This window comes from Sciurus vulgaris, assembly GCF_902686455.1.
Source record: "Sciurus vulgaris genome assembly, chromosome: 17".
NCBI classification, from domain to species: Eukaryota; Metazoa; Chordata; class Mammalia; order Rodentia; family Sciuridae; genus Sciurus; species Sciurus vulgaris.
The window spans coordinates 37,475,895-37,620,073 of record NC_136478.1 but is presented as its reverse complement, the minus strand read 5'-3'; positions in this window follow the sequence as shown (position 1 = coordinate 37,620,073).

Below are 144,179 nucleotides of genomic sequence, written 5' to 3'. Positions count from 1 at the left end.
TGTCACCTCCAGTAAAAAAGTCTAAATCAAGTCAGCATGTCACCTCCCACTGCTAGCTATGCAGAGATTTTAATGAAACATTCCTAGGTTCAATCCATACCAAAGGCCTGCTTCACCCAGCTTCTGACAAGGGGTAATTTATAGCTTAAAGAGATGTCATTGACTTTAATAGGCTTCAAATCTCACCCTAAAATCACTGACTTCTTACAGGGTCCCGTTTTTTAATACAGCTTCTACCTGCCTGTCTATTTCATATCATTCAGGAATGAACTTGAGGAGCAAAAGAATCAAAAAGACATCAGATTTTAGAACTGGAAAGGATCTTATTAACCCAGGATTCCCAAATCCAAATAGCCTGACAAACACCTGCTAGGTCCAAGGGAATAACCACTTCCCAGTCATAAATCATTACTGCCAAGTAGAAGTTCAGATTCAATGTGGCCAGGATTTTTTTCAAGAGAAGTTTCTATCCAGATTTATAAACAAACAAACAAACAAAAAATCTTCTTCTTGAATATTGACAATTAATTAGTATTTTTAAAATAGCAAAACCAAATAATAAAAGTACTCTTCAGGCTAGTGTGATAGTAATTTGGTATTCACCAGCTCAGGTGCAGAGATTGTTAAAATAATGAAATCTTTCCATAAACTGATAAATAATCATTAGCTCAAACTCTCCAAATGATGCCACCAACCACCACATGGGCACCCTGACCTGCCCCAAAACCTGTCAGGCTACTCCAACACCCAGCAGCTAAAGAGTTAACACCTAACCAGTAGATCACCTCAAAGATCCTGTTTCTACATGGTGACCAGTATCTTATAGCTAGATCAGTGCCTGCACTGTTCTTTCCTTTAAAGAAAAAAAACACACTTTATGGAGATACAATTGACATATAAGAAGCCATACACATTTAACGCGTATATCTTCATGAGTTTGTTCAGAAGCATATAACTGTGAAACCCATCACAATCATTAAGATCATAAACATATTCATCACCTACCAAAGTTTCCTCCCACCACTTCGTTACTATTATTCTGTTGTTGTTATTATTGTTATTATTATTGTTTTTGTAGTAGGAGTTTTGATGAGAACATTTAGCATAAGATTCAACCGCTTAGAAAATTGTAAACATAGTCCACACTATTGTTAGCTATAGGCACTGTGCAGTACCGCAGATCTCCAAAACCTAATTACCTGGTGCAACTGAAACTTTGTACCCTTTAACCATCACCTCCTCATTTCCCTCTCATCCCAGTCCTGCTTGCACTATTCTTTGGAAGCTTTTTGGCATTCTTTGCTTCCTTGTGTTTTGTGGTACTGGGTATTGAACTCAGGATTGTAAGGTCCCAATAAGTAATTCTGCGTGATGACTCTTCCAAGATCTGGGCTCTATGAGAGCTTTCTTTTTTTTTTTTTTTTTTTAATTGTAAACAAATGGGATACATGTTGTTTCTCTGTTTGTACATGGCGTAAAGGCATACCATTTGTGTAATCATAAATTTACATACAGTAATGTTGTTTGATTCATTCTGTTATTTTTTCCCTTCCCCCCACCCCTCCCACCCCTCTTTTCCCTCTACACAGTGCTTCCTTCCTCCACACTTGCCCCCCTCCTTAACCCTAACTCTAACCCTAACACTAACCCCTCCCTCCCCCCATTATGTGTCATCATCCACTTATTAGTGATATCATTCGTTCTTTGGCTTTTTGAGATTGGCTTATCTCACTTAGCATGATATTCTCCAATTTCATCCATTTGCCTGCAAATGCCATAATTTTTATCATTCTTTATGGCTGAGTAATATTCCATTGTATATATATACCACAGTTTCTTTATCCACTCATCAACTGAAGGACATCTAGGTTGGTTCCACAGTCTGGCTATTGTGAATTGAGCAGTTATGAACATTGATGTGGCTGTATCTCTGTAGTATGCTGATTTTAAGTCCTTTGGGTATAGGCCAAAGAGTGGGATAGCTGGGTCAAATGGTGGGTCCATTCCAAGTTTTCTAAGGAATCTCAACACTGCTTTCCAGAGTGGCTGCACTAATTTGCAGCCCCACCAGCAATGTATGAGTGTACCTTTCTCCCCACATCCTCGCCAACACCTGTTGTTGCTCGTATTCTTGATAATCGCCATTCTAATTGGGGTGAGATGGAATCTTAGGGTGGTTTTGATTTGCATTTCTCTTATTACTAGAGATGTTGAACATTTTTCCATATGTTTGTTGATTGCTTGTAGATCTTCTTCTGTGAAGTGTCTATTCATTTCCTTAGCCCATGTGTCGACTGGATTATTTGAATTCTTGGAGTAGAGTTTTTTGAGTACTTTATAGATTCTGGAGATTAGTGCTCTATCTGAAGTATGATTGGCAAAGATATTCTCCCACTCTGTAGGCTCTTTCTTCGCATTGCTGATAGTTTCCTTTGCTGAGAGAAAGCTTTTTTTTTAATCTAACCCAGTTATTGATTCTTGCTTTTATTTCTTGCGCTATTGGAGTCCTGTTGAGGAAGTCTGGTCCTAAGCTGACATGTTGAAGATCTGGACCTACTTTTTCTTCTATAATCTATCTTCTTGTATTTGCTAACATTAGCTTTGTGGCATAATGTATGGTCTATTTTAGAGAAGGATCCATGTGCTGCTGAGAAGAAAGTGTATTCGCTCTTGGTTGGATGGTATATTCTATAAATGTCCGTTAAGTCTAAATTATTGATTGTGTTATTGAGATCTATGGTTTCTTTGTTCAATTTTTGTCTGGAAGATCTGTCCAGTGGTGAGAGAGGTGTGTTAAAATCACCTAGTATTATTGTGTTATGGTCTATTTGGTTTCTGAAATTGAGAAGGATTTGTTTGACATACATGGATGAGCCACTGTTTGGGGCATAGATGTCTATGATTGTTATATCTTGCTGATTTATGCTTCCCTTAAGCAGTATGAAATGACCTTCTTTATCCCTTCTGACTAACTTTGGCTTGAAGTCCACATTATCGGAAATGAGGATGGATACTCCAGCTTTTTTGCTGATTCCATGTGCATGGTATGTTTTTCCCCATCCTTTCACCTTTAGTCTATGGGTATCTTTTTCTATGAGGTGAGTCTCTTGTAGGCAACATATTGTTGTATCTTTCTTTTTAATCCAATCTGCCAGTCTATGTCTTTTGATTGATGAATTCAGGCCATTAACATTCAGGGTTATTATAGAGATATGATTTGGTTTCCCGGTCATTTGGTTCATTTTTTAAATTTTATTTATTTATTTGTTTGACACAACTTGGTTCCTCCTTTATTTGACAATTCCTTTAGGATAATTCCTCCCTTTGCTGATTTGCTTCTTTGTTTTTCATCTCTTCCTCGTGGAATATTTTGCTGAGAATGTTCTGTAATGCTGGCTTTCTTTTTGTAAATTCTTTTAGCTTTTGTTTATCGTGGAAGGATTTTATTTCATCGTCAAATTTGAAGGTGAGTTTTGCTGGGTATAAGATTCTTGGTTGGCATCCATTTTCTTTCAGGGCTTGAAAAATGTTGTTCCAGGCCCTTCTAGCTTTTAGGGTCTGGATTGAAAAATCTGCTGATATCCGTATTGGTTTCCCCCTGAATGTAATTTGGTTCTTTTCTCTCACAGCCTTTAAAATTCTGTCTTTATTTTGTATGTTAGGCATTTTCATTATAATGTGCCTTGGTGTGGGTCTGTTGTAATTTTGTATATTTGGAGTCCTATAAGCCTCTTGAACTTGATTTTCCATTTCATTCTTTAGATTTGGGAAATTTTCTGATATGATTTCATTGAATAGATTGTTCATTCCTTTGGTTTGTTTCTCTAAGCCTTCCTCAATCCCAATAATTCTTAAATTTGGCCTTTTCATGATATCCCATAGTTCTTGCAGATTCTGTTCATGATTTCTTACCATCTTCTCTGTTTGTTCAACTTTGTTTTCAAGGTTAAATATTTTGTCTTCAATGTCTGCAGTTGTCTTCCAGGTGTTCTATCCTACTGGATATGCTTTCTATGGAGTTCTTAATTTGGTTTATTGTTTCCTTCATGTCAAGGATTTCTGTTTGGTTTTTCTTCAATATCTCTAACTCTTTATTGAAATGATCTTTTGCTTCCTGTATTTGCTCTTTTAACTGTCGATTGGTGCGATCATTCAATGCCTGCATTTGCTCTTTCATGTCATCATTCAGTGCATGCATTTGCTCTTTCATCTCATTGTTTGCTTCCCTGATCATTTTAATTATGTACATTCTGAACTCCTTTTCTGTCATTTCTTCTGCCATGCTGTCATTGGGTTTTATTGTTGTAACATCTAGATTTGTTTGCAGCATTTTCTTTCCTTGTTTTCTCATATTGTTCAGGTATCAGTGGACCGCTGAGATATTGCAGATTTCCTCTATTGACTTACAATGTCCCTGAAGATTTCTATATATATCCCCTCTTAGCCTTCAGTAGGCTGACGTCTTGGAGGAAGTTGATAATGCGGTGCTCCACAAGGAAGCTGCCTCTCTAGGACTGGTGGCCTTCAGGTGGGGTATATTCCTTGCTAGTGGGCAGAGGTGCCTCCACTTGTTGACCAATGGTCATCCAAAGGGGAACTAGGCTGCGGGCTGAGGCAAGGCCTGTTTGGGCCTGTGTCTCTGGTTTTACCGTCCTTGTGGGGAAACCTCACCCGGCAGGGAAGACTCACCCGGTGGGGAGTTCTCGCTGGTCAGTTCCCTCCTAGAGGTTCCCCTCAATTTACAGATACTGCCTGGGCTGTGCTGCCTTCCTCTGCAAAGTTCCCAGGGGCCCGGCCCTACCTCCTGGGCCTGGGAGCCTCACCCTTTGCAGATGAATCTCCTTAGGCTGCCCCTCCTCAGAGAATCTGCCCGCATTCCTGGAACCTTCGCTCCACCCCTAAGCGTGTCTCTGTGCAACTCTTCCACCAAGAAGCCTCCTAGATCCTGGGACCCTGCTCTGCACCTAATCGCCTGGCTATGCGGCCCCTCCTCTGAGCAGCCACCTGGGGCCCTGTACAATCGCTCTGAGTCCCAGAGACCCGCCACATGCCTCTCCCTCCAGACAGCCGCCCAGTATTCCGGTGCGGTCACTAGGAGTCCAAGCAACTCACTGCATGCCTCCTCCTCCCACCAACCACCCGTAGCCCGGGGCAATCAATCACTCCGAGTCGAAATGACCCTCCCCATTCCTCCTCCTCCTCCAGATAACCCCCCAGGTGTTCAGGAGCGGTCGCTCTGTGTGGCTCTGAATCCACGTGACCCACTGCACACGTCCTCTGGGCAACCGCCCAGAGCTCTGGTGCGGCCACTCGAGACCAAGCGACTCACCGCACTTCTCCTCCAGGCAGCCCCCCTGTGTTCAGGAGCGGTCGCTTTAAGTCCAAACAACTCACCTCTCGCCTTCTCCTCTGAGCAGCCGCCTGGAGCTCTAATGCAGTCACTGCGAGTCCAAAGGACCCGCCGCGCTCCTCCTCCTCCTCAGGGCAGGCCCCGGTGTTCTGAGTCCACACAGCTCTCCTCGCCGCTCCTCCCCTGGGCAGCCACCGGAGCCCCAGTGGTTGCTCCGAGTCCCAGCGCTGTGCTGAACGGCCTCCTCTATGACGTTCCCAGTTGTCCGAGTTCACTGCTCCAGCGGGGGGGAGGGGCCGGCCAGCGGGTAGCGGGGGGAGGGGCGTCTCGCCAGCAGCTCTACTTCACAAATTTCCCTGCGTTCCGGGACTACCACCCCATCCGGGACGCCTCCCCAATGGGAGAGACTCACCCGGCTGCTTTGAGTTGGTCCCAAGTCTCTCAATATCTCCTCTTTGAATCCTGAGTCCTGGAGCAACATGAAATGCAGCCACCCTCTAGGCCGCCATCTTGAAACCCTTGAGATCTTTCTTAAGAAAGCTACATTTTTTTCTGAGAGAGGCATGAGGAGACTTATACAGGAACTCATGGCTTAGTCACTGTTTCCCAGAGCAAGGACACCTGCTCCATATGTTTGCTTTCATTATTAATAACATGTTCACATTTCAGATGAATATTATGCCAAATTAACCTAATTATGTATGGCAGCTAATTTTCTGAGTGATAGGCAAGAATTTAGGGGCTTAAAAAAATAAATTGTAGAGATCATTCAAATTACAGCTGTGAGGGCTTAGTGAGGTGAGGAGAGAGATCGCTATCTGGTGAGCTTCTTCCCTACAAGAGAATGTGGAGTCTGTTTTATATTCAGTAAGCTAAGTCCTGAATGAATATTAAGTCATTCAATAACTCCATCTTTTCCAGACTAATTTCCCATTTTCTCTCTTTGTTCCCTCTGCTCCCTCTCTGAATGACTATATGAATCAGGGATTTTTCAAATAGGCTCAACTTAAATACTAACTGAAAATGATTACAAATGGTTACCAGGAGTGGTGTTGAGGACTCAGGGACTGCATCTTCCTCAACACAAACACTGTACAGTCAGCTGACAATGTCTACTTATACTGGCCTGCTTTCCTGCTGTTCTCCATCTTTGAGGAGAACAGTCCTGTTCTTGGTAATGTCTTTTCCTACCTGGCCAACTCCAAGGTTATCCTCATAACATCCCTGCCACTACTCTTGTCCTCCCTTCATTCTTGTCTCCACACAGCTGTCAGATCTCCAGTAAATCTTATCAGGAACAACAGGACATTAGGGTGGGACCATTCTTCATTGTGTAGGACACTAAAGAATGAGTGTACTTTCTTTTTAATTCATAAACATATTTAGGTATTAAATCTTCTAACAAATAAATATAAGGTAGCAAAATAGATGACAGATAATGTTTAATAATAAATTACAATTTCATAATAATTCTATTTTTCACCAAATGCAGCCCCTTGATTCTAGACTTCCCAGCCTGTAGGACTTGATGCTAAATAAACTTCTATCATTTATGATTTTCCCAGTCTTTAGTATTCTGTTACATCAGCAGAAAACATTTCTTACATTTAAGTCTTTAAGCATTTTGCATTCATTTTTTTTAATATGGTATGAGATAGGGATCCCATCTTAATCTTTTGCATGAGGATATCAGTTGACCCAACATCACTTATTGAAAATACTGTCCTTTCTTGGTGGCTTTCTTAAAAATAGATTGTAAATGATTGGGTTTATTTATGGGATCTCTAGTCTGCTTCATTGGTCTATGTGCCCATCTTTTGGCAGTACCACGATGTTTTGATTACTATGTTTGTAGTATTTTCTGAAGTTAACTATTGTGATTTTTGCAGTTCTTTCCTTGTGGCTTAAGATTACTTTGGTTACTTGGAGTCTGTTCCTTACAATGACACATTGAGGCTCTGAATTCAAGTGTTCTCTCTGAGAGCTTTTGACAAAACCCAAAACTCTTTCATGATCAAAATTAGTTAACAAATTACATGTAGAAGGAATATACCTCAACATAATAAAAACAATATATGACAAACTCATAGCTAACATCACACTGAACAGTGAAAAGCTGAAATCTCTTCCTCTAAAATCAGTAACAAGATAAGGATACTCACTCTTACCAGTTCTATTCAACCTGGTATTAAAAGTTTTTGTCACAGCCAGGTGTGATGGCACACACCTGTAATCCCAGTGGCTGGAGAGGCTGAGGCAAGAGGATCTCAAGTTCAAAGCCAGCCTCAGCAATGGTGAGGCTGTATATTATATATTAAATATAAATATTTAATGTATAAATATTATAAATTATTTGCAATTCATAAAGATCATACAAGGTTTAATACATAAATATGTTAAAATCAAAAAGAAAGTGCAGAGAAGAAAGACGAAATAAAGTAGACAATTAGGGCCAGGCACAGTGACCATGCCTGTAATCCCAGCAGTTGGAAAGACTGAGGCGGGAGGATCATGAGTTCAAAGCCAGCCTCAGCAACAGTGAGGTGCTAAGCATCTCACTGAGATCCTGTCTGTAAATAAAATACAAAATAAGGCTGGGGATGTGGCTCAGTGGTCAAGTGCCCCTGAGCTCAATCCCCCACAAAACATAAAAACTAAACATAAATAGTAATTAAGTGAAATTATAATAAATAAAACTCATGAAGGCATAAAATTAAAATATCATCTTTTACATATCAGACGATGTTTTATCTTTATTAAATTGATGTCAGTGTAGACAAATATATAGTAACTAAAGGTAGCACTGGGCAGCAAGTAGCACCTTAATGGTTAGGTTACAGAGCTAGACACAGCTGTACTCCAAGCTGCTTGAAGGCTGAGGCAGGAGGACCACAAGTTCAAAGCAACCTCAGCAACTTAGTAAGGCTCTAAGCAACTTAGCAAAACCCTGTCTCAAAATAACAATATTTAAAAATTTTTAAAAGGTTGGGGATGTGATTCAGTTGTTAAACACCCCCGTGTTGAATCCCTGGCAGAAAAGAAGAAAAAGAGTGCAGGGGTTGGAGAGCAGGCAGAGAAAGATAGATATGTTAGGTTATAGAAGGAAGAAAAAATGAATGTATTTAAATTTAAATAATTAACTGATACCCAGTCAATTTGCTTGGGCTCTCAACACATATGACTTCCCATTATGACTCATCTGCCTGGGTCATTTCAATGATCAAATTCAACGAATCACCAGGAACTGTAGTAGAATACCTACTACCTTCAAAACAAAGATCACCCCAACATCATAATGTAAATCTCACAGGAGATCTTATGAAGACTTCACATGATTTGCTGAACCTTAAGGCCAACATTTGAATTATTTTCTATCAAGGCCTGTCTATCATATGCCTGCTCTTGAGCATCACCTTGGAGTTCAGAAATGTTATCCCCTATCCTGGACTTTCTTACTGTAACAACACTTACCCTGGTATTCTGTTCCTCCTGATGCCATTTTTCTCTATTGTTCTCCCAGAAACTGATACTGAAATAGGATTCATAAAAAAAAAAAAAAAAAAAAAAAAATGTTTGAAAAGTGATCCCAGGAAGCATAGATAGAGGAGTGGAAAAATAAGATAGGGAAAGAGGTGACAGTTCAAGGTGAGTTACTAAGTTAATTACCACAGCGGGCAACTGGAGCTTGATCCCTCTGGGGACTTCTGAGAACCAGAACAGAACACAATCCTCCGAGTTACCTCACCCTAGAAAAAAAGGGGGTTAGGCCTTTATGTACTGACTCATCAGTCTTCCACTTTGGGCTGCTCATGCTGGCATTATCTTGCTCATTGGGCTTTCTGGAGTGCAAAAAAGAGAGTGAATTCTAGCTTCCAGAGAAGTCTGTATTCCCATGATAGTACCCAAAGACACAGACATTACCTTTTACATACATTATCAGTAAAGGAATAATTAATTTTCATCTAATAGGAGGGACTAAATGAGAAGAGATATGATTTTGTTTGGGTGTTTTCTGTTATTGTTGTTTGAACCCAGGGACATTCTACAAGGTTTACCAGCCCTTTTCGTTTTTTAAATTTTGAGATAGGGTTTAAGCTGATCAGATTGACCTTGAACTTGCAATCCTCTTGCCTCAGTCTCCTAAGTAGCTGGGATTATTACAGGCATGTGCCTCCATACTCAGTTGAGAAGGGATATAGCTTTAAAGAATTTTAGTTCAATTCTCTTCCCTAAGATTATATTTGTTGCCCAAAACTGCCCACCTACCCATTTATTGACTTCCCCTGATCTCTTAATACAAAAAGAGTCTTAAAAATGGTTACAGGTTAATCAGAAGTAAAATATTTTGCCAGCATAAAATCACTGTGGATGGAAATGGGAACTAATCCATGAGAGAAAGGGTGTGTGCTTGAGCTCAGAGCTGCCATATGCACTTTATTGGCACTGGGAAGAGGTAACTGAAGCAAAGCAGTTCCTCACTAATGGTGGGTAAATGGGCTTTAGCAGCTAAGGCAGGAACCTAATGATCACCAGGGGACTCTCTGGGCATGCTCCATGAAAGAGACCATCTGTGGCTGTTTGTGAGGATGTGCACCTTGCGCTGGGCTGGCTTCACAAAGAGGGTCATGGCACCACTTCTGAGCTTTTCCTTCCCTCCCTAACCCCATTGTGCACTGTGCCAAGAGGCATTCTCCCTGGTCATCACTCAGCCACAGGGCAATCATGGACATTACCATTTCTCAAGGTAGGGATTCCACCTCCAGGGGTCTCTGAGTCTTGATCTGGGAAAGCTGTCACAGGAAAATGGGGCCCTGGAGGAAGGGGAGGAGTACTTGACAGTTCCAAGTTAAGAGCAAGGAAGAAATAAAAAATTCATGAACCAAATCATTGGTTCATAACTCGCCTTATGATGCTAGCTTTGGTCCAAGTGAAGAAGATGGACAGGAATGCTAATGGGCAGCTGTTATTGCTCTGAATGAGGAGGTGTGCAATTCTGGCTACAGGGCCACTGAGGGTGACAGTCCTTGGCTGATCTATTAGCCACCAACTCCCATTAAGTTGTTCTGCATTGAGAGGCTCCCTTTTGGACACTGGTCATTCACTTCATTTGGAAGAAAATCTTCCTGGTGGAGAGGAAGAGACAGGCATATGATTTATTGACTTCTCAGGCAGCAGCAAATCAGTGCTTCAGACGCCTTCACATTTTTGCCTGCTGTCTGTGCCTGGCACACCTCATAAAACATTAGTCAGGAGTCAGGGAGCAGGTGAAGCCAGAATGGGCAGATTCTGCCATTTTATGTAACTGCTGAACCCTCCCAGTCCCCACCCAGGGATATTTTCACAACACAGAGACGGTCATTAGGAGATGACTGAAGGGGGAAAAAAATAGAGAAATGAGAAACTTTGCTCATTGAAGGAGTATAAAACCCACCAATCCCAAGTGCCAGGCTACAACAATGCACCATTTGTTCTAGGGACAGAGAGGATTTTGTCCAAGTCCTTCCCAAAGACAAATGAACATGTCTTTTTATAAGATCTGTGTTTTTGTGAAGTCCAGGAGCCCTGTGTAATTCCCCCACAACATGCTACCTACCTCTCTAAAAATATACCTCCAAAGTGTCGCATCCCTTTCTGTTCTTCCTGGGATGTCATTCAAGGCCTTCCATAAGTGAATTTCAGTCTCCTCTCTTGCAGTGGTCCATCCTGCTTTCCCTTCCTAGCATCCAGGTTGAAAATTCTTGTTCTTTCCTATAACTGGCATGGTTGATCTTCAGATTCCACTGGTGGAAGCAGAGATCTTCAAGATTCAACTCAATTGCCTCCCCTCCTCCCCAAAGTCAGGCCAGATCCTCTCCTATACTTATGCTTGCTTTGTCCCTCTGGTACAGTTTTAGCAGACTGCATCATGTTATACTACTGGTACACATGAAGTCACTTCCATTGGACTCTATAACCCCAACTGTCCCTCCTCCTCCAGCAAAATTTCCTTTGTGTGTGTGCATGTGTGTACATGTATGTGTGTGTTTGTGTGTACATATACCCATATAGCAAGCATTCAAATTCTCATTGAATGAATGCCTGAATTTCTAACATTCTTGACCTTCACTAAAACTTGAAAAATGACCTTAAAGGACAAATAGCACTTGCTAAAGCAACTACTATCTGCCAGACTCTGAACATGCAGCTTACATATATTACATGTATTTTCTAATTTAAAGGTGTAAAACTCATTCATTCTGATACTTCATCATATCGTGGTCAGTCTGAAGTATATGCGAAACATCATCTACCTGTGAATAAGAATGGAGGTTCAGTTTACATTTAAATTGAGCACCTGTTGGAAGAGGAACATGGCTCTTCCAAGAATGGGACTTCTCGATATCAACTCCATTTCTAAGGGTAGTCTCATGAGCCATGAACCAGGTCCAGCTACATCAAGAGGCAGCATTAGACTGATTCTCTGCTTGCCCGTGGCCAGGTGCCTTCATCAATGCCTATGCAAAGTTCACTGCCTCCTAATTCCCCAAAGCCACCAGACATACTGGGTGTTATATCAGATGGAGAGATCCTTTCTCCAACCCATACCACTGTCTATTGTTAGCAAACTCCAGCAGAGGGGCTTTGGGGCTCAGTTCATAAAACCTTTTATCTGCCATCAGGTTTCCACCCCTGTAGCCATGGGACTCACAAGTGACCCAGGGGCTGGGGAGTGGAGAAAAGGTGCTGTCCCTCATTTATCATCATCAGCCTGTTCCAATACAACAATAAAATCTTCCCAGCCTCCCAGTTATGAAATGAAATCCCCCATGTATTCAACTCACAAGGTGGATACCAGAGATGGGGAGGAGAGGGTAGTGTGGGCAACCCTGGCAGCCTGAGTCATGGCCCACCTTCCAACGTGCTGTGACAAACAAGCATCTTTAATAGGTTCATTTATGTTCTTTACATCCCCTGCCCCATGTTAACTCTTGCCTCCATTCTGTGAAGACAACTATTATTGCCTCTCATTTACAGATTAGGGGACCAACAGCAAGGGGTTAAATAAGTTGCCTAAAGTCTCAAAACTAGTGTTTTGATTCAGATTCCAGGCCCATTTTACTCCAAAGTATGCTTTTAATAATATAATATACTAATTCTCAGGTTAGCCTTTTTCCTTTAATTAACCTGTAAGTTTCTCCCACTCTCTTTGGATATTTACTCCTCTCTTATTCGTGGGGCTTATCCCTGTGCTGAGTAGAAACTTTCCTAATTAACTTAAAAATCCTGAAGTCGTCCTATATTGCTAAGGGAAGTTACCTTTCCCAGAAGCCTTTAACTTCTCTAGGGAATTCCCTGTCTCCTATCTTTGAGCAGGAAATATACATGAAACAAGACCTTTAATTAGCCCTCACTATTAGCTTCTACATCCTGTAATCATTATCTTTGGCGATGTCATCTTACATCCCCTAGGTAGTAGGGATATTACAGACTATTAAAGGCTATTCTGAAAGTTGGCCGTCAGTCTGATTCATATTAGGCCAATTACTTTTACTAAAATTAAAATTTGTCAAGGATAGTTTGATGATGAGTCTTGGCAGCTAAAAGGAGCTCTTAACAAGCCATGCAGCACACTTTGGCAGAAGCAGTGGTTTCATCTCAAGGTGAAGGTCTGGTTGTTAGTGAAAGTACCAGAAATCAAAGGAACAAACTTCTCTAGATTTGTAACCTTGGACAGAATCCCTAGCTCCTGAGAACTATTGCCAATGAAATCAACTGTCACAAAGTCTTTAGTTCTCTTACACAGCTAGATGGGAGGTTCCAAAAAAGACCAAAGTAAAAAACCTGAACCCTGTGGCCATGGATTTTACAGTTTAGTTAGTATAACAAATCTATCAGTTATGTACCCAACGGCTATTTTCCTCCTTTTGCTTGTTAACAGAACCCTGGTCAGGAGCAACAATATAATCTGCTAAAAATAATGCTTTCTCCAGTCTCCTTTTAGTAAAAGTCAGTCATGTGACAGTTGTGGCGAAAGAAACCTAAAAGGAGGACTGCTTCAAGTATTCTGGGAAAGTTGTTGTTTTTTTGGTTTTTTTTCTAATTAAAATATATCTATGTGGTTACTGTTTTGTCTCTTTTCCCTTCTTCCTGCTTGGAGTAATCATGCAATTGCTGGAAGTACAGCTGTCATTTTGCAAACAGGAGGCTATAAGCATAAGGATAATACAACCTGCTAAGAATGATAGAATATAACCATATGTAAAGTCTGGTTCCTTGAAGGCACCTGAGCTGCGCACAACTTTGTACTACACACCTCCAAGTTAAGTTGTTATGGTTAGGTTTTATGTCACTTACTGTTGAAAGCATTCCAGTTAGGAACAGTTGGGGAGACAACCAGAGCTGTATACATAATTATGCCAGTTGAGCAGGAAAAGAGAAAGAGCACACTTGGTAGTCTTTCCTGTGACTAAGTGTGGAGAGCAGGTTAAAACAGCACAATAGGCTGTGGCAGCACTCTGCACGTACCATTTGTAGCAAGATTCACACATTTATTCTCATATATGAAGCACCTGCTCTGCTTATGTGCTAGACACTGGCTGTATAATATTGTAAATACAATACAACTACCCCATAGTCATATAAAACACGAATGTTTGTACATTCAACACTGCCAAAGTATCCAATGCCCCACTTATAGTCATCTAAGCCATGAATCCTTCTTTACCTAAATCCCTGAGAAGTTTCTTTTTGCTGTGTGAAAAATCCCCAAGATTTGTGCACCCCGTGTCAAACACAAAGATGGAATATTCCAGAGTAGAAGAGCATCCTGAGACCACCCACCAAGGTCATCATGCACTGAAACAATGAAGACCACTGTTCTCACCATAGGTCACTTGGCCTCTTCATTGCCTTTCACTGACATTTGTGTAATAGATGTGTTTCTGAAAATTTATGTTAAACAAATTCAAATTTCACATATGCTATGTGGAGTCACTATTTTTACTATCAAAATCAATACTGAGTCTAAACTTTTCTGTAAAGTAAATCATTTCTCCCTTAATCCGGCTGGTTTTCGAAACTGTGTTATTGAGTTTTAACAGATAATGTCAATAAAATATTATGCAAAATTCACCTGTGATGATAAAATCAATATCATGCTACCTGCTCACCTGCAGTTTTCTCCTTCTCAGCTGATAGAATTTATCCTTCCAGGTATTTAGGCAAAAAAAAAAAAAAAAACCTGTGTGTGTGTGTGTGTGTGTGTGTGTGTGAGAGAGAGAGAGTGTGTGATTCTTGACACTTTTCTCTCCTACACATTTACATTCAGCCCTCTATCTAGAACATACTGTTGATTCTACTTCCAAAATACATCTAGAATCTGACTTCTTCTCACCACCTCCCCCCAACACCACATCATCCCTTGCCTGACATTGCAACAGCCTCCTCACCAACTCTGCTCCCCTCCTCAGCTTCCTGCAGTCTATTATTCAAACGGTGACCTGAGTGATAGTTTTTGGATACAAGTCCTCCATGTCACCATTGGGCTCAGACACCTCCAAAGGCTCCCATCTCATTCACAGCGAAAAATCAAAGTCCTCTCAATACCAACAAGGCCCTACATGAGCTAGCCCATACTGCCTGTCTGCCACTCTCCTACTGCTGTCTGCTCTTCTCACTGGCTCCAGCCACACCAGCCTCCTGGCTGATCCTTGGGCCTTTACATAGCCTGAACCTTCTGCCTGAAATTCTCTTCTCCAAGATGTCTTTGTGGCTGAGCAACCTATTCTCCTTGACCTTCTTTCTCACACATCATCTCATGGATGGATAGAGGCCAGAGCATGGCAGGGGAGGCGGAGAAGGAAAGGGATCAAGTAGCCTCCACTTTCCATTATTTAAGCTGAGTAGCTTCACTTCTGTGTGTCTCGTGTCTTGGGATGATAGATAAAACTTCACCCCTGCAGGGAACAATTCCCAGGTATCTTCTCTAAAGTAAGCAAGAGTACCTGGTGGGTTGAGCACCAGGTGTCCACAGTGATAACCGGATCATGAATACACATGATCTTCCTTCTTTCCTTCCTGCCTTCCTTTCTTCCTCTCTCATCCATATTTCCTAATCAACTCCTTCCTTGGAAACTATTTCCACCCAAATTATTGTTCTAGGGTCTGCTTTGAGAAGGATAAGAACAGAGGACATGAGGAAAGTTTCAAGGGCTTTGCAGACACAGAGACCAGAAAAATTCACAAAAGTGGCAGAACACAGACCAAAGGTCAAGTCTTTCTGCTTCCCAAGAGATGCCTGTGCCCTCAGACTTGGCCCTAAGGCAGATTAGCATTTTGGCAGCCACTAACCGCCGTCATCCATCTCCTGCCTCTGCAATGCTCCAACAGACAACCTGAAGGAAGTCTTTTAATTATTCTCCAGTTCTGTCGATACATCAAACATACAAACGAGCAGCCCACTCCTTGCTTATTACTACTGCCACTGCTACACTCCTGCTGTAATCCCTGGCCTGCAGCCAGGTCTTTGTTTTGAAAATGGCAGAAATAACAACATGAATTTTCTGTTGAAAAAAATTAAAAAACAAACAACATTCAACTATTTTTATTTCCTGGCTCACAGTCCTTTTATAATCTCCAGTGGGTAGAAATTAATTGGGGACTTAAAAATATAATTTTCCACAGACAATTATTATAAGCTATTGGGTTGCCTTACAGAGAGGAGACTATTTCCAATCTCAGGTTAGGAAAATTCAATGCTGTTTTTGTTGTTGTTGTTGTTGTTGTTGTTTTCTGCATTGACTCTAAGACATCATTTGTTAATTATCTTTGAAATGTTTCACTGGCAACTCTCCAAAATAAGCCCTCTTCTTGCTAACAGGGTACATGGGGGAGTTTTAACCATATCCTTTGGAGAGCTTAATATACACAATCTCCCCTAACACAATCACTCCCAGAGGATTGGAGAGCAGATACTTGGACTAACAACTGTTCCTTGCTATCACAGGTGAATAATTACCAGCTCTTCTCTGAAGAAGCTGAGACGAGAGGAGCCGGTAAAGGGCAGAAGTACCTGGAAGAAAAAAATAGAACAGGACTATTCGCTTTCCAAATTCTTCCATTCAAAAAACATTAGATTAAAGAACTGGGGGTGTAGCTCAGTGGTCAAGCTACCCTGGGTTCAATCCCCAGTACTAAAAAACAAAAAGCATTAGGTTAGAATTTCACCTTGGGTTTTAGTCTAAAATTAACATTTTCCTTCCCTCTTTCTCTCTGAGATAAATGTTTCCAGTCCCTCTCAACTATGACATTTCAATAAACTAACTCAAACTAACTCAACCTCTAGGTTTATAAGAAAAGTATGCTTAGAAGTCCTGCTAAATGCTGTTGGGGAGTCAGTATTCACACACATTCGGTATTCAGAGCAACACCCAGTGAATATGTAATCAAATACATAAAGAATCATCGTGAGCAAGAGGGATTTCTGCAAAGGGAGAGATGAAGGAGGAGGGGAAGGATAACACTGGGAGAATCCTCCCACCCCAAGCAAGGTGCAAAGAATCGTTCACTACCTCACCCGGTAATGCTCCTTCCCAGCAAACTCCTCCTTACGTTGAGCCCAGGTTCTCCTTCCCTCTGAAGTCTCAACAACATTGTTTCTCCTCTTTAGATATGTTAAGACAGTTTCCATGATCTCTCAAGTTTTTTCTTTCATAAACTCTAATTCCCTGACGATAAAGAAAGTTGTTTTTTAAAAAAAATTAAGTAGCTGGGTATGGTAGTGCATGCCTGTAATCCAAGCAGCTTGGAAGGCTGAGGCAGGAGGATTGAGAGTTTAAAGCCAGCATCAGCAACCTAGGCACTAAGCAACTCAGCGAGACTCTGTCTCTAAATAAGAAGAATGGCCAGGGAAGTGGTTCAGTGGTTAACTACCCCTGCATTCAATCCCTGGTTTAAAAACAAATTAATTAATCTCACTGTGTACCCAATTTTGTTTTTATTGGTACGTTATTGATCCATTGTGCTATATTCATATATGCACATAACATAATTCTATCAATTTCACTGCCCACTACCCCCACTCTCACCCTCCTCCTCCATCCCACCCTGCCTCCCATCTCCAATCTCTATTCTACTGACCTCCCTTCTTTTTTCATGAAAATCCTTTTCTTTCCCTCTTTTGTCTCTATCTTACACATGAGGAAAATATATGACCATTAACTTTCTGAATCTAACTTATTTCATTTAACATAATACTCTCCAGTTCCATCTATTTTCCTGCAAAATGATATTTTGTTCTTATTTATGCCTAAGTAAAACTTCACTGTGTATATATACCATTGTTCCTTTATCCATTCATCCACTGATAGGCACCTAAGCTGGTTCCATACTTGGCTATTGTGAACTGTGCTGCTAAGAACATGGGTTTGCAGGTATCACTATGATATGCTGATGTCAGTTCTTTCTGATAAATACTGAACAGTGGTAAAACTGATCATATGGTGGTTCTATTCCTCGTTTTTTGAGGCAACTTCATACTGATTTCCATAGTGGTTGTACTAAAGTACAATTCCACCAACAACGTAAGTGTTCCTTTTCCCCCCACATCGTCACCAGCATTCATTATTATTGGTATTCTTGATTATTTCTGCTCTTAAAGAAGTGAAAAGAAATACCACTGTTTTCATTTGCATTTCTCTGATTGCTAATATGTTAAACAGCATTTTATATATTTGTTGCTCATTTGTACTTCTTTGAGAAATACCTGTTTAGTTCATTTATCCATTTTTTTAAATTTAAAAAAAATATTTATTTCTTAGTGTTGTTTCTGAGTTCTTTATATAATCTGGATATTTTTTTTCTTTTTTTTTATTGTAAACAAATGGGATACATGTTTCTCTGTACATGGCATAAAGGCATACCATTTGTGTAATCATAAATTTACATAATGTTGTTTGATTCATTCTGTTATTTTTTCCCTTCCCCCCACCCCTCCCACCCCTCTTTACCCTCTATACAGTACTTCCTTCCTCCATACTTGCCCCCCTCCCTAACCCTAACTCTAACCCTAACACTAACCCTTCCCTCCCCCCCATTATGTGTCATCCTCCACTTATTAGCGATATCATTCATCCTTTGGCTTTTTGAGATTGGCTTATCTCACTTAGCATGATATTCTCCAATTTCATCCATTTGCCTGCAAATGCCATAATTTTATCATTCTTTATGGCTGAGTAATATTCCATTGTATATATATACCACAGTTTCTTTATCCACTCATCAACTGAAGGGCATCTAGGTTGGTTCCACAGTCTGGCTATTGTGAATTGAGCAGCTATGAACATTGATGTGGCTGTATCTCTGTAGTATGCTGATTTTAAGTCCTTTGGGTATAGGCCAAGGAGTGGGATAGCTGGGTCAAATGGAGGGTCCATTCCAAGTTTTCTAAGGAATCTCCACACTGCTTTCCAGAGTGGCTGCACTAATTTGCAACCCCACCAGCAATGTATGAGTGTACCTTTCTCCCCACATCCTCGCCAACACCTGTTGTTGCTCGTATTCTTGATAATCGCCATTCTAATTGGGGTGAGATGGAATCTTAGGGTGGTTTTGATTTGCATTTCTCTTATTACTAGAGATGTTGAACATTTTTCCATGTTTGTTGATTGCTTGTAGATCTTCTTCTGTGAAGTGTCTATTCATTTCCTTAGCCCATGTGTCGACTGGATTATTTGAATTCTTGGAGTAGAGTTTTTTGAGTTCTTTATAGATTCTGGAGATTAGTGCTCTATCTGAAGTATGATTGGCAAAGATAATCTCCCACTCTGTAGGCTCTTTCTTCACGTTGCTGATAGTTTCCTTTGCTGAGAGAAAGCTTTTTAGTTTGAATCTATCCCAGTTATTGATTCTTGCTTTTATTTCTTGTGCTATGGGAGTCCTGTTAAGGAAGTCTGGTCCTAAGCTGACATGTTGAAGATCTGGACCTACTTTTTCTTCTATAATCTGCAGGGTCTCTGGTCTGATTCCGAGGTCCTTAATCCATTTTGAGTTTAGTTTCGTGCATGGTGAGAGATATGGGTTTAGTTTCATTCTGTTCCATATGGATTTCCAATTCTCCCAGCACCATTTGTTGAAGAGGCTATCTTTTCTCCATTGCATATTTTTGGCCCCTTTGTCTCGTATGAGAAAATTGTATTTATTTGGGTTTGTGTCCGTGTCCTCTATTCTGTACCATTGATCTACCTTTCTATTTTGGTACCAATACCATGCCGTCTTTGTTACTATTGCCTTGTAGTAGAGTTGAAGATCTGGTATTGCAATACCCCCTGTTTCACTCTTCCTGCTAAGGATTGCCTTAGCTATTCTGGGTTTCTTATTCTTCCAGATGAATTTCATGATTGCTTGCTCTATTTCTGTAAGGTACGTCATTGGGATTTTAATTGGAATTGCATTGAATTTGCATAGCACTTTAGGTAGTATGGCCATTTTGACAATATTAATTCTTCCTATCCAAGAACATGGAAGATCTTTCCATCTTCTAAGGTGTTCTTTAATTTCTTTCTTTAGTGTTGTATAGTTCTCATTGTAGAGGTCTTTCACCTCTTTTGTGAGATTGATTCCCAAGTATTTTATTTTTTTCCAGGCTATTGTGAATGGGGTAGTTTTCCTAATTTCTCTTTCTGAAGATTCATCACTTATGGATAAAAATGCGTTGGATTTATGGGCATTGATCTTGTAACCTGCCACTTTACTGAATTCACTTATGAGTTCTAAGAGTTTTCTGGTGGAATTTCCAGGTTCCTCTAAATATATAATCATGTCATCAGCGAACAGGGATAGTTTGAGTTCTTCTTTTCCAATTCGTATCCCTTTAATTTCTTTGGTTTGTCTGATTGCTCTGGCCAGAGTCTCAAGAACGATGTTGAATAGAAGTGGTGAAAGAGGGCATCCCTGTCTTGTTCCAGTTTTTAGGGGGAATGCTTTCAGTTTTTCACCGTTTAGAATGATATTAGCCATGGGCTTAGCATAAATGGCCTTTACAATGTTAAGGAATGTTCCCACTATCCCTATTTTTTCTAGTGTTTTGAGCATGAAGGGGTGCTGTATTTTATCAAATGCTTTTTCTGCATCTATTGAAATAATCATGTGATTCTTGACTTTAAGTCTATTAATATGGTGAATTACGTTTATTGATTTCCTGATGTTGAACCAACCTTGCATCCCTGGGATGAAACCCACTTGATCATGGTGCACTATCTTTTTAGTATGTTTTTGTATGCGATTTGCTAAAATTTTGTTGAGAATTTTTGCGTCGATGTTCATTAAGGATATTGGTCTGAAATTTTCTTTCCTTGATGAGTCTCTGTCTGGTTGAGGTATCAGGGTGATATTGGCTTCATAGAATGAGTTTGGGAGGGTTCCCTCCTCTTCTGTTTTATGGAATACTTTGAGAAGTATTGGAATGAGCTCTTCTTTAAAGGTTTTGTAGAACTCGGCCGAGAACCCATCTGGTCCCGGACTTTTCTTTGTTGGTAGGCTTTTGATGACTTCTTCTATTTCAGTACTTTAAATTGGTCTACTTAAATTGTGTATGTCCTCCTCGTTCAGTTTAGGCAATTCATATGTCTCTAGAAACCTGTTGATGCCTTCAAAATTTTCTATTTTGTTGGAGTATAGATTTTCAAAATAGCTTCTAATTATGTTTTGTATTTCAATCCTGTCTGTTGTGATATTTCCTTGTTCATTCTGAATTTTAGTGATTTGGGTTTTCTCTCGTCTTCTCTTTGTTAGTGTGGCTAAAGGTTTATCAATTTTGTTTATTTTTTCGAAGAACCAACTATTTATTTTGTCAATTTTTTGTATTGTTTCTTTTGTTTCAATTGCATTGATTTCAGCTCTGAGTTTAACTATTTCCTGTCTTCTACTACTTTTGGTGCTGTTCTGTTCTTCTTTTTCTAGGGCTTTGAGCTGTAGTGTTAGGTTGTTTATTTGTTGAGTTTTACTTCTTTTATTAAATGCGCTCCATGAAATAAATTTCCCTCTAAGTACTGCTTTCATAGTGTCCCAGAGATTTTGATATGATGTTTCTTTGTTCTCATTTACCTCTAAGAATTTTTTAATTTCCTTCCTAATATCTTCTGTTATCCATTCATCATGTAATAGCATATTGTTTAATCTCCAGGTGTTGGAGTAGCTTCTGTTTTTTACTTTCATTTATTTCTAACTTCAATCCATTATGATCTGATAGAATACAAGGTAGTGTCTCTATCTTCTTGTATTTGCTTACATTAGCTTTGTGGCATAATATATGGTCTATTTTAGAGAAGGATCCATGTGCTGCTGAGAAGAAAGTGTATTCGCTCTTGGTTGGATGGTATATTCTATAAATGTCCGTTAAGTCTAAATTATTGATTGTGTTATTGAGATCTATGGTTTCTTTGTTCAATTTTTGTCTGGAAGATCTGTCCAGTGGTGAGAGAGGCGTGTTAAAATCACCTAGTATTATTGTGTTATGGTCTATTTGGTTTCTGAAATTGAGAAGGATTTGTTTGACATACATGGATGAGCCACTGTTTGGGGCATAGATGTTTATGATTGCTATATCTTGCTGATTTATGCTTCCCTTAAGCAGTATGAAATGACCTTCTTTATCCCTTCTGACTAACTTTGGCTTGAAGTCCACATTATCGGAAATGAGGATGGATACTCCAGCTTTTTTGCTGAGTCCATGTGCATGATATGTTTTTCCCCATCCTTTCACCTTTAGTCTATGGGTATCTTTTTCTATGAGGTGAGTCTCTTGCAGGCAACATATTGTTGGATCTTTCTTTTTAATCCAGTTTGCCAGTCTATATCTTTTGATTGAAGAATTCAGGCCATTAACATTCAGGGTTATTATAGAGATATGATTTGGTTTCCCGGTCATTTGGTTCATTTTTTAAATTTTATTTATTTATTTGTTTGACACAACTTGTTTCCTCCTTTATTTGACAATTCCTTTAGGATAATTCCTCCCTTTGCTGATTTCCTTCTTTGTTTTTCATCTCTTCCTCATGGAATATTTTGCTGAGAATGTTCTGTAATGCTGGCTTTCTTTTTGTAAATTCTTTTAGCTTTTGTTTATCATGGAAGGATTTTATTTCATCGTCAAATTTGAAGGTCAGTTTTGCTGGGCATAAGATTCTTGGTTGGCATCCATTTTCTTTCAGGGCTTGGTAAATGTTGTTCCAGGCCCTTCTAGCTTTTAGGGTCTGGATTGAAAAATCTGCTAATATCCGTATTGGTTTCCCCCTGAATGTAATTTGGTTCTTTTCTCTCACAGCCTTTAAAATTCTGTCTTTATTTTGTATGTTAGGCATTTTCATTATAATGTGCCTTGGTGTGGGTCTGTTGTAATTTTGTGTATTTGGAGTCCTATAAGCCTCTTGAACTTGATTTTCCATTTCATTCTTCAGATTTGGGAAATTTTCTGATATTATTTCATTGAATAAATTGTTCATTCCTTTGGCTTGTTTCTCTAGGCCTTCCTCAATCCCAATAATTCTTAAATTTGGCCTTTTCATGATATCCCATAGTTCTTGTAGATTCTGTTCATGATTTCTTACCATCTTCTCTGTTTGTTCAACTTTGTTTTCAAGGTTAAATATTTTGTCTTCAATGTCTGAGGTTCTGTCTTCCAGGTGTTCTATCCTACTGGATATGCTTTCTATGGAGTTCTTAATTTGGTTTATTGTTTCCTTCATGTCAAGGATTTCTGTTTGGTTTTTTTTCAATATCTCTAACTCTTTATTGAAATGATCTTTTGCTTCCTGTATTTGCTCTTTTAACTGTCGATTGGTGCGATCAATCAATGCTTGCATTTGCTCTTTCATCTCATTGTTTGCTTCTCTGATCATTTTAATTATGTACATTCTGAACTCCTTTTCTGTCATTTCTTCTGCCATGCTGTCATTTGTTTTTATTGATGTAACATCGAGATTTGTTTGCAGCATTTTCTTTCCTTGTTTTCTCATATTGTTCAGGTATCAGTGGACTGCTGAGATATTGCAGATTTCCTCTATTGACTTACAATGTCCCTGAAGATTTCTATATATATCCCCCCTTAGCCTTCAGTAGGCTGAAGTCTTGGAGGAAGTTGATAATGCGGTGCTCCACAAGGAAGCTGCCTCTCTAGGACTGGTGGCCTTCAGGTGGGGTATAATCCCTGCTAGTGGGCAGAGGTGCCTCCACTTGTTGACCAATGGTCATCCAAAGGGGAACTAGGCTGCGGGCTGAGGCAATGCCTGTTTGGGCCTGAGTCTCTGGTTTTACCGTCCTTGTGGGGAAACCTCACCCAGCAGAGAAGACTCACCCGGTGGGGAGGTCTCGCTGGTCAGTTCCCTCCTAGAGGTTCCCCTCAATTTACAGATACTGCCTGGGCTGGGCTGCCTTCCTCTGCAAAGTTCCCAGGGGCCTGGCCCTACCTCCTGTGCCTGGGAGCCTCACCCTTCGCAGATGAATCTCCTTAGGCTGCCCCTCCTCACAGAATCTCCCCGCAGGCCTGGAACCTTCGCTCCGCCCTAAGCCTGTCTCTGTGCGGCTCTTCCACCCAGAAGCCTCCTAGATCCTGGGACCCTGCTCTGCACCTAATCGCCTGGCTATGCAGCCCCTTCTCTGCAGCCACCTAGGGCCCTGTACAATCGCTCTGAGTCCCAGAGACCCGCCACACGCCTCTTCCTCCAGACAGCCGCCCAGTATTCCGGTGCGGTCACTGGGAGTCCAAGAAACTCACTGCGTGCCTCCACCTCCCACCAACCACCCGTAGCCAGGGGCAATCAATCACTCCGAGTCGAAGTGACCCTCCCCGTTCCTCCTCCTTCTCTAGATCACCCCCCGGGTGTTCAGGAGCGGTTGCTCTGAGTGGCTCTGAATCCACGTGACCCGCTGCATGGGTCCTCTGGGCAACCGCCCGGAGCTCTGGTGCGGCCACTCAAGACTAAGTGACCCACCACGCTTCTCCTCCAGGCAGCCCCCCTGTGTTCAGGAGCGGTCGCTTTAAGTCCAAACCACTCACCACTCGCCTTCTCCTCTGAGCAGCCACCTAGAGCTCTAATGCAGTCACTGCAAGTCCAAACGACCCGCCGCGCTCCTCCTCCTCCTCCTCCTACTCCTCCGGGCAGGCCCCGGGGTTCAGAAGTGGTCTGAGTCCAAACAGCTCGCCACGCAGTCCCCCCTCTGGCAACCGCCTGTAGCTCTGGTGTAGTCACTCTGAATCCAAGTGGCCACGCTCCTCTTCCTCCTCCTCATCCTCAGGGCAGGCCCCGGGGTCCAGAAGCATCGTTCTGAGTCCAAACAGCTCGCCGCGGAGCTTCTCCTCTAGCAACCGCCTGTAGCTCTGGTGCAGTCACTCTGAATCCAAGCAGCCACGCTCCTCCTCCTCCTCCTCAGGGCAGGCCCCGGTGTCCTGAGTCCACACAGCTCTCCTCGCCACTCCTCCCCTGGGCAGCCACCGGAGTCCCAGTGGTTGCTCCGAGTCCCAGCGCTGTGCCGAGCGGCCTCCTTTATGGGGCTCCCAGTTGTCCGAATTCACTGCTCCGGGTGGGGGAGGGGTGTCTCGCCGGCAGCTCTACTTCACAAAGTTTCCTGTGTTCTGGGACCACCGTCCCATCCGGGACGCCTTCCCAACGGGTGAGAGTCACCCGGCTGCTTAGAGTTGGTCCCAAGTGTCTCAATATCTCCTCTTTGAATCCTGAGTCCTGGAGCAACATGAAATGCAGCCACCCTCTAGGCCGCCATCTTGAAACTCTATAATCTGGATATTAATCCTGTGTCAAAAGAGTAGCTGGCAAAAATTTTATCACATTCTGTGTGCCTCTCTTCACCCTCCTAATTGTTTACTTTGCTGTGCAGATGCTTTTTAATTTAATAGCATCCTATTTGTGAACTCTTGGTTTTATTTCCTAAGCTTTAGGGGTCTGTGAGTCCTAAAGTCTAAGCTTTGAGTAAGTCTATGCCTATGCCAATATATAGGAGTGTGGACTGTAGGTTTTCTTCCAGCAATTGCAAAGTTTCTACACCCAATTTTTTAAGGACATTTTCAAAGGAAAAAGCCAGATACGTATTTTTGTTTAAATCTTGCAAAACCAAACCCAACTTAAAAGAATTGAAAGCAGAGACTCAAACCTCTATTTATATAGGTTTGTGTAATGTTCACAAAGTCATTATTCATAATATGCAAAACACCTGTAATCCCAGCAGCTCTGGAGACTGAAGCAAAAGAATTGAAAGTTCAAGGCCAGCCTTAGTGAGTTAGCAAGACCTAGTCTCAAAATAAAAAAAAAAAAAAAAAAAAGGGCTGGGGATGTTGCTCAGTGTGAAAGGACCCCTTGGCTCAATCCCTGGTACCAAATTTAGAAAAAAAAAAATCCCATTGATGGGTAAATGTATAAATGTGGTACATTAATACAATGGAATATTATTCAGCTTTAAAAAGGAATAAAATTTTGACACACATGCTGTTACATAGATGAACCATGAAGACATTATGCTGAATGCATTATAAATATGGAAGATTACAGGATGTATCCCTTTATTATTTCTTGTTCTTTTATTTTATTTTACCTGACAGATAAAATTATATGCATTTGCCACATAAAAAAGAAATAAATCAAACACAAAATACAAATACTCTCTGATTCTGTTTACATGAGGCAACTAAAATAGCCAAAGTCATAGACACAGAAAGCAAATAGTGGTTGCCAAGGGCTGGGGAAGGGAGAAATGGGGAGTTATTGTTTCATGTGTACAGACTTCCTATTTGGAGGATGAAAAAGTTCTTCCGATGAACAGTAGTAATGATTATGCAACTACATGGGTATGCTTAATGCCATAGACCTGTACACTTAAAAGTGGAAATATTGTTTCAAAATGGCGGCCTAGAGGGTGGCTGCATTACGTGTTGCTCCAGAACTCAGGATTCAAGAGAGGAGATATTGAGACGCTTGGGACCAACTCAAAGTAGTCGGGTGACTCTCACCCCCTGGGGGGGCACCCCGGATGGGACGGGGGTCCCGGAACGCAGGAAACTTTGTGAAGTAGAACTGCCGGCGAGACGCCCCTCCCCCCCGCTGGAGCGCCATAGAGGAGGCCGGTCGGCACAGCGCTGGGACTCGGAACAGCCACTGGGGCTCCGGCGGCTGCCCGGGGGAGGAGAGGCGGGGAGAACTGTGTGGACTCAGGACACCAGGGCCTGCCCTGAGGAGGAGGAGAGGAGCGTGGCCACTTGGATTCAGAGAGACTGCGCCAGAGCTGCAGGCGGTTGCCAGAGGAGAAGCCGCGCGGCGAGCTGTTTGGAATCAGAACAACGCTTCTGAACCCCGGGGCCTGCCCTGAGGACGAGGAGGAAGAGGAGCAGCCGCTTGGATTCGGGCGACTATACGGGAACTACAGGCGGTTGCCAGAGAAGGGGCTGCGTGGCGAGCTGTTTGGACCCTGACCACTTCTGAACCCCGGGGCCTGCCCGGAGGAGTAGGAGAAGGAGGAGAAGGAGCGCGGCGGGTCCTTTGGACTCGCAGTGACTGCATTAGCGCTCCAGGCGGCTGCTCAGAGGAGAAGGCGAGTGGTGAGTTATTTGGTCTTAAAGTGACAGCTCCTGAACACAGGGGGGCTGCCTGGAGGAGAAGCGTGGTGGGACGCTTGGTCTTGAAGGACCACACCAGAGCTCCGGGCGGTGGCCCAGAGGACCCGTGCAGCGGGTCACGTGGATTCAGAGCCACTCAGAGGGACTGCTCCTGAACACCCGGGGGGTTATCTGGAGAAGGAGGAGGAACGGGCAGGGTCACTTCGACTCGGAGTGATTGATTGCCCCGGGCTACGGGTGGTTGGTGGGAGGAGGAGGCACGAAGTGAGTTTCTTGGACTCCTAGTGACCGCACCGGCATACTGGGCAGCTGTCTGGAGGAAGAGGCCTGTGGCGGGTCTCTGGGACTCAGAGCGATTGTTCGGGGCCACAGGTGGCTGCTCAGAGGAGGGGCCACGCAGCCAGGCGATTAGGTGCAGAACAGGGTCCCAGGATCTAGGAGGCTTCTGGGTGGAAGAGCCGCACAGAGACAGGCTTAGGGCGGAGCGAAGGTTCCAGGCCTATGGGCAAATTCTCTGAGGAGGGGCAGCCTAAGGAGATTCATCTGCGAAGGGTGAGGCTCCCAGGCCCAGGAGGTAGGGCCGGGCCCCTGGAAACTTTGCAGAGGAAGGCAGCCCAGCCCAGGCAGTAGATGTAAATTGAGGGGAACCTCTAGGAGGAAACTGACCAGCGAGACCTCCCCACCGGGTGAGTCTTCCCTGCTGGGCAAGGTTTCCCACAAGGACAGTAAAACCAGAGGCTCAGGCCCAAACAGGCCTTGCCTCAGCCCACAGCCTAGGTCCCCTTTGGATGACCATTGGTCAACAAGTGGAGGCACCTCTGCCCACTAGCAGGGAATATACCCCACCTGAAGGCCACTACTCCTAGAGAGGCAGCTTCCTTGTGGAGCACCGCATTATCAACCTCCTCCAAGACTTCAGCCTACTGAAGGCTAAGAGGGGATATATATAGAAATCTTCAGGGTCATTGTAAATCAACAGAGGAAATCTGCAATATCTCAGCGGTCCACTGATATCTGAACAACATGAGAAAACAAGGAAAGAAAATGCTGCAAACAAATCTAGATGTTACATCAATAAAACCCAATGACAGCATGGCAGAAGAAATGACAGAAAAGGAGTTCAGAATGTACATAATTAAAATGATCAGAGAAGCAAACGAGGAGATGAAAGAGCAAATGCAAGCATTGAATGATGAGATGAAAGAGCAAATGCAAGCATTGATTGATCGCACCAATCGACAGTTAAAAGAGCAAATACAGGAAGCAAAAGATCATTTCAATAAAGAGTTAGAGATATTGAAAAAAAACCAAACAGAAATCCTTGACATGAAGGAAACAATAAACCAAATTAAGAACTCCATAGAAAGCATATCCAATAGGATAGAACACCTGGAAGACAGAACCTCAGACATTGAAGACAAAATAACCTTGAAAACAAAGCTGAACAAACAGAGAAGATGGTAAGAAATCATGAACAGAATCTACAAGAACTATGGGATATCATGAAAAGGCCAAATTTAAGAATTATTGGGATTGAGGAAGGCCTAGAGAAACAAGCCAAAGGAATGAACAACCTATTCAATGAAATAATATCAGAAAATTTCCCAAATCTGAAGAATGAAATGGAAAATCAAGTTCAAGAGGCTTACAGGACTCCAAATACACAAAATTACAACAGACCCACACCAAGGCACATTATAATGAAAATACCTAACATACAAAATAAAGACAGAATTTTAAAGGCTGTGAGAGAAAAGAACCAAATTACATTCAGGGGGAAACCAATACGCATATCAGCAGATTTTTCAATCCAGACCCTAAAAGCTAGAAGGTCCTGGAACAACATTTTTCAAGCCCTGAAAGAAAATGGATGCCAACCAAGAATCTTATACCCAGCAAAACTTACCTTCAAATTTGACGATGAAATAAAATCCTTCCATGATAAACAAAAGCTAAAAGAATTTACAAAAAGAAAGCCAGCATTACAGAACATTCTCAACAAAATATTCCATGAGGAAGAGATGAAAAACAAAGAAGCAAATCAGCAAAGGGAGGAAATATCCTAAAGGAATTGTCAAATAATGGAGGAAACAAGTTGTGTCAAACAAATAAATAAACAAAATTTTAAAAATGAACCAAATGACCGGGAAACCAAATCATTTCTCTATAATAACCCTGAACGTTAATGGCCTGAATTCATCAATCAAAAGACATAGACTGGCAGACTGGATTAAAAAGAAAGATCCAACAATATGTTGCCTGCAAGAGACTCACCTCATAGAAAAAGATACCCATAGATTAAAGGTGAAAGGATGGGGAAAAACATACCATGCACATGGACTCAGCAAAAAAGCTGGAGTATCCATCCTCATTTCCGATAATGTGGACTTCAAGCCAAAGTTAGTCAGAAGGGATAAAGAAGGTCATTTCATACTGCTTAAGGGAAGCATAAATCAGCAAGATATAACAATCATAAACATCTATGCCCCAAACAGTGGCTCATCCATGTATGTCAAACAAATCCTTCTCAATTTCAGAAACCAAATAGACCACAACACAATAATACTAGGTGATTTTAACACGCCGCTCTCACCACTGGACAGATCTTCCAGACAAAAATTGAGCAAAGAAACCATAGATCTCAACAACACAATCAATAATTTAGACTTAACGGACATTTATAGAATATTCCATCCAACCAAGAGTGAATACACTTTCTTCTCAGCAGCACATGGATCCTTCTCTAAAATAGACCATATATTATGCCACAAAGCTAATGTTAGCAAATACAAGAAGATAGAGACACTAGCATGTATTCTATCAGATCATAATGGATTGAAGTTAGAAATAAATGAAAGAGTAAAACACAGAAACTATTCCAACATCTGGAGGTTAAACAATATGCTATTATATGATGAATGGATAACAGAAGATATTAAGAAGGAAATTAAAAAATTCTTAGAGGTAAATGAGAACAAAGAAACATCATATCAAAACCTCTGGGACACTATGAAAGCAGTACTTAGAGGGAAATTTATTTCATGGAGCGCATTTAATAAAAGAAGTAAAACTCAACAAATAAACAACCTAACACTACAGCTCAAAGCCTTAGAAAAAGAAGAACAGAACAGCACCAAAAGTAGTAGAAGACAGGAAATTGTTAAACTCAGAGCTGAAATCAATGAAATTGAAACAAAAGAAACAATACAAAAAATTGACAAAATAAATAGTTGGTTCTTCGAAAAAATAAACAAAATTGATAAACCTTTAGCCACACTAACAAAGAGAAGACGAGAGAAAACCCAAATCACTAAAATTCGGAATGAACAAGGAAATATCACTACAGACAGGATGGAAATACAAAACATAATTAGAAGCTATTTTGAAAATCTATACTCCAACAAAATAGAAAATTTCGAAGACATCAACAGGTTTCTAGAGACATATGAATTGCCTAAACTGAATGAGAAGGACATAAACAATTTAAATAGACCAATTTCAAGTACTGAAATAGAAGAAGTCATCAAAAGCCTACCAACAAAGAAAAGTCCGGGACCAGATGGGTTCTCAGCCGAGTTCTACAAAACCTTTAAGGAAGAGCTCATTCCAATACTTCTCAAAGTATTCCATAAAATAGAAGAGGAGGGAACCCTCCCAAACTCATTCTATGAAGCCAATATCACACTGATACCTAAACCAGACAGAGACTCATCAAGGAAAGAAAATTTCAGACCAATATCCTTAATGAACATCGACCCAAAAATTCTCAACAAAATTTTAGCAAATCGCATACAAAAACATATTAAAAAGATAGTGCACCATGATCAAGTGGGTTTCATCCCAGGGATGCAAGGTTGGTTCAACATCAGGAAATCAATAAACGTAATTCACCATATTAATAGACTTAAAGTCAAGAATCACATGATTATTTCAATAGACGCAGAAAAAGCATTTGATAAAATTCAGCACCCCTTCATGCTCAAAACACTAGAACAAATAGGGATAGTGGGAACATTCCTTAATATTGTAAAGGCCATTTATGCTAAGCCCATGGCTAATATCATTCTAAATGGTGAAAAGCTGAAAGCATTCCCCCTAAAAACTGGAACAAGGCAGGGATGCCCTCTTTCACCACTTCTATTCAACATCGTTCTTGAGACTCTGGCCAGAGCAATTAGACAAACCAAAGAAATTAAAGGGATACGAATTGGAAAAGAAGAACTCAAACTATCCCTGTTCGCTGATGACATGATTATATATTTAGAGGAACCTGGAAATTCCACCAGAAAACTCTTAGAACTCATAAGTGATTTCAGTAAAGTAGCAGGTTACAAGATCAATGCCCATAAATCCAACGCATTTTTATACATAAGTGATGAATCTTCAGAAAGAGAAATTAGGAAAACTACCCCATTCACAATAGCCTCGAAAAAAATAAAATACTTGGGAATCAATCTCACAAAAGAGGTGAAAGACCTCTACAATGAGAACTATACAACACTAAAGAAAGAAATTAAAGAACACCTTAGAAGATGGAAAGATCTTCCATGTTCTTGGATAGGAAGAATTAATATTGTCAAAATGGCCATACTACCTAAAGTGCTATACAAATTCAATGCAATTCCAATTAAAATCCCAATGACGTACCTTACAGAAATAGAGCAGGCAATTATGAAATTCATCTGGAAGAATAAGAAACCCAGAATAGCTAAAGCAATCCTTAGCAGGAAGAGTGAAACAGGGGGTATTGCAATACCAGATCTTCAACTCTACTACAAAGCAATAGTAACAAAAACGGCATGGTATTGGTACCAAAATAGAAAGGTAGATCAATGGTACAGAATAGAGGACACGGACACAAACCCAAATAAATACAATTTTCTCATACTAGACAAAGGGGCCAAAAATATGCAATGGAGAAAAGATAGCCTCTTCAACAAATGGTGCTGGGAGAATTGGAAATCCATATGCAACAGAATGAAACTAAACCCATATCTCTCACCATGCACGAAACTAAACTCAAAATGGATTAAGGACCTCGGAATCAGACCAGAGACCCTGCAGATTATAGAAGAAAAAGTAGGTCCAAATCTTCATCTTGTTGGTCTAGGACCAGACTTCCTTAACAGGACTCCCATAGCACAAGAAATAAAAGCTAGAATCAACCACTGGGATAGATTCAAACTAAAAAGCTTTCTCTCAGCAAAGGAAACCATCAGCAATGCGAAGAAAGAGCCTACAGAGTGGGAGAATATCTTTGCCAATCATACTTCAGATAGAGCACTAATCTCCAGAATCTATAAAGAACTCAAAAAACTCTACTCCAAGAATTCAAACAGTCCAGTCAACAAATGGGCTAAGGAAATGAATAGACACTTCACAGAAGAAGATCTACAAGCAATCAACAAACATATGGAAAAATGTTCAACATCTCTAGTAATAAGAGAAATGCAAATCAAAACCACCCTAAGGTTCCATCTCACCCCAATTAGAATGGCGATTATCAAGAATACGAGCAACAACAGGTGTTGGCGAGGATGTGGGGAGAAAGGTACACTCATACACTGCTGGTGGGGCTGCAAATTAGTGCAGCCGCTATGGAAAGCAGTGTGGAGATTCCTTAGAAAACTTGGAATGGAACCACCATTTGACCCAGCTATCCCACTCCTTGGCCTATACCCAAAGGACTTAAAATCTGCATACTACAGAAATACAGCCACATCAATGTTCATAGCTGCTCAATTCACAATAGCCAGACTGTGGAACCAACCTAGATGCCCTTCAATTGATGAGTGGATAAAGAAACTGTGGTATATATATACTATGGAATATTACTCAGCCATAAAGAATGATAAAATTATGACATTTGCAGGCAAATGGATGAAATTGGAGAATATCATGCTAAGTGAGATAAGCCAATCTCAAAAAGCCAAAGGACGAATGATATCGCTAATAAGTGGAGGTTGACACATAATGGGGGGGAGGGAAGGGTTAGAGTTAGGGTTAGGGAGGGGGGCAAGTATAGAGGAAGGAACTACTGTATAGAGGGTAAAGAGGGGTGGGAGGGGTGGGGGGAAGGGAAAAAAATAACAGAATGAATCAAACAACATTGCTCTATGTAAATTTATGATTACACAAATGGTATGCCTTTACGCCATGTACAAACAGAGAAACAACATGTATCCCATTTGTTTACAATAAAAAAAAAAAAAAAAAAAAAAGTCAGAGAATAAGTGGACCTTGGAAAAAAAAAAAAAAAAAAAAAAAAAAAAAAAAAAAAAAAAAGTGGAAATATTAAGGTAGTTAAATTTGATGTTATATTTTATCACCACAACAACAACAAAAAAATAAGCCAAGGAGGACCCACTAGAATTCCCTTGTCCCTCCCTCTCAATCCAATTTTCTGAATTGATTGTAGTTTACTCAGACTAAATCAGAGAAACTACTTATGAAGATCCCCATGGCATTTTGCTGGAGCAAATAACCACAATGCTCACCTTGCAATTCCGTGTTTTCCAACATGTCCCCTGCTGCATCTGGAGACAGGTGGCACATATTACAGTCTCATGAATCATGTCCACTATGGCAGCGCTCCTCCTCTGGCCCACATCCCTGATTGGAATCACAGATACTGTGGCCTGGGTCACAACTGGCAGCCCACGGAATTTTGTACAGAGATACATGAATGATGGGATATCAGAGAAGGACTGAAGTTAAAATATCACACATGAGACCAGAAAGAAGAAAGGGTTTATCCAAAGTACAGAGGAGAAACTAGATTATCTTAACTCACACTGAGGAACTTAATGATCAACATGCCTGGTGCCACTCTCCCCATCTGGTGCAACCTGGTACTAAGTTTAGAGGGCACAAGTTTCCAAGTGTTTGTAATCATGTGGGTACAAGATTCCAGATGGAAACAAATGATCTGCTTTTTAAAAACGTTCTGACTGGTAGCTGGACATGTTGGCACTCACCTATAGTCCCAGTTACTTAGGAGCCTGAGGTAGGAAGATTCAAAAGTTAGAGGACAGCCTCAGTAACTTAGTGAGGTCCTGTCTCAAATAAAAACTGAAAAGGGCTGGGGTAGCTCAGTGGTAGAATGCCCCTGGATTCAATTCCCAATACTGGAAAAAAATTAATAAATAAAATAAAACAAATCTGACTGCAATCTCATACCTCCACCTAAACCCCACATCTCAGAACAGCTATGTCAAAGAATTCTTGCAGAAGCTACTGGATTACCAGATGTGGCAACTGCCTGTCAATACAATGCAAATGCAATGTTAGTCAATTGCCAAATTAAACTGGGAAATCTTTCATCTTCTGCAAGATTTGCAAAGTCAATAAAAGTAACAAGGAAGAATTCCTTGAATCCCATTTAAATCAATGTGGAATAAGTATAAAGCAGGATTAGGACAGTTACTGCTGAAGAAAAAAACAATAGTGATGATTAGATCTGATGTAAGCTTCAGAGGAGAAAGATGTCTTCACTGGAAAAATTGAAAACTTCAAATATTTTGTCAGAGCTAATCTACTTAAGACTGCAGTTAGTAATTAGATTTTCAGAAAAATTTATTTTTTCTTTAATGCATGTTTGCAACTAAAAGAAAAATTGTGTTAAATGTAAGACAAACACATTTCAGTCAACTCTCATTTTCATTTTAAATGGATTCCCTTTCAAAGGACTTTTTGCAATGCTCCTAGTTTGACAATGCGTGCCTTTCCAGTGCCTGTGTGTGCATGTGTGTGGCTGACATGCCATGCATCTATGTTCAGGCTTGGGTGCAGCAGATCCCTTGCCTGCCAGCAACACATGGGCCAAGATTACCAGATCCCCATGTTATGCTGAACAAATTAGCAAATAAAGATATCGTCGACACAATGTCATTTCTCAGGCACTAGCCCCATTGAAAGCACCCAGAAACCATTCCAGACGTGGGAACTCACACAAGAAACTTTATTAGCAGACAAAGTGTCTGCTCTTAAGGACAAAAGAGAAAGAAAGAGCAAGAGAGTGAGAGAGTGAGTGAGAGTGAAAGTGAGAAAAAGAAAAGAGAGCAAATAGCAGGGAAAATACCCTTAAATAGTGAAATCCCACAGACTAATTGGACCAATGACTGACAAGAAAGTTAATCTAGATTACAAAATGGTGTGTGGGAAGGCGGGCAGAATCAAGAGAGAAATAGCTGCAGTCTTGTTCCTTACAATCCCCAGTTTTCGTTTTTATAAGAAAATCCCTTTTGTGCATATAGGTGAAGATGCATCTTCAATGACTGCTTTTGGGGCAAGGAGATATCACTGCAGTAGGTGGGGGTTAGGAATGGGATAGTTCTCCTAGTGAGTACAATTGTAGCCAAGCTTCAATTCTTCCTTTATAAGGTCCTGATAGTTCTGTAATACAAACTGGGCAGATCTATTAGAATAATAGCAGACAGGGTGAATGGCAAAAGAGGCAAGAATGTAGCTGGCAGTCCAGTCCTCATGGCTGGGTGTAGTTGTCTGGTGCCTTGGTGTTCTAGTCCTCAGCCTCCAGAATGGGAAGAAGGGTAGAGGACTTGATGGCCTTCAGCCTGAGGCAGAGAGGTCCCACTGGGGTGGCTGAGTATTGGTTGGGAAAAATCCTGAGGGTTAGAAGCTAGAAAGGAGTTTGTGGCTTGAGAGCAGAGCTTAACCCAAGAAATATGTAGCCATCCCAGTAAACCTCACACCTTGACAGTCGTTGGCATAGCCAGAATCACCATATGGGGTCATGCCATTTGGGAGACAGAGGGGCTGTAGCCTCCTAAGAAAGAGAAATAAGAACTTGATCTCACATTTAAAGAAGTTGATCCAGGGGACAAGACAAGGGTCTAGGTACAGAGGAGTCGGCGTAACCCCACAGGAATGCTCGAATGTGGTTTAGGAGAGGAATGAATATATAAGAAGGAAGAGGGGGAGGAAGGGACATTTTCCCAGGGGGAAGGATGGGATGACCATACATCAACTCAAATGGGAGAAATATTGGCAGGTTTCTTTAGGAGTGAGCAGCAAGAGGCAGGAATTTAACCCAATTAAGGTGAAGTTCTAAAGAAAGTTGGGTTAAAACATTTTTAAGAGTTTGGTTTGTTCATTTTACTTTACCTGATGGCTTTGGGTGGAAGGGAACATGAAAATGCCAAGGAACTCCAAGAGCCTTGGCAAGTTGTTGGGAAACTTGGAAAATGAATTCAGGCCCATTAACTCACTGAAAGGAGGTAGGCGCTCCAAAGCAAGGCATGCCTTTGCTGGAGAGACCCTATACCCTCTGTCAGCCAGAAAATTTAGAAGCTTAATAGTGTCTCCTTGAGAGTCCTCGAGAGAGGGACTACATAGAAGAAGATCATCAACATACTGTAAGAGAGAGGAGGAAGATCATGAGACAGTATTTGGCCAAAGAGATGAAGACTGTTCTGAAATCCCTGTGGGAGAACCGTCCAGGCCAACTGAGAAGAAACGAGTGAGAGGGTCTGTCCAGGTGAAAGCAAAGAGATCCTGTGAGTCAGGATGAAGAGGGACAGTGAAGAAGGCATCCTTCAAATCCAACACAGAAAAGTATGTGGTGGAGGAGGGGACAGAGGAAAGCAAGGGGTAGGGATTGGGGACAACTGCAGAGCTGATGATCTTGCACCAAATGGTAAGATCCATTAGGCTTTTTAACAGCCAGGATAGGAGTGTTATAAGCTGAGTTGGTGGGGCACAGGAAGACTTAAATCCTGGATGACTGGTTGAAGTCCTAAGAGGCTCCTTTTAGGGAAGGGGATGTTGGGCCTGAACCAGGTAGGATGTTAGATCTGTCAAGCAAATAAGTACAGGTAAGAATATAGCTACTGAGGGTTTGTAGGTATCCCAAACCTTGGGGTCAATGGGGGAGGAAGGGGATATGAAGACTCAGAGTGAGCTGTATGTTCCTGCAAGGTCATGAGAATAGGAATAGCAGAGGAGTCTTGGTGGAGGTGCATGGTGGATGAGAAGGAAATAGAGGCACTCAAATTGGTGATGCCCCTTCCCAGGAAGGAAATGGGACAGATAGAAATTATCAAAAAGGAATGAGCAAAGCAGTTTTGTCTGATATGGCAACGTATTGGAGGGGTTTGTAGGAGGTGGTATGGTATTCCCTCTATCCTGACAATAGAGGATCTTGTAGAAGTGGGTCCCCAAAACTCCTGCAGCACTGAAAAGGTGGCTCCAGTATCTATAAGGAAAGGGAGCTGCCTGCCTGCCACTGTAAGTGTCACCTGTGGCTCCTGAGTGGTGATGGTCGTTGAGTGTAAAAGTCCCAGACCTCTTCAGTCATCCATTGCCAATCCCAGGAAGTCACTGTGGGAAGGGGGAAAGGGTGTCCTGGCACTTCCCTGAGCACCATGGCAATCCACTGCCCAATTTCCGAGTTGATGGCATTTCGAACAAGGATCTAGGGGCTGCGGGGTTTGGGGCACACTTGTGCCCAATGGTCCTCTTTTCTGCACTTGAATCATGGGCCTAGAGGTCTTCTAGGAGCTAGGGTGTATGTCCCTAGTAGTGGTTGACTGGGCAGGTCTAGCTGGTTGAAAGGCTTTGCATTAGGTATTTTAATTTTTTTTTTCTTCCCTTCCATTATACACTTTGAATACCACCACTAGGACCTCTGGCTGTGAAGTGAGGGGGCCCCCTACTCAACTGCCTCGATTTAGCTTTTATGTCCACATAATTTGAGAAAAAAAAATAATAAGTCATGAGTAACTGTCATCCCTCCAGAGTTTCAGAGTCCTGGTTAGTATATTTGAGCATGGCCTCTGTGAGGTGACTCCGAAAGGCAGATGGGTCTTCAGTCTTATCCCGTATTTCTTCCTGAAGTTTATCATAGTTAATAGGCTTAATGGTGGCCTTCCAGAGACCTGCAAGGATACAAGTTTGGAATCTGTCCCACCACAGATGCCCAATCCCCCTATTATAATCCCATTGGGGCTCCCTATCTGGTACTGCTTCATTCCCAATAGGGTGGGTTGGGGTCAATTGGTGAACCTCATCTGCATAGTTGTACTCCTCAAGGGTCAAGATGTTGGACATGATCATGTAAATGTCATGCCAGGTAAGGTCATAAGACTGAGTGAGATACTGAAAGTCTTTGATAAAGGTTGCAGAGTTGGAGGTGAAGGAGCCTGTTTCTCTATTTGGGAAAGATTGGAACTCAAAAAAGGAACATAAACTCTGATCACTTCCTCCACACCAGTCACTTCCCATAGGGGAGCTAGAACATGTGCGAAAGACTGTGTGATGGGAGGACTGGGTAGGCTGGGGTGGGGGAAGAAGAAACAGAGCAAAGCAAATAAGATGGAGGAGCAGGGTTCAAAAGGTCTCTGCCACAGGAGACCGATATGGAGTTGGTTCATTAGCCAGGTCAAGGTTGGAGAAGGAGGGATTAGGAGGGGGAGAAGAAGCCAAAAGGAGGTGTTCAGGATCGCAGGAAGAGCAAAAATCAAGTTTAGTGTGCAGGAAAGAGAAAGCTTGAATGTAAAGAATTTCTTTCCACTTGCCCACTCTTTCACAGAAGTTGCATAAGTCCCTCAAAACATATCCAAAATGCCATTAATCAGTCACCTAGATTGATTATCCAAAGGATACTGTGGCCAAATATCATTACATAAGCAACTAAGTTTTGATGGCTGTAGGTCAGGGATCAGGTGAAGGGATTTAGGGTTTTCTAGTAAATGTACCAAGGGTGAGTCTGCAGGAATGGAAGACCTACACCCCATGGTGGAGACTGAGAAACAACCAAGTCAGTGTCCAAAGCATCCCAAGGTCACAGACTAATTGGAGACGAGAAGCAAGCACAGTGGTGGAAGTCATCACCCCTCCATCACTCTGTGCCAGGCAAAAGCAAGAAGAAGAGTTGAGGACCTAGTACCAGGATTTTGGAGAGAGAGGAGCCCCAACCCTGAGAGAGAATCTCCACCATAAAGATTGAGGACACACCCATCAGGTAAGGTCAACTAAGGGAGCCAGTCATAACTGTAAAAGTCATGACTGGGGGACCCCCTACTCCTCAACCACCTCAAGGGGGCCTTTGAACAATCAGTGGTCATGTCTCAGGTCAGCAGAGGTGTGTTTAAGTCGACCTAGGGGAAAACTCACCTATCTGAGCCCCATGGTGGATGCACAACCGAGCGTCTGGGCAAATGGAAAGTGAGACCAGTGTCAGGTGGCCTGGGGTGACAAATGGGATTCCACTCACCTAAGTGGCAGTAGAAGAGCCCATCCGAGTCACAGCACCAAAGAAAGCACCGAGAAACCACTCTGGATGTGGGAACTCACACAAGAAACTTTATTAGCAGACAAACAAAGTGTCTGCTCTTAAGGGCAAAAGAGAGAGAAAGAGCGAGAGAGCAAGAGAGTGAGTAAGTGAGTAAGAGTGAGAGTGAGAGAAAGAAAAGAGAGCAAATAGCAGGGAAATTACCCTTAAATAGTGAAAGCCTGTGAGCTAATTAGACCAATGACTGACAAGAAAGTTAACAATCTAGATTACAAAATGGTGTGCGGGAAGTGGGCCGAATCAGGAGAGAAATAGCTGCAGTCTTGTTCCTTACACCCAGAATAGTATTTTGTATTACATTTCCGGGAATGAGAGATAAATGTACAAGGATACTCTTCATCCCTATCTAGTGCCCCTTATAATAATCATGCTGTATGTTTGTACTAGTAGTTAGAGGTTGATAAAGGGCTTTCATATCCTGACTGGTTTTCACTCTACAACCTTGTAAGAGTTTACAGCAGGAGTTATCAGTCTTATCACACAGGCTGAGGTAAAGAAAGAATTTGCCCACAGACCTGGCTCCTCCCCATCCTAGGGACTCCTATCTCCTAGACCAAGCACCTTTAACCCCTGATCTGTCATTTTTGTGCTTAAACTTGTTCTGACTCTCTCCAAGGTAAGCTTCTGTTCCCTGTTGTCTCATCTCCACAGCTCAGACCCATTATATGGTATTTAGCAATTCAACACCCTTAGGAAGGGGGCAAAGAAAAAAATCTAAATCTAAAAAGAAGGAAGCAATGAGAACCCAAACTCAGAGAATTCTACCTGTATTGAACAACAGAATACTGGGATTCAGCACCCAATCAGAAGCTGGAAGTGGGGAGAAATTCCATTCTCACTTCTCACTTCTCTACTTTAGAAAGTATATTATTTAACTGTTTACTCATTTTTTTGAGTACAAAGAAACTTTTTTGCAACATGTGTCTTACTTAGCTCCAGAAAAGACTGAAAAATAAAATCTCTGACCTGCCTTGAATCTTAAAAGAGTATTTGAGGAGCAAAAGAGCTCATGGAAATCTTTTAAATTGTGATCCACCAAAAAATAAGATTAAGAATTATTGTTATCTACAAATGACCCTCAAAACCTCATTGATACCAAAATAACCAACACTTCTTAAGCAAAAATATATTTCAGGTCCAATAATTTTAACAGCAGTGATGACAATCAAATGAATAAAATAATAAAACATCTATAGTCTTACAAACCCAACAGTCATTATTTTCTTTTTCATGTGTGTTCTACTTTAGTCCTTGTTCTAAGCTAAGCTGTCTCAAAATAACTGTACTCACAGCAAATACTGTACCATGACTTCTACATTTATCCATGCTATTATATCACCTACCAACAAAAATGAAGAAAAGGCAAAATATATAGTGGTTTCTCCCTTTTCATTCTCTGCCCAACCTCTTTCCATTGATAAACAGAGAATAAACTGTTCTTAGAGTAGATTTCATATAAAATGAAGATTTTAAAAAATCCTGGGTAACCTGACAAACCTCTAGTGCTAGCTAATATGCTTTCTGAGATTAAGAAAAGCTCTATATCCATACTAGCCAATGTGGTGACTACAAGCCATTTGTGGCTCTAGGCTTTTGAGATGTGACTAGTGCAACTGGGAAACTGGACATTTAGTTCTATTTTGTTTTAGTTCACTTAAATTTAAATAGCCACATGTAGCTAGTGGTACCATATTGGACAGCACAGGAAAACTTGGGCTGAGTTGAGAGCTCCCTGAAATTCAACAGATACAACAGCAAGGACCAGGCTCCCAATCAGGGTGTAAAGGCCCTAGGAGACCCAGTATCTGTCCTCAACATATATGGACATATCCTCAGTCAGAATTATTCAAGTTGTCCATTGTAGTGGCAGCAGCTGATCAGATGTTGCTAGTCACATGGCAGGCACTGTGATTTCCTATCCTTTGACATCTGGAACTTCACAAGTCCTGCCCATTCCTAGACCTATAATGCAACTCCTATAATACTTCCCATAAATTCCTTTGTGCATGAATTAGGCCGATTCTGTTGTTTTCAAAGCACTCTAACAGGTCATAAGATGGGCTAGGAATGAATTGTATAGTCCTCCCTGTGTATCCCAGATCCAGAATATACACCAAGTATTCCTGCACTCAAGTTTCCACTCTTCCCCTTTATTAGTCTGTTCCCCAGAAACTAATACCATGGCTATTTTTGTTTTCATCGTGAATCACAAAAGCAAATATTATCACAAATCTTGTTCCTTTTCTGGAAAATAGGGCTGCCAACTTTGAATTTTAATACACCCAGTATCCACCTAGGGGCCTTCTGTCCATGGATGAATGTGTTGGTCCAGAATCAGTCAGAAGACTCCACAAGGAATGCTAAAGACTTGTCATCTGGACCCCATCGCTAGCCCATAAACATCTTATCTTAGGCTAAGGAACTCTATATTGTGGGCTGGAGGGATCTCTTAAAAAACTTACATCTCCTTGAATGCTCAAAGGATCACCCAGGACAACAGTATTTACATTAGTAGTCTCGGAGTATCCCTTCGAAGGACTTAAGAAATAACAGGGGCAAAGCATTCCCAGTGCTCCACTAAACTCATTTCATTAATATGACATAACCCAGCAAAGCAAGCAGCTTTGCTTTTGATATTCTGACACTTTGAGACAAGTGCTGATTACCAACAGTGCAATCATAAAATGGCACCATGGGGAACACTTTTTAACATATTTACCTAATTAGCCCATTATAAAATGTAATGTGATTTCTTGCCTTATCCTGTCATTAGTTTTATGAGAATCTTTAAGAAATGACAAGAGTCAGAGGGGAGAAGGAAGAAGCATAGCATGCTCAACTCCACCTGCTTCCCAAATGACTCCATCGAAGGTTCACACGAAGCACCCCAGAGTTTAGCACAAGGTCTTGATTGCTCTAACAGAATTGTCTGGGGAGGCTCCCCCAAGTAATTTACATGATCATGAAAATGATGTATAGACCCTAATCATTGCATACTCCAATCCAGAAGAACTTTGGAGAAATGAGTACTGATGTAGCAGTAAGAAAATGAGGTTCTTTCCTGTCTCAGGTGTGCTTTTGACTAGAGAAATGACCCAATTCACTTAATCACTTAACTGCTCTGAACATCGGCTGAATCTTCAGCTGTGCAATGGTAATAACAATGCCCACCAAGTCTACTCATGGGCCTAGAGCATCATGATAAACCCATAAGATAATAGAGGTTTATCATAGTAATTGCTAGTATGTATTGAGCGTTTCAAATGCAAACTATTCTTAGGATGATTTCTCTAAAGCACAATTAACACAATTGAAAACATTAATTCATTTTGGTTCAAATCTCAGAAACAATCTTGTTAGAAGCAATAACCTCAGAGTCTTCCCTGATCCCTCAATCTAAAATGGGCCTCTTGAAGGAGAACCAAAGTAGCAGACTAGAGGGAGGCTGCATCCCTTTTGCTCCATAACTCAGGATTCAAGCAGAAGAAATACCGTTTGTCTAAGAGGCAGTTTTCACTTGCTAATGTCCTGTTGTTTACCCCCATTCATCCACCCCCATCGCCTGACCTCTGTCAGCATATCATCTGCCTTTTGAACGCAGAGTACTCATTGACCACTGCATACCATCCACCATTTGCCCACCTCTTGCTTACCCATCACCTGCCTTTCACCTCTCATTGCCCACCACCCAACATCCAGTCAATGATTGTATGCCATTACCCTGAAGACCACCAGAAGACCACCAGCAGACCTCCTGCTGCCCGCTGTTGCCTGGAAGTCCATTGTCACAGTACCCACGTTTAGTTACATAGTCACTGACATCTTGGGACACCAGCCAGGGCCTGTAGGTTTGCCACTGCCACTGCCTCCATCTTCAGGTGTGGCCACCTTGGTCTGGGGACACGGACCAGGGCCTGGAGACATTTGGGGTTACCTGCAGGTCTGGTTGCACCTGCAGTGTTTCTTTTCAGTGTGGTAGTGGCTGCCATCTAGTCACCTCTTTGCAGAGTCATTCCTTTGTGTGAGGGCATCCCTGGTGGTCTCTCTGCAAGTTGAGATCTTGGGATTGCAGCAAGGCAGAGCCTAAGAAAGCTGAAGTCCAGGTCCATCAGATTGCAGCTGGGTTTTCATGGGCCAATCTATGTCTGGCAAGCTTAGGGAAAGCCAGAGACTAGGTGCAGGTCCCTGGGAGGAGCACGGGTTGGAGAAACTGGAGAAAAACTGAGCTCTCTCCAGCTCAATGAGTCCTGAAGTGTGCAGGGATTGAAGGGGCTGGCTACAATGGGTGGAAGACAGGAAGAAGGTGTGAGAGCATTTTGCTCTAGGCTTGCCCACCCAACAGTCCAGCACCCACAGGACTGAAGCTAACATGAAACTTCAGACAACCCCACCTATTGGTAGAGAAGTTTAGAAAATTTTTGAAAACCAACAGAAGGAATCATTCAATTTTCCATTGAGACTTTCCTTTTTCTTTTTTTTCCTTCTTATTTTTTTCTTTTTTGGCCCTCTCTCACACACCTCTACAATCTCTGAGTCCAAATATTTTTCATGCATCAATTTATTGAGGAATGGGATGTCTGAATAGAATATTACACTTCTGTTGTGTATTCTTATATTTTCACTTTTTAAAAAAACCTGTATATATTTTTTTCACTCACCTACTTGTATCCCCGAATTCTCTTTTTCACTTTACTCATACTAAGAGCCAATCTCTATTAATTCTTCCCTTGCTCTTACTATAAATCTTTACCTCTATCTTCTCTCCTTCTCCCTTACAAACATTACATCTTACACAACTTCTGTTCCCTCATTATTCATCACTTGAAATGATAAACTCTTTTAGCAAACTTACTGTTTAGGTTGTAGACAATAATTGATCACTTCATTACTGTTTGTTGTGACAAAACTATAAATGCCTTAAGGAGCCATTTGGTTTAAGTTGATATATTGTTTGCATTGGGTGCTGTTACTATTGTATTCTCCCTTAAAAGTACAGTACTAGCAACTTTCAGGGATACTATAAGACCACAGGGTAGAATCTGTAGGGCCTCAGCTCCATACTGCTAAATGAGAAGACACTCAAACAACATGAAAAAACAAGGGAACAAAGTGCCTCAAACAAAGCAAAATGTTCCAAAAATAGAATCTGTAGACAACTCAGCAGGAGAAATGACAGAGAAGGAGTTTAGAAAATTCATAGTTAGATTGATCTGTGAAATAAATGATGGTATTAGAAAGAAAATACAGTAAGTGAAAGATCACTGCAATGAAGAGGCAGAGATTGTAAAAAGAAATCAAGCATAAATCCTAGAAATGAAGGAAACAGGAACAAATTAAAAGTTCAATAGAAAGTATCACCAACAGACTAGACCACTTGGAAGATAGAACCTCAGACAATGAATATATACTCTTGAAAATAAAGTCAACTGTGCAAAGAAGATGGTAAGAAACCATGAACAGAACTTCCAAGAAATATGGGATAACATGAAAAGACAAATTTAACATTTATTTGAATAAATGAAGGCATGGAGATACAAACCAAGGGAATGCACAATCTTTTCAATTACATAATATCAGAAAACTTCCCAAATTTATTGAATGAAATGGAAAATCAACTACAAGAGTTTTATAGGACCCTGATATACAAATTTACAGCAGACCCACACCAAGTCACATTATAATGAGAATGTCTAACATACAGAATAATGATAGAATTTTAAAGGCTGTGAAAGAAAAAAAATCAAATTACATATAGGGGGAAACCAATTTGGATCTCAGCTGATTTTTCAACCCAGATCCTCAATACCAGGAGGTTCTGGAGTGACATATATCAAGCTGTGAAAGAAAATGGATGCCAACTGAGAATTTTATATCCGGCAAAATTAAGCTTCATATTTGAAGATGAAATAAAAACATTCCATGTTAAACAAAAGTTAAGAGAATTCACAACTAGAAAGACTGCACTACAGAACATTCTCAGCAAAATATTCCTTGAGGAGGAAAAGAAGGAAAACAATGAAAAACAACAAAGGGAGGAACTACTCTAAAAGAAAGTTAATTCAAAGGAAAAATTAAGTCAAGTTAAAAAACAAAAATAAACCAAAATGACCAGGAATATAAATCATATTTTAGTAATAAATCTGAATGTTAATGGCCTAAACTCATCAATCAGAAGACATAGACGGGCAGATTGGATTTTTAAAAATACCCAACAATATTCTATCTTCAAGAGACTCACTTTCTCGGCAAAGACATCCACAGACTGAAGGTGAAAGTTTGGAAAAAACACATCACTCACATAGACTGTGTAAATAAGCAGGGGTTTCCATTCTTATATCAGACAAAGTGGACTTCAAACCTAAGTTTGTCAGAAGGGATAAAGAAGGACATTTCATACTGCTTAAGGGAATCATCCGTCAACAAGACAATTGTAAATATATATGCCCCCAAAAATGGAGCATCTGTATACATCAAACAAACCCTTCTCAATTTCAAGAATCAAATAGATCACAACACAATAATACTGGGTGACTTAACATACCTCTCACCATTGGATAGATCTTCCAAACAAAAACTGAACAAAGTAACTACAGAATTAAATAATACAATCAATGATTTAGACTTAATGGGCATATATGGAGTATTTCATCCATCATTGATGGAATTCACTTTCTTCTCAGCAGCACATGAGCCCTTCTCTAAAATAGACCATATTTTATGCCACAAAGCAATCCTTAGTAAATACAAAATACTAAATACTAACTACTACTCTGCATTCTATCAGATCATAATGGAATGAAACTAGAAATCAATGATAAAATAAAAAATAGAAGCTACTCCAACACCTGGAGACTAAATAGCATGCTATTCAATGATGAATGGATAAAAGAAGAAATTAGGAGGAAATTTTAAAAATACTTAGAGGTAAATGAGAATACCAATACAACATATCAAAATCTCTGGTAAACTATGAAGGCAGTGCTAAGAGGAAAGTCCATTGCACTGAGTTCATACATTAAAACAATAAAAAGTTAACAAATAAATGACCTAACATTATATCTCAAAGCCCTAGAAAGAGAAGAACAAATCAACATCAAAATCAGCAGAAGAAAAAAAATAATTAAAATCAGACCTAAAATCAATGAAATCAAAACAAAAGAAACAATTCAAAAAATTGACAAAACAAAAAGTTGGTTCTTTGAAAAATTAAATAAAATAGATAAACACTCAGCAACACTAACAAAGAGAAAGAAAGAGAAAACTCAATTTACTAAAATTCAGGATGAAAAAGGAAATATCGTGACAGACACTACTGAAATACAGGAGATAATTAGAAACTACTGCGAAAATTTACACACAAATAGAAAAAATTGAAGACAAAAAAAAATTTCTAGAGACATACGATCCACCCTAACTGATGCAGGAGGACCTAAATACACAATTTAAACAGATCAATTTCAAGCAATGAAATGGAAGGCACTATCAAAAGCCTACCAACCAAGAAAAGCCCAGGACCAGATGAACTCTCAGTCAAGTTCTACAAGACCTTCAAAGAGGAATTAACACCAATACCCCTCAAATTATTCCATGAAATAGAAAAGGAGGGAATCCTTCCAAACTCATTCTATGAGGCCAGTAATCAGACAAAGACACATCAGAGAAGAAAACTTCAGAACAATATACCTGAGAACATAGATAGAAAAATTCTCAATAAAATTCTGGCAAATCGCATACAAAAACATATTAAAAAGATAGCGCACCATGATCAAACAGGGTTTATCCCAAGGATGCAAGTTTGGTTCAACATATGGAAATCAATAAACGTAATAGAACAGACATGTCACAGAAGAAGATCTACAAGCAATCAACAAACATATGGAAAAATGTTCACCATCTTTAGTAATAAGAGAAATGCAAATCAAAACTACACTAAGATTCCATCTCACCCCAATTAGAATGGCGATTATCAAGAATACAAGCAACAATAGGTGTTGGAGAGGATGTGGGGAAAAAGGTACACTCATACATTGCTGGTGGGGTTGCAAATTAGTGCAGTCACTCTGGAAAGCAGTGTGGAGATTCCTTAGAAAACTTGGAATGGACCCTCCATTTGACCCAGCTATCCCACTCCTTGGCCTATACCCAAAGGACTTAAAATCAGCATACTACAGAGATACAGCCACATCAATGTTCATAGCTGCTCAATTCACAATAGCCAGATTGTGGAACCAACCTAGATGCCCTTCAACTGATGAATGGATAAAGAAACTGTGGTATATATATAGAATGGAATATTACTCAGCCATAAAGAATGATAAAATTATGGCATTTGCAGGCAAATGGATGAAATTGGAGAATATCATGCTAAGTGAGATAAACCAATCTCAAAAATCCAAAAAACAAATGATCTCACTGATAAGCGGATGATGACACAAAATGGGGGGGGAGGGGGGCAGAATGGAGGAAGGAGGGACTGTATAGAGGGAAAAGAGGGGTGGGAGGGGTGGGGGGAAGGAAAAATAACAGAATGAATCAAACCTCATTACCCTATGTGAATGTATGATTACGCAAATGGTATGCTGTTACTCCATATACAAACAGAAACAACATGTACCCATTTGTTTACAATAAAAATAAATTAATTTTAAAAAATAAATAAATAAATGTAATATATCACATCAATAGATAAAGGTGGAAGGAGGAAGGAGGGACTGTATAGAGGGAAAAGAGAGGTGGGAGGGGTGGGGGGGAAGGAAAAAAATAATGGAATGAAAAAAAAATAGATAAAGGCAAGAATCACATGATGATCTCAATAGATGCAGAGAAAGCATTTGACAAAATACAGCACCTCTTAATGTTCAAAACACTAGAAAAACCAAGGGGAGTAGGAACAAACATCACTAGTGTAAAAATATGCTAAGCCCAAGGCCAACATCACTCTAGGCAAGACAGAGATGTCCTCTTTCCCACTTCTATTCAACATCATCTTTGAAACTGTAGCCAGAGCAATCAGACAGATGAAAGAAATTAAAGACATACAAATAGGAAAAGAAGAACTCAAATTATCACTATTTACCAACAACATGATTGTATATTTAAAAGATGCAAAAAATTCCACCAACTTCTAGAACTCTTAAATGAACTCAGCAAAGTAGCAGGATGTAAACTCAATACCCATAAATCAAACACATTTCTATAAATGACAAATCCACTGAAAGAGAAATTAGGAAAACTACCCCATTCACAATAGCTTCAAAAAAGAATAAAATAAAGTACTTGGAAATCAATCTAACAATAGAGGTGAAAGACCTTTACAATGAAAACTACAGAACACTAAAGAAGAAAATTGAAGAAGACCTTAGAAGATGGAAAGATATCACATGCTCTTGGATAGGCAGAATTAATATCATCAAAATGGGCATATTACCAAAAGTGTTACACAGATTCAATGCAATTCCTATTCAAATCCCAATGACATTCTTCATAGAAATAGAAAAAGATATCGTGAAATTCATTTGGAAAAATAAAAGACCCAGAATAGCCAAAGCAATCCTTAGCAAGAAGAATGAAGCAGGAGGCATCACAATACCAGACTTTAAACTCTACTACAGAGCAATAGGAACAAAAATGGCATGGTATTGGCACCAAAACAGACATGAAGACCAATGGTACAAAATAGAAGACACAGAGACAACCCACATAAACACAGTTATTTCAAACTAGACACAGGTACCACAAATATACATTGGAGAAAAAGATAACCTATTCAACAAATAGTGCTGAGAAACTGGGAATCCATATGTATCCAAATGAAATTAAACTATCTCTCACCCTACACAAAAGTCAACTCAAAGTGGATCAAAGACTTAGGCACTAGAAAAGAGACCCTGGGACTAACAGAAGAAAAAGTAGGTTCAAATCTTCATCATGTTGGCTTAGGACCTGACTTCCTTAACCTCTTAAAGCACAAGAAGTAAAATTAAGAAACAATAAATGGGATGGATTTAAACTAAAAACCTTCTTCTCAGCAAAGGAAACAACCAATCATGTGAAGAGAGAGCCTGCAGAATGGGAGAGAATCTTTACCACATGCACTTCAAATAGAGCACTAATCTCAAGGATATATAAAGAACTCAAAATACTTAACACCAAAAATAATAATAATAATAATAATAATAACCCAATCAATAAATGGGCTAAGGAATTGAACAGACACTTCACAGGAGAAGCAATACAATCAATCAACAAACATATGAAAAAATGTTTATCATCTCTTGCAAGTTAGAAAAATGCAAATCAAAACTACTCTAAGATTTCATCTCACTCCAGTCAGAATGGCAATTATCAACAATACCAGCAATATTAATTTTTGGCAAGGATGTGGGGAAAAAGATACACTCATACATTGCTGGTGGAATTGCAGATTGGTACAACCACTATGGAAAGCAGTACAGAGTTTCTTAAGAAAACTTAGAATGGAATCACCATTTGACCCAGCTATCTCACTCCTCGTTTATACTTACAGGACTTAAAATCAGCATAGTACAGTAATGCAGTCACATCAATATTTATAACAGCACAATTCACAATAGCTAAACTATGGAATCAACCTAAATGCCCTTCAACAGATGAATGGATAATGAAAATGTACATATGCAGAATAGAATATTACTTAGCCTCAAAGAATAATGAAATTATGACACTTGCAAGTAAATGGATGGAACTAGAGAATATTATGCTAAGTGAAATAACCAGTCCCAGAAAACTAAAAGTTGAATGTTTTCTCCAATAAGCAGATGCTGATCCAGAGTGGGAGGTGGGTAGGGAAGAAGGAAGGAACTTTGGATTATGCAGAGGGGAGTGAGAGGAGGCACTGGGCATTAGGAATGGGAACGACAGTAGAATGAGACAGACATTATTATCCCATATATATGTATGAAAAAAATAAAAAATTTTAAAAATAAATATAATGGACCTCTCCAGTGGTGCATACCTGCAACCAACTTGGGAGGCTAAGGCAAGATAATTTCTTTTTCTTTTTTTAAACTTGTTCTTTTTAAATATATATGACAGTAGAGTATATTTTGACTTGTTATATATGCATGGAGTATAACTTATTCTAATTAAGATCCCAGTCTTGTAATGTATACAAGGATGAGATTCACAGTGGCATATTCATTTATGAACTTAAGAAATTTATGTCTGATTCATTCTACTGTCTTTCCTATTCTTATCCCCTTCCCTTCCCTTCATTTCCTTTTGTCTAACTCACTGAACTTTATTTTTCCCTACTCCCCCTTGTTGTGTGTTAGCATCCACATATTAGAGAGAACATTCGACATTTGGTTTTTGGGGTTTGGCTCACCATGAAAGTCTCTAGATCCATCTATTTACCAGTAAAAGTTATAAAGTCATTATTTTTCATGGCTGAATAATAATCATTTGTGTATATATACCACATTTTCTTTATCCATTCATCTGTTGAAGGGCACCAAGGTTGATTCCATAGCTTATTTATTGTGAAATGAGCTGCTATAAACATTAATGTGACTGTGTCTCTATAGTATGCTGATTTTTAAGTTCTTTAGATGTATACTGAGAAGTGAGATAACTGGATCAAATGGTGATTCCATTCCAAGTTTTCTGAGGAATCCCCATTGTGCTTTCCAGAGTGCTTGCACCAAGAGGATTTTATGTTCAAAGCCAGGCTGGGAAACTCAATGAGAACCTATCTCCAAACAAAAAATAAAATGATCTGGAGATATAGCTCAGTGATAGCCCTTGGGTGGAACCCCCAGTACCAAAAATAAAATAAAATAAAATGAGCCTCTTCTGCTAGTCTCTCATAGCAATCATTCTTTCTGTCCTTAACCCTTGAAACATATACTACATAGTCATAATTTGTATTAAGGATTTGGCTTGTCCAGTCCTCCATCAGATTGTAAACTCCGCAAGATGAAAAGCAGATCTGTCTTGTTCACTCAATTTCTTGAGTGAACCCTGTCAAGTAAGTGGGTTCTCCATAGATATTGCAATGCTGACAGTCTGCTCGGCGGGGTGAGAATTTTCAGGGGTCCTATGCCATGGCAGATGGACTGCCTATATTTTTTAAAAAGAGTTCCAAAGCCAGAGACTGTCTAAACTATTGCCTTTCGTTTCAGCTATTCCATGCAGCACAGACAGGGCCATAAAGAGGACTGCCTTGCTCTATTGATTTAAGACTACACTAGTGGGAGAATCACATTCATGTTTCCGGATTTTGTTAATGTTATTTACTACTAACATATCTCACTTTTATATATTGCAATGCATAGTATTAGTTCTCTTAGAATCAACATTAGATTTGAACAGCCTAACATATTCCCTCTTTTGTTCACTTAACACAGATGAATCAACTGCCCAGTATGGAGCAGGCACCATGTTGATCCCTAAATAATAGTTACAGAAAGATTTATTAAGCTTTATCCTTAGAGTTTTAGTTTTAGTCTGAGCACCAATGTTACAAACCCTGTACCATCCACTCCCCACCCATTCTCATTCACTGATAAGAGCATGGGTCAGAAGAGAGGTAAAATATAAACCCTGCAGGAGCTTGGGGAGTTCAGATATACTGTCATTGCAAGTTCATTGCATTTAGGGGTAAAGAGCATATGGTAGATGTTGTCTCACCGTCCCTCCTTCAGAGTACCTCCTGCCAGAACCAACACCCCTCCCTTCTCCTCCTCCCAACCTTCCCTCCCCTCTGCACCCCACTGCAGTGCAGCCTCCACCTCATCTCCATCCACTGGTGCCAACAATGGCTTTCTAGCTGCTATGTCTACTAGTACTTTTCAGTCTTTATCAGACTTGACTTTTATGCTACATGGCTTATTATTTCCTTCTGCTCAAAATTCTCTTTAGTCTGATGCTAATAATTATCATTGTCATTATCATTATAAGTTTACCTTACAATGTATAAGGCCAGTGTTAAGCACTTTAAATGCATGCTTTCGTTGACTACTCCCAACCCCATGAGGTAGGTATTATTCCTGTATTACAGCTGAAGAAAATGAGGCACAGAAGGTTAAGTAGCTTGCCCATGGTGGCAGAGCTAGAAAAAGGCAGGACCAGACTGTGAACCTCGGTTTTCCTGTTTCCAAAATCCACATTCACAGGCAATAGGCTCCATTACTGTATAACATTTTCAAGAAAGCCACATCTTAATAAACTGTGCTGCTCTGACAAATCGCCACAGACTGTGTAGCTTACATAACAGACATTTATTCCTCACAGTTCTGGAAGTTGGAATGTCCAAGTCAAGTTGTAAAAAAAAAAAAAAAAATAGACTAAATGTGTAGAATGAGGTAGTGTAGCTGGCTGAAGAATAAAGGGTAGTCATGTAAGTATTTTCCTATCTGTGTGTAGATGATGGAATAAAAATGAAAGCACTTCAAAATGAGAAGAAAAAAAAAAGAGCATTGGTTAATCTGGGTGTGGTGGTGCACACTGTAATCCCAGAAATTTCAGTAGCTGGCTGAAGAATAAAGGGTAGTCATGTATTTTCCTATCTATGTGTAGATGATAGAATAAAAATGAAAGCACTTCAAAATGAAAAAAAAAGAGCACTGGTTAATCTGGGTGTGGTGGTGCGCACCTGTAATCCCAGAAATTTCTGTCAGGGAGTCTGAGGTAGGAGGATCACAAGTTTGAGGTCAGCCTCAGCAATTTAGTGAGACCCTAAGTAACTTAGCAAGAACCTGTCTCAAAATAAAAAGGACTGAGGATATAGCTCAGTGGTAAAGCACCTCTGGGTTAAATCCTCTGTACCCCTCTCCCCTGCTGCAAAAAAAAAAAAAAAAAAAAGCACAGGTTAGCACCTCTCTGAGGTAGGCACATAGTGGTAATAGAAGATCTCGCACTGGAGGCAACAGGCTTGAGCGTGTTCCTGCTTCCAGTAATGGTTCTCTAAGCTACCTGCTCAAGTCACTTCCCCTTCCCGACCTCAGATTCCTCAGCCAATAGTGGAGAACTGGGCCTAGATTTCTCTCAGGCTTTTCTCTCTAGGGTCTATGGTCTTCCCTTTGTCTGCTTTACTCAGCATTGCCAGTTTTCTACAAGGTACCTGTCACACAGGAAAGCCCAGGTCATCAGGCAGCAAAATAAGGAGGAGCATCAGCACCCCACATCAGGCTGTTAACACTGGGTACCCCAGGGGAGGAGGAGGATTCAATAATAAGAATCATCACCACCATCATCATCATCATCATCATCATCGTCACAACCGAAAGACAAAAGATTATGCCAAACTGAAAAATACACATCATCATGTTAAAGTCTATAATAAAAAATTCTTCTGATTAAATACTACAAAATAGTAAAACTTATGCACAGATTATCAAGCAGATACAGCATGGCCAGGCGAATTTAAACAAAAACAATTTAATAAAGGAATATTGACATGTTCAAGGATTTAGGGAAACAAGATTGGAAGCACCTAAAAGCTGTCCTAAGTCGCACAGAGAATGGCCTGCTCTGCCACTGACCCTGAATGTTCCCTCTGTCACTTCTGCCATCACTGCCTCTGGAAATCCTTCTTAAAACTGCCAATGATGCCACTCTGATTAAACAAGCCAAATCCTTCAAACCACCCTATTCACGCTGGAGACTTCTGACTGAGCCAAGGCATATGGCTACACCCCAGCTGTAAAGGAGGGAGAGAAAGGCCGGCACTGAACCATTCAGTTTCCACAGAAACATGCAGTCCTGTTTCATAAAGTGGGGAAGAACCAAGAAAAGGAAGGGAGCTCCAAGGCAGGGCGACCATTGAGAATGATTCATATGGAGGTTGGGCATGGTGATGTACACCACTTGGGAGGCTGAGGCAGGAGGATCACAAATTCGAGGCCAACTCTGCAACTTACTGAGTCCCTAAGCAACTCAGAGAAACCCTGTTTCAAAATTAAAAAGGACTTGGGATGTAACTCAATGGTAAAGCACCCCTGAGTTCAACCCCCAGTATCAACAAATAAATAAAGATATAAAATTTTAATTTTAATTTTTAAAAAATTTGAGGCTAACCTAGGTAATAGTGAGAGCCTATCTCAAAAAACAAAAAAGTCTTGGGATGTAGCCCAGGGGTAGCATTCTCCTAGGTTCAATCCATAATACCAAATATTAATATAATAATAATAATAATCCATACAGATTACATAGGCATAAGGAGAGGGCAGGGGACTATTGATGAGAATGGGGGATGTTTGTCTTATTTTCTTGCTGGTTTTTTTATTATTATTTGCAATAAAGTCACTTTAAAAAAAAATGGCTTAAAACTGAAGAAAAAGAAGAAATAACCAAAAGCACCATCTGTATGCTCCCTATTGAGGCCCAGGACCTGGTACACAGCAGGCATACAGTGCAGGCTTCAGACTAGAGGCCCAGACAGACTCAGAAATTTAGTCTATTCAAAACCTTCTGTCAGAGTCTAGTAACATAGTTGTAGAATTGCAACAAAGAGCCGGAAAGGACAGGGAATTGAGAAAACATGGCAAATATTTTCTCCATGCTCTCAAATACCAGAAAGTTCATGGAAATGGATCACTTCCATCATGAAACAGCAGCAAACTAGCCCAAGAGACTTGCCACAGCTTACTCTGTGCTTTGAATGGCCTTTCCCGGATCCAGCAGGTGCTTCCTGGAACATGAAAATGCCAGCTCCATTGCCCTGGGGCAGTGTTCCTGGGAGACAAACTCCATTAACTTTTTCTCCAGGTTTTTGCAATGCCAAGCAGAGCTTCTGGTCAACTCTTTTCAATTCCATCAAGTTTACTTCCTCAGTGATCTCCAAACAACTGTTTCCCCATGTGGAAATGATCTTCAGAATCATCTTAAAGAAAACACATTTTTCCCATATTTTAAATTAGTACATTATAATAATACATCATAGTGGGATTCATTTCTACATATTCATACATGCATAAAATGTAACAATATAATTTGGTCAATACTGTCCCCTTTCCCTTTCCTCCTCCTTTCTCCTGGTCCCTTTCCTATACGCTGTGTCTCCCTATTTCATGAAATTTCCCCACCACCACTTTCTCCTCTTTTTTCTCTCCAGTTTCCACATATGACAGAAAACGTACAACCCTTGACTTTCTGAGTCTGACTTATTTTGTTTAACATAATGCTTTCAAGTTCTGTTCATTTTCCTGCCAATGACATCATTTCATTCTTCCTTATGACTGAATAAAACTTCATTGTGTAAACATGCCACATTTCCTTTTTTCATTCACACCTAGGCTGGATAGCTAGGCTGGTTCCATAGTTTGCTATTACGAATTGTGCTGCTAAAAACATAGGTATGCATGTATTGCTATGATATGTCTTTAATTTTTTAGGATAAATGCCAAGGAGTGGTATAACTGGGTCATATGTTGGTTCCATTCCTAATATTTTGAGGAGGAGAGCACTTTCTTATCCACACATACAATAAGAATACCTGAGGTTTGATAGAACATACGTTTGATAAAAAGTTTATTCTTTGGAGCATAAGCATCATGTGAGAATCTACTAGATGCCAGGTGCTTTTATAGACACACAGGAGTTAGACAAGGTGTAAATAAGAGAGATCATAAAACACCATGAGACAGTGAACTTGGTCTTACTGACTTTGAGATCAATGCAGAAATGATTCCAATGAGCAGAACCAATGAAGCAAAACAACGATGGGCAATTTTACCCTGCCCCTTTCTCCTACCAGCAACAGAGATGAGATTCAATGAGCAGAATGGTAGAACAGGATGATAATGCTCAGAGCCCCTGACCAACTACATTTCTAAAAACCCTAAAAAACCTTTCTGCATTTGAGAACTCCATATCCGCCTTTCACTGTGTTATTGCAACTTGAATTAGGCCAGGCTACAGCAGCATGGAATTTCAGGGGGAAAAAAAAAAGCTATCAAGAGTCCTCCACTTGAAATTCTGAAAATAGAGCAAAATAGGTGAAATTCTGCAGAGCACTGTGGGTCTCCAGGCCAGTCATCCATCTCCCCCACCATCATCAGAGCCTTCCAGAACTGAGCAAAACCCACGTTTCATTAACACAAAGATTTTTCATAGTTCCCTAATGCATTCTGAAACCAGGAGGGCTTCAGATTTAATTATGGAAAATGTGAGGACAGAGCCTAATACTGTAGCTGGGCTAGCCTTGAGCAAGCAGCCTGAGTGGAGAGGGATTTCAAGTTCTTGCTACCAGACAAGGTTTCTTCCCTCTTAACCAAAACATCTAAAATTCTACTGTTATGTTTCCTGTCTGGTGCCGCTGGCTCTCCCATTGGATGCAGGGGTGGCTGCAGGAGCTGCAGCATGGCAGCACTATGAGGATGAACTTAGCCTGGAGATGAAGGAATGAGACTAGACCAGGAGCCCTGTCCCATTTTGGGTTCCCATTTCTGGTGCTTTAACTGTGTGACCTGGCCCTCTTGGGACTTTCATTTCCTCATGTATAAATGAAGGAAGAGGTGGTCATAAAAGTCTGCAAAATTAAATGTCTTCAGGGCCAGGTAAGTGATGTAAATGGCTCAGCTGACCTTTGTAGTGGGCTAAATGGAGAATGTGACCTCACCTAAAGACACTTGAATCCTACTTTCAGTTTGTGCAGACAAATAAAGTTTTTCTATGGGGAAAATTTAGCTGGCAGCCACTAGTTTATCATCCCCAGACTAGAAACTTTCTTTTTCTGACAGTGCTGGAAATGGAAACTTTCCTTAAAAAGCAGCCTTTTCAATACTGATTTGGTCATTGTTGCCATGGCAGGAACCTCCCACCAGGCTGTGGGGAGACCCACAGTGGGATGAGGGGCATTTACTGAGCATTTATAGCTCCTGTCCAGCCATGTGTTTCTTCTGAGATCAGTCCAATCCTTTCCATGATATTTCCATAAATTTCTTCTGACACCAGGGTAGAGGATTTTTTGTTTGATCTAGAGGCAGACTAATCAGGCAGAAGGACTGAGGAAGATGTTAAGGTCTCTCTAAACACCTTGTGGGGGCTTCTACGGACACAGAAAAGAAGGTCTACACCTCCCCTCATTCTCCTACCATAGATTACTAAGTGACTCACCCCTGGCTATCAGTAAGGGCTGCTGAAGTATGTGCCATATACAGATGATGTTTCTACATCAACTCAATATAGGGCACCAGGTTCCTGGACTAAGATAAAAGAAAACAAGCCAGACACAGTTGGATGGAGAGTTCACACCCTTGGTTTATGTGGGCTCAGACTCTCAAGCAACAGAGTCAGGACAAAGTGGGACTCTGCCATGTCTCCAGGTATATATTTGCTGTTTTTGTTTTTTTGTTTTGTTTTGTTTTGTTTTGTTTTTTGGCCACCCTAATAGATAATGAAGAATGAGAAATTCCCAAGATAATGAGGCCTGAGAAAAAGAAGTAAAAATGAAGGCCAGGCACTGACAGCCTTCATCTCCCAAGTGTTTTCCAGGTGCTGGCTGCAGACGAGGAGGTGTTTTATCACCCCTAAAGTAACAGTCTCTAGGAGGCATTAATCTCCTCCAAGGTAAATCCTATCCAGACACCGCCCACAGACCTTCAACCAAAAAAGTTCAAATTCCTGAGTGCCCAAGAAAACTGATAAGCACACTAGACCACCACTCAAAATAATCTATATAAACCCAGTCCCTCTTTTTGTTCAATGGCTCATTTTCCAACAGGAAAGTGGGCCCATGGGTGCCATTTCATCCCTGCACTCCCTGAATAAACAGCTGCATCCTGCCTGGTCTTTTTGTGCTAACACACCCAAAACCCATTTGCCGTTCTTCTGAAGGAAGAAAAATTCCTAAGATGCCTCCCCACTATACTCCACCTACACAATTTAGAAGGGCTCCAACCCACATTCCAAAGAGAAGCCTGACCTTCTATATATTGATTGAATCCCCCCATAGCTCCAGGTCCTAGTAAGGGAAGAGCTTGTTGAGAGAGACGTAGAAGGACCTAGGCAGCCAAGGCAAGATGGTCAGTGAGAAAGTCAGGGTCAGCATGCAGTGGGTCTTCTGATGAGGTCAACTTTCTGGTTGCTGAAAGTGCTCACGGACATAAGCAGGAACCCAATCAGACAGATACTTCCATGCTCATGCTCAACAGAAAAACTAAAACAGACAGTGGACAGAAGAGGCACCAATCAATAAGAGGGAGGAGAGCATGGAGAGGGGAGGAGATAAGGAAAGGAGGAAATTCCAAAGACCTTAAAAAGAATAAGCCAAAACTCCTCCACCGTATTCCCAGCTCTAGGGCCCCTTCTCTTGAGAGAAGTCTATCTCTGTCTCTTTAGTAATAAATCTGCTACTTGCTTTCTATCTCTGTGTCCTGTTCTTTAATTCTTTGCTAAATAGAGACAAGGAACCCAGCACCCCTTGAGGGTCACAATGTGATCCAAATTATCCAGTCACTGTGAATTCCAGGAATTGTGTGGCAGCAACCACAGGCAAGAGGTGGTCTTTCTTCTCTGTTCTGGGCCAAGGGCATAATGGTAGTGCTAAGGGAATACCTGTGAACATCCAGAAGACAAAAAGGAATGTGGGCTGACCCAGGTTCTTCAATGACTTTGACAAGTTTTCTCAACTTTCCAATCTGAAAATCAAGAGGAGAGAGTCACACACTACATACCCATAACACACACAAACATACAGACATTCACATACACACCAGGACTGAGGAAGCCCACCACATGAAACATAAGGGCAAGGAAGACTTTTAATATTATAGTAACATTTATTGAGCAGTTACCCTTTGCCAGGCATGTCTCATGCCTTTGTTGCTCATCCACAGACACAACTTTATGCAACACACACACACACACACACACACACACACAGAACACCAAAACAGGGAAACTGTAATTTTGTATTTTATATACAAATTGAACTTCCTTAAAATAGAGAGAAATGCAAATACTTCACCATTCAGAATTTAAAGTAACACATTGTGGCTTCCCATGTCAGAAGCAGGAACTGTTCATCTAGTGGGAGACACAGGAAATGAAATGTAAAAGAATAGTTTAACATTCTCTGTAAAACTTAGTTCACTTCCTAAAAGGAAAAAGGAAGCATGAAATCTGAGTCTGTCCTATCATAAAAGGGAAGACTTTTTTTTCAAGTGACTTTTAATCATTGTTGTTGTTGCCCTTTTCTAATCCCATTCACTTCTTTACAACTGGATCTTCTAACACTTCCTGGGGGCACAGATTATCAGGGCAGACTTGGATTGCTGCCATTAATAAACATGATCTCAATCCTTCACTGTTCCTTAACATTTTATTTTTCATGTGAAGAGGTCACTGAAGCTGAAGTTCTGTTGCTGGTGATTAATTGTAATAAGAGTGGAGAAAAAGAAAGACTGGAAGAGAAACAAAGGAAGAGCTTCACTCACTGTTCTGAAATATTTGAAATACCTGTGGATTTATCTGAAAATGTAGACAATGGGATAAAGAATAAATGGGGTGATAAGGGAGATGATTAGTGTCATGGGCTGAATTGCGTCCTCACAAAAAGAGATATGTTGGGGCTGGGGAGATAGCTCAGTCGGTAGAGTGCTTGCCTTGTAAGCACAAGGCCCTGGGTTCGATCCCCAGCACCACAAAAAAAAAAAAAAAAAAGAGAGAGAGAGAGAGAGAGAGATACGTTGAAGTCCTAATTCCTATTATCCTAGTCCTTGGTTGGAAATAGGGTTACTGAAATAGCTAAAAGACTAGCTAAAATGAGATTATCCTGGAATAGGGTGGGCCCCGAAATCAATGTGACTGGTATCCTTATGAGAAGTTGGTCATGTGACCTCAGAGACACAGGGAGAATGCTATGTGTCAATGAAACAAGACTGTAATTATGCATCAGCGAGCCAAGGAATGCCCAAGATTGCTAGCAGACCATCAATGGCTAAGAAGAGGTAAGGAAGGATTCCCCCTGAGATTTCAGAGTGGGTATGAACCCCGTACACCTTTACTTCAGATTTGGAATCTGCAGACTGTGAGATGATAGATTCTGATGCCAGTTTGTGGTACTTTGTTATAACAGCCCTAATGAATAATATGAGTTTATCTTTTCACCTCTAACCAACTCCTAAATCTACCTCCCAGACCCTACCCCCATACTCACCCCCTACCCACCCTTACCACCAAAATGAGTAACCAGAAAAGAAGCAAGGAATGGTACAAGTATGTGAGGTAGAGTCCAGTTGACCTCTCTCCTTCCCCACCCCCAGGCCCCTGGGGAAGACACTGAAGTGACTGACCAGAGCCCCACTCCTCCCTCCTATCCAGCTGGGTGGTCTGCACAGCAGGGGTGCAGGCTTAAAAAAAACATACTTCAAGACTGCTGTTGCCAATAGTGAGAGAACCACTCTGAAAAGTTGGCAGAATCTGGAGGGGGCAGGAATTGTATGGCTGCATTTGTCTTTTAATCAGAATTGGACACCACACCATCCCTCACAGGGTGCTGAACTTTCAATCAAACCTAGGACGCAACTTCTGCACCAAAAGGATGAGGGGGCAGGGATGCCTCAGCTGGAGAGTCCTGCCATTGATGTAAGAGGGAAGCCTAAGGCTCATCCTTCCCTGAGATTCCCCAATTCTACCAACTGACAACATTCTATGTCTTTATGTTCCTGCAGAAGCACTGGAATGCTGGCATCCCAGGAGGTGAAGGCAATTTTAAATCACATCCTCAAGCCTCTGGGAGGTCAGAATTCAATTCCAAGTTGGTTTATCCATCACCTGTTATCACCATCTGTCCCAATCTGGGCTGCTCCAGGAGATAACCGGCATCACGATTCTAGCACCGACAGTCTGAAACAACCACACTCACCCTTGGATGTCCATCCACACACTAACTCTCAGACGCACACACAGCGCCACAAACATTTCTACACATGCTGACCCCCACCCTCTCAAAACCCCAGAGCCACACACTGTCACATAGACTCACACTCAAAACATCATACACACCCAGCACAAATTCACAGAGAAACACACACAAAGACCAGACACACACATTGTCCCTCACAAACACATGCACAGGGTACTGGGTAACAATCAAACAGGCCTTTAAAACAGAGCTAGGGAGTTTTTTTCAGTCAAGTCCTCAGTTTCCAAACAAAATCAATTAATACCACAAATAAAATGGCTATAAATAAATGTTTTATGTAGTTTTACTTGCTGTTGGTTTTCTGAGAAAGGAGATCATATAGTTTATTCTCCTCAGGAGCCCACCCTTTTAGGAAAGCCTGTGGGCCAAGTCCTCCTCAACAGGGCCCAGCAGGATCCTACCATCCCATCCTCTAAATTTTATGGTACCTAATATTCTATCACTCACAAGGAACTTAAAAACTGAGTACAGAAATCTCAACACAATAAGCACCAAAAACCAAGGTGTAGAAGAAAGCTGAAAGGTAAAAGTGGAGAGGAGAGGCACAAGGAGAACAAACTGAGAACAAGAAAAGGGCCAGAGTTGGGCTCAGTGTCACATGTTTGTAATCCCAGCAACTCCAGAGGCTGAGGCAGGAGGATCACAAGTTCAAGGCCAATCTGAGCAACTTAGAGAGGCCCTAAGCAACTTAGTGAGATTGTCTGAAAAAAAATTTTAAGAGGCTGGGGATGACTCAGTGGTTAAGCATTCCTGGGTTTAATTCCAGTATGAAGGAAGAAAGGGAGGAAGGAAGGGACCAGAAAGCAGAGGGAGGATCTCAGGGAGGGAGATCAGAGACAACTGGGAAGTGCGAGCAGGGACTTGAGGCAGACAGACACAGGATGCATGGGAGGGTCCCAACACACACAGTCACCCCCAGGAGGAAACACATCCATGCACACACTCAGGAGCTCCATCAAAAGAGGATGTGAAATACAGGGCAACAGAGACCTAGAAAGGCTGACACAGGGAAGATGGAGAGAAAGAAAAAAGAGAAATGTCTGTCCTCCCACATCCCAATATACCTTTCCTGAGGTCACACTGCCATCCAGTGGATCTTCAAACACAATCACTAGACAGCACTGCTTTTTCATAAAGAGGTACTGCAGCCTTCTTCCTGAAATGCTGATGAAAATCACCAATGATTTTTTTAATAAAAGCATGTTTAAAGGGACTAAAAAATAAAAGGATAAAACTATGAATGGTTGGAATATTCATAGTGAGGAATATTAGAATGGATCCTTGATAAAGTCAATAATATTTCATTTTGGGGGGAAGATAATAGAGAACACAAAGCAAGGACTAATATCTGTGAGCTAAGAATGCTTGGTACACAGTTGTCTATTTTTAGATCATATCACATTTATACAATACTTTTTAATTAAAAATAAAAATAATTGTGAAAACTAAAAGTGAAGGAGAGGGCTAGGGCTGGGGCTCAGTGGCAGAGCGCTTGCCCAGCATGTGTGAGGCACTGGGTTCCATCCTCAGCACCACAAAAAAAAAAAAAAAACAAATAAATAAAAGTATTATGTCCATATACAACTAAAAACACGTTTTTTAAAAGGTGAAGGAGAACTTTATCTAATATCTAAAAAAGATCCTGAATATGAACTGATCCTGAGAACATGATAGGCCACAATTTTTCACCCTTGCCAAGGTGAATTTTATGGTTATTAATCCTTTACCTTTCATATATATACATGTGTGTGTGTGTGTGTGTGTGTGTGTGTGTGTGTGTGTGTGTTTAGTTGTAGGGAGACACAGTATCTTTATTTCTATGTGGTGCTGAGTATCAAATCCAGGGCCTCACACATGCTAGGTGAGCACACTACCACTGAGCCACGACCCCAGTCCACCTTTAACTTTCATTATGGCCAAATAATATGGTAACTTTGCATTTCTTTTGACTTGAAGTGAAGTATACTTTCTTTCCCCTTGACTTTTGGCTTGGTCATTGATTTGCCCAGTGGGACATTAGCAGATGTGACATAAACAGTGATTTGAAATGTGTTGTTTGACTGGGCTCGTGTTCTTCCATTGCAGACATTTACAGTGGAAGAACATTCCCCAGCTAGCTTACTGGTTCAAAAAGGATGGATTTGCATGGATCCAACCTGACCTTGACTTTGATCTGCCAATCCCCAGCCCACATGATTATGAGGAAGAATGGTGTGATCAGAATGGTATATCTGTGAGTGACCATTGGTAGGTAAATTGGGTCAAATTATTTGGTCTAGGCCATGCAAAGCCCTAGAAGGCAGGTTAGGAGATTTGATGTCTAAGGGATTTTGAGCAGGGAAGTGGCACAGTCAGGGTTGGTCTTGAGGAAGATCGACTTAGAAGCAGATGAATTGGGTATGAGAATCAGGGACAGGGTCGAAACCAGTGGTAGTACTGGGCAAGGAGGAAGGGGTATCAGTTAGCTATTGCTACAATTGTACTGTGTAACACCCATTTCAAAACTCAGTGACTTACAACAATAATCATTTATTCTTCCTCATAATCATGTGGGCACATACCTATAATCCCAGCAACTTGGGAGACTGAGGCAGGAGAAAAGCAAGTTCAAGGCCAGCCTCAGCAATTTAGCAAGTCCCTCAGCAACTTAAAGAGACCTTGTCTTGAATTTAAAAATAAAAAGGACTGGGGATATAGCTCAATGTCAAAGTGTCACTGGGTTCAAACCCTAGTACAGAAGGAAGGAAGAAAGGAAGGGAGGGAGGAAAGAAAGAAATTGCTTAACAGATTTGCACCACTGATTAAGTCTCCCTTGCTGCCCCAGACTACACCCCCTGCTCATGCACACATTCACAAAAACTCACATACACACACACTCATGCTTGCACATATGTACATGCACACACACATACACACAGGATTTTTCTCTAGTCTTCTCCTCCTGTGTCAACAGCTACTAAAAGGTCATTCATGAATTCCTACCCAAGGAGAAGAATAAATCAAATCAACTGACTGACAATCATGATTCTCCCTTCTCAATTACCAAAGAATTATTTGTTATGATTGTTTTCTTCCAACACAGCATCATGATTATTGTATCCTCACGGTTCCACTTTGGAATTATATTGGGTGTAGCTTTGTTTATCACCGCATCCCAGCAGGAACCACCTCACTGTTCCTCTCTGACAGACCCAGGTTTCAGGGGGGACTGCTGATGACTAGGATTTGTGCTGAGAGATAGTGTGAGAACTAGAAGCTTCTGCAGGAGCAAGCACTTCCTACCCACTGTTCTCCAACCCTGGTGGCTCAAGGTGGCTGAGCTAAGGAAAAGGCTCGTGAAGGAATCAGATACTGCACCCATTATGATCCTGCAATCATAATGACCCCAAGAAACTAATGTTCTGCCCCACCCTTCTCCCAGGAACAGCAAAGGAACCTGGAGCTCCGTGTCAGCTAGGATCCCTAATTCTATAGCTGAACTGAAAGATATAGTTGACCAGCTCTTCTTGAAGAATGTCAGGGTCTCCTTAATACCTCATCACAGGTTTCTGTTCAAAGGGCTTCAACAGTTCCTCCCAAGCTCCTCAGACCTTAAACTCCTGAGCCATGGTGAAGCCCAGTCCAGAACTAGCTCCTGAGGCCAGGAATTCTCCCTGGGTGACCAAACCTCCATGGCTGGCCAAACACAGGGAGGAATTATCTGGGGGGAGAAGTGTAGCCAGAGTGATCTGCAAGAAAGTATGAGAAAATTCAAAAGGGGTAAGAAATGGAGAAGTCAGAGAAAGGAATAAAATAAGAGGGAAAAACCTTAAACTCTAAGTAAATAGTCCTTGAATGATTTGAGTTTTTGAAGGAATCATATATTCTGATTTGATTGATTCTATTTCTGAAAAATATTTTTTACATAAAAAGAAAAGAACCCTTGAGCATGTCTTTTTTACCACAGGTTTCAGCCATGAGGCAAGATATATTTTAAGAGGCAGCCATAGGAAGAGTTGGAGTTCTCTCCATTTTGCAGCAGAAATGACAAATGGAATTGGAAGTCATCTATCAGGCCTCTCCTTATTTCCAATCCATTTATTCAACCAAAACAAACAAAACAATTTATTTTCTATCATTTTACTGTCCTCAAGCAAAGAGGAGCCTTTTCTTGCCATTGAGCCTCCCTCATGGGAAAGAGTCAAAGGTCATAGAGATCACCAATCTCTCCTGAGGCCCCTACTAGTTCAAATATCTTATGTAATTACAGAACTGAGGATGAGGTCACAGCAGTTATTTGGCAGAAAATCAAACCCCTCCTACAGAGTTCTGAACAGAAATAAATAATACACAATATCACAGTGTATTTATTGGAAGTGTGGTGCTGCTACTGAGCTCCATCCCACAAAGCAGTGTGGGACAGAGGTGGTCGGCATGGAACAGAGCAGTATGGGATTGTATGGGTCACAGCCTTGGCCACTGTGAGCCAGCTGATTTTATGCAGCTGTTCAACGCTACTGAACCTTGGTTTCCTTATAAAGTGAGGAGAATGGACTATACTTCCCAGGGACTTTCCAATTTAAAACTCTGCATTTAGCTGGGTGAAACTGTACTAGCTTCTCAGGAAGCTGAGGCAGAAGGATTGTAAGTTCAAGGCCAGCCTCAGCAACTTCACAAGATCCTGTCTCAAAATAAAATAATAAGGCTGGGGATATAGCTCAGCAGTGGAGCACTTGCCTAGCACTGTCAGGCAATGACACATGGGTTCTATTCCCAGAACAACAACAAAAAAATTATAACTATAATAAACAAAACTGCATTTTGTCTGGAAAGCAACCTATGTAACCATTAATAGGAAAATGGTTAGCTAAATGTAGACACCTAGACTCAAAGGAATAGTGACTGAAAAATAGAAAAAATGTGGTGAAATTATGCTACAACTAAAGTAAAAATTCAATGCTCTCAACTCTCTATGCAGTGCTCTTTCTGCTACATGAAGAATATAGGTCACTGGCTGATGGGGGCCGGTGGCCTCATGCTCTTCTGTAGCTATGTCCCCAGCTCTGCCTCTTCTCCTTAGCCTTTGGAAAATACTTCTATAGAATACATTTTTTTTTTTTAATCTATAGGGCTTTCAAGATTCCTTTATAGACAGTACATGGCCTGCCTTTAATGATTTTATCCTGCATACTGTATTGATTTTTATCAAGATACTAAATGCCCTACATTCAGCTTTTTTTTTAATAAGTTACCAAAACTCAGCAATGAAAGCTTTAAAAAAAAAAAAAAAAAAGAATCATCTAGGCATGATTTTTTTTTCTTTCTTTTTTTTTTTTGCTAAGTCTGGAACCATAATAATTTAGAACTCAGCCCCTCCTTTTCTTGGTGTCTTCACCTACCCTAGTGAACACAGGCCCTTGCACCTAAGAATACAGCTGACATCAATTGAGCATGTACGGCCTACTGAACACTGTGCTCATCTCGTGAAACCTCACAGCAATCCCATAAGTTAGTAGCAACTATTCTTATTTTAACAATGAGAAAACTGGATGTAAAGTGAAGAATTGCCCAAGACCAAGCACAGAAAATACTGAGGTCAGGCTCCACAGCCATACAACTAAGGAACCAAGAGATCACTGTGCTTATCCAGGGGGCAATGAATAATTAAATTCAAAATGGAAATTTTAAAGCTAGGAAAAAAAAAACAAGAATAATTTCTCTTGGTTCTTAAGATTTTGACTTGATCTCTCTTCAAGCCCTATATCTGGAGTAGCACTTGGGGTTGTTGGTAAAGGGGACCTGGCAGGTGATATGGCAGTAATAGGGTTAGGCATGAATCCACTGGATAGGGGGAAGAACAGGATAAAGGGCTAAAAAATGGGGAAGGCAACAGAGTTCAGGGCCATGGATAAGCATTGGGGGCAGGAGAAAAAAGGAAATCTTTGATGAGTAGAACTGGAAGTGACCTAGATTATGTGAAGCAATTCCTAGGCAGGCAGATAGGCAGAGACAACTTCTCCAATAGGCATACCACAATGTTTGAGTTTTTAGGTCCGGAAGAGTATTTTATTTTTATTTTTATTGGGGGTGTGTGTGTTTTTTATTTATTTTTATTCATTTAATTTTTTGTGGTACAGGTGATTGAAACTGAGGGTGTTCTCTCAATGAGCTACACCTCCATTCCTTTTTATTTTATTTTGAGGCAAGGTGTCATTAAGTTGTCTAGGCAGGCCTTGAACTTGAGATCCACCTGCCTCAAGTCCCTGCCTCACTAGTCCCTAGGATTACAAGCGTGTGCCACTGTACCTGGTGCCAACAGATTCTTTTTTGATGTACAGTTCATTGCACTCCAAAATAGGCATTCATATCAGCACCACCATAATCAAGTTCATGTGATTGGTAGAATACCCCTGGATTCAATCCCATGTACTATTTTTAAAAAAAGAAAGAAAGAAAAAGGAATAATATAATAATTAATATATAATAGTAAATCCAGCCTGATTTATACTCATCTTTTACCAACTCAATCACCAAATATAATTTGTAATATTTTTAAGAAGGAAAGAGCCTATCTCAGCAAAAGTATCTTAGGCCCACAAAGTCATAATGCAGCCTGCTCCAGGAAAGAAAATATGCCTCTGTCCTTGCACAAAATTTCTTGTCACTTGATAAGGTGCATCCTAGTACTGTTTTTGCCCCCACCCAGAATCCCTTAGCTCTGCATCCAACTCCACTCCCAGCCCAGCCCAAAGCAACTAAGTCAAACTAGTCTTCCCCAATCTTGCCACCCACAATATGGTTTCTTCAGAAGGAAGAGGAGAGGAGACTATGCAGGGTGCCAGGGAAAATGTCTCACCCAGTCAGCAGGGACACTGAAGTGGAGCAACCTACCCCTGCCAATGCCACACTCCTTCCCCAGCAACCTGAGTTGGAGTGAAAAGAGTCAGGTCAGGAAGGAAAACACATGCACACACTTAAATACACACATAGACATATGCCACATACACATAGGCACCACATTTACATACATACACACCTAAGTACGCACCATAAGCACACACAGAAGAAAGGATTGAAAGTAATTATACATAGGAATAAATGAAGACAGAATATTCTCCACCAAGGAGTGACAATTTTTATAGCATTCTCTAGACTAAAATTTTAAAAAATTAAAAACAGAAAGTAAAATCATCCTAGAGCTCATCTAGTGTTACTTTTTCATTTTACAAAGAGTAAAATAAGACTAGGAAATGTGAGAAACACTCTCACCTGTACAACCCCAAAGAATGGACTGAAAAACAAAAGATACAAAGAAGTGTGGCTTTTACTGATGTCTTTCAAGATCAGGTGTCTGAGGGAACAGGCACACCCAGGGCAGTTACAATCAGCATTTGATTCCCCCATGTGCAAGTCCCCTCCCCTAGTTCCTCATTGGCTGAATACTATGGGTTATACAATCTTTCAGAAAGTTGCCTCGGTTTTACTGTCTCCTATTGGGTTATTTAAAAATATATGCCTTTAGTTGTTCCCACCTCCCTTTGTTGTCTTGAGGTAGGAACATCTTCTTGGATTGAGTCCATCTTGCAGTTTATCTCTGTTGGTTAGGCTGGCCCCTTTCCTCTCACTTCCTGTTTGTCTAGGGACTGTGACTTTTTCACATTCCAGTGTCACCTGCTTGCAACTTTCCATTCTGCTCCATTTTCCCTCCTGATGCTTTTCTTACATCCCAGTTTTACATTGAAGGCTAAATACTGTATTCTAAAAATGGACCACCAGACTTTTTCTATTTCTTACAGAAGGAAGAAGGGGTGAGTCAAGATTACCCATTGTCAGTCAAAGGCACAATTTTTTTTTTTGGAGGAAAGGAAATATTTATAGATATGTGTATATACATAGGTTGGTATACATGTATCTTTTTAAATTTATTTTTATTGTAAACAAATGGGATACATGTTGTTTCTGTTTGTACATGGAGTAACAGCATACCATTTGCGTAATCATACATTTACATAGGGTAAATTCTAATTTGCAGCCCTACCAGCAATGTATGAGTGTACCTTTCTCCCCGCATCCTCTCCAACACCTATTGTTGCTTGTATTCTTGATAATCACCATTCTAATTGGGGTGAGATGGAATCTTAGTGTAGTTTTGATTTGCATTTCTCTTATTACTAAAGATGTTGAACATTTTTCCATATGTTTGTTGATTGCTTGTAGATCTTCTTCTGTGAAGCATCTGTTCATATCCTTAGCTCATTTGTCAATTGGGTTATTTGTATTCTTGGTGTAGAGTTTTTTGAGTTCTTTATACATTCTGTAAATTAGTGCTCTATCTGAAGTATGAGTGGCAAAGATATTCTCCCACTCTGAAGGCTCTCTCTTCGCATTGCTGATAGTTTCCTTTGCTGAGAGAAAGCTTTTTAGTTTGAATCTATCCCAGTTATTGATTCTTGCTTTTATTTCTTGTGCTATGGGAGTCCTGTTGAGGAAGTCTGGTCCTAAGCCAACAAGGTGAAGATTTGGACCTACTTTTTCTTCTATAAGATGCAGGGTCTCTGGTCTGATTTCAAGGTCCTTGATCCATTGTGAGTTGAGTTTTGTGCAGGGTGAGAGATAGGGGTTTAGTTTCATTCTGTTGCATATGGATTTCCAGTTTTCCCAGCACCATTTGTTGAAAAGGCTATCTTTTCTCCATTGCATATTTTTGTCACCTTTGTCTAGTATGAGAAAATTGTATTTATTTGGGTTTGTGACCATGTCCTCTATTCTGTACCATTGATCTACCTGTCTATTTTGGTGCCAATACCATGCCATTTTTGTTACTATTGCTTTGTAGTATAGTTGAAGATCTGGTGTTGCGATACCCCCTGTTTCATTCTTCCTGCTAAGGATTGCTTTAGCTATTCTGGGTTTCTTATTCTTCCAGATGAATTTCATGATTGCTTGCTCTATTTCTGTAAGGTACATCATTGGGATTTTAATTGGAATTGCATTGAATCTGTATAGCACTTTAGGTAGTATGGCCATTTTGACAATATTAATTCTGCCTATCCAAGAACATGGGAAATCCTTCCATCTTCTAAGGTCTTGGTCTTCCTCAATTTCTTTCTTCAATGTTTTGTAGTTTTCATTGTAGAGATCTTTTACCTCTTTAGTTAGTTGATTCCCAAGTATTTTATTTTTTTGAGGCTATTGCAAATGGAGTTGTTTTCCTCATTTCCCTTTCAGCTGTTTCATCACTTGCGTATAAAAATGCTTTAGATTTATGCGTGTTGATTTTATAGCCTGCTATTTTGCTGAATCATTGATGAGGTCTAGAAGTTTTCTGGAGGAGTTTTTTGGATCCTCTAAATATAGAATCATGTCATCAGCAAATAGTGACAGCTTTAGTTCCTCTTTTCCTATTCCTATCCCTTTAATTTCTTTAGTCTGCCTAATTGCTCTGGCTAGAGTTTCGAGGACAATGTTGAATAGAAGTGGTGAAAGAGGACATCCCTGTCTTGTTCCTGTTTTTAAAGGGAATGGTTTCAGTTTTTCTCCATTAAGAATGATGTTGGCCATGGGCTTAGCATAAATAGCCTTTACAATGTTCAGAAAACATTGTAACATTTTTTACTAGGGCTTTGAGCTGTAATGTTAGGTCATTTAGTTGTTGACTTTTCGTTCTTTTCTGGAATGCGCTCCATGCAATGAATTTTCCTCTTAGTACCGCTTTCATAGTGTTGCAGAGATTTTGATATGTTGTATCGTTGTTATCATTGACCTCTAAGAATTATTTTATCTCCTCCCTGATGTTTTCTGTTATCCTTGTTTCATTCAATAGCATATTATTTAGCCTCCAGGTGTTGGAGTAATTTCTGTTTTTTATTTTGTCATTGATTTCTACTCTCAGTCCATTATGATCTGATAGAACACAAGGCAGTATCTCTGTTTTTTTGCATTTCCTAAGGGCTGCTTTTTGGCATAACATATGGTCTATTTTCGAGAAGTTTCCATGTGCTGCTAAGAAGATGAATCCACTTGTTGATGGATGTCTATATATGTCTATTAAGTCTAGGTTTCTTTGGTTTTTGTTTGGAAGATCTATCTAGTGGTGACAGTTGTGTGTTAAAGTCACCCAGAATTATTGTGTTGTGGTCTATGTGATTCCTGAAATTGAGAAGGATTTGTTTGATGTAAGGGGATGCACCATTGTTTGGGGCATAAATATTTACTATCGCTATATCTTCCTGATTTATGGTTCCCTTAAGCAGTATGAAATGTCCTTCTTTATCCCTTCTGACTAACTTTGGCTTGAAGTCTACTTTATCTGATATAAGGATGGAAACCCCCACTTTTTTACTGAGTCCATGTGTGTGGTAGGTTTTTTCCCATCCTTTCACCTTTAGTCTGTGGATGTCTTTTTCTATGAGATGAGTCTCTTGCAGGCAGCATATTGTTGGGTCTTTCTTTTTAATCCATTCTGCCAGTCTATGTCTTTTGATTAATTATTTAGGCCATTAACATTCAAGTTTATTTTTGAGATATGATTCATATTCCCAGTCATTTGGGCTTATTTTTGGTTTTTGACTTGGCTTGGTTTCTCCTTTGAGTGGTTTTTCTGTAAGGTAGTTCCTCCCTTTGCTGACCTCCATTGTTGTTTTTCATTTCCTCCTCATGGAATATTTTGTTGAGAACATTCTGTAGTGTAGGCTTTCTATTTGTAAATTCTTTCACCCTTGATGTTACTCTTAGTAATTTGCCATCCACCGACCCCCACACCCTGCTCCTTGGCTATAAATTTATCTCCACTTCTTCAAGTCATGTTCCGAGCTGTACCTAACTTTCTCCCTTACTATATAAACCCCATTGTAATAGTCCCCCTAAATAAAATCTGCCTTATTGTTGTGAGCTCGTTATGTCATTAACATAGACCAAAGGTGTCTTTCCACAATGTTAGAATTTATTGAATAACAATAAATTCATAGGCTACACCACTTTCATCAATGGCAGCTCACTGAATACTTATGGGTCACATGGCAGTCATAAGCCCAGCAATCACAGGCTCTTTTATTTCAATCTTCATTTCTAATATCTATAACACTCAAGTCATATATTACACTTCACACAATTATATACATATGTATATGTTACAGAAAGGTTAGGAAAGTGTTAAGGTATCTTCAGGGGTTCTAAAGGCTAAACTGAGAGAAACGACAGAGAGCAGATGTGCATGCAAAGAGCCACTGTAGGTAGTCAAGGAAGATTACCAACCAGGTGAAGAACTTGTTCAAGGCGCAAGAGCTGTCAAAACACAGAAACTTATTCCTAGTCCGAGGTCTGGATGGATAGCAGTTTCAGAATGTCAACTTGGAGTGTCAGTTTGAGATGGTAACTTGAAGTGGGATTTCTGTGGTTGTCACAGGCTGGAGAAACCACACTCTGTTAAAGCCCAAAGACAGAGATTTGGAAGTTCATCACTGGCAATTTTCCTAAGCAAGGCTGGTGACAAGTGACCAGGTGACAGGGTCAGGGTGCCACTGTGTCTACTCTCAAGTTGGTCTTCCTTTTGTGGGTCTTGAGTGAGGAAACTGAAGCATTTGGTGGTCTGGTATGTTTGATAAACTTGTGGGCCCAGTTTTTCCAATATGAGTTGGAAACACCCTTCTATCCATGTACTTCTGAGTAATTCAGTAAGTTCACAGGTGGTCATTCTCATTACAATGATTAATTTATTTGTCAGTGCCAGACAGATGGTGGTTGTTTATTGTACAAACAAAGTGTAGAATCATTCCACTTCAGCACTTAACTCAAATTGGAGCAGCTTATGGTAAAAGCCCCACTTTATAAAATGATGTAGCAAAGGTTTAGGAGCAGACTGAAAATTGCTGTTCTATACATCACGGAGTAATTCAAAGCAGAGCACAGACTCCTCTCCATATTTATCATTCTTTAAAAAGGGTGAGAAATAATTTTGAAACAGGGAGGAGAAACTTATAGCAGTTTTTCTCAATAATAATAACAAATTCCACTAGGGGAAAGAGGCTCTATGAACCTCAACCAGAGGAGGACTCCTGTTCTAAAAGGAACAACTTGTGATAAAGAAATCAGACTTACCCTGGCAGTAATAACAGACAGGTTTCAGGTCAGAGTGAGCAAGAACTTATTAATAACTGAAGAGCAGAGGTGACCACAGGAGAAATACACTGGATTAGAGGAAGCAAAAAGAATTTTCCTACATTTTGGAAGCAGAATATAGAAGTATTCAATAGCAAGTTGGTGAAGGTTCTCATTAGGTGGTGATGTGGGCTTAGAAATGGTCCCTATGTAATAGAGAAATGGAATATTCCAAGTTTCCAGGAAGGGTTGGGAACCCGTTAGTGTTCCATGTGCTCAGTGAGGCATGGAGGAGGGCTGCAGAAGTAGTTGCCATCTCAAGAACATAGATGATGATGACATTCAACAAAGGGAGAGAAGAATTCTTAATCAAGTAGAGCGATCACGTCCCTGATTGCTCTATCTCAATGCTAATAACATGATAATGAAGAATGCAGATAAAAATGAAGCAAAATAGTAATTAGGGGAAGAGTAACACACAGTTCTAAGAATTCCACCTCAAAGCAGAGATTACAATGGAATCTGAGAGCCAACAGGACATAAAGGAAGATTCTTGGGGAGGGTTTGGGAGTGAGATGCAGTAGGCGCTTTGCTCAAGTGTAAGTGTCTGTAAGTCCATGTCTCCACTTCTGTCCACTGGAACATGGAATTAGGATAGGGGGATCAACATTGTCAAGTTCTATGCATAATAATCTGTCCTAAAAAGTTAAGCCATGTCAAGAAAATCATTGGAATGCATGTTGATCAGAGAAAAAAAAAATCATAACAAATATTGAGCACTTGTTATACAATAAGCACTATTCTAAATATTTTGCTTCAAGTCTGTAAGGTGGAAATGTTTATGATCTCCACTCCACAGATGAGTTATCCGGCTCTCAGCTAGTGACTGGTGGAGTCAAGATATGAACCAGGGAGTTCAAACCAAGTCCCAAACCCCTAATCACTCTATCACTTAATTGAGCACTCATTAGGAACTGCATGCTGCCTAACATGTTGCAGGACTAAGCATTTTGATAGTGCTTGTCTGAACCAGAGCTGAAACTCTCAGAAAGATGAAGAATAGAAAAGTCCTGGGGCAGCCCACTGTGAGCTCTAGGTTGACCAACCAGCAGGCTTCCCAGGATGTTCCCAGGCATGTTCCCTGGCTCACTAAGACCAAGGAGTCCTGTGGGAGTGACCTAAACCAAGTCAAGATTGACTTTCAGAAATATATAGATGTAAGTGGGAGCAGTGGTACAGGCTTATAAATCCCAGAAAATGGAAAGGCTGAAGCAGAAAGATTACAAGTTCAAGGCCAGCCTGGACAACTTAGTAAGATCCTGTCTAGAAATAAAAAATAAAAAGGGCCCATGATGTTGCTCTATGGTAGAGCACCCTATGCTCCATCTCCAGGATCAGAAAAGAAAAAAAAATTTTTTTAAATACACACATACATACTCACGCACTCACACACCAGGGTTCCCCCAAAGCAAACCAGTCAAAAGGTGTCAGTGGAGCCCCTTAGGGAAAAAGGCAGCTGTTCAATTTCTGGATGGAGCAGTGGGCCAGGTGGAGGTGGGCCAGGTGGCAGTAAAAACTGTGCTCAATCATATGAACCATATGTTCCATATGAACAAGCTTCATCCTCACTGCCTGCCTGGGAATGTTTTGGGATAGAGAGCTTACGTAATGGAAGTCAGTGACTAGGTGTCCCACCGTAGAGAGCAGGGCACCATCTCCCAAAGAGGCAGACATAAGAATCAAGATGGCTGGAGGAAGCCCTTGGAGGACTGGTCAGTAGCCCAAGGCAAGGGGCAGAGAGGTTTTGGAGGGGTCTGTAGCTGTGAAATAGTCACTCCAACAGCAAAGTGCTAAAGACAAATGTGAGGTTCAAAGCAACCACAACCAGATGTGTTGATACCACTCCCTCCAGGGATTCTTAGGCAATACCACTTGGAGAGGAGTCATGGGCTGCCAGCTGGTGAAGAAAGGGGAGTTGGGAGCCACACTCAAAGAATAAATTGTCTACATTCATGTTCATCATCAGGTAGAGCTTAAGACCACTGGTTACACTTCCCTGGTCTTTTATCCTCCTGAGTCCTGTAAACAGGTACAATTATTAGGCCCTATTATAAAAGAGGAAACTGAGGCACTCAAGTGTATGTGTCAAGGTCACAGTTACTAAATATAAGGACCAGCAATCAAACATAGACTGACCTCATTATAAAGATAATGTTCTGGGCCCGGGGCAGCTCAGTGGTAGGGTACTGGCCTAGCATAGAAGAGGTCCTATGTATTTCCAAAACAACAAAAAAGCAAAGAAAACAAAAATAAAAGTCATGTTTTTCCTGAGAAGTTAGTTTGATGATCTATCTGGGACCCTCTACCTTGAATATACATTCCAGAAAATCATTAAGACAGCTTCGTAATAACTGTAATAGAAAATACTTACATATGCTTCACAACAGTCCTATGAGGTACTTACTGTTATTGATATTCTTGTTTTATAGATGAAAATGAGTGCAGTAAACATCACTTATTCTCCCTAATATCCAACTCTCCTCTACTTCCTGATCCCAAAGGAGTGCAATTCTCCACCCTTTAGAATTTAGGTACTATCATAAGGCTGGTAGTAATCAATGAAAGATGAGCAGACTGACATGTGTCACACTCAAGTCAAAGCATCAATAACAATAGGAGTTGGTTTGACAGCCTCTTCTCTCTCCTCCCCTGCTATAGCAAATCCTAGCACCTGTGCAGCTTCTATCAGCCAGGGTTCCTGATTGATGAACTAAGGAGCACACAAGATCTGCACTGAACTTAGGGCATGCTTGAAAAATAATTCTATGTTGTTTAAATGGAGGTTTTTGTTTTTGTTTTTGTTTTTTTCTTTTAGATATCTAATCATCTCTGACTGAGACCCAGAAAGGTTAAGCAATTCACTTACACTCATCCAGCTCTTAAGAAGCAGAACTGGGATTTGAATTCTCAGAGCAAACAGTTTCATCTTGCCTTCTGGTTCCAGCAGTTTGAATCCAATAGGGACAATGGACAGGAAAGAGAGGGGAAAGAATTCCCAAGGGAGAATTGAGTTAGTGTACCAGACCAGCTGGGGACAAAGGATGTGTGGGAATGAGAAACAGGATGGTGTTGGTTTTGCCAGGAGAGAAGGTTGGCTGTGCAGTGGAAATGCCCCTGCCTGGGCAAGTTTACTAGGAGAATGATGGGAACACAGGTTAATCAGCCATAGGGAGGTGATTGGGGATAAGAGCTGCCCTTTAGCAATGCAGCAGGACCCAAAATCGCCTGCTACTACTTATCGACAAATTGACTACCAGACCCCTGCACTGTAGTGTGACCCAACAATGAGCCTGGGACCAGTTGTCCTCCCAAAACAGGCCATATGTGGCCACTTCCAGAGAAAACTCACACTATATGATTTGTATGAACATAAAGTAAAAGAGATCTTTTCCCAGAGACCAAAATTAAAAAAAAAAAAAAAAATGCCTTGCTACCTGCTGCTCTTTGTCCTCCTTAGCCATGTGATTTCCAAAGGCTCTGGCTCTTGGCCACTTCTAAAGTTTGGGCTCTTGGGAGTTGGGAAGCAGAGAAATTTTGGAAGGATACAGGTGTCAAGGATAAAATTATAATAATGGAGTTTAAGGAGTTTTTTATTTGTTTGGTGGTACTGGAGGTTGAATCCAGGGACACTCTACCACTGAGCTACACTCCAAGCCCTCTTTTTTTTTTTTTTTTTTTTTTTTAGTCAGGGTCTCACTAAGTTGCTTGGGTTAGTCTCAAACTTGAGATCCTCATCCTCCTGCCTCAGCCTCCCAAGTCACTGGGATTACAGGTGTATGCCATTGTGCTTGGCTACTTTAATGATTTTTATTGGCTTTCTTTTCTTTTTTTCTTTTGGTACTGAGGATTCAACTCAGGCGATTAACCACTGAGCCACCTGCCCAGCGCATTTTTATATTTTATTAGAGTTAGGGTCTCATTGAGTTGCTTAGGGCCTTACTAAATTGCTGAGGCTAGCTTTGAAATTGCAATCCTCCTACCTCAGCCTCCCAAGCTGCTGGGATTACAGGTATGTGCCACCACACTTGGCTTTATTTTCAATTCTAGAATTGGACAACACTTTATTCACTAAAATAGAATATGTGTTATGATGGTCTGAACTAAAGAAGTTGGTTATATAGACAAGAAGGATATGAAAAAAAAAAAGCAGAAACAAAAACAAAAAGCAGAGGAGCCATTTCAAAATCACTTTCCTTGTAAGGCTGGGAGACAGAACAATAGGAAAAACTGATTGGTTAACATCAGGTTATTTGATGGTACTTCTCTTTTGTGTATGAATGGCACTTCATTATCATGCCAATTGAATTGGCCTGTTAGAGAAATTTGACCGTTATCTCCCTAATACTGATTTCTAGGAAGGCCAGTTACTGCTCCATGATATGGAACTTTAGCAGGAGTGACTGCATTTTTATTATTAACCTGGTCCATGCAGAGCTTAGTCCAAAAAAAATGGTCTCTCATAATTTTTATTTAACAGAGGGTAAATGACAAGAGGGACATCAGAAATAGAAAAGCTCCATGTCGGGCTTCTCATTTTAATATGAAGTCACCTCTAGCACACCCTTGTAAGCAAGAGAATCAGACAGCATCATTATTCATGTGATTCTTGTCTCCACCTCATCTCTACCATGTCTTTGCCATTTACAAAGCTCTTTGAAGTATCCTTTTGTTGAACCCTCCTACTAACTCAGTGATATCAGCCAGCTGGACAAGGAATATTTCTACTATACAGATAAGGAAATGTAGGAGCTAGCACACAGTTAGTTAATAGCAAAATGACATCCCTGCCCAGTGTTTGGAAATGGTGGTCTGGTTGGAGTACTAGGTGAAGCGTTCTGACTGCAGGGAAACCCAACAGACCAGTTTCAGCCACTTGCCCCCAAAATCAAACAAAAAGCAATGGGGAGGGCTGGGTTTTTGGCTCAGTGGTAGAGCGCTTGCCTAGCATGCATGAGGCACTGGGTTTGATCTTCAGCACCACATAAAAATAAAAATAAAATAAAGTAAGGGGAAAAAAAGCAATGGGGAGAAGCAGGAAAGGAATTTATCCAGTATAGACATACTGGGGAGACAATGGGGATCAAGTGTCCTTACCCCTGTCTTGGAAAAGGGAGCTAACAAGAGCTCAGATTATATAAGGAAGGTGGGCCAAAAGTATGCATAGACAAGCAGTCTTCATCAAACTCTGGTCTGTTTTATTGTGGTCTCTGGGTGGCGAAAGGGAGCCTTGCTGGCAGTGATAAGAAAGTTGCTGTTGCCTGGGGGGGGGGGGGGGGGGGGGGACTTTCAACTTATCACAAGATATTTATTGATCAGACCTGTTGCTCCTGGAATCCAAGGTGACTGCAGTAAACAATGACTCTGAAAAAAAAAAGTCGGAAGAGCAAGATGCAATTAGTTCCTTCAGGTTGACTGGAGACTTCTAGATACCATTTTGGTGATCTGGAACAGAACATTGTAAAAACTACCAATTGACAATCTGGTAATTATGATGTTTCTACAAATCTTGAAAATGCCTTAGTTACTCTTATCTTGAACAGGGAGGACTCTATGTGCAGAGCCGAGCAGGAATCTGACCCAAAGTTTAAGGTAGAAAGAAGACATAAACAAAATGAAAGCAGAGATGCTAAATTAAGCTTTATCCTACCTTTAGAGGTTGGGATGCTGGGGATTCAACCCAGAGGCACTCTACCAGTGAGCTAAACCCCAAGTCCTTTATTCATTCATCCATTTATTTTTTAAAGTTATTTATTTATTTATTTATTTATTTATTTATTTTTGAGACAGGATCAAAGGTCTTGCTCAGTTGTAGGGACTGGCCTCCATCTTGTAATCCTCCTACAACAGCCTTCAGAGCCACTAGGATTATAGGCATGCACCATTGAGCCTGGTTATCCTACTTTTAGTTATCCACCATGCATCTGCAAGCCCAAGCAGAGAATCTGCTTTTAGCAAAAGCAGCCCTTAAGTCCCTATTGTACTCAGACACCATGTACCTGCCTCTCAACTTAGCAGTCACTATTTTCTTGACTCTTAGAATCAGCTGGGCAGAAGGGTCATGAAGCAAAAATCTCAAACTGAGTTTGGGCTGTTAAAAATTGCTTCTGGATTCTGTCATTTCTTCTTCTTTTCTTTTTTTTTTTTTTTCCTTTTTGCCTTTTTTGCAGCGCTGGGATAGAACCCTGGACTGTATGTCTGCTAAGCAAGTGCTCTACCACTGAGCTACACTTCCAGTCCAACCCCTTCATTTCTGAATCAGACTTAAGGCTTGGAGTTCCATGTTCCATGGACAAGGGAGAAGAGGAACTGTAATGTCACACCACATTGGAGGAGATGACCCAACACATCCACACAGACCTGGAGTACAGCACTCTCCTGCAATGCCCACACCTCCTCTGTAGGTCTGCTGCCTGAGGCTAAAGTATCACTGAGTCCACTTGATGGGAGGTAAAAAAATTCAAGGGAGGATTGACACAAAGCTTCTGCAAACATACAACTGGCCAGCCTGAGGGCCTCCATGAACAAAGCCTTAGGCAAAAACCAATCCCTTTCTATGATCCTTTAAAAGGCACAACCAAAGCCTTCAGAGAGCTCTGCAGACACAGGAAAGTGGCTGGGGTATGCATCAAACTCAGCTTGTCTCCATCATCACTGCCTTAGTGAGTGCCTTGTCACACCCTCCAGAGTTGCCACCTCCACAACCGGGTAGCTCTGGCTTGTGCCTGTCATTCCAACAACTCAGGAGGCTGAGACAGGATGGCAAGTTCCAGGCTAGCCTCAGCAACTTAGTGAGGACCTAAGCAACCTAGCAAAACCCTGTCTCAAAATAAAAAATAAAAAGGGCTGGGGATGTAGCTCAGGTGTAAAGTGGCCCTGGGGTCAAGTACCAGAACCAAAACATGGTGAGATTCCAAAGCCAAGGGCTTTCAAAAGGTACCTCGAGGAACTTGTATAAGCAGTTCATCTGTAAACATAGGAGCAGTTGGCCCAGAAGAAACACCTAACACCCCCCATTCAGAGAAACAAACTGAAGCACAGGGCCTTTTGGAGAAGGAAACAGTGCAGACCCTGTCTTCTCAAGTCCTGCACCTCAGTGAGACTTCCTAGGTACTCCCCCTTAGGGAATCCCTCCCAGAGCTCTTCTTCTGGGAGCACTTATTTTCTGGCCGAGACACTTGGTATGCTGGAGGCTCCTCATTTCCGTGCTTGGTTTTTTGTTTTTGGTTTGTTTGTTTGTTTTTCGTACCAGGGATTGAACTCAGGGGCACTTAACCACTGAGCGACATCCCCAGTCCTTTTTTGTATTTTATTTAGAGACAGGTGTCACTGAGTTGCTTAGCACCTCACTACATTGCTGAGGTTGGCTTTGATCCTCCTGTCTCAGCCTCCCAAGCCGCTGGAATTACAGGCGTACTCCACCACACCCAGGTTCAATGCTTGGTTTTATGTAATTTGGGATATTCCCTGTTTCACAGGGGAGTAGGATCAGGAACTGTGGCCTGGGCACTCAGCAGGCATGAAAATAATGCCTGATTAATGTCATCCATAATAGATTGATTCAGTTTATTGTGGACTATGTCAGCGTGCTTTCTGGAATTCCATTCCTAAATTCGCTGTACAGCTTCACATGCAGCCACATGACTGGAAATCAAAGATTCCTAGCAAAGAACTCTGATCCTTGCCCTCCAGTGGGGTTGTCAAGGATTGCTCTTGTGCAGCTATGTTCAAAAACTGGCAAGTTCAGCCTTAATCCCTTGTAGATACATGTTCTTTCTCAATTTTCTTAAAAAGCAGAAACTATCTTAGCCTATATTTTGTTTTTCTTCCTTTTTATTCAGTACCGGGGGCTGAACGCACGCCTCATACATGTTAGGTAAACACTCCACCACTGAGCTGCAGCCCAGCCCATTTTTTACTTTTATTTTGAGATAGGCTATCTCATTAAGTTGCTGAGGCTGATCTGGAACTTGGGATCCTCCTGCCTCAGTCTCCCAAGCAGCTGGTATTACAGCCCTGTAATGAACCTCTGGCTTCATTTTCTACTTTTTATAGAGATACATACTAAAAATCTTTTCATTTGTTCCCTACCACTACCACAAAAAAGCAAACAAAAATAGTGCAACTTAATGACAAATAGCACTTGATGCTCAGTTTCACTGACCAAGGGTCAAAAGAAAGTGGTAAGAAGTGGGGTAAATTGTCAGACACATGAACCTTTAAAGGGACAGCCACTCCTCCGCTCATGCTGCCATCCAGGAATTCAGATCCAGTGATGTCAGATCTTAGGGCGCTTTTTAGAAATTAGATATATAGATTTTTATGTGAAATATCCATGAAGGATATGGAAAATGAACCCCCCAGGAGACGGGAATGACAACCCCCCAAAACAGTCTGACCCGAAGGAGGAGGGAGGAGAAAAGCAATCATTAATCCTCTCCCAGTAAATCCTTCCCAGTAACAATGGGCCCTGAGGGGAAAAAAAGTGAACATTCACCCCTTCCCAAAAAAATGGGTCCTGAAGGGAAGAGGTGGATACCGAATGCTGGACCTTGGACCCTTTTCCATTGCCGATGAGTCCTGGAAGGAGAAAAGCAAATAGCGAAGCCCTGGGTAACAGTGGGTCCCAGAGGAAGAAGATCAGCAGTTCTGAGCTTCCCTCCCTTCCAGTTACCATGAGCTTCAGGCTTTTAACAACTCTTTTCCTGACTGCCCAAACCAACACATCCGTCTTCAGTCTCCAGTGATTAAGCCTTCCTCATTGTAAACTATAGAACACAGACCACTTCTATAACTGGGGGCCATTTTCCACCCCGAAAATGAGTTCCTCCGATGCCTGACTGATTGACTGCTGCTGAATTAAAGGAAAGCTTGTTGATTCATTTGAAGTTTACTATCATCCTGGTTGTATGGGCTTACAATCCATACTTTTAAGCGTTGGTCAATAATTTGATCTTAAAACAGTGTGTGAGCCAACTGTTTACATTCAAATCAAACTCCATTTGAACATCAAATCTCGAGTCCTAATGAATTCCAGTGTGTGACCCCCTACAACAAAATAGTGGGTCCTCCCTGCCCTCCATTAACATCTATGATGGGACCTAATGGTACAAAAGAAATCCTAGGTTGGTCCCTTAGCAGTCACTGTGAAATTAAAGGGTGAAGGATTACATCTGATACACAATGAGTTTCCAGCTGCAAACACCAACACTTTGTCAAAATCTGTTTGGTACTTCTCCATCTCTCCATCACTCTTCCTAATGACAAAAATAATTAACACATTCATATAAAAGCACAGAATGAAAGAGCTTTAATTTATCCATCTATTTCAGGGTCATCCCCATTATCAATATATGACAAGTTAATGGGTCTTAATTAAAAAAGCAGCAGTAAAGCAATTTAGGAAACTGAAGGATTATTATGAGTCCTAGCTGTGACAGCATGTTTGGTGCACCATGGAAGATAACAGATTTGCTTTCCATGGGATCCTAGATCCATCATCCTGAAACTACCTGCTCTTGGTGGGAGACATTTTCTTGTCTTTGCAAAAAGTGCCTGGGCTTACAGAATGACAGCATTGATGCCTTATGGAGAGTAGGCAAGGGTATGAGAACTAGGCCCAAGTAAGAGGGTAAGAGGAGACCTGACTACAAGCCAAAGGTCATGACCCTGAGAGTATTCCTGAGCCAAGACAGAACCATACATCAGGGTCCCTCTTCACCTCTCCACCAAACTTAGTAGTTTCTAAGGACTAGAAAAAGAGTTCCTCTTTGAGCAAACACTAGCCAGTCTCTTCTCTCAAGTAGGCCCCAGCCTTGGTTTGTACACACTTGAATTATATACTAACGTAGTTTTGGTTTTTTTGTTTCGTTTTTGAAATACTGATGTTTGAACCGGAGGCCTCACAAATGCTAGGCAAGTGCTACACCACTGAGCTACATGCCCAGTCCTTTTAATTTTATTCTGAAACAGGGTCTCACTAAGTTGCAGAGGCTGGCCTCAAATTTGCAATCCTCCTGCCTTAGCCTCCAGAGGAACTGGGATTACAGGTTTGCATCAGCCTAATAGTAGTTTCTGTTAACAAATTCAGGCCGTATCACAAGGATGACTCTAGCCTGATACAAGTACCTGTTTAAGAAGACTCAGGCTGCCAACCCAGATAAGTTTCACGTGAATAAATCCCCTTTCTCACTTTTGAAATTTTTCACTTTCTGCACCTACTGAGTCCCTGCTCATACTCTTTCTACTCATCCTCATTCTCCCTTTAAAATGCCCAGTTTCCTCTGTATAAATCAGTTTAGTTCATGCTGGACTCTTTCCCTATAGCAATAGTTATTACTGATTAAAATCTGTTCGTGCCTTGGCAGGACTAAGGATTTCATTTCAGAAATATTTCTCAAATCCAGATCCTCTTTGTCATCATTTTTCAGCTGCTGCTCTCTCTTCCCTAGAATAATGCAAAGACCACTTCATAACTAGTCTGCTTCATTCTGTCCATGGCCATTTGGATTATGTCCCTCCTTTCTAAAACACCCTTCAATTCCTTCAATTTCCAAAACAGAAATTAAAAACTGACCATCTGACAAACATGTTTACTTTGACTCACTAAGCATTTATCCAATGTTGAATTCATTTTATGTGTAGTTGTGAAGTTTTGTATAAAAATAAGGATTTCTTGCAAGACTGGGTCTATATTCCTGGGTGGCAACATTGCAATGGAGCTAGTGTAGGTGCAAGTGTGGCTCACCAGGTGGCCATAGGTCCTGCCACTTCTAGTTACCCCTTACTGTGCGTATTTACATTTGCCTGGTTCTATAAGTACTGGGGTCTGCAAACTACGGCAGATAGAAAATCTGAGGGTGAGGAAAAATGGAAAACAGGAACCCAAGAAACAAAGATTTTTAACAAATTTTACAGATATTTCTTGCTAGGAAGGATAATAACCTCAAGACCTATGCAGTTCAGTACTCACAAGTGAGCACAGGTAAGAAGTCCATCCAGAAAGAAGGGCAAAGTTCAACAGGAAAAGGCTGCAGGCCTACAGACCTCTGTACTCTGTGTTTTGTAAGAAGAAATCAAGGTTTCCCACAAAAGGGGCACACAGCCAGTCCTTCAGAACTGGGGCATCTTCAAACTTGACCTAAATGGTATCAGCTCAAGGTGGTCCCTTAGAAATCCATGAAAGCCAGAAAAGAGGGACAAGAAAAAAGATGGCATCTTTAGATTTCCCTGCTGTGCTTTGAGTACCGAAGTGTGTGCATGAACTCTTTGAAATGTCTGAATCAAGGAGTGTATTCACAAACCAAGTTTAAACACATTTAGTCCAACTCTTATTTTTTTAATATTTATTGGTTCTAATTAGTTATACACGACAGTAGAATGCATTTTGACACATCATACATACATGGAGTATAACTTCTCATTCGTCTGGTCATATATTATGTAGAGTTACACAAGTTTTGTAATCATATATGCACATAGGGTAATAATGTCCAATCATTCTACTATCATTCGTACCCCCAGGTGCTCGCCCCTCGCTTCACTCCCCCTCTGTCTAGTCCAAGATACCTCGATTCTCCCCCTCCACACACACTTATTGTGAATTAACATCCACATAATCAGAGACAACATTCAGCCTTTCTTTGGGATTGACATTTAGCCCAACTCTTAATTTGAGATTGAGAGACACATGTAACACAAATCTGGACACAAGAGTACTTTGGGTCTCTGGCCAGCAGGAAAATACAATGGCATCTCCCACCCTGACTAACAACCCTAACCCTCAGCTGAGCTGGCCTCAGAAACATAGATTTCATCTCCTAGACATGGGCCTTTGTATTGCTCTTCTCCCCTCCTCTGCCCTGCACAACCACTAGCTAGCTGTCTGCCTAAGGACCTCCAGCCCATCTGGCCCTCTGTATAGCTTTTTTGCTCCTTGTAAAACAGGAGAGGAAAATTGGGTCCAAATAAAACAGAGTTTTGCAGGATAGGAGCCAAGAAATGCCCTGCGCTCCTTAAGGTGTATCTCACCTTCATTTGCCTCTTAGGACTCGGGTTTGCCAAGGTTCGGAAGCCAGAGCCCAGAGTTGTTATTACACAGAACAGCTGTGAACTGGGCCTGCTTCTGAGTGAGAAAAAGCCCTTTACACATGACTTCCTGCGGTCAGCCCAACCCCCAGATGCCTCCACCCCTCCTAGAATCCCTTAGCTATCTGGCAAAGCATTTGACTAGCAATTGAAAATAGAGATCTGCCCAGAATCAAAAATCATTTCAGGGGCATGTTGTAGCTCAGTGGTAGGGTGCTTGCCTAGCACACATGAGGCACTGGGTTTGATCCCCAGCATATAAAAATAAATAAATAAAATAAAGGTATTGTGTCCACCTTCAACTAAAAATATTTTAAAAAACTCATTTCACAATAGCAAGATACATCCTGGGTAGAGATTGCTGCTACAAAAATTGTATCCTTTTGCCAGTGTTAATCTTAATCTTGGTACATCCACAGCCACAAACATTGCCTAAATTCAGATTCAGTTCAATTTTAGATCAATAGTCTCCTCTACTCAAATACTGTGTACTGAGGAGACAAATTCCATGGAGGTTGTTTAAACTTGTCTTTGGACATCACCAGTAACCATCTTCTACATTTTCCTTTCTAGTCACTAATTTGATATCTTCACTAAAAGAAATGCCAAATATTTGAGGGTTTTCAGAGTAAAGTGCCTTGAGCTCTTCCAGATAGCAAGGAAGTAGAGGTGTCACTGTTATTATTCTGAGCTGATAGGAAACACACTCATGTACCCGAGGCCTGGAATCAGTCACTGCCTGCCCAAAGCACCGATAGAGCAGGTGTTGGTTATAATTGCTTCTAGACTTCCTGCCATGGTCAGTTGAAAGTCAAACCCGTAAATGCTGCCTGACTACAATAAAATTGGAGTACACAGACATTTTTGCATCACTGCCTGGTGAAAATATACTGACTGCAGTGGGATGAAATGAGGCAAATGCATAAGGAGAAAATGCTGCTAGAATAGCAACGAACAAACTGTCAATCTTCACTGCCTTTTCTTATCTTCCTTCTTTTTTTTTCTTTTTTCTTCCAAGAACGAAGGAGATGACGGATCTCTAAGGAACCAGATTTGTCCATTTCCAGAAGCAGCTTTTTCCTTGATCCTTCTGAAAACAAGTTAGTAGAAGCTTTTGTGGTTTTTTTTTTTTGTTTTTTTGTTTTTGTTTTTTTTAACTATGGATAATTCCTGAGCTTCTACATATCAGTTCCATGCTTTTTTTTTTATTTCGAAATATTATCTATGCATTTATTTCTTTCAAATCACTCTCAGTTGGATTGGTGTGCATTTTCTTTTTTATTTATTTATTTATTTATTTTTTATTGTAAACAAATGGGATACATGTTGTTTCTCTGTTTGTACATGGCGTAAAAGCATACCATTTGTGTAATCATAAATTTACATAGAGTAATGTTGTTTGATTCATTCTGTTATTTTTTCCCTTCCCCCCACCTCTCCCACCCCCAGTTCCATGCTTTAAAGTTCCTTTGGCATACAGATGTCAGATACGGTCACCAAAAGGGACTTGATCAGGAAGGGGTAATCCTCCCACCTCCAGCGACCCAGAATATAGCTCAACAAGCACAATCGGCAGTTACAGATCCTACCGGAGTCCCAGGGAGACAGTGATACAGAATAGATCAAAACCACAGTCTCATGTGGGGTGGAAGAGGAATAATAATATAATAAAAACAAATAATAATAATAATAATGTAATATTTAAGGGCAAACAGTGTGCTGGGCACAGTTCAAGGCTGCTCATACATAATAATTCATTCCTTCTCCTCATCAACTCTAAATGTGGACTTTGTTATACCTCTTTACAGATGAGAAACCCACAGCACAGAAAGAATGTTATTGGCCCCAAATCACATCATAGGGAAGTGGAGAGGCAGGGACTTGAACACAGCAGCCTGGATGCTAAGCCTGTGCTCTTGGACACAATGCTTCCCAGAGTCCAACCTCCATTTGGGACACAAAGGTCAAGTAGATCAGGTGTAAGACAACAGGGAGTCTCGGAGACTGGAGCTAATGGGCAAGCACACATGCAAATTTAGGAAGCAGCTGCTACTCTGATCCAGAGTAGAATCAAGACCTAGTGTTACTCTTTTGTTTTTTGCTTTTTGTTTTGTTTTGTTTTTTAAAGAGATAGATACTGCAAATATGGATGCTGTGTAGAAACCCACCCCACTCCCGATAAATATTGGCAGCTAATTCAAAATGTTACGAACAAGGTGTGAACCAAGCTTAAGTAGGACTGCTCTGTGAGCCACTCATCATCACTACTGATTGAAAACCTGGCTCCAGGGCATTTCCAGAAGACCTGCCTCACCTCCCACTATCTGGGGACATCCAAGACTACGCGCTGGCGAGGAAGTCCCAAACACTGATGCAGTATTCCTTTTATAGAGCTCTATTCATGTCACCCAATGCCTGCTGCACAGTAGGGGATTTGGGGGAGTGAAAGAAAAAACTGGGCTTAGCACCTTTTATGTTCTGGCTTTAAAAATTCTCATGCTAGGATGTAAATAAATAGAAACAGGACTGTGGTTAGAAAACTGATCTGGATCTCGATCCTGACACAAATTCAGATGGGAACCTGAGCCACCCTCAAGGTCATTCCCCAGCCCTTCTGTGGGCTTCACCCTGACACAGAAAATGCACTGGAGGGATCACTGTCCACATGAAGATACACTTTTTCTCTTTCCAAGCAGGGCTCACCACAGGGCTCCCCATACCCTGGTTCTGTAGATTGAACCCAGGACCTTCCACATACTAGGCAAGCCCTCTACCACTGAGCTCCCTAGCCCCACAGGATAGCCTGCCATGTTAGTTTACCAGCTTGTGAGAGACTCGGACACTTAAATATCCAGTCTCTCCACATCAATTATGTCAGAAAGAAGGAAATCATGCTTTCTCCACAGGAGTGGCTGTGGCAGTGGCAGACAGGGCTGTGACCACAGGAGGGAAAACGATAGGTTCAAGGGCCAGGAATGCTCAGAGAGTAGGACCAAAGAGCTAGGCTTCTTCTTTCTGATTGAGTCATTGTGATTTTACTTCAGGCTCTCCATGCTTTAAACAAATGAAAGCATGGGCTAAAGTCGGATGCACACATTTTGGTTTTCTATATCACCAAATTTCATATGCTCTCAGAGACTCCTCAGCTCAGCAGAGAGGGTATCATTTGAGTAACTTCTACCAGGTCTCCAAACCTACACAGGCTCTGAACCCAGCCTCTGTGATCTGGGGTAAGAGCTACTCCTTAAAATTCATCCTAACTTGAATTTAAGCATCTGAGCTTTCACGCTCCAACACAAGTCAGGCATTACTATGGACCAGGGCAGAGGGACATAAACCCCAGGAGCATCACTTCTGGCACTCTGCAGAGTCCAGAAGGAAAGTCTAAAGGCGGGTCACCAAAGGCAGACACAATCGCAGTCAATAGAAGTGGAAAAACACAGATGCTGAAGAATGGTCAATGGGGCCGAAAGGGATAGAGGGGGCCACCAATCCACTGCAAAGCCACATTCACAATGCCTGTCTCCTGACAGCTGCACTAGATGCTCTAAGCAGGCTTTTATCTTCTTTGTGAAGCACGTTGTCATTTGTATGTTTTGAGCTGGGTTGTTACTATGTTGCCTAAGCTGGCCTTGAACTCCTTGGGTTCAGGTGATCCTTCTGCCTCAGTCTCCTAAGTAGTTGGATTTACAGGTGTATGCCACCATATCTAGCTCATTGTTTATATATTTTTAATGACTTTATTGACAAAGCTGAATTTATTCTTAGTTAAGTCTTTTTTAAAATTATTTTTTAAATTTGTTCTAATTAGTTATACATGACAGTAGAATGCATTTTGACACATCATACATAGATGGAGTATAACTTCTCATTCTTCTGGTTGTACATGATGTAGAGTTACAGGCCCTATAATCACATGTGCACATAGGGTAATAATATCATTATTATATTTTTAAAGTAACACATGCATACTTACTATTTGCAAACAATGTTCTATACATTTTACAAGCATTAATTCACTTCCCATTGCCTCAATTTCCTCATAAGTAAAATCAAACCAACAATAATATATATTTCATAGGCTTGATGGAACCAAATAGCCCACCTAAGGTGCAGAACCATTTGAATTTAGGCAATCTAGATCTTGAATCCATACCTTTGATCATGCTACCATTAAAGTGGGTGAAGATTTATAGAACCAGAGAGTTTGAGGTTCAAATCCCTCTTTATCTCAATAAAAGTATGTATCATCCCTGAGGCTTGGGTTTTTTTTGTTTTTTGGGGGGTTTTTTGTACTAAGGATTGAATCTAGAGGCACTTTATCACTGAGCCACATCCCGAGCCCTTTTTATTTATTTATTTATTTATTTATTTATTTTTATTTTGAAATAAGATCTCACTAAGTTGCTAAGGCTGGCCTCAAACTTGTGATTCTCTTGCCTTCCCCTCCCAAGTCGCTGGGATTACAGGTATGCAACCCCTGCATCTGGCTGCTTTCCTATATTTTTCCTTGGTATCAAGGGATTGAACCCAGGGGTACTTAAACACTGAACCACATCCCCAGCCATTTTTTGTATTTTATTTAGAGACGGGGCCTTTCTGAGTTGCTTAGTGCCTCACTAAGTTGCTGAGACTGGATTTGAATTCAAATCCTCCTGCCTCAACTTCCCAAGCTCCTGACATGCTTGGCTCCTATTTTTAAAATGAGATTTCATAAAAACCACTAATACCTACATCTATATAAAAAATGGCTAGCAGGTGCCAAGGATATAATATTCAATAAATCTCAACTATCATAAAAAATGCTCAGTTAAATTGACTGCTTGGCAACCTTAATAAAGCAAACTGCCTCTTCCCAGTAACTTACAGTGGCAAATATGTGAAGTATAAAAGAAATGAGATCCAGATCAGCCAGTGTATTATCCAGACCAGACATTATCCAGACCAGAAGTTTACTCCCAGGGAGACATTTAGCAATGTCCAGAGATATTCCATGTTGTCACTGTCAAGAGAAAGAAAGTCCCTGGCATCCAGTTGATAGATGCCAGAAATACTGCTAATCATCCTGCAATACACAGGACAGTCCACTCAACAACAAAGAATAATCCTGCCTGAAAGGCCAATTATCCAAGCCTGACCTTTACAAATGTGGAAACCAAGGCACTTAGCAGTAACTGGATTGTAGGTTGCAAAGTTCAAATGCAAGTTCAGTGCTCCACACAAAAATCTCTTGTCATTTGCAAAATTGGCAGCAATGCCTGCTTGGAGGCCCCATAAGTTTGTGTGAGAATCATGTAAGACATGGAAAGCAAAAGCCCTTTGAAAAATATGGCATGCTATACAAATCTGAGAGCTTAGTATGCAGGCTCTTTTCATATTTGTAAATGATCTTATATTAGTTGAGTTAATTTTCCAACAAGTGGAGCTTCAAACAGCAGCACCTCTGTATAATCTGGGAAAGTTCATTCAGTATGAGCAGCATTGGCAAATGCCATGCCTGGTCTATCCCACCTCTCAGCTACTCCCTCTATGATTAATAAGGTGCCTGGCTGTGTTTTTCCTCCCCTCTGACAGATGCTACACTGTAAATTCATCCACATCACATCTTTTATGCCTGTGGAGTAATCGAGTTTAGCACACAAGAAAAGGCATGCATGTCTCCCTCCCGACATTATTCAGCAAACAAGATTCTCCAATCTGATTTTCACCACTTCTTGCCATTCCAAGGGTATCCAGGGTTACACTTCACTTTGCCTCAAGTCTCTGCAAATTGCATTCCTGAGTTGCATATAGCATGAGTCTATAGGCTCTGGAGAAACACCCTGGTTGCAAGTCCAGACAGAACTCTCCACCAAGAAGAGCAACACACCTCTCACACAGCCCCTCCTAACACCCACTCAGAAATTACTAGAAATGAGATTTGTGAAGCTCCTTGTCAAGTGTGGATCTTAGCTTGACTGCCTCCTCTGAGTGACAAGACACTGCAACAGACAAGGAAGAAGCCCCTCCTTGTTCCCCCATCCCCAAGGTCTCCAGGAAAGCAGAGATGAGTTGTCACCTAGCCAGAGGACTTTCCCCTTGTTATAATTACTAATGTGCCTATGGTCCCACCACACACCTCAATCATCTCATCTAGATACAGGGGAGATAACTATATTTTATTTGCTTCCCCCTCCCTTCCTCCCAGGCGCTGCTGAACACATAATCAATCACTGCTCGTTACACCTGCAGCCTTCAGACACTGCTGAAAACAACAGACACCTCCCCTGCTGCTGCCACGATCTGCAGAGCCCCTTTTGTACACACACACACATCAAATCAGGGGCTTTACACACTTCTTTGCCAGCGATATTGCAATTAGAATGTGAAGACGAATAGAAATGGGAAAGTTTTGTTCCCTTATTTTCTTATTTTTTCCTAACAACTAATCATAAACTATTTATACTCCTATTTTCCTTCTTTTCAAAATAAGATAAAAGCAGCTGTCAATGCACATGTTCAAGGCACAGCTCTTAGTACATTATGAAGATGATCTTTAAACTATCTCTGTCTGAGAAAGCCTCTCTTTTAAGCCCCCTCTTAATAAACAGGGAGAAGAGCCTCAAAGAGATTAAATAATTTGACCAAGATCACACCATAAATGATAGAGACTAGATTTGAACCCACATCATGCAGACACCAGAGCTTATGTGACTCACTGTTACTAAGTTTATGTTACACACTGTTTACTAAATCTTCTTTATAATAAAGAAAACATTGGGCACTATGCAAAGACTCTGGGCTCCATTAGCTTCTCTCAACAGCCCTCTGATGAGATTATTAGTCAGGATAGCTCAGGCTATTCCACAGTAACAAATTAATCCTGAAATCTTGGTGGCTTAAAAATCCAAAATCCAATTTCTTGCTGATGCAATTTATGATTCTGGCTAGACAATTCTGGAGGGTAGCAATGCTCCAAGTAGTGACTCAGTGATCCAGGCATCTTCACACTTGTGGTGCCACCATATCAAAAACTGACTTCCAGGTCACCGTAGAAGAAACCATACAACTGGGAGTTATGGATCAGTTCTTAATGACTTCCTGTTTCTTCTCATAGGCTATTGGTCAGGTCTAATTGCACCCCCCTAATTGCAAGGAGTCTGGGAAATGTAGAGTACATAGAAAACATCTCTCCAAATATCCCCTCCCACTAACTCAAATTTTATATTCAGAAATCACTGGTGACTTTTAGAGAATTTTAGATGATACTTAATTTGGTATAATTTAATGAAACTATGCTTCTCCCAATCACATTATGTCATTTTCTATAATCTTGTTATTCATATCAAATTTAAGATAAACATATTTAAGCTACATATCCATAAGCAATAAGATCATTGCATCTCTTTGGGCACTATTACTTAAAAAAGGGGAAAAAAATTGGTTCAATTGTTTTCAGCAAAGAAAAATTTGCCAAAGCTTATAGAGTAGCACTTAATTGCTTTCTTTTTTTTCTTTTCCGCTCTGGTGAATCATTTTACACTTATGATAATTTCAAAATAAATATTTTTCAAAGCCTCAGGGCATTCATTGTATAATGATCATTTGAAAGATTTCTTGGTTATGGTGTTCTCAGAAGAACAAAAGGCTGTCCACAGCACCAGTTATTTCTATATTAAAAAGATGAAATTGCTCATTAGGTGGTACAACTCAATTTCTTTCATCAGCCTAACTGCCCATTTTAGCAAAGATTCAATCTCTGAATTAAGTAAATGCCTATACATTTCAAAGTCAATAACTACACTCTTTCCTTTAACATAAACATCTTAGACATCTAGAAATGTTGTCAGTCTCTTTTCCATGCCTTTCCCAGAAGAAACTGAGGACAGCATTTTGTTGTTACTGTTGTGTGTTTTGTGGTTTGAGTTTTTAAGGTGGCATCTGTGTATTTTAGCTAAGGTCCTACTGGTCATGATGTGCACATTCAAAAAAAGAGTCAGATATTTTTGAGAAGTGTATCTTTAAAAGAATGGTGAGATCGAGCAGCTTATTTAACAATAAAATATAAAGTGCTCATATTTCTGTTTGTCTCTTTGTAATTTCCCTAAGGACAATTGTTTCTTTCTGTAATAAAACCAGAAGTCCAAGGTAATAAACAATATCCATTCTATGGGGGTTTCTGGCCAGTCTCAGTATGGAAAACCCCATGGACTTTGTTTCTGTTTCCTTTTTCCAACCAAATCCTTGGAGCTAGAAGCTGGCAGGAAAGGGTAGAGGGGAGGGAGTGGGTTGGGTGGAAGAGGTGACCTTGCAGATCACTTCAAATTCTATAATGAATGCAAAAAGTAATCAGAATGAGATAGCTGGAGATTCAATTCTTTAGAGAGAGATTCAAATTCATTTGTCCCTTACAGGAACCAAAGAAAAAAAAGCCATTATTAATTTAGGCAATTAGAGAACTTTGAAAGCAATATCCAGTACTTTTTTTTTTAACCTGTCCCAAGAGTGCACCACACAGCCTAGGAAAACTTAATTTTTGTAGCATTTAGAATGAAGAAAGGTCATTTCTTAAATGTGCTCTACAAAAGACTGTAATTTTAAACTGGTAATTTTAATGAGAAGTGGGGTTTTCACACACACAAAAGCAGTGAACACTTGAGTGAGTTTGAAATGAAATTAGAGGTGCATATTCTGATAGTCATGGCATTCGCAAATGAATCCATGTTCCCAGAATTGCTTCCTGCTCTGCCACACTCCCACCAGAAAATTCCAAAGCCTCGTGTGCCTACGTCTGCTGGTCTGTCCAGCTCTCTTAATGCCACTAAACAAGGCATTTTACCTCTTCCTTATATGGAGAACTGAGCTTCCTGAGATGTCTGAACCATGGACTATTTCCCTTCTCTGCCTGATATACAGAGAGTACAACACATAGGGACCTTCCCATATTCAGGGCAGAAACAGAGATGGGGTAGCAGGCTCAGGAGAGCCCCCCACAGAGCAAGACTACAGTTCAGAGGTAAGGAGGTGTGTGATGAATCTTGCCTTCTCTGCAGTCCATGTTTTCTGGCAGATCTAAGAGGTCACTTAAGGAGTTTGGGACCACCTGTACCATGATGTCTGGATATTGTCTCAGCCTTACCTATACTTGTTCCATCCCCATAGAGTGTGATTCCACCATCCTAGAAACAGCTTAGACATTTGAAATTATTTTAAGATCCCCAGTTATTCCAACACTCGGCCAGGGCTGAGAACCACAGAGTTACTTTCTGAAAAGGTACATCGGTAAAGAGAGTGATGGCTAAAGTCCTTGGCAGGAGTCTGCTAAGGAGTGAAGTAACAAGAAGTGAGGCTGGCAGATGGCACAATGTGATCCTGCAGGACCTTGGGCATGATAGGATAATATTGAATCCTCGAAAAGCCATGGAGAGTAAAAAAAGGGAGTGAACACAGAGCAATGTGGCTCTTTGTCTCCATATGCTGGTGCTAAAATAAAAGTCTACTGAATATGCACATTCGGTTGGGAATGTCAGAGGCCCACGAGAAAAGCTAATGCTACCTGGAAACTACACCTTGTCTGATCAAGCTTATTGAGACTCTCTTCAAGTAGCTAAGGGCTCAGAATCTGTGCACCTCTGTTTGGAGAATAGTCATTGGCTTTCATTCCTAGCCTACTGCTATAACCATACCTCTGTCCCCCTGGGTGTCATTCCTTCCCCACCACACTAAGTCATTTGGGAGCGCCATGCTTCACTTAAAAATGAACAAACACCTTCTGTCTCCATCCTGGCACAGTTTCAGCTAATTTAGCATTATAACATATGTCATCTGTTTCTCTAAACAATCTAACATGGGCATAGCATGATGGGATTGGTAATTTGGGAAAATGAGAAACAGTCTGCCATCGGCACACACATAATGACATTTGATTTGCTGTCAGTACTTCTGTGTGTTCTTTCTATCCTCATTCTTGGAAGATAGACACAGAAATAAGACTAAGATTTCCATCTCTGGCTTTTTAGGAAAGTCAAAATGATTGGACCACCTCTTGCCTTTAAATGTCCTGTTCATTTGGTAAAGGTGGAGTGGATGCCACCTGTGTGAGACATTTTGGGTCTAGTGGGAAAAAGTAGAAATAGCCCCAGACTCTTGGAAGAAACTAGATCATGGAGCACAACAAGGTAGGTAACAGCTCACAGGAGGAACAAGAAGAAAACTGGCTAGGCAGGGTCTGGCCAATCACCACTTTATCCGCCAACCCATAAGCAAAAGAAAAGTTTCTCCAGGGTTAACTGGAAGAAGTCATCTCTTCTCAATCAAACCCACAATTCCTGTCCCAGACAGACCAAGCATTTTCTTCAGGTTATTTCATTCTAAGGATAATGTTCCTTTTTGTCTAAAAAATAAAAGACATTAAAGGGAGCTTCCTTGGCCTACATAACTCCCTGTCCAGGAACTCAGCCCTGTTTGTCCTCAGAGCCAGTGGCTCAGCCTTCGAAGGAACAACTCAACCCAGTATGACCAGGACAGAAAGACTTAGACTCCCAACACAACCTGGAGCTGAAAAACCTATTTCCTGCCACTCACTTATTTATTCACTGGGTCAATCCTGCAATAAATATTTACCCAGTCATTGTTTGTCACCAGGCACAGAATAAAACACGTAATACCAGAGTTCCTGCCTTCGAGGACTGCCAATCTGAGGGAAGGGATATGGAAGGGCAGACATATCAAAAGTCTTGAAGATGATTCACAGAGATGAGCTATGAAACTTTGGAGCTGGACACACCTCTGTCACTTCTAGAAGAGCTCCTGAGTCCCCATCCCCTGAGCCAGGGTCACATCTGCAGATCTTCCCTGGAGTAACAAGCAAACATGGCCTTCCTGGATTTCCTATACGTGACTCTGGATCCAGCATGGGAGGCTCCAGGCCTGGTCTTAACCTTGAGTCCTAGGAATTCCTAGGGGAAGAGTAATAGGAGGTAGAGCTCAGGGAGAGTCAGGCATTCACCCTGTTTGTCCACCTAATGCCTCGTCCTGGTTCTGAGTTCATTTAGTCATTCATTCATTCCCATAAAAACTATTCACTATATTGCCTGAAATTTCTTTATGGGCCTGAAGCCCCCTTAATGTTCACTAAACATTTAATGATTTTTTTTCCTACTCTCTCAGGACATAAAGATTGTCACTTTTAACTATTGTCCTCCAGTAAGTCCCACATTTCCCAGAAAGATAAATTTCACATTATTACCACAAATGAACCATGTAATGCTTGCAAAGTTCCAATGAGCAGTCTGTTCTAAAATTGTGCCAGCTCTCTGCTGCACATCATCACCAAGGAATGGAAGGGGCTGGGAAATACACAGGAACAAACACAGGCAGACATCACCCATCAAGGCTGATCTGAGGAAGTGGTAGAAGTCTGGAAAAAAAATTTTAAAACTCTTCACTCCCTTTCTTCTCCACCCTTTATTAATATTTAGTCTCTTTAAGGAGCAGTGAAATAGGCCCACTAGGAACAATGAGTGCAGATTACAGGAAGGCAAAGATTAGAAAGAGTTGATCTACAAGGTAGCGACTTCCTTGTGTCAGGAGGCATATGAACAGATAACAGACAATAAACAGGTGATAAAACTAAAAGGAATTTAAGAGAAGAACTGTAAGGGCAAGAACTAAAATAATATTGCAAAGTCATCAATTGCAGCTCAGACACTTTGCTTGAACTCTATACATTACTTCATTTAATACCAGTAATAATACTCTCTGAATTTTGTCTATGAAACAACTATAGCTCAGAGAGATAAAATAACATATTCCAAAATAACAAACTGGTATTTGATCTGACTCCAAAGCTTATTCTATTTTCATAGAATCATTAGTTCATTCAGCAAGTATTTGTTGAAGGCCAAGCTACTGTGCTAGTGCTGGGGAGACAGGATGAGTAAAACCCTGCATCACTACCCAGGATTTCAAGTGTGCATAAGGTAGCCTCAGCACCTCTTGAACTAACCGTATGGGTAGGGCGCCTGGGCAGACAGCCTCTTTCTTCTGCTCTTATCTGTCCTCCTCAGCCTGCTGCCTCCCCATCCTCTTCAAAAAGCAGTGCTTCCAAAGTGCATTTCTCAGAACAGTAGAGTCATGGTATGCTCTATGGAGGAAGAGGATTCTCCTATCCCTAGTATTTGGCAAACCTGCAGGATACACTCATCTTAGTTATGGTGAATGGTAGACTATATGAGGCTGGAGTTTCATTGCTGACTTAGATCTTCAGGTTACTTTTGCTGCTCTCTTTAGAACAATGACTTTCAGACTTTTTCAGATTATGACCCATAGGAAGAAATATATTTTATTTCAACTCTATACAAATAACACACACACACACACACACACACACACACACACACACACACACAACTGAACACAAAGTTTATAAAACAATACTTACCTTTATTACTTTACTGTGTGGGATGAACTTTAATCATTTCTATTTTCTTTTAATGCTGGGTCATGTCCTTCTAAATCAACTGCATGACTCCATGATTTAAATAAAACAACAATCTAGAATATAAGAAGTCACTGGAGCTGATTGCAAGGTAAACTAACTTTGGTCTAATAAAGTCAAAGAAAAGCTCATGAAACTATGGGCCAGGAGGCTCCAACCCCAGTTTCCTTGCTTCTGGACCCTGTGACCTGAGCCAGTGACTTCTCCTGAGCTAATGTGGAAACTAATGTATCAATCCAGACGCACACATACTAGAAACATACTGGAAATTGATGGCGCCCAAGTAGAGTTCTCAAGGGGAATTTAACAAAGGATCAATTTGCAAGATGCCCCAGGGTTCAAGCAAAGGCTGAAGAGTGGGGGATGTTCACTAGAATCTGGAGAGAAAACTGTAAGAGGAGTCAAGCCACAAGACACAGGCAATTGCTAATTGTGTCCAGCCAGGGAGAAGGCATGGTACTGATGCAACTCCCCTAGTTTCCTGACCTCAACCCCTTTCCCTTCCTCTCCACAATCTCTTAACGGTGTTTTCCATTGGTCAGAACCAACCAGAAGCCAGAGGACTGGAGAGTCTGTACATGAAATCCATATAGGTTAGCTTTCCAGGATCCTAGAGAATGAAAAACAGAAAGTGAATGGAAGCTGGGAAGAGATGGGAATATCCATCATCCCAATCATATCAAAATGCCAGGTACAGTGGTGCATGTCTGTAATTCCAGCTCCTTGGGAGGCTGAGAGGCAAGAGGATCACAAGTTTGAGGCCAACCTGGGCAACTTTGCAAGACCCTGTCTCAAAATAAAAAGTAAAAAGGGCTTGAGATAGAACTCAGTGATAGAATACTTGCCTAGCATGTGTGAGGTTCAAACCCAAGGACCATGGAGAAAAAAACGGTAAGGAGCAATAATGGTTAGCTGTGCCACCCTCGAGTAGACACATGCAATTCAGAGAGATGAGGCCCTCTACTCCACAGTCCTTAAAGTTTTGAAAAGTGCTTCCTATTCAGTGTCTGACAGGCTGCTCAATTAAGGCTGCTTTTAAAGAGGAAGAACCTCTGGAGCAGCATTGCAAGGGATAGACAAGGATCAGGCTGAGCCCCAGCTTCAGGGAGCTCACAGGATTGGGTGAAGAAAAAAGCCATGCCATAAAGGACTGTTGCATAAAATTTGAGGTGGAGGATGCCAACCCCTGGCATGTGGGATCTGGTTCAACACTCACTGCCAGGAATGCTGTTAGACACACTCAACTTCACAGAACACAATATCAAACAAGGTCCTAGACAAAAAGCAAAGTCACTGTGCAACTCACACAATACCTAACACCCCCTCTCTGGGCTAAAATGTGTGACTGCTATTTCTTCACCCATCACAGCTCTATGCTCCCACTAGTCTTGCCCTCCCAGTCAGTAAGATTGAGTAAAATACCTGATTATAAAATTGTTCCTGCTTTTCAGTAGTATTCAATCCAGAACAAATATGTATTTCCTTAGATTCTCCCCCAAATTACCCAAAGCCCCAACTCTAATAAAGTTGCTTTCTTCTTACTGAGATGCTCCCACTATCTTCCATAGCAAGTATTCTACCTCACTGAATGAAGTAATAAATCCAACTTGTCAACTTCAAGTGTGTTCCTGGAGGTGTCAAATTGGTGGGCACCTGACACTAAGAGGAAATGAATTCCCAGGTGAAGATCAGAATATACCACCCCAAAATATGACACTTGTATTAGTCAGGGATCTCTAGAGAAACAGAATCAACAGGAAGTATTATTATAAAAAGAGGATTTATTAGATTGGCTTACAATGGCCATCTGCAGGTTAGAGAGCTGGAGGAACAAGTAGCTGCTGCAGTCCAAAAGGTGGAAGCCCCAGAACAAGACGGATCAACAGTACTACCCTAGTCCAAGACCGAAGGCTTCTGGAAACTTCCTGGAGAATCCCTGGTAGAGTCCACTTTGAAAGAGTGAAGAAGTGAGCGTCCAATAGCCTCAGATGATCAAAGCAACAATCAAGAACCCATTTAAGAAGAGTCAAGCTTGCATCTGCTACTGCTTCCTTGTTCTTCCAATTTTTATTCTATCCAAGCCACCACCCTACTGGGCTGTGCATGCTGCTCGTGCTTAGGGAGGGTCTCCACTGCAGTTCACTATCCCACATTTCAGTCATTCCTAGACACACCCTCATTGACACACCCAGAATTCTCTTAATCATGAGCATCTCTTAATCCAATCAAGTTGACAAATCAAATTAACCATTACACCACTCTAGCTTATTGACTGTTTTGAGTTAAAAGCACATAAGAAATATCAGGTGCAAGAATATCAATCTGACCTCAAGTGTCTTAAAAGCAGGAAATGAAATTTCTATTGAGAGTTATCCTCCCTATCCTACAAGGAAAATACCATTCTTATCATCAGTGATAGGAAATTGAGGACAAGGAAAACCTGTACAAACAAACTTTATTACACCAATCCTTAACTTCTGGCCACTTCTCCACCAGCTAACTACCTGAGCCCAATTCCCTTTCCCTTGTTTTCATAATTTACTACTCAGTATATAATGTTCCATTCAAATTTGGCAACTTATAAGGTCTTATAAAGGTCCCTGTGTCACATAAAACTTATATTAAATAAATTTGTATGCTTTTCTCCTGTTGCTCTGTTTTATGTCAATTTAATTCTCAGGCCCAGGCAAAATAAAATCCCAATGAGGGCAGAGATCCTTACCTCCCCTACAATAACAAGGATTCAGAGCAGATCCATGGATGATAGGGATCTGGTGATGGGCAGAGGCAATGGCTGTCCACTTCTGGATAGTAGAGAATACAAGTAAAGTCACTGACAAAGTTCCCAGGCCTGTTTCTACACAGGAAGCAGAAGCTTTGGCAAAAGTATCATTACAAAAATACATAAATAGCTGGGTATGGATCACAAACCTGTAATCCCAACATTTTGGGAGGTTGAAGCAGGATGATTGCAAGTTCAAAGCCAACTTCAAAAATTTAGCAAAGCCCTAAGCAACTTAGTGAGACCTGTATCCAAATTTAAAAAGATAAATTAAAAAGGGCTGGGATGTGGCTCAGTACTTAAGCACCCCTGGGTTTAATCCTTGGTACCGTAAATAAATAAAAGGACAAAAGACCTTGGAGAGTTCAAAATTTACCCCAGAAAGGGTTTTGTTATAACCAAGAAAAAGGACATAACAGAAGATGCACTTAAAAAAAAAATCTAACCAGGCAAAGTGGCATATGCTTATAACTCAGGAGACCAAGGCAGTAGGAACTCAAGTTAAAGGCCGACCCTGGCAACCTAGCCAAACCCTGCCTCAAAATAAAATAAAAAGGGCAGGATGTAGGTCCGTGGTGAAGGACCCCTGGGTTAAATCCCAAATAATACATACATACATACATACATACATACATACACACAGAAATACCTAAGGAGAAATATAGGGAATGAGGCTGGAGATATGGCTCAGTGGTAGAGTGCTTGCCTAGCATGTGTTCCATCCCTGGCACAGAAAAAAAAAAAAAAAAATTAGTAGCTCTGTGTAGTATAAATTGAAAGGAGATAAATACTGGATCAGGAAGCCCAGTTAGGAGACTACAAAAAGGAAGTGTATTGAAATGCCCAAAGAGCCCTCCAGGCCTCTGTGGAGATATTGGAGTCCTCCTCTCCCTTATTCTCTGCAAACTCAACATGTTATGCACAAAAAGTGAATCTAAGCAGCTCCAACTGTCAGATTTTTTTGCTGGTCCCAAAATGGGAGTTGCCTATCTCCTTGCCTTTGGCCAAAAAGCACTTAAAGCACTTAAGATGAGATAGTTACTTTCAGAAACATTACACACAGATATCTAAAGAGGAAATTAACCGAGTTAGTGGATTGAATTCTTCAGCCATATAAGATGTATTTTTAATTAATGGAAAAGACTTGGGTAGAATGCCTTTGGTTTCACATGGGAAAATATTTGGGGCAAGAGGATTTGTTCAAATGTATTTTCTTGGTGCTTCCTCCAAACGACCTTGAATATGAAGAAAAACTAAATGCAAACCAAAGATGAGTGATAACCAATTTCTAGTTTGTAATGTTTTACTTTGCAATATCTAATTTATTTGCCATTTGTGAGAAAAATTTTAATTCCAACAGGTACCTAATCAGCCCTCAGCAGACTCTCTGAATACCTTAATTAGCACCTATGAAACGTGGCTCAAACTTGAACTACAAAAAGCTAAATAATAATATGGGAGTTTTTCATGCTTTAAAGTGAATCCCTTCCTTGTCCTGGGTAGGCAATGATGTCTGGTTTCATGAATGTTGCATGTCACATGTAATCATGTTGGATAATCACAACTCACCCAAACCCCCTACCCAATGATGAATGGGCTGTGGCAAGCTCGATTTCACATCTTCATGTGGAATTATTCAGCAACCAGACTTTATTCCACTTCTGTTTGAGCCCATAAACATACATATTTATCAAAAGCCTTTGCAATTCTGACACCATATACTTTAAGACACTATTCTATTTGTGGGTAATCAGCAGTTCATGAATATTAGATTTCTGCCTTAATTTCACTGGCTTGGCTCTCCACCCCTCTTTGGCAGGGAAAGGTCAGGACTCAATTGAGTGACTGCTGCTAAAAAGAAGCAGGACAGTCAGGCACGGTGGCACACACCTATAATCCTGGAAGACTCAGGAAGCTGAGGCAAGAGGCTGGTTCAAGACCAGCCTGGGCAACTTAGCAAAATATAAAATACAAAGGATGTGGGATGTAGCGTAGGGGTAAAGCACCCCTGGATTCGATCCCCAATAGGACAAAAAAAAAAAAAAAAAAAAAAAAAAGGAAAGAAATAAGCAGAACAAATACCATCCTGGGCAGGAAGAAGGCGAGGCCTTTACAGTCACTTGACTTTGGTTCTTACCTTGGTTCTCAGGACTCCCCAGTCAGCCTCTCTGTCTCATTGTCCAGAACCAGTTAAATGGTTCAGTGACAGAATAGAAGCAGAGAAGTGTCAAAGGCACAATTATTTTTAAATCAAAAGAATTTGGAAATAAACTATGAGTATGTTGCTAGGAGCAGCATGCAATCTAGAGAAGTAGTAGTTCAGAATGAACTGAACTTTGAAAGTGATAGTCCCAGGCGCTCTGGGAAGACAGAGAAGCCAATCCTTGCCCAGCCTGGGAGGGTTACCAGCCCTGTCTTCCAGCACAGCTAGAGGCAGAGTTTATGCCACCCCAGCAAAAGCCAAAGGTGGTCCCAAGGCAGAGAAGGCTCCAATCCAGACACCCCTGCTCTAACTTAGACCTGAGTTGCTTCACTCCAGAAAGGGTAGCCATCCTCACCCTCAACCCTCTCTGTATCCCATTACCATGGATACTTGCAAACAGGGCAGAATTCAAACAGACATAAGGTATTTCTCTATTCCTATCATTCATTTATTTGTTTTATTCCTCTCTATTATTCATTTATCCATTCTTCTCCCTTTACCACCACCCTTTCTTTCTCTCAACTCCTCTCATTCACAACTGTCTCCTCTTTAATTTTTCTTCTCTGCCTCCTGTTTATTTTTCTTCCTTTCATCACTTCCATCTCAGCTCACTTCTGCATTACTCTTCTGCATTTGTTCTATTATCTTTTATTTTAAACCTGCCACAGTGCCCCAGAATATTAGAAATAGGAGAACACAAAACTTCTAATTAAGATCTCTCTCGGCCTTATTTTAATACAGGGAAACAGCCTTGGAGACTTGAGAAGCCACACTCAGAGTCACAATATGTGCTTAGTCCATTCCTCTGTGCAGCTCTGAGCACCAGCCCCGGTGTCCCAGGAGGAGCTGTTAGACCAGGGACAGACAAGAGGGTCTCAAAGAATAGCCAAGATCTCAAAGGCAAAGCTTGGTGGGCCTTCACTTGCCCCATGCTAGCAGACTTCCACAGGGTTGGGCAGGAGGGACGGGGGTAGAGCACCCTCTTGATTCAGACTACCTGCCTTCCCTGCAGAAGAGTTGTTTCCTGAGCAGGAAACCAGCAAACTGGATCCAAAAGCAGTTAACCTCCCAAAGGATAGAATATATCCTCTCTCCAACCCATGAAAATGAGTATTTCTCTCTGCTCCACTTAGCTCCCCAGCACCAGCCCCAGGAAATAGAACCCCACACCAGTGAAATTATGGAAAATAAATGATGGAGTCCAATACCAGCCTGCTGAGCATGACAAAGGTCTCACAGCCTTTCTCCCAGAAAAGACAGTGATGGAGAAAATGAGGTAGCACTCATTTCTGTTGAGTCTGCTGGGGATGGGGAGGGCCAAGGCAGTGGGGCAGCTTCCCAGGAAGAGGATGATGGCTCCCAGCCCCCACCTTCCTCCCTCCTCTGTGCCTCCTAAGCATTTTGCATCCACCTACACCACAGTGTCAGCATCACAGGACTAACTTCTTTACTTATCATGACTTGCTTGAGCATGAAACCTGGTAAAGAATAGGCACTTGGTTTATATTAGGTGAGGATTAAGTAAAACCAAGTGAGTTTTAACATAAACGTGACCTGTTAACCTGTAGTTTATTTAATTTCTAAGGTTGGGATAAAGGAAAAAAGTGGTAAAGTTCTATCTCATATCAAAGCAAAGTTTCACATTGTTTAATTCTCCTCCCCAGGACTGGAGAAGAGGAACAAAATGAAAGAATTGAGATGCCCGATGTCATCTCATTCTTGGTTACAAAAAGGTGAGCTGAGAAGGTTGGGCTCATCTTCATGAGATTATATACTTCAGTCTTTCACCGGCAGACAGTAAGGGGCAGCAAAGAGCCCTGCCAAATGAAATGAGGCAGAGATTTGGATAAGAACTCAAAGAGAAGCAGCCCTGGAAAAGGAGTTCAAGGAGCAGTGGGAGTCTGAGGAGCACCTGAGCTGGATTGCTGAGCAACTACGAAAGAACTCTCCAGCACCCCAATGATAGAACCCCTGTCTCTCAAAAGCCTTCAGAAAAAGAGCAGGTGTCTGAGGTAAGGTACTGCCCATCTGAAAGCAGATGGACCCCCATAGAAATGTCAGTCATGACTGCAGCCAGAGGTGGGGCTCAGAGGAAGTGAGGCAGCACAAGAAGTGACCAGCAACTGCAGAATAGGAGTTATAAATCAAGGCAACTAGAACATTCTCATGGCTCACTGCACTATCTCTTTCCACAGCTCACAGATTGAATGACATAGAGTTCCCAACAGGGATCAAAGCCCACATAATCCAGGTATGGCTGAAGGGAAAGGGGCACACAGAAATCTGCCCTGACCTACTGTTCACTAGGACCCCAACCCTGCTTGAAGAGATGGCTTGGCCTGGGTCAATACTGGGAATTCAGAGACCAGGGTTCAGGGCTATTTATATCCACCGGAGGGAACACTTAACATCTGCAAACACTACTCACTGCCTCCTCCCCAGACAAATTCCAGAAACAAATTCCCAAGAATGCAAGTACAATGGCCATCCAGCTAAGGACTTGAAAAATATTTTGTTTCATTTACAAGTCACTCGCAGTCACTACTCACTGCCTCTTAAATGGGTTGATGCCGGAGTTTGATATTTCCTGGTCCTGCCTCCAGTTCTAAGGCCTTGCTGTTATTACTTATCCCTTAGAGCTATTGATTACAGCTATTTGAAACTCCTCGAATCTGGTTCTGGCTTCTCCTTACAAAGAAGCAAGAGAGGAGGCAGTGCTAAAGCAAACTGCCACACTGTGAGAGGCAGGGGTCCCAGGTGCCAGTTTCTCATCTGATGAAACAGACATGAAGAAACCAGGTTTGCAGGTTCATTCTCTGGGTCTTCTGACAAAACATATGCCAAAATGCTTGGGAAACACCTACAGACTAAACCTATGTTAGGAGGTGATGATAGGCTAAAGGTGACCAAAACACAAAAGACGCTTGCTCCAGGGAGGATAGGAGACACAGGATAGGCAGAAAGAAGGCAGGTGGGCCGAAACAAGAGTGGTCCTGATTCAAAATCTAGATTGAAAGGTCACTTTCACATACTCTGATCACAAGCACAAAATTAAATCAATTATTAGACCTTATCTGCAGGTCCATAAGTAACTAGTTTTCCTGACCTGGACCTAAAAGAAAAACAGGTTGGAGAATGCCCTTTGCTCAACAAGTAGGTATTCTCATGATTTATATTTCTAGGATCTGGTTACTTCATCTATACAGCATACATTGTATCAAACCCTCAATGAAGTACTGCTTAAATTCATAAAGTAGAACAATAAAATTCCTGTTGGGGAAATGATTAGCAATTCTTAATCAAAAGTGAGAAAGAAAAGAAAATGACCATTAGTAGGTAATGGTTAACTTGTCCAGTTACAAACACAACAGAGAAATAAAAATGCCCTCTGAGATGGTGTCTCTGCATCATAGATTTTACATGTATAAATAGGCCCTGCTAAGATACAACTAGTACATTCCTCTCTACCTTGTGTGTACTTCTTTCTTTTTCTCAGTAAAACCCATCTGTGCCTTACTTTGACCATCCTTAAATTCCTTTCTGTGATGACATGAAGAACCTTCATGACCTGAGTTGAGTTTCAGCTCCCTTTGGGGGAAGCTCACTGATACCCCCAACCCAGTGACATTAAGACTATCCAATTCTTAAAAGAATGAACTAAGAAAGAGTGTTTTTCTCAACATAGTAATGAGTGGGCTATATTAGTTTACTAGGGTTGCCATAACAGAATACCACAAATTGGGTGACTTAGACCACACAAAAAAAAAATTATTCTTTCATAGTTCTGGAGGTTAGAAGTCTAAGATTGTTTCTGAAACCTCTCATTCCCTGTGTCTTCTCCCTGTATCTTCACATGTGTCTTATCTCCCCTTCTTATGGGGACACCAGTCGACTGTATTGGATTAGGGCTCACCCATGTGACCTCATTCTATGTTAGTTACTTTTTAAAGACGATAAATTCAAATAAAGTCCCACTCTGGAGTTTAGGACATCAATATATGAATTTGGTGAGCACAATTAAACCCAAAACAGTAGGACATGGGGTGGGTAAGGGGTTTCTACAGTGAAAAACTGATGAGATAAATTAATGGCCCCAAGTTCAAATACAGATAGAATACAGGAAGATAGACAAAATGAGCAGAGAAGTTGGGTGGGGAAGAAGCATCCCTACTTAGAAGAGAAACAGTCACCCCAGCCTTAACAGACACTGTCATGGCAAAATGCAGACACAGGGTAGCCAGTTTCTCTGACTTTTAAAGACAAAGCGGTTTTTTCATGTGAAATCTTCTGATCTTCAAATGCTAAAAATGAATTCAGGCATTTTCAAGCACTGTGCAAGGTGGGTATTTCCATGTGAGGACAAGATATGGTACAGGGACCACCACTGTGCAACTTCCGAGACTGCCAGAGGCTGTGCATGGGACCCAGCAGTCAGCAGTTGGGGTTCAGACACGGAGATGCAGCAAGTGCCACCCAGGTTCAGACCTGTTTTTAAAAGCTGATTGTTAATGAGTTGGAAAGGAAAGGAATAAAAAACATTATGATCATTCTAAGAAAGCATCTCTAATTCATGGATCATTTACTATTGATTATCGAAATAAACGCTATTGTGCATGCCCTGTGGCTGGTTTTAAAAACCTCTCCATCTCTGGAGTTTTTAATTTATTTGGAAGCACTATAATAAGCAGCACATGACAATTACTTCCTTCACTACTCCCTGTAATCAAGATAAATTATCTTAATATTGATGTAAATGGGATATGAAAATCTATAGAGTTCTCCTGAGGAGTATAAACTCCACATTATGCTTACCACATTTGAATTTTGCAGCAAAATAATTTTGGGGTCAATCAAAAATACATTCCCCCGAACTTTTATTGCCATTCATCCTGAGTCGCCTCCAGAAACAACTAGCAAACAATACCAGTAAGAAGTATTTATCCTAATGTTTGGTTGTATCACTGTTATTACTTATCCCTTATAGAGCCCTCTAAGTTCTCATGCCTATGGAAACATCCAACACTCACAGGTGTCTTATTACAAATGTATTTACATATTATACATATTTATTTATGATTCCTTCTCCCCATTGCCAAACAACTTCCTACGAAAATTCAAAGTACAATTAATCATGTATGAGTTTTATATAAACACAATAAATTAGATTTGCATTATTATCCTATTCTTTCATCTCTGCCTCTTTTTTCCATCAAGTACGTGCCTGTTTAGCTAGCTTTTTTTCTGCCAGCAAAGATGCTACACAGAGCTTTCAGGCCAAGGTCTTTGTTCTTCCTGTACCCACAAACCCATGCTACCTTCTGTCAGTGGGGAGTTCGCAGCCTTCCTTGGGGTAATCTTCTTCAGTGCAGGGCCCTTCTGGCAATCTTGAAGTTCTTTTATTCACCTAACCTCCCTTTCTGACTTTCCCATTTGATTTAGTGTGCTTTTATTCACTGTCTTCCTTATAAAATCTCCTTTCCTTTATAGCAAGACACATATCAAGTCCTCTCAGCCATCTTTTCAAGATATTTCTTCCTAGCCTCAATTTTCTTAATACCATCTGTTTAAATGAGACAGAGAGAATGAGGTATTGAGGGATGAAGGCGAAGGGAGCAAGAGGAAGGGAAAAGGAGGAAAAAGAAGAGAAACAGCACCAAATGCTTCAACACGTTCACAGTGTTGATGGCGGAGTGGTAGGATTATGGGTGAGTTATTTTACTGTGTTCTTGTTTTTTCAGCATTTTACAAGTTGTCTATGTTGAACATATATACTTTATTCCAGTTTCCCTAGAAAACAGCCTGAGGCAAAAAGCTTACATGCAGTCCCAGAGAAGCAAGAATGAAAAAGAATGAGGTAAGGAAAAAAATAAATAAATACTAAGCAGTGCAACTTCAAGCTGGTCACAGCTTTACAACAAAATGCAGATGATTACTGAGTCATCAAAGACCTCTCCAGAGAAACCACCCAGAGCCAGAGGACCACTCTGTAGTCAGCCAGATGAGGAGCTAATCTGCTGACTCTCTATGCCTTTATTGCTCTGTCTGCAATGACTCCTCACACGTGGAGGTCATGTGACACAGTTCCTCCAGCAGCCACTGGAAAAGCCAGGGCTACCATGGACCTGGACCAGCCAATGCCCAGGCACACACGGCACCACACATAGGAGCTCTTAGTCTGCAGAACTGGTGGTGGCACACGAAACAGATGGAGCTAAGGCTGCTCTAACTGGGAAGCAAGAGGGAAAAAAATGGCCCAGTCCTGGTGATAATTTTGTTTATATCTAAAAGAATAAGAAAAGTTTGTTTTGAAGTAGATATGAAACTTAAAATTTTCCATTCTCCGCTTGCTCAAGGACCTTTCCAACTTCTTTGCATCCCAGATCCAAAGGACTTTAACACTTCATAAACCACAAAGCCCCCAGGTTTCAGGCCAGTAACACTAGTGGGGAAATAAGCTCAGAGGAGAGTATCAAGAGTGTTAGGGCTGTGGCAATCCCAGGACACACACCCACGAGTCATACCTGTGCCAACACCAGCCCACGACTGTCACATCTTCTCAATTCCCCCTCAAAAAGAAAAGTTGAAAATCAGAACTTCTCTACAAAATCTCCTCATTATTCATTGTTAACAATAAATAAATGGTTTGTTTGTTTTTTTTTTCAATTCCTTTGGGTCAAACAAAATATGTATGTTAGCCACAGATATTCCCTATTTGTCCACCAATTTATGACATCTGTTTTTAAGAAGACTACTTCAAACACAGAAAAACTTCATTTTTTCAACCTTCGCATTGTCTCCTAATAATAATAGATCATACTTGCTGGGCATGCTCCACGTGCAAGACATTCTGTGTTGTATGTGAACTTTCTTGTTTAATGTTCAGAATGTTTGGTCCCTATAGCAAGGGGGACAGTAAAACACCATGTCTTGGAATGCCCCCTTCTGTTCCCAAAAACCTAGCCAAGTTGAGGGAAATGATGAGAGCAAGCCTGGGCTGGAAAGTCCAAATACATATTATCCTGAAGGACAGTGGCTTTCTCTTATGCACCCAGGGAGCCAGGGCCGGTGGTATTATCTATAGAAAGGCTCTCTGTTGCATATATGTTCTTTGGGATGCAGGTCACCCAAACAAACTAAACAAGCTCATGCTGTTGAGATCATTGTTTCTACAAACTAAGGTATAAAACCCCTCTTTGAGGAGGGACGGGTACAGGACTAAGGGTATGGAAAGGATACATATCACTTGTCCAGCCACCACAAAGCTGGTGGACAGAGCACCACAAGAGACAGAGGTGCTAACTATTCAACCTATCACCACTGATGTCTTCTTGGAGTAGTCACTGATCTCTTATCAGTTCCCCCCAGTTAATCACATCTCCCAAGCTGTCTCCAGGCTCTTTTTTTCCCCTACAACCAGCCCTACCGCCCTGACACAACTGGGCTGTGGAAGAGACACAGAACAACACTGTTATGTAGGTAATGTTATTAGTCCCATTTTACAAATGAGGAAACTAAACTTCAGGGTATTTCAGCATCTTGTTCAAGATCATGCAGCCAATGAATGCTGGCATGGAATCTGTACATTTCTGGAGCCATGTCTGCATTGGCTTTTTTTTTTTTTTTTTTTTTTAAACTGGGCCTTAAACCCAGAATTGTTCCACCACATTGAGCTCCATCCCCAGCCCTTCTTATTCCCTTAGTTTGAGACAGGGTCTTGCTAAGTTGGCAAGGCTGGCCTCCAACTTGTGGTCCTCCTACCTCAAACTCCCAAGTCACTGGGATTACAAGTGTATGCCTGTTGAATACACACTTCCACTTACATTGACTCACTTGAAACATATCAACCTTGTCTAGTAGGTTCACCATCACTGTTTTACAAATAAGAAAGTTGAGGTTTAGAGGTATGAAGCGACCCCTCCCCACCACCAACTTTCTAAGCAAATAAGAGGGGAATCAGGACTCAAACACAGCGTATGTGACTTCGGGCCCAGGAGACTCCAGCCCGGGGAGACCCCAACTATGAACTCAGGGCTTCAGAAAGGTCCCTGTGTTAGAGGAAAACCAAATAGAGATGATCCCCAGTGCTCACCCTGGAGAAAGTCCCCTGGACATAAGCTGGCACTTCCATTCAGATCTCCCGGGGCTTTTACTGAAAACAGGATAGGATGTTCTGACAGAACCCAAAGGTGGCCTCGTCTGAGCAGCCTCCTCAGACTTATTTCCCCCATAGCCTACAGTCCTAGTTCCCACACACCACGCTCAGCTTTCTTCTCTGAAGACTGGGAGGCAGAGCCTGTGTTCTGAGAATCTGTGACTCCTCAGGGTTTACTTCCCCTAATTAAGGAAGAGATCATCTTCCTTAATATAATAAGAAACATATATTTGTTCTCTGCTTTCCCCTTCTGGCACAGAGCTTCTTAAACCCTTAAGGACAGGGATGCTAGAAAGAATCCTTTGTTCTAATATTTGGTCTTTGGCCCCTGGTTCCTGGCACAGAGCACTTAAGATCTTTGTAATTTCCTGAGTGATAGAAGCAACTGACACAGTGGTCCTAAATCCCTTGGTATTTTCTGGGTGATCGGAACATCTTTTGTTCTGCTGAGGTGAGTCTTGGTGGGCTCCTGCACAGCCTTAGGATGGCAACCAGCCTGGTGATTAGGGAGTTAGAACTTTCACCACCACCCACCAGCCCTAGAGACAGAAAGGGGCTGAAGGTAGAGTTGACCACCAGTGACCAACAATTTCATCAATCATGCCTACATAATGAAGCCTCCATAAAAATCCCTAAACTATGGGGTTCAGAGAGCATCCAGATTGCCTGGAGGCGGCTGGCAGGTGGTATGCCCCAAGAGGGCACGGAAGCTCCATGTCTCTTCCCACATGTCTATTCACCTATATCCTTTATTAATCTAATAAATCAGTAAATGTAAGTAGGCATTTCCATGAGTTCTATGAGCCATTGTAGTAAATTAATCAAACCCAAGGGGAGGGGAACAAATATGAGAGCAACAAAGCTATTGGGTACCTCGCCTGAGATGGGGTCTCAGTGAAGGGAGCTCCAAGGACTGAATCTACACCCCAACTAGCGTCTCCAAGGGCTGGGGGTTTCATGGTACAGTGTTTGCCTAGCATACCTGAGGAGCATACACGAGGCCCTGGGTTCAATTCCCAGCATCACAACAAACACAATAGTTTCCCATGCACCATTCCTCCTTTGGCTTCCTGGCCTGTGCTGGCTTGGGAGGTTTGCCTGGGATCTCTGCAGGCTTCCTGCTCTACATCTCATAAGGGTCATTTAAAATGACGGCCTAGTGGGCACAGTGTCACACGCCCGTCATCCCAGTGACCTAGGAGACTTAGGAGGATCACAAATTTGAGGCCACCCAACAACTTTGGGAGAGCCGAGCAACTTAGCAAGAACCTATCTCAAAATAAAGAGAGTTGGGTATCTCAGTTGTGAAGCACTCCTGGGTTAAGGAAGGAAGGAAGGAAGGAAGGAAGGAAGGAAGGAGGAAGGAAAAGGAAGGAGAGAAAGAAACGGTCTAGATTCCACCTATGGCTTGGTGAGGGCAGTGAAGTTAAAACCCACGGCCCCTGCATTTCCCACACAATGAACTTCCCATAAATGACATTCAATGTTTTTCCAGGATATAGGGAAATGATTTGCTCAGAATTATTCTAACAATTTGATTCTCATGCACTATGCAAAAAATCAAATCAAATCAACATTAGTAACCAAGGAGACTAATAAGCAAATCCTCTTTCCCAGGATTTTCCACTAAAGAAAAGAGTGAGGGCCAACAGCAAATGACACTGATCATGGTGAGCAGGCCACAGCAAGGCAAGGGGGAGAGTCCCATGGCGCATCTCAGGAGGTGGCAGAGCATGTCACTGAACCGTAACACTGTGATAAATCCCTCCTGCCCCTAAATCTCATTCTCTCCAATATATTAAAGAGTCTAAAACACAAGCACATCTGCCAGACAAGAAAATTGGAAATATAAAATACCCCACATGTAGCATGATGCCAAATGAGAGTCCCACAGCCTGCTTTCCCTCAAAAACTCCATTACATCCCTGTGTTTTCTTCACTCTCACCTTATTACCCAGAGAGTGGGGGAAATGGTATTTCAAACAAATCATTCAATCTCAGGAGCCATTTTTCACTTCATGGAGTCTCTCTGAAGTTAAAATATGGACCTATATTTTGAATTGCTCACAATCCACTGATTAATTCAGGAGTGAAATAATCATCACACTGTTATCAAGCTCAGTGCCTGAGGCTCTGTGTTAATCACAATAGGCACTTATTGAGCACCTGCTCTACGTCGGGCAGGCACTGTGATTGACAGAAGAGAAGGGTCATACTTGGACTTTGTCTCTCAGGTACTGACCATCTATCTAGACAAACAGGACCAATGTAAACAAAGTTAATTAGAGAAATGAATTGTATTCCTACATGTCCAGAGAGTCAACTTCATGCTTCACAGAGAACCTTCCTAAACATAAAGATCCCAAAGAAGAAGGAGAGCCAGAAAAAAAAAAAGGAGAAGCAAAGAGAAATACTGGCTAAAATCTGCTCTTCTAAAATATTATAACTCCAGAGAAAAGAAAAACCCCTTCTCTTCCTTTTGCCTATCTCAGCCTCCCATGTGAATTCTGTCTGGTTCTCTCTGGGTGGCCTGCCCTTCCTCCCCACACTAATTACTGGGAAGGACCATAGACACTCTGATTGGTCAGTCTGAATACTGGGCCCAGCCCTGCCCTCCCAATGCAAAGGGAGCGGCCTGACAGGTCCACCAAAATGTGCAGTGTGAGGGTCACTAAAGAAAAATCTACTAGGCGGACATATACAGAACATGACATGACTGAGACTACAATGCACTGAAAATTGAAGACAACACCATAGGTTGAAAAAAATTAGGCAGAAGTGGAATGCTTCTGAACTATTGCTTATTGCATAGCTCTGTCCTCCTAAAATTCACATGTTAAAACCTAATCCCCACTATGATAATTTAAGGAAGTGAGCCCTTTGGAGGGGACCAGGTCATGAGGGCAGAGCCCTTATCAATGGGATTAGTGACCCAGAGAGCTACCTCACCTCCCTCCTTCTATCTTGTGAGGACACAGCAAGAATTCAGCTTTCTGTGAACCCAGAAGTATGTCTGCCCTCACCAGACACCAAAACTATCAGAGCCTTGATCCAAGACTTCTCAGCCTCCAGAACTGTGAGAATAAAATGTCTGCTTTTGATGAGCCACCAAGTTCATGGAATTCTGTTTTAGCCCCCTGAAGGGACTGAGACAGTGGTAAAATAAAACACAATAACCAGGCACAGTGAAGCATGTCTGTAATCCCAGTGGCTGAGGAAGTTAAGGCAGGAGGACCAGGAATTTAAAGCCAGACTCAGCAAAAGTGAGGTACTAAGAACTCAGTGAGACCCCGTCTCTAAATAAAATACAAAGTAGGACTGGGGATGTGGCTCAGTGGCCAAGTGACCCTGACTGAGTTCAATCCCCAGTACAAACAAAAACAAAAACAAAAAACAACAACAACAAAAACACAGTAATGAACCTCATTCTGTGTTTACCATATGGCAGGCCTTTATCAAAAGTCCAAATCCAGGGGATTCAAGATGGCGGACTAGAGGGTGGCTGCGTTTCGTGTTGCTCCAGGACTCAGGACTCAAGAAGAGGAGATATAGAGAGACTTGGGACCAACTCAAAGCAGCCGGGTGAGTGTCTCCCACTGGGCAGGCGTCCCGGACGGGGCAGTAGCCCCGAAAGCAGGGATCTTTGCGAAGTAGAGCTGCCGGCGAGGTGCCCCTCCCCCCACCGGAGCAGTGAACACAGACAACTGGGAGCATTGGAGAGGTGGCTGTTCACCACAGCGCTTGGACTCGGCGCAACCCACCCGGGCTCTGGGAGGCTGCCCAAAGGAGAAGGTGCTCGGTGAGCTGTTTGGACTGAAAGCGACCATCCCTGAACACAGGGGGCTGCCCAGAGGAGAAGGAGAAATACGGGCTCGGCACGTCGCTTAGAATTGGAGCAGCTGCGCCAGGGCTCTGGGCGGCTATCCGGTGGAACAGCGTGGTGAGTGGTTTGGTCCCAGAGCATATGCTCCTGAACACAGGGGGGTTGTCTGGAGAAGGAGGAGGAGCGCGGCGGGGTGCTTGGGCTCGAAGTGACTGCACCAGGGCTATGGGTGGCAGTTGGGACAAGAAGGTGCACAGTGAGTTCCTGGGACTCGTGATGCACCAGATCTCTGGGTGACTGCCTGGTGGAGAAAGAGGTGCGTGGTGGGTCACTTGGACTTAGAGCGACCGCACGGAACACCAGGTGGCTGCCGGAGGAAAAGGCGAGTGGCGGGTCACTGGGACTCGAAGCGATTGTAAGGGGCTCCAGGTGGCTGCTCAGAGGAGGGGCTGCATAGCCAGGCGAAAAGTGCAGAGCAGGGTCCTAGGCGGCTTCTTGGTGGAAGAGCCCCACAGACAAACTGAGGGGCGGAGCGAAGGCTCCAGGACTGCAGGCAGCTTCTCTGAGGAGAGGCAGCCGAAGGAGATTCGTTTGCGAAGGGTGAGGCTTCCAGGCCCAGGAGGTAGGTCCGGGTCCCTGGGAACATTGCAGAAGAAGGCTGCCCAGCCCAGGCGGTAGTTGTGAATTGAACGGAACCTCTGGGAGGAAAACCGACCAGCGAGACCTCCCCACCGGGTGAGTCCTCCCTGTCGGGTGAGGTTCTCCCAAAAGGACTGTAAAATCAGAGACACAGACCCAAACTGGCCTTGCATCAGCCCACATCCTACTTCCCCTTTGGATGACCATTCATCAGCAAGTGAAGGTACCTCTGCCCACTAGAAGGGAATATACCCCACCGGAAGGCCACCACCCCTAGGGAGTCAGCTCCCTTGTGGAGCACTGCATTATCAACTTCCTCCAAGATTTCAGGCTACTGAAGACTAAGAGGGGATATAATAGAAATCTTCAGGGATATTATAAGACAATAGAGGAAATCTGCAATATCACAGCGGTCAACTGATACCTGAACAATATGAGAAAACAAGGAAAGAAAATGCTGCAAACAAATCTAGATGTTACATCAATGAAACCCAACGACAGCATGGCAGAAGAAATGACAGAAAGGGAGTTCAGAATGTACATAATTAAAATGCTCAGGGAAGCAAATGATGAGATGCAAGAGCAAATGCAGGCACTGAATGATCGCACCAATCGACAGTTAAAAGAGCAAATACAGGAAGCAAAAGATCACTTCAATAAAGAGTTAGAGATATTGAAAAAAAACCAAACAGAAATCCTTGAAATGAAGGAAACAATAAACCAAATTAAGAACTCCATAGAAAGCATAACCAATAGAATAGAACACCTGGAAGACAGAACATCAGACATTGAAGATAAAATATTTAACCTTGAAAACAAAGTTGAACAAACAGAGAAGATGGTAAGAAATCATGAACAGAATCTCCAAGAACTATGGCATAACATGAAAAGGCCAAATTTAAGAATTATTGGGATTGAGGAAGGCTTAGAGAAACAGACCAAAGGAATGAACAATCTATTCAATGAAATACTATCAGAAAATTTCCCAAATCTGAAGAATGAAATGGAAGATCAAGTACAAGAGGCTTATAGGACTCCAAATATACAAAATTACAACAGACCCACACCAAGGCACATTATAATGAAAATACCTAACATACAAAATAAAGACAGAATTTTAAAGGCCGCAAGAGAGAGGAATCAAATTACATTCAGGGGGAAACCAATACGGATATAAGCAGATTTTTCAATCCAGACCCTAAAAGCTAGAAGGGCCTGGAACAACATTTTTCAAGCCCTGAAAGAAAATGGATGCCAAACAAGAATCTTATACCCAGCAAAACTCACCTTCAAATTTGATGATGAAATAAAATCCTTCCACGATAAACAAAAGCTAAAAGAATTTACAAAAAGAAAGCCAGCATTACAGAACATTCTCAGCAAAATATTCCACGAGGAAGAGATGAAAAACAAAGAAACAAATCAGCAATGGGAGGAACTATCCTAAAGGAATTGTCAAATAAAGGAAGAACCAAGTTGTCTCAAAATAAATAAATAAATAAATAAATAAAATGAACCAAATGACCGGGAATACTAATCATATCTCAATAATAACCCTGAATATTAATGGCCTGAACTCATCAATCAAAAGACATAGACTGGCAGATTGGATCAAAAAGAAAGATCCAACAATATGTTGCCTGCAAGAGACTCACCTCGTAGAAAGAGATACCCATAGACTAAAGGTGAAAGGATGGGGGAAAACATACCATGCACATGGACTCAGCAAAAAAGCTGGGGTATCCATCCTCATTTCAGATAATGTGGACTTCAAGTCAAAACTAGTCAGAAGGGATAAAGAAGGACATTACATACTGCTTAAGGGAATCATAAATCAGCAAGACATAACAATCATAAACATCTATGCCCCAAACAGTGGCTCATCCATGTATGTCAAACAAATCCTTCTCAATTTCAGAAACCAAATAGACCATAACACAATAATATTAGGTGATTTTAACAAGCCTCTCTCACCACTGGACAGATCTTCCAAACAAAAATTGAACAAAGAAACCATAGATCTCAATAACACAATCAATAATTTAGACTTAACGGACATTTATAGAATATACCATCCAACCAAGAGCGAATACACTTTCTTCTCAGCAGCACATGGATCCTTCTCTAAAATAGACCATATATTATGCCACAAAGCTAATGTAAGCAAATACAAGAAGATAGAGACACTACCTTGTATTCTGTCAGACCATAATGGATTGAAGTTAGAAATAAATGAAAGAGTAAAAAACAGAAGCTACTCCAACACCTGGAGATTAAACAATATGCTATTACATGATGAATGGATAACAGAAGATATTAGGAAGGAAATTAAAAAATTCTTAGAGGTAAATGAGAACAAAGAAACATCATATCAAAATCTTTGGGACACTATGAAAGCAGTACTTAGAGGAAAATTTATTTCATGGAGCGCATTCAATAAAAGAAGTAAAAATCAACAAATAAACAACCTAACACTTCAGCTCAAAGCCCTAGAAAAAGAAGAACAGACCAACACCAAAAGTAGTAGAAGACAGGAAATAGTTAAACTCAGAGCTGAAATCAACGAAATTGAAACAAAAGAAACAATACAAAAAATTGACAAAATAAATAGTTGGTTCTTTGAAAAAATAAACAAAATTGATAAACCCTTAGCCACCCTAACAAAGAGAAGACGAGAGAAAACCCAAATCACTAAAATTCGGAATGAACAAGGAAATATCACAACAGACACGACTGAAATACAAAACATAATTAGAAGCTATTTTGAAAATCTATATTCCAACAAAATAGAAAATTTCGAAGACATCAACAGGTTTCTAGAGACATATGAATTGCCTAAATTGAACGAGGAGGACATACACAATTTAAATAGAACAATTTCAAGTAATGAAGTAGAAGAGGTCATCAAAAGCCTACCAACAAAGAAAAGTCCAGGACCAGATGGGTTCTCAGCCGAGTTCTACAAAACCTTTAAAGAAGAGCTCATTCCAATACTTCTCAAAATATTCCATGAAATAGAAGAGGAGGGTACCCTCCCAAACTCATTCTATGAAACCAATATTACCCTGACACCCAAGCCAGACAGAGACAAATCGAGGAAAGAAAATTTCAGACCGATATTATTAATGAACATTGACGCAAAAATTCTCAATAAAATTTTAGCAAATCGCATACAAAAATATATTAAAAAGATAGTGCACCACGATCAAGTGGGTTTTATCCCAGGGATGCAAGGTTGGTTCAACATCCGGAAATCAATAAATGTAATTCACCATATCAATAGACTTAAAGTCAAGAATCACATGATTATTTCGATAGATGCAGAAAAAGCATTTGAGAAAATACAGCACCCCTTCATGCTCAAAACACTAGAAAAAATAGGGATAGTGGGAACATTCCTTAACATTGCAAAGGCCATCTATGCTAAGCCCATGGCTAATATCATTCTAAACGGTGAAAAACTGAAAGCATTCCCCCTAAAAACTGGAACAAGACAGGGATGCCCTCTTTCACCACTCCTATTCAATATCGTTCTTGAGACTCTAGCCAGAGCAATTAGACAGACCAAGGAAATTAAAGGAATACGAATAGGAAAAGAAGAACTCAAACTATCCCTATTTGCGGATGATATGATTATATACTTAGAGGAACCAGGAAATTCCACCAGAAAACTGTTAGAACTCATAAGTGAATTCAGTAAAGTGGCAGGTTACAAGATCAATGCTCATAAATCCAATGCATTTTTATACATAAGTGATGAATCTTCAGAAAGAGAAATTAGGAAAACTACCCCATTCACGATAGCATCGAAAAAAATAAAATACTTGGGAATCCATCTCACAAAAGAGGTGAAAGACCTCTACGATGAGAACTACAGGACACTAAAGAAAGATATTAAAGAAAACCTTAGAAGATGGAAAGATCTCCCATGTTCTTGGATAGGCCGAATTAATATTGTCAAAATGGCCATACTACCTAAAGTGCTATACAGATTCAATGCAATCCCAATTAAAATCCCAATGACGTACCTTACAGAAATAGAGCAAGCAATCATGAAATTCATCTGGAAGAATAAGAAACCCAGAATAGCTAAAGCAATCCTTCGCAGGAAAAATGAAGCAGGGGGTATCGCAATACCCGAACTTCAACTTTATTACAAAGCAATAGTAACAAAGACGGCATGGTATTGGTACCAAAATAGACAGGTAGATCAATGGTACAGAATAGAGGACACGGACACAAACCCAAATAAATACAACTTTCTAATACTAGACAAAGGCGCCAAAAATATGCAATGGAGAAAAGATAGCCTCTTCAACAAATGGTGCTGGGAGAATTGGAAATCCATATGCAACAGAATGAAACTAAACCCCTATCTCTCACCCTGCACAAAATTCAACTCAAAATGGATTAAGGACCTTGGAATCAGACCAGAGACTCTGCAGATTATAGAAGAAAATGTAGGTCCCGATCTTCAACATGTCGGCCTAGGACCAGACTTCCTCAACAGGACTCCCATAGCACAAGAAATAAAAGCAAGAATCAATAACTGGGATAGATTCAAACTAAAAAGCTTTCTCTCAGCAAAGGAAACTATCAGTAATGTGAAGAAAGAGCCTACAGAGGGGGAGAATATCTTTGCCAATCATACTTCAGATAGAGCACTAATCTCCAGAATCTATAAAGAACTCAAAAAACTCTACACCAAGAATACAAATAATCCAATCGACAAATGGGCTAAGGAAATGAACAGACACTTCACAGAAGAAGATGTACAAGCAATCAATAAACATATGAAAAAATGTTCAACATCTCTAGTAATAAGAGAAATGCAAATCAAAACCACCCTAAGATTCCATCTCACCCCAATTAGAATGGCGATTATCAAAAATACAAGCAACAGGTGTTGGCGAGGATGTGGGGAGAAAGGTACACTCATACATTGCTGGTGGGGCTGCAAATTAGTGCAGCCACTCTGGAAAGCAGTGTGGAGATTCCTTAGAAAACTTGGAATGGACCCTCCATTTGACCCAGCTATCCCACTCCTTGGCCTATACCCAAAGGACTTAAAATCAGCATACTACAGAGATACAGCCACATCAATGTTCATAGCTGCTCAATTCACAATAGCCAGACTATGGAACCAACCTAGATGCCCTTCAATTGATGAGTGGATAAAGAAACTGTGCTGTATATACACAATGGAATATTACTCAGCCATAAAGAATGACAAAATTATGGCATTTGCAGGCAAATGGATGAAATTGGAGAATATCATGCTAAGTGAGATAAGCCAATCTCAAAAAGCCAAAGGACGAATGATATCGCTAATAAGTGGAGGATGACACATAAAGGGGGGGAGGGAAGGGTTAATGTTAGGGTTAGAGTTAGGGTTAGGGAGGGGGGCAAGTATGGAGGAAGAAAGCAGTGTATAGAGGGTAAAGAGGGGTGGGAGGAAGGGAAAAAATAACAGAATGAATCAAACAACATTACTGTATGTAAATTTATGATTACACAAATGGTATGCCTTTACGCCATGTACAGAGAAACAACATGTATCCCATTTGTTTACAATAAAAAAAAATCAAAAAATAATAAAAATGAAAAAAAAAAAAAAAAGTCCAAATTCAAGACTTATTACAAGGACTGCATGACCCATCCCTGCCCATCTTACCACTTCATCTCTTGCCACCTTGCCCTTATTCCCATCACTGGGTTTACTCTATTTCTATTACTTGTTACACTGACCTCAGGGCCCTTGCACTTACTATTCTTCCTTATCTTACAGCAAATGTGCTCATCCTTGTTTACATCATAAATGTCATTTCCTTAGGGAAGCCTTTCTTCTCTCATCCTTGATAAAGCAGGTTACTCTCTTCTCACACAATTTTAAGCCCCACCAGGGCAGGGAAGGTGTCTGAATTGATCATTCTGTGTCCCCACTTCCTAGTCCTAGTACAAAGTAGAAATGTGATAAATTTTTCATCAGTTCAGTCAACAAATATTTACTGAGCACTGCCTGTATGCTAAGCCCTATGACAAGTGTTTAAAAATACATCCGTGACCAAAGCAACTGAGGTTGTCTGCTCTTTAAAAGTTAAATATTTATCAAATCAATGAACAAGCACACTAAATGGAGATTCAGACATTGGGTAACGAAGCAGAAAGAAGTTGAGAGAACATCTTAGGTGGAGGGAAGAACAGGGTTGATGGCCCAGAAGGCTTAATGAGAATCAGCAAGATTCCCCTCCTGGTGAGCCTGTCATGAGCCCCACTAGTAGCCTGGCCAGAGCTTGGTTTCCACAAGCCCACGTCTGCAAAGTACTTGGGTTTGCTGGGGACCCAAGCAAGCAGGACATGGCATGACTCCCCCGGCACCCTTCCAAGAGCACTGGAGTGAACCAAGAACCACTGTGAATAATACTCTGGAAAAGTCAAGTGCCATCTGCCTGCTGAGTCACACTTGACTTTTTGCTAAAATCAAGACAATCATGAGATTGTTCCTGATCCTCTTATATATGACTTGATGGCCCTTGAACCAAATTAAATGGAGGATGGGCCTGAGCTGAGGGAGGCTGAGAGAGGCTCTCCTGAGTTCCCATAAGAATTTCGTTTCTCAAGAGGCAATGTCACACACAGCTCACACAGGCCCCACCAAATAAAAAGACCAGCTTGACTTGATGGTTTGCCCGTTTGTAAAGGGAACTATAATTAATTTTCAAACACACGTTTTAAAAGTCACAGTAAATATTCAGTTAAGGCACCACATACCCCCAAATCCAATCCCCTCCCCATCTCAGAAATAATTACTCTGATCAAATCAGTATGTGCTCCTTCTAGACTTTTTCTGTACATTTACATGCAAACTATTTTGCTTTTCCTTTGCTTTCTTTTATATAAATGATTTCATATGGTACTTTCAGGTCTTTATTTTCTCTATATCTTAGAAGTCTTTCCATATTAGTACACATATATCTATCTGTGTTTAACATGTGTGTAATATCACACAAGAGCATTGTCATTATTTACCATTAAATGCTTAGCACTTTCAATGTTAATAAACATTGAGCTTGTTTCTAATTTGTCATTATCCCAAATAAGGCTATGACAAAGAGCCTTGTACACACCTCCTACCTCAGGTGCTGATGAGTGTTTCTCTAGAGTGGGTATACACAAGTGAACTCACTAGATCATAAGGCCTACATATTTATTTCAACATGTACTATCAAATTTCCCTCCAAAAATCTGAATTTACCTCCACAACAATGCATGGGCACACATCCCCCCATCCATGTTCATAGGGCCATCTTTTTCCTCCAAATGTATTTGATGTTTTTCCTGAAATTCCACCAGGCCTTGTATGGGCATCAAACATAAATGTGTCATTGGGGTAGTCCTCAATAAGGACCACTGGTGGCCATTGAATGAAAGTGCTGTACTCAACAATGTAATTGCCTTTCAGTATTACAAGTTTTCTCCCCAGCATCCACAGCATGCTCATGGTGTTTCCAGACCACTTAGGAGATAGAGCACTGAAGCAAGAGATAAAAACAAAACTAGGGACGAGTCCCAGCTGTGGACCTTATAACAGAGTATACGACCTTGAGAATGGCTCTCCAATACTACACATCCTAGTTCCCCATCTCTAAAATGACTCCTACCTCAAGTAATTATGTTAAGATTTGAAGTAAACCAGCACCATGATGCTGGAGAGACTCTTGGTGCCTATGTTTCTGTCTAACCCCAATTTTAGAAGTAACTATTCTCACCAAAAAAAGGTTGAACTAATCCTCTCCCTGCCATCATAGCAATAAAAGACAAAACCCAGAAACATGAGTAAGCAAAAGATATTTGGTCACAGAGCAGAGTCAAGGTACAGCCTCCCGAAAGCATCACTAGACCCTACCGTCTCTGATGTGTAACAAGCTGAGGGCTTTCTGCCACCACATTTTAAAGCAATGAGTCCTCCCTGCACATGGAGGTAATGGAGATCCATCCTCATGGTGACCTTAGGGCGGTAGTCCTCAGCATTGATTGCACAATGGAATCACTTGGGAAGCTTCATAAAGTAAAGATACAAGAGTTCTAACCCCAAAATCCAGATCAAATTGGTCTAACTGTGGCCTGGGATTTTTCATCCACTCCCCTAACCCCCTCTCCCAGGGATTCTAAATGCAGCCAAGGTTAAGAACAACTGCTGCCTAAGGGTGATTGCATATGTAAAATCTGACAATACAATTAGGACCCAAAACCCTAAGGTGTGTATGTTTTCTTTTAACATCTTATTATAAAAAATTTAAAAGAAGTAAGAGCCCTAATGCATGGAGACAGCCTCAGAATTGAGAAAATGTGAGAGACAGAAGAATATCCACAGAACTTGAGCAGAACAGCAAAAGACAAAAGGTGAAAGATGCCAGGCTGATTGTTGCCTTAGTAAAAAAGAACTGTACGTTGTAGCTTTCTGGACATAATTACATGTGACAATTTTGAAGTAGTGTTTAATATTTAACTTAATAATTCCCAGTTAATTTTTTCAGCCTCGTTGGAGATTAAAGTTCAGGCTGAGGCTACTGTCAACTTCAAAGGGAAAAAGTTTCACTGACGCTTCTTATGTAAAAGTACCCGGCTACCCAGACAGGCAGGGTGGGCAGGGAGTGCACCTAGGCAACACAGTCAGACCACGTGAGGCTCAAATATGGTCCTGGCCACAACACGAAAAAACATTCTGTTTGGATCAGGTTCTGTAATTTCCAACTTTGGGATGTGCTGAGTCTGTGATTGTCCTCCTGTACCTTGACTTCCAAGCTTGGCCCAAGGACCCCAGTCCCTCACCTCTCTGTTTTCTACTTTTCTGAGTAAGAACAGTTCTGCTTCTGGCTGTGAAGTCTGATTACCTATCTGAAGGTGCATCCTGCTGCCCCACTGGGTTCTTAAATATCCCCTCAGTTGTGATCTTTTCCAAGTTAGAAACTGAAGGGCTGGAGGAAGAATGACCCTTTCCCTTCCTTTCCTTTTTTTCTTCCTTCCCAGTGTATTTGAGACCCATTTCTCAGAGGGAGGCATCTTGAGAAACGGTTCCTGATATCTCAGGGCTTTCCACATAATCCATTCTTCTACTGGAAATTACTGGAATTCTTCATCCATTCTTCCACTCTTACTGTGGGGTTTCAGGGCAAAGACACCAGTTATGGGGGTCCCAACACACTAGGTTTTGCTACTCATCCCAAAATGCTAATTTAAGAAATGAGCAATGTGAAAACAGGAAAGGAACTTTAATCAATATTATCGTACAGAGAAGTCCAGTGGGAGCAGTGTCCTCAGACCTATCTTTTGGGGGCACCAACTTGAGCTTCAGGTTTAAACTGAGGAAGGACTGGGGCAGGGGATAAGAAGTATGCATAATTAAGTAATCTTGTTCAAACTGTAATCTGATTGATCATCATTTCAAGTCTGGTTCTGGAAGATGGCTCCAGAGAAATCTTATTGCTTGAGGGGGACAATTTTTTTCCCATGAGATGATTGCTTTTGCTTTTAGAGACACCCTCAGTTCCCATCATGGAGTAATTGCTCCTGCTTAGTGGGGGCAGTTCCATCATGGGGTTATCTGACTACAAAGCTCACTGTTCCTGAATCTTGAAAAGGTCTTAGTTACTCTTATCTTGGTGTCTTCAATACTAAAGGGAGATGAGAGGGGTTAATTTAGACCTAAACGACCTTGTATTACCAGTTTCTAGACAAACTCTCCTTAAGTTATTAACATGTCTATGTGCAGAGCTGAGCAGGAATCTGAACCAAAGTTTAAGGTAATAAAACAGATGGATAAAAATAAAGGCAGAGATGCCAAAGTTGAATCCTGCTTTCAGTTATTCACTGGACATCTGCAGCCCCAAGTGAATAGTCGGTGCTTTTTATGAAAAGCAACCTCTAAGTCTCTGTTATACTCTCACTTCTCTGCTTATAACAAGCCTGCTGACCTTCTGAAGAATGGACACTATCAGTCAATGATTTGGTCCATCTGTCTGTCCAAACTGCTGCTTTACACATCCATAAAAAACCACTAGGTTCTTCAAGAAGCATTGCTTCTTTTCCCTTCCAAATACTGGTATCCCTCACTCTCCAAACTCTATCAGAACTTAGGAACCAAAAAGGCCAGGTAAACCCCTCCTGAACTGAAATCTTGCCTTTCACTCTCTAAAAACTCAGGAACTAAATTGATTGATTCAGATAATTCATTAGCTTTTCTGTCTGAATTCACTATCTAAATTCTCACTCTCTGCCTTTGGAAACTGAAAAGATTTGGATAGCAAGTGACACTGTATCTTAGACTAGTTCTGCAGTAGACAAAATGCCTGTCAACACAATTCCACAGTTCTCCCACATTTTCCAGAGAGAGTTCTGGGCAATGTCATCGCCTCTTCAGGTCAGATTGCTACAGAGCTGGGGCCTTCCAAGAAACTGACCCCTCCCCCTACAAACCCTGATTCTTACAATCAAGTCAGATTTCAGACACGTCACTCAGAGTCACAGGAATGAGTTTATTGAAGGGATAGGATAAGGGAAAGGGATAATCTCAAGGCACAGAGTGGGTTCTCTCAGAGAAGGGACAGAGTGCCTCTCTTACACTCCAGTTTTACTGGGTCCCACCCAGGTCCACCTCTTGACTTTTGACTGACAGCAGGATGACATCAGACTTTCAAATCCCCACTGGCATGACAACCCTAGATCACGGTGGCCCATGCTGACCAACTCTAATTGGATTCTTAACCATAAATTCTTATAGATACTATGGTTAGAAGGAATTATGAATCTGGTCTATGAAAAGGGTCACAAAAGTCTCCCCCTTCAGATTAACCTGGGTTGTCTTATTGACATTATTTTGGACCTGAATTTCTCTTGCAGATAATGAAGCCAGAATTGGGGACAGGTAGTTAGTGTAGAAATAGGGAATCCGGTCAATTCGAGGAAATGGAGGCCGTGAAGCCATCTGCCTCTGGAAGTTGGAGACTGCCCCTGGAAGAATGGAATGTGAAGGATCTCTGGAGGCCATTGATTACCAAATTTACCTGCCCTTATCAAGGACTGCAGGCAAGGAGCTGCTAATTAATGCCCCCTGGGCCCTTGCCTGCCTGAATCACCTTGGCCCTCCCCCTGCCCATGGCTTCTCACTTAATGCAAAACCAGGCCTAGTCACTAGGCAGGAAGGAGAGATAAGCAGGGAGAGAACTGGAGAACAAAAGAGAATTTAACCTATAAAAGATGTAGGGTGCGCTCACTTCTTGGGACTTTAGAACATCAGCCACGGCCCCCTTCTCCCTGCCGGGAGAAGTCTGTATTATTAGCTTTAAATAAAACCTGCTTAATCTGCTTGCCTTGGCGTGCTTCTCTAGTGTTCAATCTTCAACATTAGAAGGAGCAGAACTTGTCACCGGTAAACGGCGGTATCAGATTTGGAGGTCCCACCAAGACTTACGCCGAGGTAAGTAAGCTTCTCTCTCCACGCACCCCACATCTGTTTGGGGTGCATCTTTCTGTCTCTTTATTTTTGGAGGGCAAAATGGGCACCCGTCGGCTACTTAAATGCAGTTAGTGCAGCCGCCATTCTTAAGAAAGTTTTCCCGGCCCAGGCAAGTTTCCAATCACCTGCTCTGCAGGCATGTTGGACTGTGCTGAAGCCGTTTCCTACTTTTCTGTCCAGGCCCGGAGCGCAATTGCCGTGAGTACACAGTGTCCCTAGTCCTGATCTGCCCAGGATGCGTGGAGGTGGAGGAAGGGTTGGAACAACTGCTGCGTTCTCGGCCCGGGCTACTCTCGGGGGGGGGGGGGGGGGGGGACCCCAAAGGTTCCTTCTCCGGACTCCCCCTCCCGACAGCCCTGAGGGGTATCCAGAGTGATCGGTAGACGAATGGCACCGAGGGAAAGCGCCAATTACCTTTGCCTCCGTATGGCCCACACAGTGCACAACACTCCCGCACATCCACTCCCTCCTGGATGCTCCCCTTCTGTTGCCGGTCAGATATTAGGAATTCAAGCTGTAGGATTAAGGCCTGGGATGATTAGTATGAATGCCCAGGTTCCCTTTGTTCGCATAGTTAGCCTTCACTAGTCTAGACACTAGAGTCTCCCCATTACAGTTCCCGTGCTTAAATGTGCTCACGGTGTTCTCTTTAAGCTGCAAGAGGGAGGCATTTAAAAACCCCTCCCATGAGACCCTCCAAGCAAAGGGCATTATACGCCTAACAACCAATAGATGTCCCCTCACCCTCCGGAGATTCCTTTAGTCTACAGGGCAAAAAGATAGGCAAAAGGACCATGAGAGGAGAAAGCCTTGAGGAATTGCCCACTAAGGGAGGAAAATTGAGGGGACCCTCCCAACTTAAGGCAGACAAAACTAAATTTAAGGAGGCTTTCGCAGGATCCCAATAAATATTGAGATGTTTCAAAACTTATGCCAGGTATGACTTCACCTGGAAAATTATGCTATTAACCATCTAGAGCACAGGCAGTTCCCAGAAACCATCCTAACTGGGATTCGAATAGTGAGTAGGATGCCTAAAAAAACAATTATGCAGCCTTCAGGAAAGTCCTGCTATTTTCATAGAGAGACTTAGGAAAGCAATAAGAAAACACACCACTCTGAATCCTGAATCCATAAAGGGCCACCTACTTTTAAAGTATAAATTTATCATTTAGTCAGCCCCAAATATGTAGAGGAAATTACAAAAATTGGCACGTGGCCCTGATCAATCCTCAGATGATCTTCTCCAGCTTGCATCTTCCATTTTTAATAGACATCAAAAAGGAAAAAAAAAAAAAGGGAACATATAGGCAAGGAAAAGGACTTATTAAAGATCATTCAAACTGATAGAAACTTTTAATGCCTTGCAATAGTCCATGCAATTTGCCCATTTTTAGGAGTTAAAAAGCAAACTGCCTATTCCAAACCTTAGAATAATGAAGCAGTAATTTCCCCCACCCTGTAGTTCTTAATCCATACACTTTCATCTTGGATTCCAACTGCTGCTTGGTTTACTAAGTTGGATTTAAAAGATGGCTTTTCCTGTTTATGCTAGACTCTGAATGGCAATTTCTGTTTGCCTTTGAAGAACCAGATACTGTATCTCAACTAACCTAGACAGTGTTGCCTCAGGATTTAGATGGCCCTCACCTGTTCCAGACAAACCTTAGCTAAGGACTTAACAAAATTCAGAGATAAAACATCTGTAATTGTTCTCCAGTAAGTAAATGATATCTTTTATGTGCCTCTACCCAGGAGGAATAACAAAAGGCCATTACAGAACTCCTGAACTTCTTAGCTAATAGGAATTATAAGATCTCAAAAAATAAAGCTTAATTATGTCATCAACAGGTTCAATACTACAGGAAATAGCCACCATAGGACAATATTCTGCCCCAGGAATAACAAGAAGAGGCCTTACTTCAAGCTCCTGTCCTCAGCTTACCTATGAAGCAAGATTTAACTTGTTAGTCACAAAGGGGAAAATAAATCCTGGATAAGCAGCCATAGGCAGCTCTATAACCAATGGCATATCTCAGTGAGGAACTTAGCAAAGTAGCTTCATTCTCAAAAGTAATGGAAAATAAGGTCTCATAATTTTCTTTAACATCCAACCTGTCCTGATGAGATGGCTAAAATGCCCTAGGCATAAAGTTTCTGTTAAAATCTGTTAGATCCTTCCAGATCTCAGTCAAGGCTCACATTAAAAAAGCCTAAAGGCTCAGTAGGAGACAGGTCTCGAACCCAAGGGGAAAAAAAGGTAAAGAGAGCCTTATCTAAACTCCAGAAAAAGTAAATTTTATGGTACTTCACTAAAGTAATTAACGGCCGTATCATTTTTCCAGGAATCTTGTTTTTTTTAATTATATGTTTTTTTGAGCTCATGATTTTTTTGATCAGTTCTATCTTTTATTCAACTAGAGTTTTTGAACATCTGTTACATTGCAATGGAGATTCACCTATAAAGTTACAAGGACTTGATTTTGTGTTATTTGTATGTCGTGCTGTCTAATGTCATGTTTTGTCTGTATCAAAACTGAGCGCTCCTAAAATTAAAATTTAAAAATGGATCCAGATACTCTCAATTCATGTGATTTAAAAAGGTTCAACTTGGGTAAACTAATAAAAGTAAAATGTCTTTGAAAATAACTCGCAAGTCTCTAGGTGGTCAAGCTAATAAATTATTGATGTTAATAAAATGTCTAATATCAATTGTTTCTAGGACTTTTCTTCAACAGGGAAGAGATAGCAAATACTGTTCAGGACACTTGTCTGATATCTTGGTTTTTACAGAATAAGTGAATTAGAGTTAACATGTATGGGATTACTCAAATGTGTTTGTAGAGACATTGGATTAATTTACAAAGTTAAAATGCTAATTATTAAATAACATCGAGTACTTTTAACTCCTTAAATTCCATGGGGTATCATACTTGAACATTATTGGTGTTTTCATAGGTTGGTAAATAAAAGGGTTTAAACTTGCTTTGTGTCATCACTAAACTAAAAACAAGGTTACTAAGAGTTAGGTCCTAACAAGTGCAATTCTATATACAAAGGGTCCCAAAAGTTTCAACTGTGTTTCAATTACAGTACTATAAACAACAAAATATTTAATCTTATTAAAATAAAGTAATTTATCTAAATTCAGAAATTTCATAAGAGTTGTTTCAGAATGTGAACAAAAAGGGGTCAACAAATAGGAAAGAGAAAATAAAAGGTTCTGGGTATGGAAATATATTTAGTAAAAGGAAAAAGGAAATGTTTCTGGGTAAGAAAGTTCTTGTGTGATGAAATACATGAGGGTCTAAGTAAGTACTAAGAAAGTCTGTGTAAGTAAAGGGCAAGTTTCAACAAGTTTGTGTGTAACTAAGTTGGTTATATGTATGTAAGACAACTAAAGCTGTTTAAGGTTTTTCCTAAGGTGAAATATTAATGTTCTGATATAAACCAAAGTTTAATCTACATGGTAAAATAACAAGGATTTCTTAGAAACGCTAATTTACTCTTAATTTATGTCTATTAAGTTTTATTCTTTAGAACAATTAGTCTTAAAAATTAGGGGTTTATACAATTATGGTTAAACAACTGTTAGATTATTGTGCTATGTTACAGAGTCTACATTTTTCTCTAAAAACTAAATTTGGTAAGATAAAAGTGTCAAGGTAATTGTGAAATGGTCACTAGTTGTATATTAAATGTGTTCATATTTTTCAGGTACACAAGTTTTTAAAGCAGGGAATTTATAAAGCTGCTATTCTCCAGATTAAACTTGTCTGTAATGGTAATTTTAAACTCATAAAGAGCAAATTTTATTGGATTTATTTCTATCATTTAATGTTGTATTATAGGACCTGTTATCAATAGGGTATATGTAAAATTTGTTACTTTTTACACTGAGATAAAGAATTTCAAATGTAAATGTATTTCTAAACATTAGAGTCTGACTTGTTTAAAGGTTAATATTGTGAAACATGAAAACATTTTGTCACTTAAAAGCTCTCTCAGGCTTTCTTTAATTCATGTTTTAGATACAATGTTAAATTGTTTTAACTAGTGTTCATATAGACTCAGGAAACAATATATGTAAACTTCTTAAAATGACATTTAAGAAAGAAGCAAAGATCAACATCAGAATAGAACACTTAAGATTCGTAAAGAGCCACACCTTACCTGAGATAAGGCTCTGCCTCCCACCTCACTGTGTGTAGAATAGCTCCAAAATAAGCCAGACTTCTGCTTATTTAAAGTTATAGTCAAAAGATTGGTTTTTGTTGTAAAGTACTGTGATCTCAAATAGGGGATATAATGTGGTTCTCAGTCAAAATTCAAGATAGCTATTATACAAGCAGAATATATTTTTACTCTTGCTAATTTCATTTTGTAAAACTGTTACCTTTAATGTTTTGCAGAAGTAGCTGCTTCAAGAACACACAACCTAGGTAACTTGTGATAATAAGCCATCACCTATAGAACAGATAGTGGTAACTTCCAGTACTAATACAGACTCCAGTTAGATAAAAGGGTAAATAACTGTAAAGTTATAGACATTGAAGTTAAAGCCCAGTACTCTTACTTTATGACTGTGAGACTGGCTTGCTGGATAATTAAGATCAAACTTAGAGATTGGAGTTAAATACAGAGGTCAAGAAAAGTCCATATTTGGGTCTTGCCCTCAACGTTAGCCTGAACCCAGGGAATAAGAGAACTTCTCTAAGGAGCGTTGCAACTCTGGGTCACACAACCTCCTGATCAAGGAGATTGTTGAGACTAGAGGATGAAAAATCACCCAGTGCATCTGCTGCAGAGGAGGGTCATGGAAAAAGGGAAACATCCCTTAATGCTTCCAAAGGAAGTCACCTCATCAAGAGACCCTGCCTAACCAAAGTCACTGGTGGAACTAGGAAGCCGCTCTTAAGTTCTCTATGAGTGACCCCTGTGGGAACTCAGCTGACTCTTTAACAAGACAGGAACCAGGTCAATTTGACCAGCTTGATCTTAGATACCCAGCAAAACAGTTAAAACCAAAGTATAGCCATTCTTGGGCATTTAAAGGAAATAATAGTTAAATGTAACTTAAGATGTACACTTGTACTAGCCCACTAGAATAAAGACTGGATGCTATAAATGAAAGAAAGATTCTTCAGCCAATGTGCCTGATAACTATCAAGAGAAACTGCCAGAGTCAGAAGTTTTAGTCAGTTTAAGACTTTCCTAAGCTACACAGGTATGATTATCTAGCCCTAAGTAACAGAAGTATAGAGATCTCTACTAAACACAGGTTATACCAATAAAGGGATATTTTACAAAATCAGGTGACATTAAGTAGCTTAACTATATTTTCTGGGGACATCAATGACATTAAGAGTTAAATGTTGTGTTTACATTCCTGATAACCTGGACAATGTTAAAGTCCCCAAATAAAGGCCTTGTCCTCTCCAGCCTTTGCTAGGCCTAGTTATGGGAACAATTTCTCAGTTCTTCCACCTCCTGGTGAGAGATTGACTTCTGTCATTTTCATGATACTCAGTGGCATGTTTCAGATGCTGCAACATTTACTTTGTACTAATCTCATTTCAGTACTCATGACTTTTTGTTCTTCTATCATAGAAGCACCCACCCCCAAATGACTTTACAACCTGCTCTTCCCCAACCAGGCTTCTTCCTGGGACCCCTCGATTGACCCGATTTTTAGAAAAGGAACTCCAAGCTGCTTGCCCCACGCCACCCACTTCCAGCTCGAAGAAGTCAGAGCGGTCATCGACCTCTTTCCCCAGCAGCATGGAGTTCCTAAGATTAGAGGGAGGAATGAAGCCAGAATTGGGGACAGGTAGTTAGTGTAGAAATAGGGAATCCGGTCAATTCGAGGAAATGGAGGCCATGAAGCCATTTGCCTCTGGAAGTTGGAGACTGCCCCTGGAAGAATGGAATGTGAAGGATCTCTGGAGGCCATTGATTACCAAATTTACCTGCCTTTATCAAGGACTGCAGGCAAGGAGCTGCTAATTAATGCCCCCTGGGCCCTTGCCTGCCTGAATCACCTTGGCCCTCCCCCTGCCCATGGCTTCTCACTTAATGCAAAACCAGGCCTAGTCACTAGGCAGGAAGGAGAGATAAGCAGGGAGAGAACTGGAGAACAAAAGAGAATTTAACCTATAAAAGATGTAGGGTGCGCTCACTTCTTGGGACTTTAGAACATCAGCCATGGCCCCCTTCTCCCTGCCAGGAGAAGTCTGTATTATTAGCTTTAAATAAAACCTGCTTAATCTGCTTGCCTTGGCGTGCTTCTCTAGTGTTCAATCTTCAGCATTAGAAGGAGCAGAACTCGTCACCGGTAAACAGCGGTATCAATAACAGGTAGTTTGGGCTGGGGAGATAGCTCAGCTGGTAGAGTGCTTGCCTCGCAAGCACATAGGCCCTGAGTTCAATTCCCAGTACCGCAAAAAAAAAAAGTTAATAACAGGTAGTTTGCTGAGGAATGTGACATAGCCTGTCCACTTAGGCCAGGCAGGTAAATACTTCTTGGAAAAGAAAAATGTGAGGATCAGCACAGTGGGCCCATTTTATAGAATTATTCCCTTAATCTCACGTTCTATCATTGGCACCTGTCTGTCCCCTAACAAGATTGGTTTGGAAATGCTGTCAATGCCACTGTTCCAGTAGACTCCTCAGGGACATTGGCAAACCTGGATTTAACAAACTTGATAGAATTTTTTGCTACAAGACTTTCCTGAGCCAAATATATTGAACCACACACCCTTTGTTTACATGCCTTTTAACATCCTAAGGGACTTGCACCTTTAAAACACACTCCTAGAACTGTAGATTTGGATCACAAATATAGGTTTGTTAGTTTTTCACCAATAGTTTGTCTTTAGCCATAAGCCTGTGGTCACCACTAACCTGTAAAGTATACCTCAGTGCAAGCAAGAAAAAAACTGCATCCCTTTCTTTCTCGAAACACATTTTGCCTCCAACTGTTGAAAAATTGCTGTAATAATGCAGATGTTATTAAGACAAGGTGCCTCCCAGAAGTTAGATGGAGCTTTGCTGTCATCTAGTGGAAATTTTCTGAAATATACTAATTTACAGTGCAATGCGAATAGAAAATCCTTAGGTGCCTAGCTTTGCCCTGCATGAAAACCCTGCAGCTCTCAACTTCCCTCTTCCACAAACAACTTCAATTCACTTGTTCTGTAGAGGGGTCCAGGTATCTCAATTTCCAAGAAGCTTCCTAGTTGATTCTATGGTATAACTCTAGTTAAGAAGAAAATGTATGCATGACATTTTGCATGCTGCCAGGATGTGTAAGAAATAGATGGGTTATGTGGGGGTCATTCCTGGAATTTAAGGTACATAACAATTGGCAATCATAGAGTGAGTTTCCAGAATTAGTTACCCTGGAAATAAAACAAGTCTATCAAAAATAGTCTTTTTAAAGTTTTGAACAAACATAGGGAATAAAGATTAGGGTTTGGGGTTCTGATTGCTGAAGTCTGAGATATATTCAAAGGAAAGTAGTTGGGTTTACATTCCTACTAATTCCACTGGAGACAGAATCAAAGAGGAAAACCATGATTCTGGACTTATGTGGCACTTTCTATTTAATATTGTTGCCGAAAGCTGAGTTCTTCTCTTCTATGCCAATCTAATAAAAGGACACAGTTTTGAGAAAAAGGAAAAAGAGGTTTATTGCTTTGCATTAAAGAAGAAACACATGGGACTCCTGTCCCAGAGGTTGCAATTCTGCCCATTAGCAGGAACAGGGAGCTTTTAAAGAGATGACTCAAAGGCTATATTCCACACATTCTCTGTCTGAAGTTGTAATTCACTTGTTAATTTGGGAGACAGTCATTTCTGAGACCTGGTACCATCTCTAAAGTCTGGATTACTTTGTTCCTATGGTGGGTGTGTACTCAGGGACACATAACTCTGCCCAGGATGGGGAGGAAAGGTATCGTGTTTCCCTTGACGGAAAGATTAGGGAGGAGCTGGGAGAGAGGACCAGAAAGAAACATGTCCATTTTAAAAATAAGTTGCAGTGGCAGAGCAGCAAGGGTTCTATCCAAAGCATAATACTGTTACAGTATTGTGACCTACTGCTCTTGATAGAGTGGTCGAGTGGAGAGAGTTCAAGTTCTGAACCTGCTATTTGGTGTAAATGACAGTCTCTTTTGCTCTTTATGTCCTCTTCTAGAAAACAGAGACAGTGGTTCCTGCCTCGTTAACCTCAAGAAGTATGAGGATAAATACATTACTGAAGGTAGAAGTGCATTAAATTCTAAAACACTATAAATGTTAAGAGCTGATTTTGATTGCTTACAAATGCAAATCAGTTCAGGCTGATTGAAGATGACAAGGTCACCTTGGTATATGACCCAGTAAAAATCTTCTCCTTGTCAACAAGTTGATTTAGTGAGCTTTGTTTCCTGAGATTCTGTTAAGGGAAAGATCTTTTCTTTCCCCCTACTGCCAGTCATTTGTCTGAAACATAAATCTGCCCATGTTTCTCCAGCTCCCTCTCACCTGGCAGGTCTCAGCTCAAATGTCAGCTCTATAGATGGCCTTCCCTGACCCCCTCCACCTACAGCTACAGGTCTCCCCTACCCCTAAGCACAATTTCAATTTCCTTCAGGATACTCCCTATGGTTATGTCAAATTGCTTTATTCTTTCTTTTCTTTGTAAGGATATGTTTATCTTATTAACAACTCATCTAACAAGGGCTAGATCAATGCCATACCAGCTACCTAACAGGCATTTAAAGAATGCTCTGTTGAACGAATGCGGTATTTGTCCTCCTATGGGAGGCCCCTTCCAGGTTACAAGTTCCCATTTTTATGAAAATTCACACACACCCATCCACTCTCAAGAATATGTTCCTGGAAGCCATGTATGAAAGGTGTGACCACCCCACTCAGGCCCCAACATCTGACTATACCCAGGAACTAGCACCAATTAGAGTTGGACCAATCCATTATTCTCCTGGGAATTTGGAACACGGGCTAAGCTCTAAGAAACATGATCTGTGACTTAAACAGAATCCCCTCCTCTCTCCTGTCCTTCCTCTCCGAGGGAAACTGACCTTTTCTATTGTGCCTCTGAAGAGGTCAGGAGTTAGGCAGAGACCATGTTTGTCCATGTACCTGGCACAATAGAAAAGGTCAGTTTTCCTTGGAGAGGAAGGACAGGAGAGAGGAGGGGAGAGAGACACACACACAGAGAGGAGTCAGCAAACTCCAGACCCCAGGCAGTGTCCTGACTTTCTAGACCACAATTCCAGGTTCTTGTGAGGCCTTGACTGTCCTTGTATTCTATGACAGGTACAGGTTCCTAAGTTCTTTCCAATAAATTCCCTTTCTTGTTTAAGTCAAATTAAAACAGAATACTCTTGTAAGACCCCCAAAAAGGAGACCCTAACTCTGTCCCACGGATCGATGGCAACCCCAATCAACCGCAGGAGATGTCACTTGATGCAAACCACAAGAGGCTTTTATTCTAGCACGCTGGGACCCAACTCGTAACTTACGCAGGAGTCGAGAAGTTTATAAAGGCAGAAACCACACATCGGGAGGGGTCGCACATGGAAGGGGGAAAGGGGAACAAAGCCGCCGGGAAATTTCAAAGGGGGTCTGGGTTTGCTGATAACATACAACATGTTTCACAATGTTTTACAACAGGGCGTAGATTCTGGTCAACAGTTTCTGGTAATCTTATATCCTGGAACAGCTTTAAGGGCTTTGTTCCCATCACTGGGAGGGAGACCTTAGGGAGTTGAGATAAAACAGACAGCTTAAAAAAATGTCCATTCTTTCACTCTTACTTTAATCAAATGCACCCAGACAGGCCTCTGCCAGGCAGGGATGGTTTTTCATTCACCCCTGAATCCCCAGAGCCTGGCCTAGTGATGCACACAGATTAGAAGTTCAGCAAACACCTGTGAATGGATGGCAATCATCTCTTTCTTGCACAAAAGTTCATTTTTTGTTTTCCACTATGGTGTTCCAAAATGGTTCCAGATGACTACACAGGTCGGAAGTCACAAGCTGTTTACTCAATTGTTGAATCAGCCCACCAACTTGTTTTGTTTGGCCTGGGCAGTTTTGAAAGAAAGGATGATGGAAAGCAAGGAAAAAAGGAAGAAAGAAAACAGGCAAGAAGGGAGCCAACATTTAAAAATGGAGAGTTGTCACATAAAAATTCAAATTTCCAGTTTCTCTTATTAAAAAAATTCAGAATATTTGACAGCACTAAACTCTAAAAGCCCTTTCTACTACATTACTACATCTTTTTTTGGAGGGGTGGGTACTGAAGATTACACCCAGTGGCACTTTACCACTCAGCCAGGTCCCTAGCCCTAATTTATTTATTTATTTAAGACAGGATCTCACTAAGTAGCTTAGGGCCTCACTAAGTTGGTGAGATCAGCTTGGAACTGGTAATCCTCCTGCCTTAGCCTTCTGAGTTGCTGGGATTACAGGTATGCACCACCATGCCCAGTTTACATCTTTTTGATGATTTACAAGAATTGATCTGTTCTCTCATTTGGGAAAAGCAACAAATTGGATAATCAATTGGATAACCAAAAGTTCCAAAGGGAAATTAGTGCAACCAAAAAGCACTCTCTCTTTCTCTCTCCCCCCTCCTCCCACTGTCCCTCTCTGTCTCTCTGCCATTTTCCATCCCAAAAAGAAAAACCTGAACCTTCCCAGAGACAGATGCTACAGAATTATAAAGCAGAGGCTTAACTCTGGACTATGCCCACATTCTAACAAAATATTTTTCCAAATTTTAACAATTGCAGCCACAAGCCTCCACTGCCTAGAGTCACCCCTAAAGCTAATCTAGATAAGGTTTTAGGCCTTGCTCACTCAAGAAAACTACAAAGACAAATGATGGTGTCAAAACAAGTTCATTAAAAAAAAAAAAAAAAAAAAGCAAGTTCATTAAACTTTTGTACTGCTCTGTGGCACAACCCCCACTTTCTGAGACATTGGCACCGCTCAGAGACTGAGGGCTTCTGACTTGAGAGGCTCAATCCTCATACCTAGGAACAGAAGGCAAGCCGTTAGACAGACACACTGAGAAAGGGTGTTAGCTTACCAGCGTCAATGGCAACTGGCCTATCATGGAAGCACATTTCCCAATACATTGCTGTCCTAGCTGGGTTCCCCAGAATGCTAACAAGGAAATAGGGCAAGAATCACCTAAGAGGTGAGTCCAACAATTACTAGTAGGGAGTGTAAAAGTGAGACAGAAGGGAAGGCAGTCAGTGAATAGCAAATCGTCATGTATTTACCACTGTGGGTTATGGAAGTTCAACCCTCCTGGAAAGTTCTATTAGACTGTGGAACATACCTCATGGTCATCTTCTCACCCCTCAGAGGTGAGGAAGCTGGAATACTTATCCTCCAAACCCCTCCATCACCTCTATCTTCAGCCAAGGACTGGTCCAGGGCCATCACTCCCAGCACTGTTGGCCTGTCCCAAGCTTGTGAGTCCCAGCAGAGTCAGCACAATGACACGCACTACAACCTCAGAGCAGGGCACTGCCAGCAACTGCTAACACAGCTCCCTCCCATGCCCCTATCTCAGGGGACAGAGTCATTCCTGCAATCAGGGAGGCTGTCGTGGTGAGAGGAATGTGACAGTTAAATATCACATCATAGAAACTAATTATACAGAGAGCAGTCTGATGCTTGATAAAATCGCTTTCTTTATTCTGATAAAAATGAAGCCACTTCTTTTATACTTTACAAAACACACATGACAAGGCAAGCTTCTCTCCCTCTCTCCTCAGGCCCCAAAGAGGTTTAGACTGGATTCTCCACAAGGAGATTCTTTTCAATTGAGATAAGTAGACCTAAGATCCTAAGCCAGCTGTTCTCAACTTTTCCAGGGTCTGCTGGGAACCTGACGTGCTGTAATAGTGCATTTCCAAAGCAAATATCGTTTTTCCCCCATAGGCCTTTCCAGTTTACCTATCCACATTGTTTTTCCTTTGTGTCTGGAAACCTGGTCCTTGTGATGGGGTTAATTTTATCATTTATCGTTGGAACATTCTTCATTCATGTGCTAATTTTTACATTACACTGTCACTTCAAAGAAGTTCACCAGATGTTCTTGATGAGTATTTGATGTTTTCTTAATAGAGATGCTCAGTTGCCAGAGGGTCTCCATTTATATCAAAATCCCAGCCCTAACACAGTTCTCCCCTTCTTCACAGCCACTGACATCTCACCAGGGAATCAGTCACTCACCTCCCACTGGAGTAAAAGAATGGTCCTGGGATGCCACAGGAAAAGGTTCTTGATGACTAAGCTCAATCAGCAGAGCCCAATTCCAAATCCCTACATTCAATTTAATTCTACAGCCATGTTAAATATCTGCTTGCACCTGGTGCTGGATGAAATGGTGGTGAAGATCAAAGTCCAGGAGGGCTCTACCTCTGCTTGCAGGAACTCCAACAAGGTAAGAAAGATGGAAAAGTAAAGAAGTGCAGTTTGATGTGTGGAGTGAGAGAGTGAGTGTGTGTGTAAGTAACACTCCCCTCTGAGAGGAATCAGTAGAACTTGGTTGCTCATTAGATGTGGAGGGTAAGGGAGACCTCATGACCTCTGGCTTAGATGAAGAAGAGGGTGGTGAAACAGCAGCAGAAATAGGGAATAAAAGGTACAGAGCACGTTGGGGCAGGACAGTGTGGGAGGGTGGCAGTGGGGAGAGCGGCTGAAATAGGGCCAATCAGTCTGTCATTTCACTGTTGCCCTTCATGTGCCAGATCTTAAGCTGGGAATACAACAGGAAGCCACATGAAGTATTTGTTTTAATGGAGTTAGCATTCCACTGGAAAAGGACAGAAAATAACAAGAATAATAATAAATAAACAAGATGTTTTCACAAAATATTAAGTACCTGTTTGGTTGTCTTTGGGGTAATGTTGAGAAGAGAAAGCAATGAGAGTTGGGAAAACCATAGATACAATGGTATACAGCAGTTCTCAACCATGGCTTTTTATTAGAAACAACTAGGAAGATTTTTAAAAATATATACTCCTGTTTAGTGATAGATACAACACCAAAAACACAGCAATAAAAGAAAAACTTGATAAATTGAACTTTATATCAACATTATAGATTTTTACACTTCAGAAGATTCCATCAAGAAAATGGAAAGGCAACCTGCAGAACGGGAGAAAGTATTTGTAAGTTTTATATCTGATAAGGGACTTGTTTCAAGAATAAAGAACTCTTATGACTCAAGAATAAACAGGCAACTCAATTTTAAAATCAGGAAGATATTAGAATAGACATTTCTTGAGAGAAGGGATGCAAATGGCTAATAAGCACATGAAAAGGTGCTCAACAACATTAGTCATTAAGGAAATGCAAGTCACAGTACAATACCACTTATATTCACTAAAATTCCTATAATCAAAAAGATAGACTACAACAAGTGTTGGCAAGGATATGCAAAAATTGGAATTCTTGTACTTTGCTAATGGGAAAGGAAAATGGTGCAGCTACTTTGGAAACAGTTTGGCAGCTCCTCAAAACATTAAGCATAGATAGAATTACCATATGGCCCAGAACTTTCATTCCTAGAAATCTACCTACTCAAGGAAAAATGAGATCATATTTTTCCACAAAATCTTGTGCATAAATGTTCATAGTAACACTATTCATAATGACCACAAAGTGGAAACAAGACAAATGCCCATCAATTGATGAACAGATAAGCAAACATGATATATATACAAACTGTAGTAACATTCAACAATAAAAAGGAAGAAAGAACTGATATACTCTGTAAGACAGAAGAACTTAGAAAGCATCGTGGTAAGAGAAAAGTCAGTCACAAGGAATCACCTAGGATTGTCTCTTGGCATCTGCAGGAGATGGTATCAAATGACAGATACCAAAATCCAAGAATGATCAAGTCCCTGATATAAAATGGCATAGTATTTGCATGTAACTTTCACACTTAAGAATTGTTAAACATGTAGCTTTCCTCCCATGTACTTTAAGTCATTTCTAGGATGCTTATAAGACCTAATACAATGTAACCATTATCTAAGTAGTTGTTATACTGTATTGTTTAGGGAATAGTAGCTAGGGAAAAAGTCCATATGTGTTGGGGGCGGCGCCGGGATGGCGCCTGATTACATCGGCAGCGAGGAGGTTAATGGACATAAGCACACTCAGGTGATTTTCTCGTCCATGCACACAATGTATGCACATGTGTTCTCGAGCACTAATTGCCTGCTCGATCCTCTCGCCTAATCTTTGCATAAGAGGCGTGGCCCTGCTCTCCGCCTCCTGGAGGTGATATAAGCGTAGGCGGAGCGAGACAGACACAGCAGCCATTAGAAGAAAAGCAGGAGAAGGACACACGCGCGACAGCAGCCATTAGCAGAAATAGCAGCCAGAAGAAAGAATACAGCAGCGAGTAGGGGCAGCGGCGGAAGGCAGATCGTGGAACAGAGAACTGAGACACATCACTAGGGCACCTTGGGTGAACGTACCCTTAGTTCACAGGATGCAGGACTTAAAGGTGTAGCAAGCCTCTTCCTCTAAGCAAAGCTTGTCTTTCAAAGTTTCTTTCTTAAGCAAAGTCTTTCTCTCTGATAAGCAAAGTCTCTCTCTCTCTCCTCTCAAAGCAAGTAAACCTCATTTCCTCTATCCTCTATAAGTAAACAAGCAAGAAAGCAGTGCACTAAAGAGAAAGATAGAAGTGCCTCAGTTTCCACTCCACCACCCATAAGACCCGTGCAAGTTGTTGCGCAGGCGGTGACAAATATCCATGGATTATGGAACTGCAAAGAGCCAGCGACACATGTGTGTTTAGTACAGATGCAATTTTTTTCTTATATTTTCTATCTGTGGTTGGTTGAATCTGCAGATGTGGAACCCAGGGATACAGAGGACCAACTCTACTGTATGCTTCCATTCATATGAAATGCCAAAAATAGGCAAGGCTATAAAGGCAGAAAATAGATTATTTGCCTTGGGCAGAATGGGGAGAGGTGTGTAAGGGGAGTTGATGGGTAAGAGATTTGTTTTTGAGATGATGAAAATGTCATAAAGTTAGGTTATGGTGATGTTTATATAACTCTGTAAACTTACTAAAAATCATTAAGTGAACACCTTAAACGGTGACTTTTATAACATGTAAAATATATCTCGATAAAGTTGTTAAAGAATTAAGAAATAAAATGTATGTCAGTGAAAAATGTACATGTGTAGAAATCAGTGCCTAGGCCACTGTTTCCCAAAATGGGCTGGACATTAGAATGCCCAAGTCACATCTCATAGATATTAAATCAGAATATTGGGGGTGGGGTGAAATGTTAAAGGTCCTCAGGTGCTTCTAACATGCATCAAAGTTTGGAAACCACTGGCCTAGGCCCACCCTCACAAGGACTCTGACTTAACTGGTTAGAGAAGAGCTTGGAGATTGGCTAGTTCTGAGGCTCCCCCAGTGATTCTGAGGGTCAGTGTCTGGGAACCTCTGTTGAGGGGTGCTGAAGGTACCTCCTCCACCTGGGCTCCAGGGCTCCTCACAGCAGTGTCAGTGCATTGTGGGGAACTCAGTGCAGTTCAGGGTATGGGCCTGATGGTTTTAAAGGTCATCTGATTCCCTGGACCATGACTGGCTTGGCAATGAGTGTGCGACCTACTAGAAGAATATTTCCAAAGACTTTGGGGAAAGATTGTTCTTGCTCTGAAGAGAGGACAAGAAGCCAGGTCCTCTTTCCTGTTCAATGTAACCAAAAGAGCTTGTAGCACAGTTGACACTGATGGCAAAAATAAATCTTGGGGTGAAGCCAAACTGTGAATGCAGAGAGATGGAGAAAATATGGATCTGTGATGCCATGATCAAGGTGCTCAGTCAACCACCCTGTGAAAGCCTCACTGCCTCCAGGCTGCCTGGCCTGTGATCCAACAGATTTCCATCTTACTTAAGCCACTCTGCCTTAAGCTTTCCATTATGGTTCTAAATGACACAGGTAAAACGTGTCTCGGGAAGTTAAACAGTAGAGCCAAGTGAGAATGAAGGATGCAAAGGATCCAGCCCTATGAAAATCTGATGGAAGCTATTTGGGCATGTGCAATGCATGAAGCAGAAATATACTTGAAACATTCATACAGGGGAAAATGTCATTGCGAGGAATTCCACCAGGAGCTGGTTCAGTAAATAGCAAGAGCAGGGAAATATTTGACACATGAAAAGGTGGCAAGGTAGCTCAACTGAGTCTATCAACATTATTCTAGAGTACTCGACACAAAAGAAAGCAAGATAAGTCCAGAAAGCAGCCTTTTCTTGGGATGCAAAAAATTTCATTGGAAGGAGGAACAATGTGCTGCACATTACAAGGAGGTTCACCACCATGATATTTGACCCTCAGCATATTCAAGTGGTATCATGTTCAGGCTTATTAAATCAAGAATAGGGAGGTGTTGGGGTGTGTGTGTATGTGTGTAGGGATAGGAAGAGAGAGAGAGAGAGAAGTTGGTGATTTTGCTAAACTAAAAATGGCAGAATTCTTGTAGAACATAAAGAACATTAAAATTGAAAGTCTATTCTCTGAGAGCATCCATAAGCTGCAAGCTTAATGTTCATGTCTGCATTCCTAAGTGTTTCCCTTTCATCTAAAAAGCATCAAGAAGAGAGAGAGTATGGTCTTTAAAAATAAAAAATTTTAAAAGGTCATTTCTCAAAATAGCCTTGAATATTTCATAGCTTTAAAGTTAGGGAGCAGCCTCAAAGGAAAGCTTAGCACCATCTGCCTCTTGTCTTAGCTCTCAGCTTTGGTTTCTCTAGGGGCAGACTTGATTAAATAAACAGCAAAGAAGCTGGGTTATTGAGCGGTTTAGAAACTCTTGCATCTTTTCAGAAGCTACACCTTCACACCACTCTGGGATATAAAATAGAGAAATACTTCATGGGGAGTCCCCAGAGTGTAGAAGCAAGAAGGGTAATCATTGAAAAGTGATTCAGGGCTCCTGGATCCTGTGTCCCTGCTGACAAACTGGAATGTGATCTGAGGTAAACCATTGAATCTCTGAGTTTCCTGGTCAGTAGAGTTGAGATGAAGGTGTCCCTGTGTTCCCTCCCATGGGAATTCAAGGCATAAAGGGACTGTGAAACACACAGGAAGTGGCCCTGACAGGAGGAGTTGTTTAGTGAAGGACCCAGAGACTAGAACAA